The 121924-nt window shown below is 33.3% G+C and overlaps 6 protein-coding genes and 3 long non-coding RNA genes across 10 annotated transcripts; 5 read left to right on the forward strand and 4 right to left on the reverse strand.

The window, feature by feature from the left end:
* Positions 1 to 19179: 19179 nt before the first annotated feature.
* LOC108201604 (uncharacterized) lies at positions 19180 to 21555 on the reverse strand. Its single transcript, XM_017369892.2, has 2 exons — positions 20980 to 21555; positions 19180 to 20526 (listed from the first exon to the last, which is right to left on the reverse strand). Exons 1-2 carry the CDS (start codon positions 21553 to 21555, stop codon positions 19180 to 19182), a joined length of 1923 nt encoding a protein of 640 aa, XP_017225381.2.
* A 3274-nt stretch (positions 21556 to 24829) lies between these two features.
* On the forward strand, positions 24830 to 38800 carry LOC108201600 (uncharacterized). Its single transcript, XM_064085453.1, has 4 exons — positions 24830 to 25005; positions 36465 to 37194; positions 37829 to 38511; positions 38593 to 38800. Exons 1-4 carry the CDS (start codon positions 24830 to 24832, stop codon positions 38798 to 38800), a joined length of 1797 nt encoding a protein of 598 aa, XP_063941523.1.
* Positions 38801 to 48722: 9922 nt separating this feature from the next.
* Positions 48723 to 50696, reverse strand: LOC108201601 (uncharacterized). The gene is made up of 2 exons (XM_017369890.2): positions 50121 to 50696; positions 48723 to 49862 (listed from the first exon to the last, which is right to left on the reverse strand). Exons 1-2 carry the CDS (start codon positions 50694 to 50696, stop codon positions 48723 to 48725), a joined length of 1716 nt encoding a protein of 571 aa, XP_017225379.2.
* A 1618-nt stretch (positions 50697 to 52314) lies between these two features.
* On the forward strand, positions 52315 to 68857 carry LOC108203977 (uncharacterized). The gene is made up of 3 exons (XM_064085454.1): positions 52315 to 52540; positions 66650 to 67380; positions 67862 to 68857. Exons 1-3 carry the CDS (start codon positions 52315 to 52317, stop codon positions 68855 to 68857), a joined length of 1953 nt encoding a protein of 650 aa, XP_063941524.1.
* A 6452-nt stretch (positions 68858 to 75309) lies between these two features.
* Positions 75310 to 77685, reverse strand: LOC108201596 (uncharacterized). Its single transcript, XM_064085455.1, has 2 exons — positions 77110 to 77685; positions 75310 to 76656 (listed from the first exon to the last, which is right to left on the reverse strand). The coding sequence occupies exons 1-2, from the start codon at positions 77683 to 77685 to the stop codon at positions 75310 to 75312; spliced, it is 1923 nt and encodes a 640-aa protein (XP_063941525.1).
* A 3243-nt stretch (positions 77686 to 80928) lies between these two features.
* On the forward strand, positions 80929 to 83004 carry LOC135149772 (uncharacterized). Of its 2 annotated transcripts, XR_010287986.1 has the most exons (4): positions 80929 to 81009; positions 81390 to 81717; positions 81851 to 82398; positions 82474 to 83004. It is a non-coding gene; the product is annotated as an uncharacterized LOC135149772 (long non-coding RNA). The 2 variants fall into 2 exon arrangements; XR_010287985.1 differs by having other exon boundaries at positions 81390 to 82398.
* A 6705-nt stretch (positions 83005 to 89709) lies between these two features.
* On the forward strand, positions 89710 to 92162 carry LOC135149106 (uncharacterized). The gene is made up of 3 exons (XR_010287208.1): positions 89710 to 89842; positions 91805 to 91943; positions 92016 to 92162. It is a non-coding gene; the product is annotated as an uncharacterized LOC135149106 (long non-coding RNA).
* Positions 92163 to 92556: 394 nt separating this feature from the next.
* On the forward strand, positions 92557 to 93069 carry LOC135149247 (uncharacterized). Its single transcript, XR_010287552.1, has 3 exons — positions 92557 to 92710; positions 92793 to 92913; positions 92995 to 93069. It is a non-coding gene; the product is annotated as an uncharacterized LOC135149247 (long non-coding RNA).
* A 17117-nt stretch (positions 93070 to 110186) lies between these two features.
* LOC135149670 (protein FAR1-RELATED SEQUENCE 5-like) lies at positions 110187 to 113587 on the reverse strand. Its single transcript, XM_064085456.1, has 4 exons — positions 113485 to 113587; positions 111953 to 112850; positions 111598 to 111856; positions 110187 to 111410 (listed from the first exon to the last, which is right to left on the reverse strand). Exons 1-4 carry the CDS (start codon positions 113585 to 113587, stop codon positions 110187 to 110189), a joined length of 2484 nt encoding a protein of 827 aa, XP_063941526.1.
* Positions 113588 to 121924: the final 8337 nt, after the last annotated feature.

Raw genomic sequence — 121924 nt, forward strand, 5'->3', positions numbered from 1 at the left:
AGCTGAGTAGGTTTCTGCAGCATTATGTGTGTGTCATGCTATTTGGTTAAGATGAAAGTTGAGGATAATTCACTTGCCTCAAGAAAAATCTAACACTACTTCCATTGATAATAAATCTGTCATTGAGTTAGCAAAGAATCCAACATTTCATGACAGAAGCAAACACATTGACACTAGATATCACTTCATAACAGAATGTGTCGAAGGGAAAGATGTAGAGCTGGCTCATGTGAAAACAAATGACCAAATTGCAGATGACCAATTCCCAGTCATATATTTAAGCCTACTTCATATTAGAGAGTATTGTATTTTTTGTCATCAATCTATCAGCATAAACATAAATCACTGATTTTTATTGCTCAATTGCAACTTCAGAGTATATTAGCCTCATTACATTTCCGTAACGTTCATGGCTCATGCTTGAAGCTTGCTGGATGAAATAGTGGTCAATACTTTTGTTAGTCTATAGTATAGACAACCCAAAGATTATGGTATATATCATACTAAATCCCCAATCCTATGTATAAAGAAACGTGTGACGTATAAAATATAAGAGAATCATACATAAAAGATTGAAGGAGCAATTATGGATGGAGTTTCCAAAATATTTATGAAATGGGGACAATGCCATACATCCTTCGACCATTAATTTTATGTTAAAAAGAACAATTTTATTGATTTTTAAAGCCAAACATACTCGAAACATAAATTATTGCTTTTTTGAGTTTAATTGGTACTTCGGCGTGGATTAGCTTCCCCATGGTTTGGCTACATTGATAGCTCATTAGATGTTCGCACGAAGCACCACTTAGTTAATATTTTGGCATCATTTCTCTTAATAAATAGTGGGCTCTCATTTCTACCATACAAAAAACCCAGATCCACTCTTGAACAAAATACTTCAACAATCATATCTTTTTATTTCTATCTCAAACCCCACATTTATCATATTCAATGAACAAAACAATCGAGTATACATAACCATAAAGACGCAAAACCGACAAAACATAAGCATAAAGACGCGATTATACATATACATGTATCTATCTGCATAAGCATAAAGACGCGATTAATCATATACATGTATCTATATATATGTGGAGGAGACGGGTGTACCTTTTTTACACAAGCTAAGGTTGGTAGGGGCTTCAAGCTAGAGAGAAGAAAAGACACTGCTAGTATTTCAAGGGGGTGAGAGGGAGCAAGAGTACAATGGAGAGTGTGCTTGTATTTATATATTTATGACAACTAATCTATAATAAACTACAATAAGGAAGATATGCATAATTAATTTGTTATAATAGTTTGGTTAGATATTTTTGTCATCCTAAATTTGAATTTTCATAGTGTGAACTTTATTTTATATGACCGAGAACCACTTTAGTTTAGAGAACCATGTGTTTTAATCTTCCTAAAATATTTTTTTAATACCATGGTGTCATTTCTAATATTTTACAAAAATCAAAGATCATGGTACATAACATATGAGATCCCCAAATTCCTTTACCTAACAATTTGGTTTGGTTGTCATTTTATTGAAGATCCAAGATTGAAAGAGTGCTTCCAAAACATTTACAGAAAAGGATATGCACCACATCATTCAACAAGTATTTTTATGTTAAAAACAACACTTTCAAGGCCAAATATGAGTAGAACAAAAATAAATCACTGATTTTATATCTCTGAAGCTTGCTTGATGAAAATTTTGGTCAATATAACTTTGTTAGGCTACAATACAGACAACCCAAAAATTATGGTATATGATATTCTAAATCCCCAATCCTATTACAGAAGAATGGTGCCATGCATAATCCCCAAAGATTAATATATGTATATATAATAAGAAAACAATTATCATCTTAAAAACTAACAAGATAAATAAGCATAAACATGAGATTATACATATACATGTATCTATATATATGTATCGGAGAAATGACTGGTGTACCTTTTTTAAGCAAGTTAAGATTGCTACGGGGCTCCAAGCCAGAGAGAAGAAAAAAGACTAGAATTTCAAAGCGGCGGAGAGAGGAAGCTAGGGTAAAAACAAGAGTGTACTTATTTATATATATGCGGACACTAATTGTACATTGGTATTTGGATAATGTATTACTAAAAATCAAATTTAATTATCCCAAATTTGTGTAATGAGCATGAAAACAATTTTTTTTAAGATAATATTTTCTAGAATTCTATTGGTATTATAGAGGTTTTATAGTAAATATTTATGTATCATTTAAAATATTTATTTGAAAACTTAAAAGTCAAAGGAATTCTATATTTTAATAGTAACTTGTTTATTTTGTGAAAAATAAAACATTTAAATGAGTTTTCTATATTTGAATATGAGAAATACGTTCAGAAATTTTTTAGATATTTTGGATTAAAAGAATTCAATTTAATAAAAGAACATAAAAATAATATCTAACATATGAAATAATATCTAACATATTAAAATATTCATATAATAATATATTTCATCATGTAAATGATAGTACTAAAGTTGTAATATAGATGTGCATATTATAAAGAGTGAAAATTGAAATTCACAATAAAAAATGGACTTGTATATCTCATTAAAAATTATTCTTTTAATACAAAATTTTATCTTATATTCTTCCATTTATATTAATTTTATTATTATATTATATAAATGTTCATAAAATATGAATTTAACTCATTTCTGATATATTAATCCAATATTGTTTTGCATTTTTCATTAAATTTATTTGATTATATCATAGTTTTTGTTTTGCAGCATTTGAATATGAGTAGGCTTGTGCAAAATTAAAGAATTAATTGGGTAGGCTTGTGTAAATTTTAAAATTTCATTTAAATATATTCACAATATATAATATAGAAAAATAAGTATAATTATAATATTTAATTTGTGACAATAAATAAAAAATTATCTATTAAGAATACTTTATAAATTGATACAAAAGACTCAAAAAGTAATTTAGTAATTAATAATAAAATTGAATGAAACACTAACATAAGAATATATAATTGCTCAAAAAAATCATAAAAATATACAATAATATTAATGACAATCGGCAACTGACAAAATATATAAATTTAAAATTTTAATCAACATATAATAAAAAATGAAATAAAACTGTTGCATATGTCTATAATATATATGGGCTTGACAATATTTAATTGGGGGCCTCCATTCTGAGACCTTGACCTAATTAGTAGTGCCCCAATCGTACATACTACTCGAGGTTCACAGATAAAACCCAGTCTCAACCAGCCTCTTCATATAGCTCTGGAATTTCAGCCTCGAGTTTTCAAACAACATGAAGAAGCAATTTTACATCCCCTAAGACACCATTCGATTTACTAGTTTCATGATAAGGAAGAGCTAAATACGAGAATAAAGCTACACTGTATGTAAAGTTTATTTCATACAAGTGAGTGCAAATATAGATACCTCTGATTCAAAGGAAGTATTTTGTATGAAAAAAAGAGTAAATATAAACACTTAAACATGGATCATCTAGCTAGGAAAGCATAGAGAAACCTATAAAACACAATGTTAGTTCTGTATAACAGGTTTTACATCTTGAACAACTAATTAATAATTTAATAGTCATTCCCAATGCAAGTTAAAAGTACTATTGCTAAAAATTAGCTTAATTAAATTAACAAAGGAAGGCCTAGCATATGTGAAGAAAAACGATTTGATCTTCCTAATTGTACCCAGAAGTCAGTGTTATAAAAAGCGGGAGGCGGATTTAATAGGTGAATTCACAGAACAAGGATTAATTAGGGATTTAACTAGATTGCTCGGGGATTAATGGGATGATTAATTAGGGATTTAACTAGATTGCTCGGGGATTAATGGGATGATTAATCGAATAATAAGATATTTAATCAGTTCGACGAGTTACGGAACAGAGATTAATCGGTAACTAATCGTGATTTAGAAGAGAGTTATATATAATACATAAACATATTTTATACGAACCAAAAGAGTAAACATAAACACCTAGTATCTCCATGATCAAGTAAAGCATGGAGAAAAGCATAAAACCCAATGGTAGTTCTGCATAACAGTTTTACCATCTTGAAAAATAATAATTATAATTATTTCAAATGAAAGTTAAAAAAATACTTTTGCTTTAACTCTCACTTGAGAACACATATTCAATTTTAGAACTTTAACAAAGAAGAACGTCGATGTGTGAAAAAATAGGATTTGATCTTCCTAATTGTATCCATGAGTATAATACCAAACCAAAAACAACATTAGCACCCCCACAGTTTAGATAGGTTTCGAAGAGGCAGGTATGCATGAATATTCAGATACATTCACATGAATTTTTAATTGTATGGATTGAATTTTATATGATAATATTAAGGAGAACCACTTTAGTTGGAGAACAAAGCATTACAAGGGTTCCAAAACATATACTAAACAAAGACATGGGACACATCATTTTAAAATTATTATTATGTTGAAAACAACACTTTCAAGGCCAAATGTGAGTGAAATAAAATAACCATAAATCATTGATTTTTATAGCTCAATCTCTACTTTGGTGTACATTGACCTATAGATGGTCTACTATATCCATGGATCATATTAGCGACTCCCTTAATGAAACACTTGGTTAGTATTTTTGATTTATAACATATTAGATCCACAATCTCGAGATATTCTTTCAGTAAGCAATTTGACTTAGTTGTCTTGTGAACCCAAGCATATGTATAAGGAAACGAGAGATGTATAAACTAAAAAAGAACCACATGTAAAAGATTTAAGGAGGAGTTATGGATTGAGTTTTCAAAATAAGTACTACACGAGGACAATGCCAAACTTCCTTAGACAATAAGTTTTATGTTAGAAACAATAATTTTACTAATTTTTGAGGCCAAACATGACTTAAAGAATTAAATGATTGATTTTTCGAGCTTAATTGGTACTTCATCAGGGATTAGCTTCCACATAACTACACTGATGGCTCGTATTCACCTATCTTAGTATCTTATTTCTACACATGATATTTAGAAGCATTTGTTTTGGCTTAATAACCACTACAGTGGTGCAGAGAAATGATGAATTTTGTCGGGGAAATTAATATCACGTTACTGACGGGAAATATATCTCTTAGGTATCTCCATGTTATTTAGAACAATATATCAGTGTAAGAATGCATCCCTCGGATTTGTATGCTCCTTTCTGCTATAGAGATTCTAGCATCTAAGGTTTTAATCCTAGCTGGTTCCCTTCTTCTAAACAAACATAGGCTTCCTGCTATCTGTTAAACAAATATGAGCTCTATTATGCATTGTTATTCTTAAACTAAAATTACTGATGGAGCATGACTTATTTGTTTTGTTTCACAAGAATATCACACTGTTGATCCTCAATCTGTAATAGAGCATATGTGTGACAATATGTGAAAGATTCAGAGAGAAGAAAAGACACGGGCTGACAAGAAGATTCCGAAAGATGGAGGAGAATACAAATATATGGTGTTAGCAGTGAAGTTTGCTACCCTTTTTATGTTTTTGAACCGTGAACTTGTAACTATGCAGGTGTTTGTAGTGAACTTTGCTATCCTTTGTATGTTTTTTACGACGAATTTCACAACTCTTTTGTTTATGAATGTTTAATATAAGCTGCAACTTAATTATGGTTTTGTAAGTGTAGTTGCATTAGTTTCATTTTCAATACATATGGTATTGCAGAGGATATTAGTCTATGTCTGAAGTATGTAATTTATGACTAAGTTTATCTGTCACAAGGTTTGTATTATTATTTTAGTACGAAATAAATTTATGTTTTTTTTTTCATTTTTAATTGTAAATTTCTAACGGACCTATTTGTCAGATGTTCAATTTATTATTATAATAAGTAATAGTGGGTCCCACATTACCTTCCAACAAAACTGTAACTTCCTACGCAATTCAGAAATTTTGATTACACACAGAATATAGGCTAAAATGGCCGTCAGAAATGCTTGAATTTGGTGTACTGTATAGAAGAAGGCTCAATGCACTTGTTGGCTATTATTTTGGTATGATATTCTAAAGGATACAAGGAGCTCTCGTTTGTACCATAAAAAAATCCATACCAACTCTTGAGCATTGTACTTCGAAAACGCTTGTTGTCAATAGCGGTGGCAGACAAGTGTGGTGATTATTATGAGTTGCAGATTTCGAGGTAGAAAGTAGGGACTTGTAACGTATGTGATGTGATTTTTTGTATTAACTTGTACTCCCTCTGTTTTGAAATATTAGTGGTTTGACCAAAATAGATAATTTTGTGATTGGAATGTATTGATGACAATCGAAAACGCTTGTTGTCAATAGCGGTGACAAACAAGTGTGGTAATCATTATGAGTTGCAGATTTCGAGGTAGAAATTAGGGACTTGTAAAGTAGGTGGCGTGATTTTTTGTATTAACTTGTACTCCCTCTGTTTTGAAATACAAGTCGTTTGACAAAAATAGATAATTTTTTCGGAATGTATTGATGACAATTGAAAACGCTTGTTGTCAATAGCGGTGGTAGACAAGTGTGGTAATTATTATGAGTTGCAGATTTCGAGGTAGAAAGGAGGGACTTGTAAAGTGGGTGACGTGATTTTTTGTATTAACTTGTACTCCCTCTGCTTTGAAATATAAGTCGTTTGACAAAAATAGATAATTTTGTCGGAATGTATTGATGACAATCGAAAACGCTTGTTGTCAATAGCGGTGGCAGACAAGTGTGGTAATTATTATGAGTTGCAGATTTCGATGTAGAAAGTAGGGACTTGTAAAGTAGGTGACCTGATTTTTTGTATTAACTTGAACTCTCTCTGTTTTGAAATATAATGCTACATTCAAAGTAGAACACTCGTAAAAAGGAATCCTCATAAAACACCATATTTCATTATGTTTGATAAAATTGCCTAGAAGCACATTCATGTGTGTAGAAGGAAATTATATTTGTAAAGAACAATTTTGAATATGTTGAATGATTAGATGCAAAGACATTTATAGCAAAAAAGATTTGGATATTCACTTGAGAGAAAATTCTACAAAATTTGTGTGATTGATGGGCAAAAAATGATGGAAGTAAACTTTAGATCAAGACTATTTAAGGAACTCGTGATTTAAATTTAAATTTAATGAATTTATTTTATGATTTCATCTACAATATAGGCAATTTACAATTTACATTATTGGTTAACATGACTAATAATCGACTTTAATATTATTAAAATAATACTTAATCTTTTAAATTACATATTTATGTACTAAAACTTAGTAATTTTCCTAATGAGTTGATCGTGCTGGATTTATGACAAAAATAGATAATTTTGTCGGAATGTATTGATGACATCGAAAACGTTTGTTGTCAATTGCGGTGGCAGAAAAGTGTGGTAATTATTATGAGTTGCAGATTTCGAGGTAGAAAGTACGGACTTGTAACGTATGTGGCGTGGTTTTTTGTATTAACTTATACTCCCCCTGTTTTGAAATATAAGTCCTTTGACAAAAATAGATAATTTTGTGATTGGAATGTATTGATGACAATCGAAAACGCTTGTTGTCAATAGCGGTGGCAGAAAAGTGTGGTAATTTTAATGAGTTGCAGATTTCGAGATAGAAAGTAGGGACTTGTAAAGTAGGTGACATGATTTTTTGTATTAACTTGTACTCCCTCTGTTTTGAAATATAAGTCATTCGAGAAAAATATATAATTTTGTCGGAATGTATTGATGACAATCGAAAACGCTTGTTGTCAATAGCGGTGTGGCAGACAAGTGTGGTAATTAATTATTATGAGTTGCAGATTTCGAGGTAGAAAATAGGGACTTGTAAAGTAGGTGGCCTGATTTTTTTATATTAACTTGAACTCCTTCTGTTTTGAAATATAATGCTACAATCAAAGTAGAACACTCGTAAAAAGGAATCCTCATAAAACACCTTATTTCATTATGCTTGATAAAATTGCCTGGAAGCACATTCATGTGTGTAGAAGCAAATTATATTTGTAAAGAACAATTTTGAATATGTTGAAAAATTAGATGCAAAGACATTTATAGCAAAAAAGATTTGGATATTCACTTGAGGGAAAATTATACAAAATTTGTGTGATTGATGGGCAAAAAATGATGGAAAGTAAACTTTAGATCAAGACTATTTAAGGAAGTCGTGATTTAAATTTAAATTTAATGAATTTATTTTATGATTTTATCTACAATATAGGCAATCAATATACTTATATAACGGAGGAGCGAGGGACGTGTAGGTGGCGCCTCTCACATCGCTCCGTTCTAATTTTTTAATTTTCTGGAATTTTTGGAAGAAAAATATCAAAAATTAGAACTACCTTTTTTAGTTTCGGATATATTAGAAGCAAGTTTTAGAATCTGATTTTGTTTCAGATTATTTATGAAATATAGTAACTTGAAAGTTTTAATCTGATTTTGTTTCCATATAAAGGAGAAGCGAGGGGCGTGTAGGTGGCGCCTCTCACGACGCTCCGTTCTATTTTTTAATTTTCTTGAATTTTCGGATGAAAAATATCAAAAATTAGACCTACTTTTTTTAGTTTTGGATATATTAGAAGCAAATTTTAGAATCTGATTTTATTTTAGATTATTTATGGAATATAGCAGCTTAAAAGTTTTGATCTGATTTTGTTTCAGATTATTTAATTATGGGAAAGAGTAGCACACAAGTCTCTCTGCACCTATAAATACAGGGTTTTGGATCATCTAAACACAACCTAATCTCCCTCAATACCACAACCCTACCTCTCTCTCGTGATAGTTCTTTTACTCGATTTCTAACTCGGTGGTGCCGTTCTTCTGCAACGATAAGTGAAGGTTGTTTATACGGTATTTAAAAATAATAAAAGTTGTTGCAAGCAAAGGTAGTTATAGACCGCTATGTGGAGGTCGACAAATCCAAACACGGGAGAAGAATATAGTCTTGACATGATTTTGATGGATGATATCAATAAATTAACTATTAGTGATGTATGTTTGTTGGTTATTCTTTTAGAGTATAATATCTGTTTTGTTCATCGGACATGGTTGTTGTTGTTAATTTGCATGATTTAATTTGTATACAAGAAAATATTATTCATATATTATCTGTTTACTCCGTTCAAGCAACTTTTAAGTGAAGGCTGTTTATACAGTATTACAAAATAAAAGTTGTTACATGCAAGGGTAGTATAAACCGCTATGGCGCTATCTCACGGATTTAAGTTAGATGTTTTTGTGCACAATCAATCCAAAAAAATTGGAGTAAAGTGACAATGTAAGAACATGATTACTTATAACAAAAACACAAATAAAATTAAGATTCGTCGTGCTTTAAATTGTTGATCACGTGTAGAAATTTATTTTCATTTTTTCACCATAAATTATAGTCCAATTTTACAATTTTATATATTAGTATTGGTATTTCATCAAGATTTTATAATATAAAATTTATTTTATCCTATAAATATTAATTTTTAATCATTAATATACTTTTTATTGACAACCACAAAATTATTGCATTCTACAAATATTGATATTGAATTATTAATATAAGTTTTATAGGCCGCCGCAACGCACGGTTTCTCAACTAGTTTACAATATACATTGTTGGTTAACATGACTAATAATCGACTTTAATATTATTAAAATAATACTTAAGGTTTTGAATTATTTATTTATGTACTAAAACTTAATAATTTTCCTAATGAGTTGATCGTGCTGGATTTATGAAAAAAATAGATAATTTTGTCGGAATGTATTGATGACATCGAAAACGCTTGTTGTCAATTGCAGTGGCAGACAAGAGTGGTAATTATTATGAGTTGTAGATTTCGAGGTAGAAAGTAGGGACTTGTAACGTATGTGACGTGATTTTTTGTATTAACTTGTACTCCCTCTGTTTTGAAATATAAGTCGTTTGACAAAAATAGATAATTTTGTGATTGGAATGTATTGATGACAATCGAAAACACTTGTTGTCAATAGCGGTGGCAGACAAGTGTGGTAATTATTATGAGTTGCAGATTTCGAGGTAGAAAGTAGGGACTTGTAAAGTAGGTGACGTGATTTTTTGTATTAACTTGTACTTCCTCTGTTTTGAAATATAAGTCGTTTGACAAAAATAAATAATTTTGTCAGAATGTATTGATGACAATCGAAAACACTTGTTGTCAATAGCGGTGGCAGACAAGTGTGGTAATTATTATGAGTTGCAGATTTCGAGGTAGAAAGTAGGGACTTGTAAAGTAGGTTACCTGATTTTTTGTATTAATTTGAACTCCCTCTGTTTTGAAATATAAGTCGTTTGAAGAAAATAGATAATTTTGTGATCGGAATGTACTAATGACAATCGAAAACGCTTGTTGTCCATAGCGGTAGCAGACAAGTGTGGTAATTATTATGAGTTGCAGATTTCAAGGTAGAAAGTAGTGACTTGTAAATTAGCTGACGTGATTTTTTGTATTAATTAACTCGTACTCCCTCTGTTTTGAAATATAAATCGTTTGACTTTTTGTCACACACTTTTAACTCTTTTGACCGCATAGTTAAAATCTTTTTAAGTATTTTAATTTAATTATATGCACTTTTATGTTGTACTCTTCGATATATCATCTCTCATCCCCTCTCTCTCAACTTTGAACTTGAGCTTGTTTATAGCAAAGGTACTCTCACTTATATCCACTTATAATAATACATGTATTATAGTTGCTCGTCCTCATGTTCTGCCCATTTCACTTATATCCACTCATGTTGTTTTTCTTGACTAATTTAAATACTGTTTTTACATATATTTGTGTGTTTGTGTGTACATGTGATATATACATGTAATATATGATTATGTAAAACACTTTTATGCTGGTTGTTTTGGTGAAATCTAAAGTGTTTAATTTGACAAGATCACATTGGGATATTTCAAGGTATGTAGAACACTCTTTCATCGAATTTATTTTGTGTTTCTGTTTTTGTTTGTATGTATATTTTTATGTTCTTTCTTGATTATGATTACGCTTCAATTTTGGGTTTTTACGGTATGAATTGAGTTAGTTTCCATGTTGATGAATGGATCCAGGCGAATATCAGAAGACCTCTTTTTGGAATGCTACCACAATATTAACTAAATAATATAAATGAGTCGATATACTTGCGAAAGGTTGTTGTTTGGTTTGGGGAAAACTCATTTCGGATTTGATGCGGTTCATAAAAAAAATCTATCTTGGACACATTTTTTAGGATCGATTTAATTATAAACCGGCCGAACATAATTATGGTAGAGTCCGGCTTGATAGTTGCAAAACAAATTCAATTAATATGATAGTGAATAAGTCCGTGAAGTAGTTCGGGACTCGTGAACACATGCGGGATATACGGGTGCGTTAGTTGTTCATAACCAAATTTGATAGGCTCAACATATGTAAAATTATTAGAATATATAATGTACTCATAATAAATTCTTAGTAATTAAATATATTGATTGAAATATCTTATATGTTATACTAGATGATATAATTACTTATTAAATTGGTTTAGTACACAGTTTCTATTTACTAAATTATAAAAAAATATAACATATTATACTTAATATACTTAGTTGTATAATATAATGATTATACACAATTATGTAATAAGCTCATGGGTTATTCGTAAGTAAGCTCGTGAGCACAAGTCCACGAGCAATTTATTTGTGGGCACAAATTCACAATAAGCTAGTGATGTTCATGAGCACACACTTGTGAAACATGTCACAAGTTGTTCGTGAATGGTTCATGAACAACACTTTTTCTTAATGAGCCAAACTCAAAAAAAAAAATTTGCTTGATTTAAACTTAAGATTGAGTTAGAGTTTGATACTTTTTTGATAAATGATACATGATCATTCTAGAGTTCAGCTCGAGTTTGCTCATCCATTCTATTTAGAATAGTATACCGCGTGATGATGATCAGTTACGTATAGATGTTAAACATCACAATTTATTGCATTTAACAGAATGTAATGCCCAATTTAAATAAATGAATGACCACTTTAAAAAGGAGTTTAATGAGTGACAACACTAATACTGTGACGGCAATGGCTTGAATTTAAAGTGGTTCATACCATTATATATTTTATGTTAAATCCCTTTTTAATATAATTTTCAGTAGGCAAGTATTTTGACAAACGATAACTGTAATTTAAATTTGCGAATATTTATACACCATGTAGTCCATTTTCGATATAGCTAGTGGCCGGTTGGTAAGTATTTTTGCAAATGTTAATTGCATTTATTTTTTCAAATATTTAAATGATAACATACATGCCTCCTTGAATTCTCGTCTTCTTATAAGTAAGGAGAAAAAGAGAGTAATATTGCTATATCCTGTATCATCTTAGAATTTGCTATATTTAAATGATAACCTGCATAGGCATCTAAATTTGGGCTCGGTTGGTAAGAAATACATGACATTGAATTGATATCCTGTATCATCTTAGGTTAAGTACATAATATTGTATATTGCTTCTGCATAATGTAACAGTCAGCAATACTTTTGTCAGATGGTGTCAGCTGAACTAAATCAGAATGGGGATATTAGTGAGAACCTATCTCCTGAGCAGTTGCTTTCTGTAGATTCCTCTGATGCACATGGTGTCTTCGGGGAACCAAAAGTGCTTCCCCGTGTTGGTGATGACTACCAGGCTGAAATTCCTGCTGTTATCACTGGACCTGAGTATGATAGCTATATGAAGAAGCTGGATGATGCTGAAAAGAACGATCACGTTCCCTTTAATTTTCAGCAGGGATTGCCGGTCCCAGTCAAGTGGACCACAAATATTAACAAAGAGAATATGAGAGATGCAAAGCAAGGATTTTATACTCAATCAAATAATGCACCTTCGCTATTTGGAAGCGTCAGAGAGACAAACGATCAATACCAAGGGTCCTCTTATTCTTTGGTTCCTGAGGTTTGTGGTGATTCTTGGAATGATATTGAAGAAGCAAGTTTTCTTCTAGGTTTATATATCTTTAAGAAGAACTTTGTGCTGTTGGAAAGGTTTATCGGAACTAAAAAGATGGGGGATATATTGTTATATTACTACTCAAAATTTTATAGGTCCTCTGATTACAATAGATGGTCAACATCCCGCAAAGGGAAAAGTAAAAAGTGTGTATCTGGCAAATCGCTATTTAGTGATTTGAGGCGACAGGAAATACTATCTCGTCTGCTTTCCCAGGTGTCCGAGGAATGCCAGAAAGCACTAATGAAGGTAACCCATCAACCAGAATCTCTGTTTTCTTATTAGAAGTTGTCTGGTTTTAAGATGTAAATAGTCATACATTTATATTATCCTGCAACTGATGGGCATATAAATCATGCAAAAGTTTTCCTTACAAAACTATTTAAGTTCAATTACAGAAAAATTAAGCTGATGATTTTCTGGTACCTATTTCATCGTAACATTTATTCCTGCTCAAGTAGAACCAAATATGTTGTGTTTAACATATTCAAGAGTTCGTGCACGGACTGCAGATACTCCAGGAATTTTATTTTGTATTTTATATAAGCAACACCAGTCCAAATTCCTCTAAAGCATTTCTGTGTTTTGCTACTCGACTTTCACATAGGTACATTATAATCTAAGTCAAAAAATTTATGTAACCTAAGGGAATAAAGCTAGATTATTGGAGTTTGAAGATGAAAACACTTTTTCAGTCTCAAGATTTGTGGGATTTAGTGGAAAATGGGTATGATGAATCAGCAAATTTAACAAATGCTCAGAAGGAGGCCTTGAAGGAGACTAAGAAGAAAGATGCGAAGGCCCTTTTCTTTATTCAACAAGCTATATCAGACAGCCTGTTTCCCAGAATTATGAGGGTTACAACGGCGAAAGAAGCTTGGGAAGTTTTGCAAGAAGAATTTCAAGGAAACTCCAAGGTAAGATCTATTAAGCTACAATCCCTCAGGAGAGATTTTGAGAACTTGAAGATGAATGAGTCTGAAAGTTTGAAAGATAATTATTCAAAAATAAATGAAATTGTAAATCAAATGGCTTTGTACGGTGAAATGGTTACTGATAAGAAAATTGTAGAAAAAATTCTGATTAGCTTGACTGATAAGTATGATGCTATGGTGTCCATTATTGAAGAAACAAAAGATCTTACCACATTGAAATCTGGTGAGTTGATGGCATCTTTACAGTCCCATGAACAAAGATTGATGAGGCACTCTGAGAAGTCCATAGAAAGCGCTCTGCAATGTAAGCTCAACTTAAACAAAAAGGAGTCACCATCTCAGAGTTATAGTGGAGTATCATCGAGAGGTGGCAGGTTTAACAGAGGCAGAGGAAGAGGACAAAGAGGAAGAGGAAAAAGTAATTTTGAAAGGTTTTCAGGTGATTCAAGTCACATAAACAAGTGTGAGATCTGCAAACAAAGTAGCCATACTGAGAAGGATTGCTGGTTTAAAGGAAAGCCTCAATGTCATCATTGTAAAAAATTTGGACATTTGCAAAAAGATTGCAGGTTCAGAAATCAGCAACAAGCAAATGTATCTGGAGAAAAAGAAGATGATTATGCAGTCTTCTATGCAAATTGTCAAGTCGCAAATGAGAACAATAGCATTGCTTGGTTACTGGACAGTGGGTGTAGCAATCACATGACCGGAGACAACACAATATTTACAAAGATTGATGAAAGCATTACTACTCAAGTGAAACTAGGAAATGGCATCTTAGTTCAAGCAAAAGGCAAAGGTACGATCCGCATTCAAACAAAAGATGGCATACGATACATTCATGATGTTCTATTAGTCCCTGACTTAGATCAGAATCTACTTAGTGTTGGTCAGCTCATAGAAAACGGGTATGCCGCTTATTTTGAGGATGGTTCTTGCACAATTTATGACAAAAGGGAAGGCAAAAAATTTGTTGCAAAGATACAAATGAAAAGTGGCAGAAGTTTTCAGCTAATGTTCAATTATGATACGGATTTGGCATTAAAAGCAAATATAAAAGATCAGTCCTTGCTTTGGCATAAAAGGCTTGGACACATGCATTTTCAAGGGATGAAGACACTGAAAAGTATGGTGTATGGGCTGCCTCAAGTTAAAGATAACAATGGAGTGTGTGAAGGTTGTGCCCTGGGAAAGCACCAAAGAAATTCTTTTCCAAAAGGAGGATCATGGAGAGCTAAGGGATTACTGGAGCTCGTGCATACTGATGTGTGTGGGCCGATGAGGACTCCTTCACTTGCTAAAAACAGGTACTTTGTTTTATTCATTGATGATTATTGAAGAATGACGTGGGTTTATTTTATGAAATATAAGTCTGAGGTCTTTAGCATCTTTAAAAGATTCAAGAATTATGTAGAAAAACAAAGTGGATGTTACATAAAAGCCTTGAGAAGTGATAGGGGTAAAGAATATACCTCTAGAGAATTTGATAAATTTTGTGAAGATGAAGGCATTAATAGACAACTCACGGTTAGTTACACTCCTCAACAAAATGGAGTTTCAGAAAGAAAAAATCAAACCGTAGTGAATATGGCCAAATTAATGTTGAAGGAGAAAGGGTTGCCTAATTCTTTTTGGGCTGAAGCCATTCATACTGCAGTGTACTTAATTAATAGGAGTCCAACTATGGCAGTTCAAAATATGACTCCATTAGAAGCATGGTGCAGAAAGAAACCTTCAGTGAGCCATTTAAAGATATTTTGTTGCATCTGCTATGCGCATATTCCGAAAGAAAAAAGACATAAACTAGAAGACACAAGTGAAAAATGCATTCTTCTTGGTTACAGCTCAAAATCAAAAGGATACAGGTTGTATAGTTTAAAGAACAGATCGATAATCATAAGTAGAGATGTGTTATTTGATGAAGGAGCTAGCTGGAATTGGGAGAAAGAAGCATGTCAAAATCAAACTATTAGTTTTGAATTAGAAGCTCAAAATGGTGACAAAAATGATGATCAGCCATCACCTGCATCATCACCGGCTGATCCATCATCGCCTACTGATCCATCATCACCTTCAAGTGATAGTGCAGGATCGTCAAGTTCAGGAAGTACTCCACTGAAAATGAGGTCTCTTGCTGATATCTATGAGTCATGTAATTTTTGCATGATTGAACCGACGAGTTTCGAGGAGGCAATTAAAGAAGATGTCTGGAAGAAAGCAATGGAAGAGGAAATTCACATGATTGAAAAAAATGATACATGGCAACTTGTTGAAAGACCAAAAAATAAAGAAGTTGTGGGGGTCAAGTGGATTTATAGAATAAAGCACAAGTCAGATGGTTCTTGGTTAAAAAATAAAGCACGTCTAGTGGCCAAAGGATATTCACAACATAAAGGAGTTGATTATTTCGAGACTTTTGCACCAGTGGCTCGAAAAGACACAATTTGAACCCTCATTGCTCTTGCAGCTCAAAAAGGATGGCCATTATATCAACTTGACGTAAAATCAGCCTTCTTGAATGGAGAGTTAGAAGAGGAAATTTATGTAGAGCAGCCAGATGGTTTTGTGATTACAGGACAAGAAGGAAAAGTTTACAAATTGAAAAAGGCGTTGTACGGGTTAAAGCAGGCACCTCGTCAATGGTATATCAATATAGACAACTACTTCCTACAGAATGGATTCATCAAAAGTAAGAGTGAGCCAACTCTTTATGTGAAGAAGCAAGGTATGTCAATTCTTATTGTTGCAATTTATGTCGATGATCTGATTCTTTACTAGTAGTGATGAGCAAATGATAAATCAGTTTAAAAAGGATATGATGAAGAAGTATGAAATGAGTGATATGGGACTGCTGCATCATTTTCTTGGGATTGAGATCCACCAACAAAGTGATGGAGTGTTTATTTGTCAGCACAAATACACTGAAATAATGTTAAAAAAGTTTAATATGTATGGATGCAAAGCAATGGCAACACCTCTTGCTGCAAATGAAAAATTGATGAAAGATGATGACGGAAGAAAAGTGGACAGAACCTTGTACAGAAGCATTGTTGGAACTTTAATGTATCTTACGGCAACTAGGCCGGATATAATGTTTGCTTCTAGTTTGTTGTCCAGATATATGCAAGATCCTAGTGAGTTTCATCTTGGAGCAGCCAAACGAGTTCTTCGTTACTTAAAAGGAACCTTGGCATATGGAATCAAATATTATAGAGGAGAAGAGCTAAAACTAATTGGTTTTTGTGACAGCGACTGGGCAGGTTCAAGAGATGACATGAAGAGCACAACTGGCTTTGTGTTTTCATTTGATTCAGGAGCATTTTCATGGCAATCCAAGATTCAGTTGCACAATCATCCGCAGAAGCCGAATACGTAGCTGCTGCTCTGGCAACATCACAAGCTACTTGGTTGAAAAGAATTCTGGAAGATGTTGATGAAGGTCAAAGAAATGCAACAGAGATACTATGTGACAATAAGTCGGCCATATCTATGGCAAAGAATCCTATCTACAATAGCCGGACAAGGCACATTGCTGTGAAACATCATTTCATTCGTGAGAAGATTGAGGAAAATGAGATAAAATTAGTCTACTGCAAGTCAGAGGAGTAGGTGGCTGATATATTCACAAAAGCATTACCAAAAGAAAAGTTTCAGAAGCTGCGTAATTTGCTGGGTGTTCAGGAACAACACATTAGGAGGGAGTGTTAAAGTAATGTGTTTTTAAGAAAAGATGTATTTATTTAATAACTATATATATATCTACTTTAATATCCAGGAAGAGGAAACAATTCATATTCCCCTGATTGTTATGCAACTCCAACAGACAATATTGTAATATTTATAAGGCTGTTATCAAATGAAAGAATATGCACTTTCAGTTCCTTCTTTTCTCTTATGCTATCCATGTTATAGTTAACAGTTTTTTCTAGTTCTTGTGGTTCACCCATCTTTATTTTGATCATTTTAAAGTTAAACCATTCACATTGATAAACAGAGCATCAGAAATTTCTTTGATTTAGCACCGCGATTAGTCGAACTCGAGTCTCCCGAGGACCTGGCTCTGATACCAGGTTTACCAGTATCATATTCTAACAGTCTTGCACACTCTTACTGAGAAAATAACTACATGTCGAGAAATCAGGAAAGTTTACCGAGAAGTCTCATGAAACATCATACCACAAAGTTCACTTGTTAGTCAATACATGTAGCAAAGTCTTTATGTCAACGTCTAAACATGTATTGGGAAGTGTCTTGTATCAAAGTCGACAAGTTATGTAGAGAAGTATAACACAGTGAATTCGAAAAACAATATTGAGAAGTCTCATCTCATATAGTGAACTCAAAGTGTGTTGAACCCTTTTTGTTACTAGAACTTGGGTTCGTTAAGAATTAACTGTTCGAGTTGGGTTTGAGGCAGTCAAGTATTTCATGAAAATTCAATTTTTTCTTAAAAATTAAATTAAATCTAAAAAAGTAAAGTATTTCTTGAAGATCCAATTATAGAAATGCTTGCATATGATCATTTTAATGATGCTACAAATATTTCAAGAAATAAAAAATATATTTCATGTGACATTTTAATAGCCAACTGCTATTACTTCAAACATGTTTGTATCCTTTAATATTTTATTTTAATTTCAAAATAATTCTTGATGATCCAACTGTACGGATGCTAATATCTACATATTTTAATGATGCTACAAAAATATCAAAAAATAAATTAAATATTTGATGTGAAATTTTAATAAAATTACTACTAATTCAAACAAGTATGCCCCGGGTTGAGGTTATATTATTTATCAAATTATATCTAGAGAATTTAATCGTAAAGATTTTATAATCTACTTATTTTAATGATGTTAGGATTATTATATCAAAAATGACGTAAAAATTATATATCAATATATGTATTTTGTTACACATCAAAAGTTGAATATTCATATATATTCTATTTTGACATGCCAAGTCGAGCTCAAGATCACGAATACTAATAACACTTAAACTCGAGTTTTTGAGCGAACAAATTTCTTAATATTCGAACTCGACCTCAGTAATAAATTGAGTCGAGTAGAGTTTAAATTAGTCGAGTCAGAGCCGAGTTTATATGACCGCATTATTGCCAAGTCCACTTTCCCGAGTTATATATGACCGCATTATTGCCAAGTCCATCAGTTCCACTTTCCCGAGTTATATATGACGGCATTATTGCCAAATCCATCCGATCTTGATCATGATGTCTCAGTTAGCACAGAATTCTACTTCCGCCTTCTCTTCACTGTCAAATCTCCATCTACCAGGGCTTCAAGAGCTCTTGCAGTTGGTAGTTTATTCCTGGTACTTTGTCTCCTAGAGTTCATGTAAATAGGCTGCTCTGGAGCACTCTTATCTGCAGAGGTTTGAAGTGCACAGCAAGCATCCTGTTGGGTGCTCGTGATATCATCTTGCATGTTTGCTAAATTTGTCATCATGAACATGCCAGATTGAGAATTTTCTTGATCATAAGAATCTTCATCTTGAGAAGCTCTAGTAGTGCTCCCACAAGGGTTTCCTTTTGGGGAACTGGTAAATGGCCGCCTATTTTGGGATGAGCCCACTTGAGAAAATGCTTTGCTGTTTGGGTCAAGAACATCTGAGCAGCCACCATGAACAAGATATCCAAATCTCGGAACCAATGGAAATGTGCTCCTGTCGGAACCTGTGTCCTCATTAGTACAAGCAGTTGTAGTCCTGTGACTTTCCCTGACTGAAAGTGAAGTATCAAGATTATCTCTCTTCAGCTTTTGGCTCAACTGAATATCTACTAGTTCTGGAGCCTGCTTGTCGTCGTACAACTTCTTTTGCTTTTCTGCTTTCGTTATGGTTTCTGGACCATCAATCCGAACAAGTTGGTTTGAACTACTTGTTTGCTGATCCACCGACACGTTTTGGATGCAATTGGATTTAATAGTTGAGACAAAAGAAGTATCCTCCTCACTGTGTCGGGAAACAATTATCATTTCTGATGGCAAAGTTTTCAATTTTTTGGATTTGACAGATTTTTTATTATCGAGGCTTGTATGAGGCAAAGAAAAACGACGCTTCTTAGGCAAATTTTGCTGCTCCTTGGTCTCCTCAATCAACCCCTTCTCTTCCTTCTTCTCCCCTTCATCATAAGTGTCAAGCTGAAGAAGCTCTGGTTCAGAACCAACCTTACTCAAGACATCTTTAAAAGATTCAAAATAGTGGTTTCCTTTAACTAATTTTCTTGAAAACTTCTCAACACAAGGAGAAAGAAAGACCAGAGAAGCTTTGTTTTTTGGCTGTTCTGAGTGCCATCCTCTTGCCAGCAAACGGGGCCAGACGGCTTCCCAAAACAAATCACTAGACTGAACTTTGGTTAAACGACAACGTCCAGTTCGAATCTTCACAATCTCAGCATGTTCAAGATTGGAACATGCTTCACCAACAGGTATCCGCACAGGCCTACGGACCATGCTTGTTAGATCTCGGTTTCCTTTTCCAATGGCAACTGAATTAACAAAGGTTTCTAACCCAACAATAGATTTTATAGAGAACACATATTCGGTTAGCGACATGTCCTTCTCTGCATATTTTTCAGTCACCTGCCAATTGAGCACAAAAGCAGAGAAATGAGAGCAGATAATTTCACTGACAGAAAATGAACAGAGAAGTTCCCCTATATATGTCAGGCAGTGAAAATCATTAATTAAGACACGAACTTCACTCACATAAAATAGCCACTAACCATTAACTCGATCCACCAATCAATAATGGTGAAATCCAAAACATGTATAGGGATCTTAATTAAAAATCACAGATATTTTTTAGAGTAAAAAATCAAGTTATAAACTTCCCTGACCAGAACATAAAGTGTTGAGTGATATGTACTATCCGTGCACAAACTCTGGTCGAATATTAAATAGACGATCTTACCTGCTGCAGAATCCTGCATTGTGTATTTGTTTTTTAAGTTGACTGGGTAGTGTGAGCATTATAAATATTCCTACAACTAAAATTTTCTACTCGGAAAAAAGAGAGTATAGTTAATAAATTACCTCCCTCAGCAGTTTCTGCCTTTCCTTGGAGACCTGAGGACTCAGACGAGATAATAGTTCCTGATGCCTGAAACCTTTGAATAACCATGTGCCATATGCACGCTTCCCTTTTCTGCCTTCACCACACGTTGACCATGTATTAAATCCAGAGGACTTATAAAACGCTGTGTAGTAGAAAAACAATAATTCTCCCATTTTTTTACTTCCAACAAATTCCTTCAGCTCAACAAACTTCTTCTTAAAGAGGTACAAGCCAAGGAGAAAGCTTGCCTCTTCTGTATCATTCCATAAATCACGGCAGACCCCAGGAACCAAAACGTAACATGGATCTGTTGAAAGCGAGTCAGTTGATTGCGCAGAAAAGTCCAGCCTTTCATCTTTCTTTTTCTCTGAGACAGTGCTGATATCTCTGATCAATGTGACTGGTACTGGTAATCCCACAAAAAAATCAAAGGGCACATGATCTTCGTTTTCTGTGTCAACCGGCCTGTTCAGATAGCTACTGTACTCAGGTCCTGTTATAAGGTCTGGAATTTGAGCCTGGAATTCTCTACCAACACGAGGAAGCAATACCATCTGATAAAAAATGTCGATCAATATTACAAAATGATGAAATTCAATATTACTAAACCTTATAATATGAGGAGGAGCTAATATAAGGGGATTAAGCTACTGTATGTAGAGTTTATTTCATACGAATGAGTGCAAATTAATATATAAAGATGCCTCTAATTAAATAGAAGTAAGAAATATATTGTACCAACAAAAGAGTAAACATAAACACTGATCTACTAAAGCATTGAGAAAAGCATAAAAAGCAATGTTGGTTCTGCATAATAGTTATAACATCTTCAACAAATAATAATTTAATAGTTATTCTCACTTGAGAACATATGTTCAATTTTAAAATTTAAACAGACAGGAACACGGGTTTGAGAAGAAAAATGATTTGATCTTCCAAATTGTTTGAATAAGTATAATACCTGCTGTATATGTTTTAGCATAGTGAATACCGTACAATTCAGTTACGAGAAGACAAGGTCTCAAGAAGGTAGCTAGACATGCATGACTATATACACATGAATTTTAATAGTATCAACTTAATTTTATATGAACTTCATTCCAAGAACTGTGTGTTTTAATCTTCATTCCAATAAAAGGTGGCCATTTTTAATATATCTTGCACAACTCAAAGATTATGTTACATAACATATAAGATCCCCAAATTCTTTTCCCTGGCAATTTAGTTTCATTGTCATTTTAACAGATTGAAGATCAAAGATGAAGGAGTCCTGCCAAAACATGTAATAAACTGGACGGAGGAGTACATCATTCAACAAGCATTTTTATGTTAAAACTAACACTTTCAAGGCCAAACATGAATAGCATATGTTAAAAAATAAATAATAAATATAAACTTGCTCCAGTGTTAATCTGTTCATGTCCAGCAGTTTAGATATGATAAGTCATTGTAAGCGATAATCCTAGAAAGTGTTATGTATGTTCTCGAATTATATAAAGAGCCTTTATAAGGTGCTCCAGTGTGTAATTTAGTAGCCAGCAATAACAGATATATATACACCAATTCCCAGTCACATATTTAAGCCTACTTCATATTAGAGTATTGTATTTATTGTTATCACACCCCGACGGCGCCTGGGGCCTCGGACGGTTCCCACGACGGCAGTTTACTCTTGATAAAACACACACGCGTGCGCACGTGCGTGCGTTTGCATCGGTGTGTTGGGGCGCCGGCGCCTTGGTGCGCCGTCGGGGTCCCGGGGCCTCGGGATGGGTGCCGACGGTTCCCACGACATGCGGGCCCATGGTGTTAGGGTTATTTTCAATATTTTGGGCACGTTTAGCCTTGTTGACGGCTATTCTGCAGAGCTGACGCATGTTCGGCCAAACGATGTTTGTCGATGATTTTCAAACAAAACTTGGGTTTATTTTCTAAAGACAAAAGATGAAGTTTTTGGAGCATCTAAAATTTTTAAATCTTTGGTTGAGAGAGAAAGTGGATGCTTTATTAAATCTCTAAGAAGTGATGGAGGTGAAGAGTTTACCCGTAAAGAATTTAGTCAGTTTTGCTAGGAAAATAGAATAAGGCTTCTACTCACTGTTCCATGATCTTCACAACATAACGGAGTTGTGGAACGAAAAAATAGGACCATTTTAAATATGGTTCGAAGTATGCTTAAAAGTAAAAGCATGCCGATATATGGAATTCTGGGCTGAACCGGTAGAATGTGTATATTTATCAAACCTATGTGCCTGAAGAGTGTACATGGTTTGGCATGAACAAGCATGGAGAGGGGAAAAACCTGATGTTTCTCACTTGTGTGAATTTGGGAGCATATCACTTCACTACAACAAAAACTGCATCAGACAACGGTTTTTGCCCGTTGTCTGAAAGCACGGAAAACCGTGGTCTATCGAGACGCCGTCTGATATGCATATCAGACAACGGACGCACCGTTGTTTGAGATTGAGCAATACAACAGTTTACATTTAATAAAGTGTTGTGCGACACCCAGAAACAACAACGGGATTCTTAAAAGGAAATGTTGTTGTAAACGACTCATAACAACAGTCATTTTCCAAATTCGTGTTGTTAATAAGACTTGCAACAACGGTTTCATTAGTTAGCTACACTTGTTAGTAAGAAGATCGGACAACGATATTTGAAATAGAGATGCTTGTTATTTCCTCTCTTACACAACGGGTTTAGAACACCAGCCTACTTGTGTAAGGCATGTTCAAACAATATTCTCATTGGATATGTACCTGGTACAAAGGGCTACAAGTTTTATAATCCTTCTACCGGAAAACTTGTAATCAATAGAGATTCTCATTTTGATGAAAAAAAATCATGGATTTGGGAGGTGCCTGAAAATGAGGTGTACATCATCTTTCCTCGTCAAGAAGAAGAAACATCGCAAAATAAAGATGATATCACACCACCAGATCATTCTCCTATCTCACAATCAGATCACGATTCTGAAGGACCACTTCGAGTGAGCAATCGAGGTACAGTGGGTCTACAAACTAAAGAAAAATGCAGCTGGAGAAGTTGAAAAATTCAAAGCACGTCTTGTTGCAAAGGGATATAGTCAAAAACATGGCATTCACTATGACAAGGTTTTTGGCCCCGGCATTCATTACTTTGGCAGGTCGATATATGTGGGTTTCAGATGGATGTAAAGTCTGCGTTTCTGAACCGTTATTTGGAGGAAGAAGTTTACATTAGACAACAGCAAGGATTTGTTGTTAAAGGTCATGAAGATAAAGTGCTGAAGTTAAAAAAGGCCCTTTACGGGTTAAAGCAAGCGCCTAAAGCGTGGTACAATAGAATTGATAAATATTTTCGATATCATGGATTTATTAGGTGTTCGAATGAACATGCACTCTATGTCAAAAATGATTCAAACAGAGGGTTTATGCTTGTATGTTTACACGTAGATGACTTGATTTTCACCGGGTACATTAAAATGTTTAATGAATTTAAGAAAGAAATGGCTCAAAAATTTGACATGACTGATCTAGGTCTAGGATTGATGTCATATTATCTGGAAATGGAAGTAAAACAAAGTGAAGATAAAGTTTTTATTTCTCCGAAAGCTTATGCTAAGAAAATTCTTGAGAAATTTAAGATGGAGGATCGTAATCTAGCGAGTACACCAATGCCATGTGGAACGAAGCTATGAAAGTTATAAAATTGATCCTTCTTTACAGGAGTATTGTTGGAAGCCTGAGATATCTAATTATAACCTGCACGAGGCTTGATATTTTATATGGTGTTAGTCTCATTAGTGATTATATGGAAACACGAATTGTGTCGCACTTGAAGATGGCTAAAAGAATACTTCAACATATCGAAGGTACTCTTAATTATGGTGTTGCTTATTTTCCATCGAAAGATGTTACACTCTATGGCTACGGTGATAGTGACTGGGGTGGCAATGTTGATGACCGGAAAAGCACAACTGGTTTTATATTCTTTTTGGGAGATACTGCCTTCACTTGGTGTTCAAAAAAAACCCCAATAGTGACACTCTCCACAATCGTGAAGCTGAGTAGGTTTCTGCAGCATTATGTGTGTGTCATGCTATTTGGTTAAGATGAAGGTTGAGGATAATTCATCTGCCTCAAGAAAAATCTACGACTACTTCCATTGATAATAAATATGTCACTGAGTTAGCAAAGAATCCAACATTTCATGACAGAAGCAAACATATTGATACTAGATATCACTTCATAGAGAATGTGTCAAAAGGAAGCTAGGATGTAGAGCTGTGAAAAAAATGACCAAATTGCAGATGACCAATTCCCAGTCATATATTTAAGCCTACTTCATATTAGAGAGTATTGTATTTTTTTGTTATCAATCTATCAGCATAAACATAAATCACTGATTTTTATTGCCCAATCGCAAACTTCAGAGTATATTAGCCTCATTACATTTCTGTAACGTTCATGGCTCATGCTTGAAGCTCGCTGGATGAAATAGTTGGTCAATATTTTTGTTAGTCTATAGTATAGACAACCCAAAGATTATGGTATATATCATACTAAATCCCCAATCCTATGTATAAAGAAACGTGTGATGCATAAAATATAAGAGAATCATACATAAAAAATTGAAGGAGCAATTATGGATGGAGTTTCCAAAACATTTGTGAAATGGGGACAATGCCATACATCCTTCGACCATTAATTTTTTGTTAAAAACAACAATTTTATTGATTTTTAAAACCAAACATACTTAAAACATAAATTATTGATTTTTTTGAGTTTAATTGGTACTTCGACGTGGATTAGCTTCGGCATGGTTTGGCTACATTGATAGCTCATTAGATGTTGGCACTAAGCACCCCTTGGTTAATATTTTGGCATCATTTCTCACAATAAATAGAGGGCTCTCATTTGTACCATACAAAAAACCCGGATTCACGGTTGAACAAGATACTTAAACAATCATATATTTTTATTCCTATCTTAAGCCCATGTATATTTATATATATTAAGAAAAAAATTTATCAACTTACTTGAGAAGAAATAAGATAAATGGGCAATAAGTTGTATGCAAAACCGACAAATCATAAGCATAAACAGGCGATTGTATCTATATGCATAAGCATAAACACGCGATTATACATATACATGTATCTATCTATATGTTGAGGAGACTGGTGTACCTTTTTTGCACAAGCTAAGGTTGGTAGGGGGCTCCAAGCTAGAGAAAAGATAAAACACTAGTATTTCAAAGGGGGAGAGAGGGAGCAAGAGAGTACAATGGAGAGTGTGCTTGTATTTATATATTTATGACAACTGATTTATTATAAACTATAATAAGGAAGATATGCATAATTAATTTGTTGTAATAGTTTGGTTAGATAATATTGTCATCCTAAATTACCTTTTTCTCTATCTTTAAAATAATAATAATAAATTATATAAATAATGAGAGATAGACCAATATTTGAATTGTCATAGTGTGAACCTTATTCTATATGATGGAGAACCACTTTACTTTAGAGAACCATGTGTTTTAATCTTCCTAACATATTTTTGTAATAAAAATGGTGTCGTTTCTAATATTTTACACAAATCAAAGGTCATGCCATCACATATGAGATCCCCAAATTCTTTTCCCTAACAATTTGGTTTGGTTGTCATTTTATTGAAGATCCAAGATTGAAAGAGTGCTTCAAAAAATAAGGATAGGCACCACAACAAGTTTTTTTATGTTAAATAAATCACTGATTTGTACATCTCTCAAGCTTGAAGCTTGCTGGATGAAAATTTTGGTCAATATAATTTTGTTAGGCTACAATATAGCCAACCCAAAGATTATGATATATATGATATTCTAAATCCCCAATCCTGTTGTTTATAAAACAATGGTGTCGTGCATAATCCCCAAAGATTATTATATATATGTGTATATATAATAAGAAAACAATTATCATCTTAAAATCTAACAAGATAAATGAGCATAAACATGGGATTATACATATACATATATCTATCTATATATACGGGAGAAATGACTGTCATACCTTTTTTTTAAGCAAGTTAAGGTTGGCACAGGACTCCAAGCTAGAGAGAGAAAAAACAACAGAATTTTAAAGCGGCGGAGAAAGGAAGCTAGGGTAAAAAGGAGAGTGTACTTATTTATATATGTGCGGAAACTAATTGTACACTAGTATTTCGATAATGTATTACTAAAAAACAAATTTAATTATCCCAAATTTGTGTGATGAGAATGAAATTTTTTTTTTTAGGATTCTATTGGTATTATAGAGTTTTTATAGTAAATATTTATGTATAATTTAAAAATTTTTTTTTGAAAACTTAAAAATCATAGGAGTTCTATGTATTATAATAGTAATGTGTTTATTTTGTGAAACATAAAATATCTAAATGAGTTTTTGATATTTGAATATGAGAAATGTACATTCAAAATCTAATTTCTTTGGTTCAAAAGAATACAATTTAATAAAAGAACATAAAAATAATGTCTAACATATGAACTTATAAAATTCTAAGAATTAGGTATATAATATTATGTGTTGTCAACTATTTCACTATATCTTGTTTAGCTCTAATTATTTTCACTCTATTTGTATTTGTTTGTTAATAGTTTATGTCACATTTGTTGTGGTTCTAATTTTTAAAATACGTATTATAATTCTAATTTTTAAAAATACATATTACAATATCTACAGATAATCTTATATTATATAAATGTTCGTTAGCTTTATTTTCATAAAAATTTGAATTTAACTTAGTTTTGATTAATCCAATATTTTTTTTTTGCATTTTTCATTATTTTTATTTGATTATATCATAGTTTTTGTTTTGCAGCATTTGACCAAGGCCCGACTCAAGAATCTGGTAGGCTTGTGCAAAATTAAAGAATAAATTTTAAATATATTCATATATATATATAATATAGAAAAATAAGTATTAATTATAGTATTTAATTTGTGACAATATCTAGCTACTAAAAGTACTTTATAAATTGATACAAAAGTCTCAAAAAATAATTTAGTAACTAATAATAAAATTTAAATAAAACACTAACATAAGAATATATAATAATATTAATGACAATTGGCAACTCGGAAAAAGAACATAAATTTTAATTAACATATAATAAAATAATAAAATAAAATTGTTGCATATATCTGTATGGGCTTGACAAGTGGGCCTATTCTGAGACTGTCTTGGGCCGTTCGCACATATTATTCGCCGGTGATGTCTATCGAAGAAGACCTTGACCATGGCAGGAAGAAGATGTTCGAATTATAGATGAATCCAACCGAACCATACCAACCACCTGAGCAGGAAGCAAGGGACCCTTCAGCTCTCGACCTAAGTAGTGCCCATTATTCCCTTTGCCCTAAGTACAGATCCCCCAATCGTACATACTACTGGAATAGTTCACAGATAAAACCAGCCTCTTCATATAGCTCTGGAATTTCAGCCTCGAGTTTTCAAACAACACCAGGATAAAGCTTCACTGTATGTAAAGTTTATTTCATACAAATGAGTGCAAATATAGATACCTCTGATTCAAAAGAAGTATTTTGTATGAAAAAAGGAGTAAACATAAACACTTAAACATGGATCATCTAGTAAAAGCATAGAGAAACCTATGAAACACAATGTTGGTTCTGTAAATACAGGTTTTGCATCTTGAACAACTAATTAATAATTTAATATTCATTCCCAATGCAAGTTAAAAATACTTTTGCTAAAAATTAGCTTAAGTAAAACTTAAACACAAAGGCAGGCCTAGCATACTTGAAGAAAAACGATTTGATCTTCCTAATTGTACCCAGAAGTCAGTGTTGTAAAAAGCCGGAGGCGGACTTAATCGGTGAAATCACAGAACAAGGATTAATTAGGGATTTAACTAGATTGATCGGAGAATAATCGGATGATTAATTGAATAATAAGATATTTAATGAGTTTGACAAGTTACGGAACAGAGATTAATCGGTGACTAATCGTGATTAATTACCGACTTTTAGAAAAGAGTCATGAATATAATACATAAACATATTTTGTACGAACCAAAAGAGTAAACATAAACACCTAGTATCTCCATGATCAAGTAAAGCATAGAGAAAAGCATAAAACCCAATGGTAGTTCTGCATAAAAGTTTTACCATCTTGAAAAATAATAATTATAGTTATTTCGAATGAAAGTCAAAAAAATACTTTTGCTTTAACTCTCACTTGAGAACACATATTCAATTTTAGAACTTAAACAAAAAAAGAACGTCGATGTGTGAAAAAATAGGATTTGATCTTCCTAATTGTATCCATGAGTATAATACCAAACCAAAAACAGCATTAGCACCCCCACAGTTATATGCATGAATATTCACATACATTCACATGAATTTTAATAGTATGGATTTAATTTTATATGATAATATTAAGGAGAACCACTTTAGTTGGAGAACAAAGCATTACAGAGGTTCCAAAACATATACTAAACAAAGACATGAGACACATCATTTTAAAATTATTTTTATGTTGAAAACAACACTTTCAAGGCCAAATGTGACTGAAATAAAATAACCATAAATTGTTGATTTTTATAACCCAATCTTTACTTTGGTGTACATTGATCTATAGATGGTTCTACTATATCCATGGATCATATTAGCGACCCCCTTAATGAAACACTTGGTTAGTATTTTTGATTTATAGCATACTAGATCCACAATCCCGAGAGATTCTTTCAGTAAGCAATTTGACTTAGTTGTCTTGTGAACCCAAGCATATGTATAAAGAAACGAGAGATGTATAAACTATAAAAGAACCACATGTAAAAGATTTAAGGAGGAGTTATAGATTGAGTTTTCAAAATAAGTACTACACGAGGACGATGCCAAACTTCCTTAGACAATAAGTTTTATGTTAGAAACAATAGTTTTACTAATATTTGAGGCCAAACATGACTTAAAGAATTATATAATTGATTTTTCGAGCTTAATTGGTACTTCATCAGGGATTAGCTTCCACATAACTACACTGATGGCTCGTATTCACCTATCTTAGCATCTTATTTCTACACATGATATTTAGAAGCATTTGTTGTGTAATTTGGCATAATAACCACTACAATGGTGCAGAGAAATGATGAATTTTGTCGGGGAATATGAATATCACGTTACTGACGGGAAATATATCTCTTAGGTATCTCCATGTTATTTAGAACGATATATCTGTGTAAGAATGCGTCCCCGGCTTTGTATGCTCCTTTCTGCAATAGAGATTCTAGCATCTAAGGTTTTAATCCATTTTCAACGATGTCAAGACCATAGCTGGTTCCCTTCTTCTAAACAAACATAGGCTCCCTGCTATCTGCTAAACAAATATGAGCTCTATTATGCATTGCTATTCATAAACTAAAATTACTAATGGAGCATGACTTATTTGTGTTGTTTCACAGGAATATGACACTGTTGATCCTCAATCTGTAATAGAGCATATGTGTGACAATATGTGAAAGATTCAGAGAGAAGAAAAGACACGGGCTGACAAGAAGATTCCGAAAGATGGAGGAGAATACAATATATGGTGTTAGCAGTGAAGTTTGCTACCTTTTTATGTTTTTGAACCGCGAACTTGTAACTATGGTGTTAGTAGTGAACTTTGCTATCCTTTGTATGTTTTTGACGACGAATTTCGCAACTCTTTTGTTTATGAAAGTTTAATATAAGCTGCAACTTATGGTTTTATAAGTGTACTTGCATTAGTTTCATTTTCAATTCATACGGTATTGCAGAGGATATTAGTATATGTCTGAAGTATGTAATTTATGACTTAGTTTATCTGTCAGAAGGTTTGTATTATTGTTTTAGTACGGAAATAAATTTATGTTTTTTTTTCATTTTTAATTGTAAATTTTTAACGGACCTATTTGTCAGATGTTCAATTTATTATTATAATAAGTAAGTAGTGGGTCCCACATTACCTTCCAACAAAACTGTAAGTTCCTACGCAATTCACTAATTTTGACTACAAGTTTTCCGACAGAGGAAGAAATCATATTTCTGACAGAATATAGGCTAAAATGGCCGTCAGAAATGCTTGAATTTGGTGTACTGTACAAAGAAGGCTCAATGCACTTTTTGCCTATTATTTTGGTATGATATTCTAAAGGATACAAGGAGCTCTGGTTTGTACCATAAAAAATCCATACCAACTCTTGAGCATTGTACTTCGGAAACGATGGTTGTCAATAGCAATGGCAGACAAGTGTGGTAATTATTATGAATTGCAGATTTCGAGGTAGAAAGTAGGAACTTGTAACGTATGTGACATGATTTTTTGTATTAACTTGTACTCCCTCTGTTTTGAAATATAAGTCGTTTGACAAAAATAGATAATTTTGTGATTGGAATGTATTGATGACAATCGAAAACGCTTTTTGTCAATAGCGGTGGCAGACAAGTGTGGTAATTATTATGAGTTGCAGATTTCGAGTTAGAAAGTAGGGACTTGTAAAGTAGGTAACGTGATTTTTTGTATTAACTTGTACTCCCTCTGTTTTTAAATATAAGTCGTTTGACAAAAATAGATAATTTTGTGATTGGAATGTATTGATGACAATCAAAAACGCTTGTTGTCAATAGCGGTGGCAGATAAGTGTGGTAATTATTATGAGTTGTAGATTTCGAGGTAGAAACTAGGGACTTGTAAAGTAGGTGATGTGATTCTTTGTATTAACTTGTACTCCCTCTGTTTTGAAATACAAGTCGTTTGACAAAAATAGATAATTTTTTCGGAATGTATTGATGACAATCAAAAACGCTTGTTGTCAATAGCGGTGGCAGACAAGTGTGGTAATTAATATGAGTTGCAGATTTCGAGGTAGAAAATAGGGACCTGTAAAGTAGGTGACCTGATTTTTTGTATTAACTTGAACTGCCTCTGTTTTGAAATCTAATGCTACATTCAAAGTAGAACAAGCGTAAAAAAAAAATCCTCATAAAACACCTTATTTCATTATGTTTGATAAAATTGCCTAGAAGCACATTCATGGGTGTAAAAGCAAATTATATTTGTAAAGAACAATTTTGAATATGTTGAAAAATTAGATGCAAAGACATTTATAGCAAAAAAAGATTTGGATATTCACCTAGAAGAAAATTATATAAAATTTGTGAGATTGATGGGCAAAAAATGATGGAAAGTAAACTTTAGATCAAGACTATTTAAGGAACTCGTGATTTAAATTTAAATTTAATGAATTTATTTTATGATTTTATCTACAATATAGGCAATTTACAATTTACATTGCTGGTTAACATGACTAATAATCGACTTTAATATTATTAAAATAATACTTAAGGTTTTGAATTACTTATTTATGTACTAAAACTTAATAATTTTCCTAATGGGTTGATCGTGCTGGATTTATGACAAAAATAGATAATTTTGTCGGAATGTATTGATGACATCGAAAAAGTTTGTTGTCAATTGCGGTGGCGGACAAGTGTGGTAATTATTATGAGTTGCAGATTTTGAGGTAGAAAGTAGGGACTTGTAACGTATGTGACGTGATTTTTTGTATTAACCTTTACTCCCTCTGTTTTGAAATATAAGTCGTTTCACCAAATAGATAATTTTGTGATTGGCATATATTGATGACAAACGAAAACGCTTGTTGTCAATAGCGCTGGCAGACAAGTGTGGTAATTATTATGAGTTGCAGATATCGAGGTAGAAAGTAGGGACTTGTAAAGTAGGTGACGTGATTTTTTGTATTAACTTGTAGTCCCTTTGTTTTTAAATATAAGTCGTTTGACAAAAATAGATAATTTTGTCGGATTGTATTGATGACAATCGAAAACACTTGTTGTCAATAGCGGTGGCAGACAAGTGTGGTAATTTTTATGAGTTGCAGATTTCGAGGTAGAAAATAGAGACTTGTTAAGTAGGTGACCCGATTTTTTTGTATTAACTTGAACTCCCTTTGTTTTGAAATATAATGCCACATTCAAAGTAGAACACTCGTAAAAAGGAATCCTCATAAAACACCTTATTTCATTATGTTTGATAAAGTTGCCTAGAAGCACATTCATGTGTGTATAAGCAAATTATATTTGTAAAGAACAATTTTGAATATGTTGAAAAATTAGATGCAAAGACATTTATAGCAAAAAAGATTTGGATATTCACCTGGGAGAAAATTCTACAAAATTTGTGTGATTGATGGGCAAAAAATGATGGAAAGTAAACTTTAGATCAAGTCTATTTAAGGACTTCGTGATTTAAATTTAAATTTAATAGATTTATTTTATAATTTTATCTACAATATAGGCAATTTACAATTTACATTGTTGGTTAACATGACTAATAATCGACTTTAATATTATTAAAATAATACTTAAGGTTTTGAATTATTTATTTATGTACTAAAACTTAATAATTTTCCTAATGAGTTGATCGTGCTGGATTTATGACAAAAATAGATAATATTGTCGGAATGTATTGATGACATCAAAAACGCTTGTTGTCAATTGCTGTGGCAGACAAGTGTGATAATTATTATGAGTTGCAGATTTTGAGGTAGAAAGTAGGGACTTGTAACGTATGTGACGTGATTTTTTGTATTAACTTGTACTCCCTCTCTTTTTAAATATAAGTCGTTTGACAAAAATAGATAATTTTGTGATTGGAATGTATTTATGACAATCAAAAACGCTTGTTGTTAAGAGCGGTGGCAGACAAGTGTGGTAATTATTATGAGTTGCAGATTTCCAGGTAGAAAGTAGGGACTTGTAAAGTAGGTGACGTGATTTTTTGTATTAACTTGTACTCCCTCTGTTTTGAAATATAAGTCGTTTGACAAAAATAGAAAATTTTGTCGGAATGTATTGATGACAATCGAAAACGCTTGTTGTCCATAGCGGTAGCGGACAAGTGTGGTTATTATTATGAGTTGCATATTTCGAGGTAGAAAGTAGTGACTTGTAAATTAGGTGACGTGATTTTTTGTATTAATTAACTCGTACTCCCTCTGTTTTGAAATATAAATTGTTGACTTCTTGTCACACACTTTTAAGTCTTTTGACCGCATAGTTAAAATCTTTTAAGTATTTTAATTTAATTATATGCACTTTTATGTTGTACTCTTCAATATATCATCTCTCCTCCCCTCTCTCTCAACTTTGAACTTGAGCTTGTTTACAGCAAAGGTACTCTCACTTATATCCACTTATAATAATACATGTATTATAGTTGCTCGTCCTCATGTTCCTGTGATGTGCCCATTTTACTTATATCCACTCATGTTGTTTTTCTTGACTAATTTAAATACTGTTTTTACATATATTTGTGTGTTTGTGTGTACATGTGATATATACATGTAATATATGATTGTGTAAAACACTTTTATGTTGGTTGTTTTGGTGAAATCTAAGGTGTTTAATTTGACAAGATCACATTGGAATATTTCAAGGTATGTAGAACACTCTTTCATCGAATTTATTCTGTGTTTTTGTTTTTGTTTGTATGTATATTTTTATATATGTTCTTTCTTTATTATGATTACGCTTCAATTTTGGGTTTTGAGGGTATGAATATAAAGGTATGTTCTTTTAAGCTTAATTAGTTTAGTTTGAGTTAGTTTCCATTTTCATGAATGGATCCAGGCGAATATAGAAGACCTCTTTTTGGAATGCTACCACAATATTAACTAGATAGTATAAATGAGTCGATATACTTGCGAAAGGTTGTTGTTTGGTTTGGGGAAAACTCATATCGGATTTGATCCGGTTCGTAAAGAAAATCTATCGTGGACACATTTTTGAGGATCGATTTAATTACAAACCGGCCAAACTTAATTATGGTAGAGTCCGGCTTGATAGTTGCAAAACAAATACGATTAATATGCTAGTGAATAAGTCCGTGAAGTAGTTCGGGACTCGTGAACACATGCGGGATATACGGGTGCGTTAGTTGTTCATAACCAAATTTGATAGACTTAATATATGTAAAATTATTAAAATATATAATGTACTCGTAATAAATTCTTAGTAATTAAATATATTGATCGAAATATCTTATATGTTATACTAGACGATATAATTACTTATTAAATTGGTCTAGTACACCGTTTCTATTTACTAAATAATAAAAAAATATAACATATTATACTTAATATACTTAGTTGTATAATATAATGATTATACACAATTATGTAATAAGCTCATGGGTTATTCGTAAGTAAACTCGTGAGCCCAAGTCTAGAAGCAATTTATTTGTGGGCACAAATTCACAATAAGCTGGTGATGTTCATGAGCACACGCTTGTGAAACATGTCACAAGTTGTTCGTGAATGGTTCATGAACAACACTTTTTCTTAATGAGCCAAACTCAAACATTTTTTTTTGCTTGATTTAAGCTTAAGATCGAGTTAGAGTTTGATACTTTTTTTGATAAATGATACATGATCATTCTAGAGTTCAGCTCGAGTTTGCTCATCCATACTATTCAGAATAGTATACCGCGTGATGATGATCAGTTATGTATAGATGTTAAACATCACAATTTATTGCATTTAACAGAATGTAATGCACAATTTAAATAAATTAATGACCACTTTAAAAAGGAGTTTAACGAGTGACAACACTAATACTGTGACGGCATTGGCTTGAATTTAAAGTGGTACATACCATTATATATTTTATATTAAATCCATTTTTAATATAATTTTCAGTAGGCAAGTATTTTGACAAATGATAACTGTAATTTAAATTTGCGAATATTTATACACCATGTAGTCCATTTTCGATATAGCTAGTGAATGTAATGCACAATTTAAATAAATGAATGACCACTTTAAAAAGGAGTTTAATGAGTGACAACACTAATACTGCGACGACAATGGCTTGAATTTAAAGTGGTGCATACCATTATATATTTTATGTTAAATCTATTTTTAATATAATTTTCAGTAGGCAAGTATTTTGACAAACGATAATTGTAATTTAAATTTGCGATATACACCATGTAGTCCATTTTCGATATAGCTAGTGGCCACCAGTTGGTAAGTATTTTTGCAAATGTTAATTGCATTTTTTTTCAAATACTTAATATTATTCTCATCGGTAAATATCTAAAACGAATCAACTCTTATTTGGTTTAATATTATTATCCTCATTGGTTTTCTTAAGGGTGACCAATTCTTTTGTTCCTTTTAAGGGTTTTTTGACAAGTGATATATATGACCCTAGCTCTTTTATGTTTCACACCCTTGGTGAGTTTGTGTATCATGATTGTGATAACACTTTATACTGGAACTATTAGACTTATATCCCAATGCTTAACCTGCATAGGCATCTAATTTTGGGCTCGGTTGGTTATAAGAAATACATAACATTGAATTGATGTTCTGTATCATCTTAGGTTAAGTACATAATACTGTATTTTGCTTCTGCATAATGTAACAGTCAGCTATACTTTCTTCAGATGGTGTCAGCTGAACTAAATCAGAATGGGGATAATAGTGAGAACCTATCTCCTGAGCAGTTGCTTTCTACAGATTCCTCAGATGCACATGGTCTCTTCGGGGAACCAAAAGTGCTTCCCCGTGTTGGTGATGACTACCAGGCTGAAATTCCTGCTGTTATTTCTGGACCTGAGTATGATAGCTATATGAAGAAGCTGGATGATGCTGAAAAGAACGATCACGTTCCCTTGGATTTTCAGCAGGGATTGCCGGTCCCAGTCAAGTGGACCAGAAATATCAACAAAGACAATATGAGAGATGCAAAGCAAGGATTTTCTACTCAATCAAATAATGCACCTTCGCTATTTATAAGCGTCAGAGAGACAAACGGACAATACCAAGGGTCCTCTTATTCTTTGGTTCCTGAGGTTTGTGGTGATTCTTGGAATGAAATTGAAGAAGCAAGTTTTCTTCTAGGTTTATATATCTTTAAGAAGGACTTTGGGCAGTTGGAAAGGTTTGTCGGAACTAAAAAGATGGGGAATATATTGTTATATTACTACTCAAAATTTTATAAGTCCTCTGAGTACAATAGATGGTCAACATCCCGCAAAGGGAAAAGTAAAAAGTGTGTATCTGGCCATTCGCTATTTAGTGATTTGAGGCGACAGGAAATACTATCTCGTCTGCTTTCCCAGGTGTCCGAGGAATGCCAGAAAGCACTAATAAAGGTAATCCATCAACTAGAATCTCTGTTCTTATTAGAATTAAGTTGTCAGGTTTTAAGATGTAAATAGTCATACATTTATATTATCCGTCAACTGAAGGGCGTATAAATCATGCAAAAGTTTTCCTTACAAAACTATTTAAGTTAAACCTGTAACTTGCACTATCATCAATAATTGTTCATTTACAGAAAATTTAAGCTGATGATTTTCTGGTACCTATTTCATCGTAAAATTTATTCCTGCTCAAGTAGAACCAAATATGTTGTGTTTTACATATTCAAGAGTTCGTGCACGGACTGCAGATACTACAGGAATTGTATTTTGTATTCACAGTAGCTATATAAGCAACACCAGTCCAAATTCCTCCAAAGCATTTCTGTGTTTTGCTACTCAACTTTCACATGGGTACATTATAATCTAAGTCAAAAAATTATGTAACCTAAGGGAATAAAGTTAGACCACTGCTTACTCTCTCCAAAAGATGTTTTAGTTTCAGCTTATTTTATTTGGTGAATCTTATATATGTGAGTGATTTCATGTCAGAATTGATGATTGTCACCGCCTGGAAATATAGGTGGACTAATCTTATAATTCTCTTTTATGGAAATTTGATGTTTCCTCTTTGCTCGACTGGCAGGCCACCAAAGCATATGAGAAGAACGATGAGAAGAAAGATACATCACTAATCGATTATGTATTCTCTATAAAGTCCGTGGTTGGGATAGAGACTTTTGTTGATGTAGTTTCCATTGGTAAAGGCAAGAGAGATCTCACAAACAAGGTCATTGCGCCTGTGCAGATACCAACCGGGGAAGCATGTTCCTTCCTGACTTGTACTGAGATTGTCAATTTTTTAACTGGAGGCTATCGGTTGACCAAAGCTCAATCCAGCGATTTATTCTGGATAGCAGTCTGGCCGCGTTTGTTGGCAAGCGGATGGCACTCAGAACAGCCAAAGAAACAGGCTTGTGTTCCAGGTGCAAAGGATAACCTGGTCTTTCTTACTCCTGGTGTTGAGAAGTTTTCAAGAGGATTGCTGAAAGGAAAACATTATTTTGTCTCTGTTATGGAGGTCTTGGACAAAGTTGGTTCTGAGCCAGAGCTTCTCGAGCCTCACACTGAAAATGATGAAGGAGAGAAGGAAGAGGAGGATGGCTGGATTGAGGAGATTTCTGACAGCAGTTCCGACGAACCAGTGAAAAAAGTCAAGAATCTGAAAACTTTGTATGATGACCAGCAGGCAAGGAAGCCAGTGGATATTCACCTGAGCCAAAAGCAGAAGAGAAATGATCTTGATACCTCAACTTCAGTTCGAAAAAGGTATGGGACTTTAGCTTCTTGTTATAATGAAGAGATAGGTTCGGACTTTCACTTTGTATGATGAAATGTTTGCGGCTCAAGTATTTATGATTCAAACAACAAAGCTTTTACTCCACAACAACCTGTAAACTTTCCAAACACCTCTGCAGACATGAGTGTTCCTGAGCAGCCTGCTATCTTAAACCCTCGGGGACAGAGTACTAGGAACAGAGCCCCAACTGCAAGAGCACTTGAAGCCCTGGTAAATGGAGATCTGACAGCAAGCTCAAATAGGAGGCGGAAGGACTGAGATGTGCACAAGACATTAGGATCAAGCTAGCCATGAAGAGGTGGTAGCACCAGGGTTAAAAACAAATGATGTCCATAGCTTCAGGATATGGAATTGGTAATGTAATCGATAGTGGTAATCATACGTGGTTTCTGTCCTGCAAAAAAAAAAAAATTTGGTTTCAACTTTCAAGATTAGACTCTTTTTTTCCAGTATAAAGGATTTTCAGGAGCTATGTTCCCAGCTCACAGTACCATTTATATCAAATGTTTACATGTATGCACTAGATGGTCTTATAATCATATATTCGTGAATATAATTAGGAGCATGAAACATTTGCGCAGAAATTTATGGGGAGGCTCTCCACTTAGTTTTTTCTATTTCCTGTGGTTCACCCATCTTCATACCTTGATCATTTTAAACCTGAAATTTCTTTGATTTAGCACTGCGATTGTAATTGGGAAGGATCTATAGTAAAGTATAATTCCTGTGAAGTTTAGAGATAGGATTTTGTCTAAATGCGTAAAACAGTGTTGGAAGCTTGGGTCATGTACAGGCTAGTAGAGTATAAGCACAACTCTAATGATCTCATGTAAAAAGTTTATCTACAGAACACTATGCAAACTTAAATTATAATCCCGTGCTAGCCTGCAGCAGAAGGATGAGCAGAACAGAGATTCTTGAAATGCGCAGGGATCAAATGTTCCTCAACATATGACCTGTTATGAGGAAGTTTTTACTAAAATTAGCCACAGGAATGCAGCAGCTGTGTAGCTTTTTATACCGCAGGAATGTAGCAGTTGTCTTGCACACTCTTACTGAGAAAATAACATGTCGAGAAATCTGGAAAGTTTACCCAGAAGTCTCATGAAACATCATACCGCAAAGTTCACTTTTAGTCAATACATGTAGCAAAGTCGTATGTCAACGTCTAAACATATATTGAGAAGTGTCTTCATAAGGCTGTTCACAAACATAGCTGTGATAGAATATATTTTTATATATATTCTATATGATTTTGTTCCCATATTTAATTATATTTTGCATTGATTTGGACATTTATTTAATATATTTTCATGTTTTATTGTAGGGAATAAAGAATTCCAAGTTGAGAAGGATTTGAAGCTAAAATAGCTATTTTGTAGCTAAATTCTATTAAAATTCGGATTTATTGGGTTCTACCCAATTTCTACACTGTTTGGCCCATATCTTGAGTTCCAGATGTCGGATTTGGACGATCTTACAGCCCACGCGAAGCCCTTGATATTTTCTTTAATTCAGAAGTGGTCCAAGATGCAAAGTCCAACTGGAAAAGCCCGAAAACTGGACAGAACAGAAAGCTGCGAATTTTGAGACTAAATCCTACTTGATTTTGGATTTCTATTTGTATATTAGTTTTAAATATTAAAAGACATATATTATTAGAGGGAGGATTAGTTTTTATCATTGTACACTATTAGATTAGAATTAGGGTTAGAGAGAGACTTATGGGGAAGCTATGGCTTTTATGGATGTGACAACTTTAAAGCTTAAAGGTTTTCTTCTTTAGTTTCTTCTCTTTTCTTGCTAGCTTTATTATGTCTTTTTATTGTTTTGCTTGTTTAATTAGTATTGAGTAGTGTAATCTAGGGCTTAAGGGGAAGCCATGTTTGCATTATGATATTGGCATGATTTTACAGTGATTTGTTTGATTGGTTAATTCTAATTGATATGTTTTAATATTGATTTGTGTAATCGGCCGATATCATGAATTGATTCTTTGCGAATAGGAGTATAATCGAGAGATATACTACTAGAGGCACACATACAATTAGCAGAATTGAATTTGAGTGCGAGAGCATCATTGGATTTCTGAGAGCGTTAATACTCGAGAGAGATTAGCCTCGCTTTAATTGCCCGGTTAATTGAATTACTAAAAGTGGTTATATGTGTAATCATGTTTCGAGAGTGTTGATACTTGAGAGAGATTAACAAACTCTAGTTACTTGATCATTGTAATTGCTTTAGCTTAGAGCCAGTTATTGTGTAAGCATGGTGGACCTGATTGCCCTAGACATTTTATATATTAATTTAGTGTCTTTTTAGTTATTGTTATTTAGTTAGTTAAAATATCTTTATAATCGTTTTGATCTGGAAACAATTGAGTATAACTGAATAGAATTGATAGCATCTGCTCCTTGAGGATACGACCCGCATTTGCCAGTCTGCACTACAACAGACACCGTGCGCTTGCGGTTAGTTATAATTTAACACATCAAGTTTTTGGCGCCGCTGCCGGGGAGACGGCTAGTTTTTATTAATTTTATTTGGTTATTTAGATTGTTTCCTTTGCCTCTTTGGGACTTCTGTTCCCAGTGAGATAGATTTTACTGCGTTTCTTGGCTTTGTTGTGTTTGTGCAGGTTTACAATGGAGGGAGCTGATAATTTTGCACGCCTATCTTCCCTAGTTGAGGCATATACTCGTGATAATGCCTCATTAAATGCTACTGAGCCTACTACGCGTCCAATGAGTATCAACGAGATGTCACAAGTTGCCCCTAAAACTTACAACTTCTGTCAAGTTTGTGGTGTTCAGGGTCACTATGGTTATGAATGCTCTTACAATGTCTTCAATTCTCAGAATGCTCAGATGGGACAAACGAATGATTTTCAAGAAAGATATGAGTACAACCAGTATTCTAATTCTTGTGATCATGGATGGATGGGTCAACCAGATTTCTCGCACATGGACGATGGTTTTCAGAATTTCTCATATCATGATCAACCACAATTTCAACAACAATGCTATAATGAACCGCCGTTGCAACAATATGAGCAGTATGAGCAACAATATTATCAGCCTCAATATGAGCAATCCCAGTTTCAACAATATCCATATTCTCAACTACAACAAGAGCTACAAGTTCCTTTGACCAATGTAGATGTGCCATCGTATCAGACGAATGAGATATGCGATATGTTGATTAATATGAGCAAGAGTTTTGAGGATGGTACTATGAACTTCCAAAAAAGCATCGAAGAGAGTACCATGATGATCAAAGAATTAAAAGCTGAACAACTGATGATGGAGGCTCAAATTGCACAATTGGCTAGTTCTTTTACTACATGGAAACCTGATTCTTCTCTACCTCTATCTACCCAGATTGAAAATGATATAAAAACTATCATTCTTACAAGTGATGAAGAGTGTGATAATTTTTCAATATGTGATGATGATGTGCCTATTGATAAAGAGAAAGATCTTGCCACTGATGATAAGATCGATGTTGTTGTTGTGGACCATGTACATGATGATGAGCTAAGTGAAGAAAGCAATGTTGAGTTGGTAGCAGTTTCTCCTCCACCTTGTGTGCTTAAATTACCATTCTCTAACGGAATCAACTTAATCAAGGTGGATCAACAATTTGATATGGAAAATTTTGTTTTTACTCTGACCTCTGCTCCCATACTTGAGAATACATGTTTTAAAGTTAACGTGATGATTGTCCAAGATGAGAATCCTCAAAATTTGTTCTATGATCCGTTCCAAAAGGCTCTTACACTTCAATTGTCGGAAGAAGGGGTTAATAGTATTGACTCTCTGTTCATTGATGCGAGAAGCCAAGAGATACAACTGACTCCTGCAAAAGTGAGGAGTTCAGAAAAACCACCACCCGAGCCTCCACCTCGTGTGAATATCAAGGGAGTTCAATCTTTTCATGGATGTGAATTCTATCGTTGTTTTATCACAAAGTTCTCCAAAATTAAAAAATATTTTGATCAATTGTTACTTCTTGATGTGGCAATTAAGTTTATTAATACTTGTTTGGAGAATTTTTGCAAGATAAAGATAACAATTGATATTCATGATATTATTGGTGGTGGTGAGTTTATGTTCAAAAAGGTGGACACTCCACATTTATTTCCGACGGGATTTGAAAAGGTCAAGCTAATGACTCTAAAAGAGCGCTTATTGGGAGGCAACCCAATTTTTCCATATGAAAAGGCAAAACGGGAGCCCCAGGATCGTGTGACTTACTTGTGATACAGAAATTTTGTTTGCATGAGAAGAAGAAAAAATCTAACCAGTAAAGAAAGAGCCGCGGTGCTGCCAAATCTAGCTGCGGCTCCAAACCTTCTGGTGGAAGACGTACATATGCGCGCGCTTCACTTACTAGCAGGTGCTGTTCGATGCAAGCCAACAGGCCAAAGCCCACTGCAAGATCAAGTCACATGCTAGCCCAGCTGTCCTCGAAGTCCAGTTGGATCCACGCCAGCTTGGCCCACAAACAAGCTCAGCATACAGTCCAGTTCATTGGAGCCCAAGCAGCCAGCCACCTTGGCCCAGTACATGGTGTCTGCGTTGCAAAACTTAAACTGCTGTTGCAGGGAGGAATTGATCCCTGGTCTTTGAGTTCAAGTAAAGGAGCACAACCGCTGAGACAAATGCTTCATTTGAGGAAGAGGACCATCTGCTTTATTAAAGAATCAACAAGTCCTGAGCCAATTCATTACATATATGCGGCATTTTGAGGGGAGTTTTCTTTTTAACTTTTATTATATATTTATATTAATATATTTATATATCCGTGTCATATTTGTTCATTGAGGACAATGAACCACTTTAGTGTGGGGATGGTTTCTCAATGAGTAAAAAAATCAAAAAATAAATTTATAAATCCAAAAAAAAAAAAAAATTGAAAAATTAGAAAAAAAATTTGTACATTGCCATGTCTTAAACTTAGGAAATTCATGTTAGTTGCATTTAAATTAGAGCATGTAGTTATTAATTTTGTTTGCATTTTTTTAGTAGTTTTTTTTTTTATTTCTTTTACCTTGCATAATTTCATGAAAGTATATAACACCGAGTTAATTTCTCATGATGAGTTTATTTGCATAATTTCTTGGCTAGTAATCTCGATCATATGTGATGTCTTGCATGCTTAGAAATTGTTTGTGCGGAAATTTTAATTACACTATAAAATGCTCTAGAGACAAGACTTAGGCTAACTTAATTCTTGAGTTTTATCTATGAGTCGAGTGTAGAATTTTGACTATTCCCTTTTGAGCTTAGAGTATGTAATTCTTAAGTTTAGGGGAGCTTTAGGATGTATATGCCTTTCTAAAAAAAAAAGGAAAAAAAAAAGAATATTGCAAATAAAGTATCGAGTACTCCTTTGAGATCAACAGGTGGTAAAATTTTGAAAAGGACGATCCATGTACTTGTGCTGGTATTAAGTGCAATTGTACTAGAAATAATTTTTCTTGGTGACTTTTCACAACCCTTGGTTACTGGAGAATTACTTGACTTAAAAAAAAATAGAAAAAAATGAGATAGCGAAGTCTTATGGTGGTCGTAACTCACTTACCCTGAGAAGCGTCCCGACCTTAGACCGAGCATGAAAACAAAAGAAAAAAAATATATAGAAAAAAAATAAGAGAGGCATAGAAGTTCTTTTGCGACCCTGAGCTGTAGTTGACTCTAATGTAACGAAGTGTTTAAGCATTATTCTGATTAACGACTCATGGTTAAGACTCTGTTGAAGTTTGTTGGTTTCTGTTTTGTTTCACTAGAGAGCATGTTGAGCACACACGATGCACTCCGTACTTGCAGTGGAAGATTTGCTTGACTAATGTGTGAGATAGATGAATGCCTTGATTGTTGCATATTCTGAAGATATATATTGACGAGGTTGATGCTTTCATGATTTGTTTTTAGGCATATTCATTTAGTTTGCATTCATATTAGTTGCATATTAAAGACTTGGTAGAAAATAATGAATTTTGTGGGTAGATTCACTATAAACCCTCACGAGACAAAACTCGTCCTACTAGGGCTGCCTAGGGGTTTAACGGCTTGTTGCATATGCTCAATGCAATCGTGTCATCTACGAAAGTGGTGTTAGTTAGGACTTAGCTTTTATTTCGCTTATTTGCCCGAGGACGTGCAAAAGCTTAGTGTGGGGATATTTGATAGAATATATTTTTATATATATTCTATATGATTTTGTTCCCATATTTAATTATATTTTGCATTGATTTGGACATTTATTTAATATATTTTCATGTTTTATTGTAGGGAATAAAGAATTCCAAGTTGAGAAGGATTTGAAGCTAAAATAGCTATTTTGTAGCTAAATTCTATTAAAATTCGGATTTATTGGGTTCTACCCAATTTCTACACTGTTTGGCCCATATCTTGAGTTCCAGATGTCGGATTTGGACGATCTTACAGCCCACGCGAAGCCCTTGATATTTTCTTTAATTCAGAAGTGGTCCAAGATGCAAAGTCCAACTGGAAAAGCCCGAAAACTGGACAGAACAGAAAGCTGCGAATTTTGAGACTAAATCCTACTTGATTTTGGATTTCTATTTGTATATTAGTTTTAAATATTAAAAGACATATATTATTAGAGGGAGGATTAGTTTTTATCATTGTACACTATTAGATTAGAATTAGGGTTAGAGAGAGACTTATGGGGAAGCTATGGCTTTTATGGATGTGACAACTTTAAAGCTTAAAGGTTTTCTTCTTTAGTTTCTTCTCTTTTCTTGCTAGCTTTATTATGTCTTTTTATTGTTTTGCTTGTTTAATTAGTATTGAGTAGTGTAATCTAGGGCTTAAGGGGAAGCCATGTTTGCATTATGATATTGGCATGATTTTACAGTGATTTGTTTGATTGGTTAATTCTAATTGATATGTTTTAATATTGATTTGTGTAATCGGCCGATATCATGAATTGATTCTTTGCGAATAGGAGTATAATCGAGAGATATACTACTAGAGGCACACATACAATTAGCAGAATTGAATTTGAGTGCGAGAGCATCATTGGATTTCTGAGAGCGTTAATACTCGAGAGAGATTAGCCTCGCTTTAATTGCCCGGTTAATTGAATTACTAAAAGTGGTTATATGTGTAATCATGTTTCGAGAGTGTTGATACTTGAGAGAGATTAACAAACTCTAGTTACTTGATCATTGTAATTGCTTTAGCTTAGAGCCAGTTATTGTGTAAGCATGGTGGACCTGATTGCCCTAGACATTTATATATTAATTTAGTGTCTTTTTAGTTATTGTTATTTAGTTAGTTAAAATATCTTTATAATCGTTTTGATCTGGAAACAATTGAGTATAACTGAATAGAATTGATAGCATCTGCTCCTTGAGGATACGACCCGCATTTGCCAGTCTGCACTACAACAGACACCGTGCGCTTGCGGTTAGTTATAATTTAACACATCAAGCTGTCCACGACGAAACTCTTGCATCTGAAATGCTTGTTCAGAGGGTAAGATTCAAACTGCTTAATCCTTAACTCATGAGATTGTAATGAGCCCAGTAAAGATTCAAGTGAAAGCTCATATATATATGCTCATATTTCTTTGACATACTTCGAAGAATTTTCTCTACTATCCGCTGATCTTTCAGTTCTTCCCCATTGACCTTGAGTTGATTCGAGATAGAAACAACTCTATTAAAGTAGTCTTCTACGGTCTCCGTCTCCTTCATCCTTAACAGATCAAACTCACCCCTTAAAGCCTGCAATCTAATCATCTTCACTTTCTCTTCACCTTTGTATGCTGTATTATGAATGCTCCAGGCTTCTTTTGATGTTGCTGCTGTAGAGATTCTTTCAAAGATAGCTTCATCAACTGCCTGATATATGAAAAAGAGTGCCTTCTTATCCTTCTTCCGATTTTCCTTCACAACTGTCAATTGTTGTTGATTGAGAGTAGTTTGATCAGCTGGTTCATCATAGCCATTTTCAACAATTTCCCAGAGATCTTGAGAACCAGATAAAGCTTTCATCATAATACTCCATTGTTTGTAATTTTTTCCATTTAACCATGGAAGCTGGGGTTGTAGTGTGTTGCCGTTGGTTGCCATATTAGAACAGGATTTTTGATGATCGTTGAGAGGGAATAAGAACCTGGCTCTGATGCCAATTTGTTGGAAATAATAAAAAGCAAAGAGAAGAAACTTGTTCTCTGAAATTTCTGATGATCCATTGAGTAATAGGTTAATACAATATATAGGATTACAATATAACAGATTCATTGGACTAGTATATTGAACAATTAATTATCTTGGAATATGTAAACTTAGATTCATGTATCAGATTCATCATGCATCATGTATCAGTTGCTCCATATTCATGTATAGAGTTGAACAGGCTTTCTAGAAGGATCTAGCTTATATTCCAACACATATGCACGCTTCCCTTTTCTCCCTTCACTACACGTTGACCATCTATTATATCCAGAGGACTTATAAAACACTGTGTAGTAGAAAAACAATATTTCTCCCATCTTTTTACTTCCAATAAATTTCTTCAGCTCAACAAACTTCTTCTTGGATCTATTGTCTCTAGCTCTCACACTTCCAAATATTTAAAAGCGAGTCAGGTGAATGAGTAGAAAAGTCCAGCCTTTCATACTTCTTTTTCTTTGTGATGTTGCTGATATTTCTGATCCATGTGACTGGTACTGATAATCCCACAAAAAAATTAAAGGGAACATAATTTTTGTTTTCTATGTCAACGAGCTTGTTCAAATAGCTATAGTACTAAAGTCCTGCCGGAATTTCAGCCTGGAATTTTCCATGGACACCGGGAAGCTATTCTGGTTCCCCTAAGACACCATACTATTTAGCTGATACCATCTGATTAAAATATCGATCTCAGTACTAAACCTAAGATAATACAAATTCCATTTTACTTTGACAATAGATTAATCTCACTCACTAACTGATTTTATCTTTAAGAAGATGGGAGAAATATCTTTAAGTGTATGAGACCACAAAGGAGGTATGGTACTATGAGTCCACATACACAATCCCATAAAAATTTTATGTAGTAAAAATTAAAAAGATATTTCTCCCATCGTCCTACTTTCAATATTTTTCGCCAGTTCAACAAACTTACTTTTAAAGAGGTAGAATCATAGGAGAAAACTTGCCTCTTACATTTGCGAACTTCTTTAAGATCTAATAGTTTTATATATGATAATCTTAAGTCTTTTTCATTTTTGTGCAATTTTATTCGGTGGTGGACACATTATTAAATTTTAGTGGGGTCATAATATATATATAATAGTGAGAGAATTAATAAACAATATGTGATATTATATAGAAGAAAATGGAAGTTTCAAAGCAACCCTAAATTATTTGTGGGCTGGAATTGGTTACCAATTAATTTAATTAATGGGGCATGTATAAGCTAATTAAACTGTACTGGGCCAATTTGACGGCCCATCCCCCCGTTTCTTCGGTGTAGGGCCAATTTGACGGGGCCCATTCCCAGTTTCTTCAGTGTAGGGCCGTTGGTGATTTTATTTGATCCTTTTTATTCTAAACCGTACCTTTTTATTTTTTTAAAAATTTATGTTCAAATTCAACAACTGTTAATGGAAATATATATATATATATATATATATATATATATATATATATACCCTCATTAGTTGTTCGAGTTAGAGATCTTTTAATTTCGTAATTTAATTCTAAAGTGTCAATATTTCTTGTTTTTTATAATTTTCATCTTGATTTTTCTTATGACCATTATTTGGATTAATGTAGTGAAATTTTATATATCAAGGAATACTTTCTCAAACATTATCTGAAACACCTGAGCAGTGCAAGAATAGCTTTCATTCGAATGGACCAACATAAATCACAACATCTATATATGTAAAAATATTTCAAGTTTATTTTCTAACATAAACAACCAAACACAAATCTAATCTGTATTCCTTCTACTTCTTATTTGGACTTTACCTAAGTTTGGAACATTTTTTTAAAAAGTTATAACGTATGAAGACACCAGTAAAAAAAACCGAATTTTGTCAAACATTATTGACCACACCATCGATCACACCAGTTCCACTTTCCCGAGTTATATATGACCGCATTATTGCCAAGTCCATCAGATCTTGATCATGATGTCTCAGTTAGCACAGAATTCTACTTCCGCCTTCTCTTCACTGTCAAATCTCCATCTACCAGGGCTTCAAGAGCTCTTGCAGTTGGTAGTTTATTCCTGGAACTTTGTCTCCTGGAGGTCATGTTAATAGGCTGCTCTGGAGCACTCTTATCTGCAGAGGTTTGAAGTGCACAGCAAGCATCCTGTTGGGTGCTCGTGATATCATCTTGCACGTTTGCTAAATTTGTCATGAACATGCCAGATTGAGAATTTTCTTGATCATAAGAATCATCATCTTGAGAAGCTCTAGTAGTGCTCCCACAAGGGTTTCCTTTTAAGGAACTGGTAAATGGCCGCTTATTTTGGAACTGAATATCTACTAGTTCTGGAGCCTGTTTGTCGTCGTACAACTTCTTTTGCTTTTCTGCTTTCGTTATGGTTTCTGGACCATCAATCCGAACAAGTTGGTTTGAACTACTTGTTTGCTGATCAACCGACACGTTTTGGATGCAATTGGATTTAATAGTTGAGACAAAAGAAGTATCCTCCTCACTGTGTCGGGAAACAATTATCATTTTTGATGGCAAAGTTTTTAATTTTTTGGATTTGACAGATTTTCCATTATCGAGGCTTGTATGAGGCAAAGAAAAACGACGCTTCTTAGGCAAATTTTGCTGCTCCTTGGTCTCCTCAATCAACCCCTTCTCTTCCTTCTTCTCCCCTTCATCATAAGTGTCAAGCTGAAGAAGCTCTGGTTCAGAACCAACCTTACTCAAGACATCTTTAAAAGATTCAAAATAGTGGTTTCCTTTAACTAATTTTCTTGAAAACTTCTCAACACAAGGAGGAAGAAAGACCAGAGAAGCTTTGTTTTTTGGCTGTTCTGAGTGCCATCCTCTTGCCAGCAAACGGGGCCAGACGGCTTCCCAAAACAAATCACTAGACTGAACTTTGGTTAAACGACAACGTCCAGCTAGAATCTTCACAATCTCAGCATGTTCAAGATTGGAACATGCTTCACCAACAGGTATCGGCACAGGCCTACGGACCATGCTTGTTAGATCTCGGTTTCCTTTTCCAATGGCAACTGAATTAACAAAGGTTTCTAACCCAACAATAGATTTTATAGAGAACACATATTCGGTTAGCGACATGTCCTTCTCTGCATATTTTTCAGTCACCTGCCAATTGAGCACAAAAGCAGAGAAATGAGAGCAGTTAATTTCACTCGCAGAAAATGAACAGAGAAATTTCCCTATATATGTCAGGCAGTCAAAATCATTAATTAAGACACGAACTTCACTCACATAAAATAGCCACTAACCATTAACTCGATCCACCAATCAATAATGGTGAAATCCAAAACATGTATAGGGATCTCAATTAAAAATCACAGATATTTTCTACTCGGAAAAAAGAGAGTATAGTTAATAAATTACCTCCCTCAGCAGTTTCTGCCTTTCCTCGGAGACCTGAGGACTCAGACGAGATAATAGTTCCCGATGCCTGAAACCTTTGAATAACCATGTGCCATATGCACGCTTCCCTTTTCTGCCTTCACCACACGTTGACCATGTATTAAATCCAGAGGACTTATAAAACGCTGTGTAGTAGAAAAACAATAATTCTCCCATTTTTTTACTTCCAACAAATTCCTTCATCTCAACAAACTTCTTCTTAAACAGGTACAAGCCAAGGAGAAAGCTTGCCTCTTCTGTATCATTCCATAAATCACGGCAGACCCCAGGAACCAAAACGTAACATGGATCTGTTGAAAGCGAGTCAGTTGATTGCGCAGAAAAGTCCAGCCTTTCATCTTTCTTTTTCTCTGAGACAGTGCTGATATCTCTGATCAATGTGACTGGTACTGGTAATCCCACAAAAAAATCAAAGGGTACATGATCTTCGTTTTCTGTGTCAATCGGCCTGTTCAGATAGCTACTGTACTCAGGTCCTGTTATAAGGTCTGGAATTTGAGCCTGGAATTCTCTACCAACACGAGGAAGCAATACCATCTGATAAAAAATGTCGATCAATATTACAAAATGATGAAATTCAATATTACTAAACCTTATAATATGAGGAGGAGCTAATATAAGGGGATAAAGCTACTGTATGTAGAGTTTATTTCATACAAATGAGTGCAAATTAATATATAAAGATGCCTCTAATTAAATAGAAGTAAGAAATATATTGTACCAACAAAAGAGTAAACATAAACACTGATCTACTAAAGCATTGAGAAAAGCATAAAAAGCAATGTTGGTTCTGCATAATAGTTATAACATCTTCAACAAATAATAATTTAATAGTTATTCTCACTTGAGAACATATGTTCAATTTTAAAATTTAAACAGACAGGAACACGGGTTTGAGAAGAAAAATGATTTGATCTTCCTAATTGTTTGAATGAGTATAATACCTGCTGTATATGTTTTAGCATAGTGAATACCGTACAATTCAGTTACGAGAAGACAAGGTTTCAAGAAGGTAGCTAGACATGCATGACTATATACACATGAATTTTAATAGTATCAACTTAATTTTATATGAACTTCATTCCAAGAACTGTGTGTCCTAATCTTCATTACAATAAAAGGTCCATTTTTAATATATCTTGCACAGCTTAAAGATTATGTTACATAAGATATAAGATCCCCAAGTTCTTTTCCCTAGCAATTTAGTTTCATTGTTATTTTAACAGATTGAAGATATATATATCATTCAACAAGCATTTTTATGTTAAAACTAACACTTTCAAGGCCAAACATGAATAGCATATGTTAAAAAATAAATAATAAATATAAACTTGCTCCAGTGTTAATGCAGCTGCAAAGAAAAATGCAGCTGGCGAAGTTGAAAAATTCAAAGCACGGCTTGTTGCAAAGGGATATAGTCAAAAACATGGCATTCACTATGACAAGGTTTTTGGCCCCGGCATTCATTACTTTGGCAGGTCGATATGTGGGTTTCAGATGGATGTAAAGTCTGCGTTTCTGAACCGTAATTTGGAGGAAGAAGTTTACATTAGACAACAGCAAGGATTTGTTGTTAAAGGTCATGAAGATAAAGTGCTGAAGTTAAAAAAGGCCCTTTACGGGTTAAAGCAAGCGCCTAAAGCATGGTACAATAGAATTGATAAATATTTTCGAGATCATGGATTTATTAGGTGTTCGAATGAACATGCACTCTATGTCAAAAATGATTCAAACAGAGGGTTTATGCTTGTATGTTTACACGTAGATGACTTGATTTTCACCGGGTACATTAAAATGTTTAATGAATTTAAGAAAGAAATGGCTCAAAAATTTGACATGACTGATCTAGGTCTAGGTTTGATGTCATATTATCTGGAAATGGAAGTAAAACAAAGTGAAGATAAAGTTTTTATTTCTCCGAAAGCTTATGCTAAGAAAATTCTTGAGAAATTTAAGATGGAGGATCGTAATCTAGCGAGTACACCAATGCCATGTGGAACGAAGCTATGAAAGTAATAAAATTGATCCTTCTCTCTACAGGAGTATTGTTGGAAGCCTGAGATATCTAATTATAACCTGCACGAGGCTTGATATTTTATATGGTGTTAGTCTCATTAGTGATTATATGGAAGCATGAATTGTGTCGCACTTGAAGATGGCTAAAAGAATACTTCAACATATCGAAGGTACTCTTAATTATGGTGTTGCTTATTTTCCATCAAAAGATGTTACACTCTACGGCTATGGTGATAGTGACTGGGGTGGCAATGTTGATGACCGAAAAAGCACAACTGGTTTTATATTCTTTTTGGGAGATACTGCTTTCACTTGGTGTTCAAGAAAAACCCCAATAGTGACACTCTCCACAATCGTGAAGCTGAGTAGGTTTCTGCAGCATTATGTGTGTGTCATGCTATTTGGTTAAGATGAAAGTTGAGGATAATTCATCTGCCTCAATAAAAATCTACGACTACTTCCATTGATAATAAATATGTCACTGGGTTAGCAAAGAATCCAACATTTCATGACAGAAGCAAACATATTGATACTAGATCTCACTTCATAGAGAATGTGTAGGAAGCTAGGATGTAGAGCTGTGAAAAAGATGACCAATTCCCAGTCATATATTTAAGCCTACTTCATATTAGAGAGTATTGAATTTTTTTGTTATCAATCTATCAGCATAAACATAAATCACTGATTTTTATTGCTCAATCGCAAACTTTAGAGTATATATATTAGCCTCATTACATTTCCGTAACGTTCATGGCTCATGCTTGAAGCTCGCTGGATGAAATAGTTGGTCAATATTTTTGTTAGTCTATAGTATAGACAACCCAAAGATCATGGTATATATCATACTAAATCCCCAATCCTATATATGTATAAAGAAACGTGTGATGCATAAAATATAAGAGAATCATACATAAAAAATTGAAGGAGCAATTGTGGATGGAGTTTCCAAAACATTTGTGAAATGGGGACAATGCCATACATCCTTCGACCATTAATTTTATGCTAAAAAAAAACAATTTTATTGATTTTTAAAACCAAACATACTTAAAACATAAATTATTGATTTTTTTGAGTTTAATTGGTACTTGGACGTGGATTAGCTTCGGCATGGTTTGGCTACATTGATAGCTCATTAGATGTTCGCACTAAGCACCACTTGGTTAATACTTTGGCATCATTTCTCACAATAAATAGAGGGCTCTCATTTGTACCATACAAAAAACCCGGATTCACGGTTGAACAAGATACTTAAACAATCATATATTTTTATTACTATCTTAAACCCATATATGTTTATATATATTAAGAAAAAAATTTATCAATTTACTTGAGAAGAAATAAGATAAATGGGTAATAAGTTGTATGCAAAACCGACAAAGCATAAGCATAAACACGCGATTGTATCTATCTGCTTAAGCATAAACACGGGATTATACATATACATGTATCTATCTATATGTTGAGGAGACTGGTGTACCTTTTTTGCACAAACTAAGGTTGGTAGGGGGCTCTAAGCTAGAGAGAAGAAAAAACACTAGTATTTCAAAGGGGGAGAGAGGGAGCAAGAGAGCAATGGAGAGTGTGCTTGTATTTATATATTTATGACAACTGATTTATTATAAACTATAATAAGGAAGATATGCATAATTAGTTTGTTGTAATAGTTTGGTTAGATAATATTGTCATCCTAAATTACCTTTTTCTCTATCTTTAAAATAATAATAATAAATTATATAAATAATGAGAGATAGACCAATATTTGAATTGTCATGGTGGGAACCTTATTCTATACTAGCTTATAGCCCGTGCAAGGCACGGGAGCTTTTTAATTATTTATAAATTTTTTAAATATATTTTAAATGGTGTGAAAAAAAATTAATTTATAAATAATAAATTAAAATTGTATGTATCATGTCAATGTATTAAATTCTTTCTATCAAATTTTAAATTATTTTAAGTAGAATATGTGACGCCAACTCCTATTAGATTATATTTATAAATTTATTTTATATTAGAATTATTATAATGTGATTTAAATATTTTTCTAAAAATTTTTCTGGTTCGAGATTAAAATTGAGAAACACAATTTGTTTTGAATTAAGAAGATGAATCATAAACATGCAATAAGATGGTAGAATTTGCTTTGGATTAAGAAAAAGTTTTTGTATTCGTTCCTCATATAAATCGGGCTTATTTATTTTGAAATATATTAGATAAAAATAATTTTGTGACGGTGCGATTTATATGATTCTACAAATAAAATTGGTAGAAAATATTTATTTTGGATTAAAAAAAATCATAAACACGTGAAATACAGAATTTGTTTTGGATTCAGAAAAGGAATTATAAACATGTAAGTAGATATCAGTTGTCTTATGGAACAGAAGTTAATTTTGTTATAATTTAACGGTGCTTATTTGTTCAATATAGGATCCGATGGATAAAAATAATTTTTTGACGGTGTGATTTATATGATTCTATAATTAAAATTTGTAGGAAATATTTATTTTGGATTAAAAAAACCAAAAACACATGAAAGACATAATTTGTTTTGGATTCGGAAAAGGAATTATAAACATGCAAGTAGATGTCAGTTTCCTTATAGAACAGAATTTAATTTTGTTCTAATCTAACGGTGCTTATTTGTTCAATATACGATCCAACGGATGATAAGTTTTTGGACCATAGGACCATGCGACCAAATTATCTCCCTTACGCTTATTATATATAAGTATATAATGATGGAGAACCACTTTAGTTTAGAGAACCATGTGTTTTAATCTTCCTAAAATATTTTTGCAATAAAAATGGTGTCGTTTCTAATATTTTACACAAATCAAAGGTCATAGTACATAACATATGAGATCCCCAAATTCTTTTCCCTAACAATTTGGTTTGGTTGTCATTTTATTGAAGATCCAAGATTAAAAGAGTGCTTCAAAAGATTTACTAAAAAGGATAGGCACCACATCATTCAACAAGTATTTTTATGTTAAATAAACCACTGATTTTTACATCTCTCATGCTTGAAGCTTGCTGGATGAAAATTTTGGTCAGTATAATTTTGTTAGGCTACAATATAGCCAACCCAAAGATTATGATATATGATATTCTAAATCCCCAATCCTGTTTATAAAAGAATGGTGTCGTGTATAATCCCCAAAGATTATTATATATATGTATATATAATAAGAAGACAATTATCATCTTAAAATCTAACAAGATAAATGAGCATAAACATGGGATTATACATATACATGTATTTATCTATATATACGGGAGAAATGACTGTCATACCTTTTTTTTAAAGTTTTAAAGCAAGTTAAGGTTGGCACGGGACTCCAAGCTAGAGAGAGAAAACACAACAGAATTTCAAAGCGGCGGAGAAAGGGAGCTAGGGTAAAAAGGAGAGTGTACTTATTTATATATATGCGGAAACTAATTGTACACTAGTATCTCGATAATGTATTATTAAAAAACAAATTTAATTATCTCAAATTTGTTTGATGAGAATGAAAACATATTTTCTAGGATTCTATTGGTATTATAAAGTTTTTATAGTAAATATTTATGTACAATTTAAAATATTTATTTGAAAACTTAAAAGTCATAGGAGTTCTATATATTATAATAGTAATGTGTTTATTTTGTGAAACATAAAACATCTAAATGAGTTTTTGATATTTGAATATGAGAAATGTACATTCAAAAAATTTCTAATTTCTTTGGTTCAAAAGAATACAATTTAATAAAATAACATAAAAATAATATTTAACATATGAACTTATAAGATTCAAAGAATTAGGTATATAATATTAGGTATATAATATTATTTGTTTGTTAATAGTTTATGTCACATTTGTTGTAGTTCTAATTTTTAAAATACGTATTATAATTCTAATTTTTAAAAATACATATCACAACATCTACACATAATCTTATATTAAAATATTCTTATAATAATATAATTTTATCATTTAGGTGATATTACTCAAGTTATAATATAGATGTGCGTAATAAAAGAGTGAATAATAAAATTCACAATAAAAAATAGACTTGTATATCTCATTAAAAATTAAGCTTTTAATACAAAATTTTAGCTTATATTCTTCCTTTTCTTTTAATTTGATTATTATATTATATAAATATTCGTTATCTTTATGTTCATTAAAATTTGAATTTTACTCATTTTTTATTAATCCAATATTTTTTTTTTGCATTTTTCAATACTTTTATTTGATTATATCATACTTTTTGTTTAGCAGCATTTGACCAAGGCCCCACTCAATAGTCTGGTAGACTTGTGCAAAATTAAAGAATAAATTTTAAATATATTCACATATATATATATATAATATAGAAAAATAAATATTAGTTATAATATTTAATTTGTGACAATATCTAGCTACTAAAAATACTTTATAAATTGATCCAAAAGTCTCAAAAAAATAATTTAGTAACTAATAATAAAATATAAATAAAACACTAACATAAGAATATATAATAATATTAATGATAATTGGCAACGGGGAAAAAGAATATAAATTTTAATTAACACATAATAAAATAAAAATATTGCATATATCTGTATGGGCTTGACAAGTGGGCCCCATTCTGAGACGGTCTTGGGCCGTTTGCACATATTATTCGCCGGTGATGTCTATCGGAAGAAGACCTTGACCATGGCAGGAAGAAGATGTTCGAATTATAGATGAATCCAACCAAACCATACCAACCACCTGAGCAGGAAGCAAGAGACCCTTCAGCTCTCGACCTAAGTAGTGCCCATTATTCCCTTTGCCCTAAGTACATACTATTCGACGTTCACAGATATAGCTCTCGAATTTCAGCCTGGAGTTTTCAAACAACACGATGAAGAAGCGCGCAATTTTAGATACCCTAAGACACCATTCGATTTAGTTGATTAATTTACTACTTTCATAACAAGGAAGAGCTAAATACAAGGGGATAAAGCTACACTGTATGTACAGTTTATTTCATACAAATGAGTGCAAATACAGATACCTTGATTCAAAAGAAGTATTTTGTATGAAAAAAAAGAGTAAACATAAACACTTAAACATGGATCATCTAGTAAAGCATAGAGAAACCTATGAAACACAATGTTGGTTCCCAATGCAATTAAGTTAAAAATACTTTTGCTAAAAATTAGCTTAAGTAAAACTTAAACACAAAGGAAGGCCTAGCATATGTGAAGAAAAACGATTTGATCTTCTTAATTGTACCCAGAATTCAGCGTTGTAAAAAGCGGGAGGCGGACTTAATCGGTGAAATCACAGGACAAGGATTAATCAGGGATTTAACTAGATTGATCGGGGATTAATAGGATGATTAATTGAATAATCAGATATTTAATCAGTTCGACGAGTTACGAAACAGAGATTAATCGGTGACTAATCATGATTAATCACTGACTTTTAGAAGAGAGTCATAAATATAATACATAAACATATTTTGCACGAACAAAAAGAGTAAACATAAACACCTAGTATCTCCATGATCAAGTAAAGCATAGAGAAAAGCATAAAACCCAATGGTAGTTCTGCATAACAGTTTTACCATCTTGAAAAATAATAATTATAGTTATTTCGAATGAAAGTTAAAAAAAATACTTTTGCTTTAACTCTCACTTGAGAACACATATTCAATTTTAGGACTTAAACAAAGAAGACCGTCGATGTGTAAAAAAATAGGATTTGATCTTCCTAATTGTATCCATGAGTATAATACCAAACCAAAAACTACATTAGCACCCCCACAGTTTAGATAGGTTTCGAAGAGGCAGGTATGCATGAATATTCAGATACATTCACATGAATTTTAATAGTATGGATTTAATTTTATATGATAATATTAAGGAGAACCACTTTAGTTGGAGAACAAAGCAGTACAGAGGTTCCAAAACATATACTAAACAAAGACATGGGACACATCATTTTAAAATTATTTTTATGATGAAAACAACACTTTCAAGGCCAAATGTGACTGAAATAAAATAACCATAAATCGTTGATTTTTATAACCCAATCTTTACTTTGGTGTACATTGATCTATAGATGGTTCTACTATATCCATGGATCATATTAGCGACTCCCTTAATGAAACACTTAGTTAGTATTTTTGATTTATAGCATACTAGATCCACAATCCCGAGAGATTCTTTCAGTAAGCAATTTGACTTAGTTGTCTTGTGAACCCAAGCATATGTATAAAGAAACGAGAGATGTATAAACTAAAAAAGAACCACTTGTAAAAGATTTAAGGAGGAGTTATAGATTGAGTTTTCAAAATAAGTACTACACGAGGACAATGCCAAACTTCCTTAGACAATAAGTTTTATGTTAGAAACAATAGTTTTACTAATTTTTGAGGCCAAACATGACTTAAAGAATTAAATAATTAATTTTACGAGCTTAATTGGTACTTCGTCAGGGATTAGCTTCCACATAACTACACTGATGGCTCGTATTCACCTATCTTAGCATCTTATTTTTACACATGATACTTAGAAGCATTTGTAGTGTAATTTGGCTTAATAACCACTACAATGGTGCAGAGAAATGATGAATTTTGCCGGGGAATATTAATATCACGTTACTGACGGGAAATATATCTCTTAGGTATCTCCATGTTATTTAGAACGATATATCTGTGTAAGAATGCGTCCCCCGGCTTTGCATGCTCCTTTCTGCTATAGAGATTCTAGCATCTAAGGTTTAATCCAGTTTCAACGATTTCAAGACCATAGCTGGTTCCCTTCTTCTAAACAAACAGAGGCTCCCTGCTATCTGCTAAACAAATATGAGCTCTATTATGCATTGTTATTCATAAACTTAAATTACTGATGGAGCATGACTTATTTGTTTTGTTTCACAGGAATATCACACTGTTGATCCTCAATCTGTAATAGAGCATATGTGTGACAATATGTGAAAGATTCAGAGAGAAGAAAAGACACGGGCTGACAAGAAGATTCCGAAAGATGGAGCAGAATACAATATATGGTGTTAGCAGTGAAGTTTGCTACCCTTTTTATGTTTTTGAACCGTGAACTTGTAACTATGGTGTTAGTAGTGAACTTTGCCATCCTTTGTATGTTTTTGACGACGAATTTCGCAACTCTTTTGTTTATGAATGTTTAATATAAGCTGCAACTTATGGTTTTGTAAGTGTACTTGCATTAGTTTCATTTTCAATTCATATGGTATTGCAGAGGATATTAGTCTATGTCTGAAGTATGTAATTTATGACTAAGTTTATTTGTCAGAAGGTTTGTATTATTATTTTAGTACGAAAATAAATTTATGTTTTTTTTCATTTTTAATTGTAAATTTTGGACGGACCTATTTGTCAGATGTTCAATTTATTATTATAATAAGTAAGTAGTGGGTCCCACATTACCTTCCAACAAAACTGTAACTTCCTACGCAATTCAGAAATTTTGACTACAAGTTTTCCGACAGAGGAAGAAAGCATATTTCTGACAGAATATAGGCTAAAATGGCCGTCAGAAATGCTTGAATTTGGTGTACTATATAGAAGAAGGCTCAATGCACTTTTTGGCTATTATTTTGGTATGATATTCTAAAGGATACAAGGAGCTCTGGTTTGTACCATAAAAAAATCCATACCAACTCTTGAGCATTGTACTTCGAAAACGCTTGTTGTCAATAACAATGGCAGACAAGTGTGGTAATTATTATGAGTTGCAGATTTCGAGGTAGAAAGTACAGACTTGTAACGTATGTGACGTGATTTTTTGTATTAACTTGTACTCCCTCTGTTTTGAAATATAAGTTGTTTGACCAAAATAGATAATTTTGTGATTGGAATGTATTGATGACAATTGAAAACGCTTGTTGTCAATAGCGGTGGCAGACAAGTGTGGTAATTATTATGAGTTGCAGATTTCGAGGTAGAAAGTCGGGACTTGTAAAGTAGGTAACGTGATTTTTTGTATTAACTTGTACTCTCCCTGTTTTTAAATATAAGTCCTTTGACAAAAATAGATAATTTTGTTGGAATGTATTGATGACAATCGAAAACGCTTGTTGTCAATAGCGGTGGCAGACAAGTGTGGTAATTAATATGAGTTGCAGATTTTGAGGTAGAAATTAGGGACTTGTAAAGTAGGTGACGTGATTTTATCTACAATATAGGCAATTTACAATTTACATTGTTGGTTAACATGACTAATAATTGACTTTAATATTATTAAAATAATACTTAAAGTTTTGAATTATTTATTTATGTACTAAAACTTAATAATTTTCCTAATGAGTTGATCGTGCTGGATTTATGACAAATATAGATAATTTTGTCAGAATGTATTGATGACATCGAAAACGCTTGTTGTCAACTGCGGTGGCAGACAAGTGTGGTAATTATTATGAGTTGCAGATTTCGAGGTAGAAAGTAGGGACTTGTAACGTATGTGACGTGATTTTTTGTAATAACTTGTACTCCCTCTTTTTTGAAATACAAGTCGATTGACCAAAATAGATAATTTTGTGATTCGAATGTATTGATGACAATCGAAAACACTTGTTGTCAATATCGGTAGCAGACAAGTGTGGTAATTATTATGAGTTGTAGATTTCGAGGTAGAAATTAGGGACTTGTAAAGTAGGTGACGTGATTTTTTGTATTAACTTGTACTCCCTCTCTTTTGAAATACAAGTCGTTTGACCAAAATAGATAATTTTGTGATTGGAATGTATTGATGACAATCGAAAACGCTTGTTGTCAATAGCGGTGGCAGACAGTGTGGTAATTATTATGAGTTGCAGATTTCGATGTAGAAATTAGGGACTTGTAAAGTAGGTAACGTGATTTTTTGTATTAACATGTACTCCCTCTGTTTTGAAATACAAGTCGTTTGACAAAAATAGATAATTTTGTCGGAATGTATTGATGACAATCGAAAATGCTTGTTGTCAATAGCGGTGACAAACAAGTGTGGTAATTAATATGAGTTGCAGATTTTGAGGTATAAAATAGGGACTTGTAAAGTAGGTGACCTGATTTTTTGTATTAACTTGAACTCCCTCTGTTTTGAAATATAATGCTACATTCAAAATAGAACACTCGTAAAAAGGAATCCTCATAAAACACCTTATTTCATTATGTTTGATAAAATTGCCTAGAAGCACATTCATGTGTGTAGAAACAAATTATATTTGTAAAGAACAATTTTGAATATCTTGAAAAATTAGATGCAAAGACATTTGTAGCAAAAAAGATTTGGATATTCACTTGAGAGAAAATTTTACAAAATTTGTGTGATTGATGGAAAGTAAACCTTAGATCAAGACTAATTAAGGAACTCATGATTTAAATTCAAATTTAATGAATTTATTTTATAATTTTGTCTACAATATAGGCAATTTACAATTTACATTGTTGGTTAACATGACTAATAATCGACTTTAATATTATTAAAATAATACTTAAGATTTTGAATTATTTATTTATGTACTAAAACTTAAAAATTTTCCTAATGAGTTGATCGTGCTGGATTTATGACAAAAATAGATAATTTTGTCGGAATTAATTGATGACATCGAAAACGCTTGTTGTCAATTGCGGTGGCAGACAAGTGTGGTAATTATTATGAGTTGCAGATTTCGAGGTAGAAAGTAGGGACTTGTAAAGTAGGTGACCTGATTTTTTGTATTAACTTGTACTCCCTCTATTTTGAAATATAAGTCGTTTGACAAAAATAGATAATTTTGTGATTGGAATGTATTGATGACAATCGAAAACGCTTATTGTCAATAGCAGTGGCAGACAAGTGTGGTAATTATTATGAGTTGCAGATTGCGAGGTAGAAAGTAGGGACTTGTAAAGTAGGTGACCTGATTTTTTGTATTAACTTGTACTCCCTCTATTTTTAAATATAAGTCGTTTGGGAAAAGTAGATAATTTTGTCGGAATGTATTGATGACAATCGAAAACGCTTGTTGTCAATAGCGGTGGTAGACAAATGTGGTAATTATTATGAGTTGCAGATTTCGAGGTAGAAAGTAGAGACTTGTAAAGTAGGTAACCTGATTTTTTGTATTAACTTGAACTCCCTCTGTTTTGAAATATAATGCTACATTCAAAGTAGAACACTCGTAAAAAGGAATCCTCATAAAACACCTTATTTCATTATGTTTGATAAAATTGCCTAGAAGCACATTCATGTGTGTAGAAGCAAATTATATTTGTAAAGAACAATTTTGAATATGTTGAAAAATTAGATGCAAAGACATTTTTAGCAAAAAAGATTTGGATATTCACTTGAGAGAAAATTCTACAAAATTTGTGTGATTGATGGGCAAAAATTGATGGAAAGTAAACTTTAGATCAAGGCTATTTAAGGAACTCGTGATTTAAATTTAAATTTAATGAATTTATTTTATGATTTTATCTACAATATAGGCAATTTACAATTTACATTGTTGGTTAACATGACTAATAATCGACTTTAATATTATTAAAATAATACTTAAGGTTTTGAATTACTTATTTATGTACTAAAACTTAATAATTTTCCTAATGGGTTGATCGTGCTGGATTTATGACAAAAATAGATAATTTTGTCGGAATGTATTGATGACATCGAAAACGTTTGTTGTCAATTGCGGTGGCAGACAAGTGTGGTAATTATTATGAGTTGCAGATTTCGAGGTAGAAAGTTGGGACTTGTAACGTATGTGACATGATTTTTTGTATTAACATTTACTCCCTCTGTTTTGAAATATAAGTCGTTTGTCCAAAATAGATAATTTTGTGATTGGAATGTATTGATGACAATCAAAAACGCTTGTTGTGAATAGCGCTGGCAGACAAGTGTGGTAATTATTATGAGTTGCAGATTTCGAGGTAGAAAGTAGGGACTTGTGAAGTAGGTAACGTGATTTTTTGTATTAATTTGTAGTCCCTCTATTTTTAAATATAAGTCGTTTGACAAAAACAGATAATTTTGTCGGAATGTATTGATGACAATCGAAAACGCTTATTGTCAATAGCAGTGGCAGACAAGTGTGGTAATTATTATTAGTTGCAGATTGCGAGGTAGAAAGTAGGGACTTGTAAAGTAGGTGACCTGATTTTTTGTATTAACTTGTACTCCCTCTATTTTTAAATATAAGTCGTTTGACAAAAATAGATAATTTTGTCGGAATGTATTGATGGCAATCGAAAACGCTTGTTGTCAATAGCGGTGGGAGACAAATGTGGTAATTATTATGAGTTGCAGATTTCGAGGTAAAAGTAGGGACTTGTAAAGTAGGTGGCCTATTTTTTGTATTAATTTGAACTCCCTCTGTTTTTAAATATAATGCTACATTCAAAGTAGAACACCCGTAAAAAGGAATCCTCATAAAACACCTTATTTCATTATGTTTGATAAAATTGCCTAGAAGCACATTCATGTGTGTAGAAGCAAATTATATTTGTAAAGAACAATTTTGAATATGTTGAAAAATTAGATGCAAAGACATTTATAGCAAAAAAAGATTTGGATATTCACTTGAGAGAAAATTCTACAAAATTTGTGTGATTGATGGGCAAAATAGATAATTTTGTGATTGGAATGTATTGATGACAATCGAAAACGCTTGTTGTCAATAGCAGTGGCAGACAAGTGTGGTAATTATTATGAGTAGTAGATTTCGAGGTAGAAAGTAGGGACTTGTAAAGTAGGTGACGTGATTTTTTGTATTAACTTGTACTCCCTCTGTTTTGAAATATAAGTTGTTTGACAAAAATGTAAAATTTTGTCAGAATGTATTGATGACAATCGAAAACGCTTGTTGTCCATAGCAGTAGCAGACAAGTGTGGTAATTATTATGAGTTGCATATTTCGAGGTAGAAAGTAGTGACTTGTAAATTAGGTGACGTGATTTTTTGTATTAATTAACTCGTACTCCCTCTATTTTGAAATATAAATTGTTAACTTTTTGTCACACACTTTTAAGTCTTTTGACCGCATAGTTAAAATCTTTGAAGTATTTTAATTTAATTATATGCACTTTTATGCTGTACTCTTCAATATATCATCTCTCCTCCCTTCTCTCTCAACTTTGAACTTGAGCCTGTTTACAGCAAAGGTACTCTCACTTGTATCCACTTATAATAATACATGTATTATAGTTGCTCGTCCTCATGTTCCTGTGATCTGCCCATTTCACTTATATCCACTCATGTTGTGTTTCTTGACTAATTTAAATACTGTTTTTACATATATTTGTGTGTTTGTGTGTACATGTGATATATACATGTAATATATGATTGTGTAAAACACTTTATGTTGGTTGTTTTGGTGAAATCTAAGGTGTTTAATTTGACCAGATCACATTGGAATATTTCAAGGTTTGTAGAACACTCTTTCATCGAATTTATTTTGTGTTTTTTTTTTGTTTGTATGTATATTTTTATGTTCTTTCTTGATTATGATTACGCTTCAATTTTGGGTTTTCAGGGTATGAATATAAAGGTATGTTCTTTTAAGCTTAATTAGTTTAGTTTGAGTTACTTTCCATGTTCATGAATGGATCCAGGCGAATATCAGAAGACCTCTTTTTGGAATGCTACCACAATATTAACTAGATAGTATAAATGAGTCGATATACTTGCGAAAGGTTGTTGTTTGGTTTGGGGAAAACTCATTTCGGATTTGATCCGGTTCATAAAGAAAATCTATGTTGGACACATTTTTGAGGATCGATTTAATTATAAACCGGCCAAACTTAATTATGGTAGAGTCCGGCTTGATAGGTGCAAAACAAATTCGATTAATATGCTAGTGAATAAGTCCGTGAAGTAGTTCGGGACTCGTGAACACATGTGGGATATACGGGTGCGTTAGTTGTTCATAACCAAATTTGATAGGCTTAATATATGTAAAATTATTAAAATATATAATGTACTCGTAATAAATTCTTAGTAATTAAATATATTGATTGAAATATCTTATATGTTATACTAAATGATATAATTACTTATTAAATTGGTCTAGTACACCGTTTCTATTTACTAAATAATAAAAAAATATAACATATTATACTTAATATACTTAGTTGTATAATATAATGATTATACACAATTATGTAATAAGCTCATGGGTTATTCGTAAGTAAGCTCGTGAGCACAAGTTCACGAGGAATTTATTTGTGGGCACAAATTCACAATAAGCTGGTGATGTTCATGAGCACACGCTTGTGAAACATGTCACAAGTTGTTCGTGAATGGTTCATGAACAACACTTTTTCTTAATGAGCCAAACTCAAACATTTTTTTTTGCTTGATTTAAGCTTAAGATGGAGTTAGAGTTTGATACTTTTTTGATAAATGATACATGATCATTCTAGAGTTCAGCTCGAGTTTGCTCGTCCATACTATTTAGAATAGTATACCGCGTGATGATGATCAATTATGTATAGATGTTAAACATCACAATTTATTGCATTTAACATAATGTAATGCACAATTTAAATAAATGAATGACCATTTTAAAAAGGAATTTAACGAGTGAGAACACTAATAATGTGACGGCAATGGCTTGAATTTAAAGTGATACATACCATTATATATTTTATGTTAAATCTATTTTTAATATAATTTTCAGTAGGCAAGTATTTTGACAGACGATAACTGTAATTTAAATTTGTGAATATTTATACACCATGTAGTCTATTTTTGATATAGCTAGGGAATGTAATGCACAATTTAAATAAATGAATGACCACTTTAAAAAGGAGTTTAATGAGTGACAACACTAATACTGTGATGATAATGGCTTGAATTTAAAGTGGTACATACCATTATATATTTTATGTTAAATCCTTTTTTAATATAATTTTCAGTAGGCAAGTATTTTGACAAACGATAACTGTAATTTAAATTTGCGAATATTTATACACCATGTAGTCCATTTTGGATATAGCTAGTGGCCAGTTGGTAAGTATTATTGCAAATGTTAATTGCATTTTTTTTTCAAATATTTAGATCATAACATACATGCCTCCTTGAATTCTCGTCTTCTTATAAGTAAAGAGAAAAAAAGAGTAAATTTAATATTATTCTCATTGGTAAATATCTAAAACGAATCAACTCTTATTTGGTTTAATATTATCCTCATTGGTTTTTTAAGGGTGACGAATTCTTTTGTTCCTTTTAAGGGTTTTTTGACGAGTGATATATATGACCCTAGCTCTTTTATGTTTCACACCCTTGGTGAGTTTGTGTATCATGATTGTGACAACAGCGTTGTAGAACTATTAGACTTATGGTGTTCAACACTTTATACTGGAACTATTAGACTTATATCCCAATGCTTAACCTGCATAGGCATCCAATTTTGGGCTCGGTTGGTTTATAAGAAATACATAACATTGAATTGATGTTCTGTATCATCTTAGGTTAAGTACATAATACTGTATTTTGCTTCTACATAATGTAACAGTCAGCAATACTTTTTATCAGATGGTGTCAGCTGAACTAAATCAGAATGGGGATAATGCTGAGAACCTATCTCCTGAGCAGTTGCTTTCTGTAGATTCTTCTGATGCACATGGTATCTTCGGGGAACCAAAAGTGCTTCCCCGTGTTGGTGATGACTACCAGGCTGAAATTCCTGCTGTTATCTTTGGACCTGAGTATGATAGCTATATGAAGAAGCTGGATGATGCTGAAAAGAACGATCACGTTCCCTTGGATTTTCAGCTGGGATTGCCGGTCCCAGTCAAGTGGACCAAAAATATCAACAAAGAGAATATGAGAGATGCAAAGCAAGGATTTTATACTCAATCAAATAATGCACCTTCGCTATTTGGAAGCGTCAGAGAGACAAACGATCAATACCAAGGGTCCTCTTATTCTTTGGTTCCTGAGGTTTGTGGTGATTCTTGGAATGATATTGAAGAAGCAAGTTTTCTTCTAGGTTTATATATCTTTAAGAAGAACTTTGTGCTGTTGGAAAGGTTTATCGGAACTAAAAAGATGGGGGATATATTGCTATATTACTACTCAAAATTTTATAAGTCCTCTGAGTACAATAGATGGTCAACATCCCGCAAAGGGAAAAGTAAAAAGTGTGTATCTGGCAAATCGCTATTTAGTGATTTGAGGCGACAGGAAATACTATCTCGTCTGCTTTCCCAGGTGTCCGAGGAATGCCAGAAAGAACTAATAAAGGTAATCCATCAACTAGAATCTCTGTTTTCTTATTAGAAGTTGTCAGTTTTTAAGATGTAAATAGTCATACATTTATATTATCCTGCAACTGAACTACTGAAGGGCATATAAATCATGCAAAAGTTTTCCTTACAACACTATTTAAGTTAAACCTGTAACTTACACTATCATGAAAAATTAAGCTGATGATTTTCTGGTACCTATTTCATCGTAACATTTATTCCTGCTCAAGTAGAACCAAATATGTTGTGTTTAACATATTTAAGAGTTCGTGCACGGACTGCAGATACTCCAGGAATTTAACACTGCTTACTGTCTCCAAAAGATGTTTTAGTTTCAGCTTATTTTATTTGGTGAATCTTATATATGTGAGTGATTTCATGTCAGAATTGATGATTGTCACCGCCTGGAAATATAGGTGGACAAATCTTATAATTCTCTTTTATGGAAATTTCATGTTTCTTCTTTGCTCGACTGGCAGGCCACCAAAGCATATGAGAAGAACGATGAGAAGAACGATACATCACTAATCGATTATGTATTCTCTATAAAGTCCATGGTTGGGATAGAGACTTTTGTTGAAGTAGTTTCCATTGGTAAAGGCAAGAGAGATCTCACAAACAAGGTCATTGCGCCTGTGCAGATACCAACTGGGGAAGCATGTTCCTTCCTGACTTGTACTGAGATTGTCAATTTTTTAACTGGAGGCTATCGGTTGACCAAAGCTCAATCCAGCGATTTATTCTGGATAGCAGTCTGGCCGCGTTTGTTGGCAAGCGGATGGCACTCAGAACAGCCAAAGAAACAGGCTTGTGTTCCAGGTGCAAAGGATACCCTGGTCTTTCTTACGCCTGCTGTTGAGAAGTTTTCAAGAGGATTGCTGAAAGGAAAGCATTATTTTGTCTCTGTTATGGAGGTCTTGGACAAAGTTGGTTCTGAGCCAGAGCTTCTCGAGCCTCACGCTGAATATGATGAAGGAGAGAAGGTAGAGGAGGATGGCTGCATTGAGGAGATTTCTGACAGCAGTTCCGACGAACCAGTGAAAAAAGTCAAGAATCTGAAAACTTTGTATGATGACCAGCAGGCAAGGAAGCCAGTGGATATTCACCTGAGCCAAAAGCAGAAGCACAATGATCTTGATACTTCAACTTCAGTTCGAAAAAAGTATAGGACTGTAGCTTCTTGCTATAATGAAGAGATAGGTTCGGGCAGGAGTACTATTCCATCTGTCCTGGAATGTGGTCATCAAGCCAATGTTTGTGGCTCAAATATTTATGATTCAAATGACAAAAATTTTACTCCACAACAACCTGTAAACTTTCCAAACACCTCTGCAGGCATCAGTGTTCCTGAGCAGCCTGCTATCTTAAACCCTCGGAGACAGAGTACTAGGAACAGAGCCCCAACGGCAAGAGCACTAGAAGCCCTGGTAAATGGAGATTTGACAGAAAGTTCAGGGTGGAGGCGGAAGGACTGAGATGCACACAAGACATTAGGATCAAGCTAGTGATGAAGAGGTGGTAGAACCAGGGTTAAAAAAAATGATGTCCATAGCTGCAGGAGATGTCATAGGTGGTTTCTCTCCAGCAAAAAAAAATAAAAATTGGTTTTAACTTTCAAGATTGGACTTTTTTTTCGGTATAAAGGATTTTCAGGAGCAATGTTTCCAGCTCACAGTACCATTTTATATCAAATGCTTACATGTATGCACTAGACGGTCTTATAATCATAAATTTTGAATATAATTAGGAGCATGAAACACTTGGCGCAAAAAATTGTGGAGAGGCTCTCCACTTAGTTTTTGTTAAAGTAATGTGTTTTTAAGAAAAGATGTATTTATTTAATAACTATATATATATCTACTTTAATATCCAGGAAGAGGAAACAATTCATATTCCCCTGATTGTTATGCAACTCCAACAGACAATATTGTAATATTTATAAGGCTGTTATCAAATGAAAGAATATGCACTTTGTTCCTTCTTTTCTCTTATGCTATCCATGTTATAGTTAACAAATTGGCATCAGAGCTTGGTTCGATTAGAAGCTGGGCGTACACAAAGCAGTAGGCGGAAACAACACGTCAACAATATTGGCTGCAACAAATCAAGGATTGAATATCCAACAACCCACCATGCCTATTTTCAATGGTGAAAACTATGATTATTGGAGTTTGAAGATGAAAACACTTTTTCAGTCTCAAGATTTGTGGGATTTAGTGGAAAATGGGTATGATGAATCAGCAAATTTAACAAATGCTCAGAAGGAGGCCTTGAAGGAGACTAAGAAGAAAGATGCGAAGGCCCTTTTCTTTATTCAACAAGCTATATCAGACAGCCTGTTTCCCAGAATTATGAGGGTTACAACGGCGAAAGAAGCTTGGGAAGTTTTGCAAGAAGAATTTCAAGGAAACTCCAAGGTAAGATCTATTAAGCTACAATCCCTCAGGAGAGATTTTGAGAACTTGAAGATGAATGAGTCTGAAAGTTTGAAAGATAATTATTCAAAAATAAATGAAATTGTAAATCAAATGGCTTTGTACGGTGAAATGGTTACTGATAAGAAAATTGTAGAAAAAATTCTGATTAGCTTGACCGATAAGTATGATGCTATGGTGTCCATTATTGAAGAAACAAAAGATCTTACCACATTGAAATCTGGTGAGTTGATGGCATCTTTACAGTCCCATGAACAAAGATTGATGAGGCACTCTGAGAAGTCCATAGAAAGCGCTCTGCAATGTAAGCTCAACTTAAACAAAAAGGAGTCACCATCTCAGAGTTATAGTGGAGTATCATCGAGAGGTGGCAGGTTTAACAGAGGCAGAGGAAGAGGACAAAGAGGAAGAGGAAAAAGTAATTTTGAAAGGTTTTCAGGTGATTCAAGTCACATAAACAAGTGTGAGATCTGCAAACAAAGTAGCCATACTGAGAAGGATTGCTGGTTTAAAGGAAAGCCTCAATGTCATCATTGTAAAAAATTTGGACATTTGCAAAAAGATTGCAGGTTCAGAAATCAGCAACAAGCAAATGTATCTGGAGAAAAAGAAGATGATTATGCAGTCTTCTATGCAAATTGTCAAGTCGCAAATGAGAACAATAGCATTGCTTGGTTACTGGACAGTGGGTGTAGCAATCACATGACCGGAGACAACACAATATTTACAAAGATTGATGAAAGCATTACTACTCAAGTGAAACTAGGAAATGGCATCTTAGTTCAAGCAAAAGGCAAAGGTACGATCCGCATTCAAACAAAAGATGGCATACGATACATTCATGATGTTCTATTAGTCCCTGACTTAGATCAGAATCTACTTAGTGTTGGTCAGCTCATAGAAAACGGGTATGCCGCTTATTTTGAGGATGGTTCTTGCACAATTTATGACAAAAGGGAAGGCAAAAAATTTGTTGCAAAGATACAAATGAAAAGTGGCAGAAGTTTTCAGCTAATGTTCAATTATGATACGGATTTGGCATTAAAAGCAAATATAAAAGATCAGTCCTTGCTTTGGCATAAAAGGCTTGGACACATGCATTTTCAAGGGATGAAGACACTGAAAAGTATGGTGTATGGGCTGCCTCAAGTTGAAGATAACAATGGAGTGTGTGAAGGTTGTGCCCTGGGAAAGCACCAAAGAAATTCTTTTCCAAAAGGAGGATCATGGAGAGCTAAGGGATTACTGGAGCTCGTGCATACTGATGTGTGTGGGCCGATGAGGACTCCTTCACTTGCTAAAAACAGGTACTTTGTTTTATTCATTGATGATTATTCAAGAATGACGTGGGTTTATTTTATGAAATATAAGTCTGAGGTCTTTAGCATCTTTAAAAGATTCAAGAATTATGTAGAAAAACAAAGTGGATGTTACATAAAAGCCTTGAGAAGTGATAGGGGTAAAGAATATACCTCTAGAGAATTTGATAAATTTTGTGAAGATGAAGGCATTAATAGACAACTCACGGTTAGTTACACTCCTCAACAAAATGGAGTTTCAGAAAGAAAAAATCAAACCGTAGTGAATATGGCCAAATCAATGTTGAAGGAGAAAGGGTTGCCTAATTCTTTTTGGGCTGAAGCCATTCATACTGCAGTGTACTTAATTAATAGGAGTCCAACTATGGCAGTTCAAAATATGACTCCATTAGAAGCATGGTGCAGAAAGAAACCTTCAGTGAGCCATTTAAAGATATTTTGTTGCATCTGCTATGCGCATATTCCGAAAGAAAAAAGACATGAACTAGAAGACACAAGTGAAAAATGCATTCTTCTTGGTTACAGCTCAAAATCAAAAGGATACAGGTTGTATAGTTTAAAGAACAGATCGATAATCATAAGTAGAGATGTGTTATTTGATGAAGGAGCTAGCTGGAATTGGGAGAAAGAAGCATGTCAAAATCAAACTATTAGTTTTGAATTAGAAGCTCAAAATGGTGACAAAAATGATGATCAACCATCACCTGCATCATCACCAGCTGATCCATCATCGCCTACTGATCCATCATCACCTTCAAGTGATAGTGCAGGATCGTCAAGTTCAGGAAGTACTCCACTGAAAATGAGGTCTCTTGCTGATATCTATGAGTCATGTAATTTTTGCATGATTGAACCGACGAGTTTCGAGGAGGCAATTAAAGAAGATGTCTGGAAGAAAGCAATGAAAGAGGAAATTCACATGATTGAAAAAAATGATACATGGCAACTTGTTGAAAGACCAAAAAATAAATAAGTTGTGGGGGTCAAGTGGATTTATAGAATAAAGCACAAGTCAGATGGTTCTTGGTTAAAAAATAAAGCACGTCTAGTGGCCAAAGGATATTCACAACATAAAGGAGTTGATTATTTCGAGACTTTTGCACCAGTGGCTCGAAAAGACACAATTAGAACCCTCATTGCTCTTGCAGCTCAAAAAGGATGGCCATTATATCAACTTGACGTAAAATCAGCCTTCTTGAATGGAGAGTTAGAAGAGGAAATTTATGTAGAGCAGCCAGATGGTTTTGTGATTACCGGACAAGAAGGAAAAGTTTACAAATTGAAAAAGGCGTTGTACGGGTTAAAGCAGGCACCTCGTCAATGGTATATCAATATAGACAACTACTTCCTACAGAATGGATTCATCAAAAGTAAGAGTGAGCCAACTCTTTATGTGAAGAAGCAAGGTATGTCAATTCTTATTGTTGCAATTTATGTCGATGATCTGATTTTTTACTAGTAGTGATGAGCAAATGATAAATCAGTTTAAAAATGATATGATGAAGAAGTATGAAATGAGTGATATGGGACTGCTGCATCATTTTCTTGGGATTGAGATCCACCAACAAAGTGATGGAGTGTTTATTTGTCAGCACAAATACACTGAAATAATGTTAAAAAAGGTTAATATGTATGGATGCAAAGCAATGGCAACACCTCTTGCTGCAAATGAAAAATTGATGAAAGATGATGACGGAAGAAAAGTGGCAGAACCTTGTACAGAAGCATTGTTGGAACTTTAATGTATCTTACGGCAACTAGGCCGGATATAATGTTTGCTTCTAGTTTGTTGTCCAGATATATGCAAGATCCTAGTGAGTTTCATCTTGGAGCAGCCAAACGAGTTCTTCGTTACTTAAAAGGAACCTTGGCATATGGAATCAAATATTATAGAGGAGAAGAGCTAAAACTAATTGGTTTTTGTGACAGCGACTGGGCAGGTTCAAGAGATGACATGAAGAGCACAACTGGCTTTGTGTTTTCATTTGATTCAGGAGCATTTTCATGGCAATCCAAGAAGCAAGATTCAGTTGCACAATCATCCGCAGAAGCCGAATACGTAGCTGCTGCTCTGGCAACATCACAAGCTACTTGGTTGAGAAGAATTCTGGAAGATGTTGATGAAGGTCAAAGAAATGCAACAGAGATACTATGTGACAATAAGTCGGCCATATCTATGGCAAAGAATCCTATCTACAATAGCCGGACAAGGCACATTGCTGTGAAACATCATTTCATTCGTGAGAAGATTGAGGAAAATGAGATAAAATTAGTCTACTGCAAGTCAGAGGAGCAGGTGGCTGATATATTCACAAAAGCATTACCAAAAGAAAAGTTTCAGAAGCTGCGTAATTTGCTGGGAGTTCAGGAACAACACATTAGGAGGGAGTGTTAAAGTAATGTGTTTTTAAGAAAAGATGTATTTATTTAATAACTATATATATATATATACTTTAATATCCAGGAAGAGGAAACAATTCATATTCCCCTGATTGTTATGCAACTCCAACAGACAATATTGTAATATTTATAAGGCTGTTATCAAATGAAAGAATATGCACTTTCAGTTCCTTCTTTTCTCTTATGCTATCCATGTTATAGTTAACAGTTTTTTCTAGTTCTTGTGGTTCACCCATCTTTATTTTGATCATTTTAAAGTTAAACCATTCACATTGATAAACGGAGCATCAGAAATTTCTTTGATTTAGCACCGCGATTGTACTTGGGAAGGATCTATAGTAAAGTAATTCTTGCGAAGTTTAGAAATAGGATTTTGTCTAAACGCGTAAACAGTGCTGGAAGCTTGGATCATGTACAGGCTAGTCGAGTATAAGCACAACTCTGATGATCTCATGTAAAAAGTTTATCTACAGAACACTATGCCAAACTTAAATTATAATCTCGTGCTAGCCTGCAGAAGGATGAGGAGAAGGAATGTGTCACAGGGAGTCGAACTCGAGTCTCCCGAGGACCTGGCTCTGATACCAGGTTTACCAGTATCATATTCTAACAGTCTTGCACACTCTTACTGAGAAAATAACTACATGTCGAGAAATCAGGAAAGTTTACCGAGAAGTCTCATGAAACATCATACCACAAAGTTCACTTGTTAGTCAATACATGTAGCAAAGTCTTTATGTCAACGTCTAAACATGTATCGGGAAGTGTCTTGTATCAAAGTCGACAAGTTATGTAGAGAAGTATAACACAGTGAATTCGAAAAACAATATTGAGAAGTCTCATCTCATATAGTGAACTCAAAGTGTGTTGAACCCTTTTTGTTACTAGAACTTGGGTTCGTTAAGAATTAACTGTTCGAGTTGGGTTTGAGGCAGTCAAGTATTTCATGAAAATTCAATTTTTTCTTAAAAATTAAATTAAATCTAAAAAAGTAAAGTATTTCTTGAAGATCCAATTATAGAAATGCTTGCATATGATCATTTTAATGATGCTACAAATATTTCAAGAAATAAAAAATATATTTCATGTGACATTTTAATAGCCAACTGCTATTACTTCAAACATGTTTGTATCCTTTAATATTTTATTTTATTTCAAAATAATTCTTGATGATCCAACTGTACGGATGCTAATATCTACATATTTTAATGATGCTACAAAAATATCAAAAAATAAATTAAATATTTGATGTGAAATTTTAATAAAATTACTACTAATTCAAACAAGTATGCCCCGGGTTGAGGTTATATTATTTATCAAATTATATCTAGAGAATTTAATCGTAAAGATTTTATGATCTACTTATTTTAATGATGTTAGGATTATTATATCAAAAATGACGTAAAAATTATATATCAATATATGTATTTTGTTACACATTAAAAGTTGAATATTCATATATATTCTATTTTGACATGCCAAGTCGAGCTCAAGATCACGAATACTAATAACACTTAAACTCGAGTTTTTGAGCGAACAAATTTCTTAATATTCGAACTCGACCTCAGTAATAAATTGAGTCGAGTAGAGTTTTAAATTAGTCGAGTCAGAGCCGAGTTTATATGACCGCATTATTGCCAAGTCCACTTTCCCGAGTTATATATGACCGCATTATTGCCAAGTCCATCAGTTCCACTTTCCCGAGTTATATATGACGGCATTATTGCCAAATCCATCCGATCTTGATCATGATGTCTCAGTTAGCACAGAATTCTACTTCCGCCTTCTCTTCACTGTCAAATCTCCATCTACCAGGGCTTCAAGAGCTCTTGCAGTTGGTAGTTTATTCCTGGTACTTTGTCTCCTAGAGTTCATGTAAATAGGCTGCTCTGGAGCACTCTTATCTGCAGAGGTTTGAAGTGCACAGCAAGCATCCTGTTGGGTGCTCGTGATATCATCTTGCACGTTTGCTAAATTTGTCATCATGAACATGCCAGATTGAGAATTTTCTTGATCATAAGAATCAACATCTTGAGAAGCTCTAGTAGTGCTCCCACAAGGGTTTCCTTTTGGGGAACTGGTAAATGGCCGCCTATTTTGGGATGAGCCCACTTGAGAAAATGCTTTGCTGTTTGGGTCAAGAACATCTGAGCAGCCACCATGAACAAGATATCCAAATCTCGGAACCAATGGAAATGTGCTCCTGTCGGAACCTGTGTCCTCATTAGTACAAGCAGTTGTAGTCCTGTGACTTTCCCTGACTGAAAGTGAAGTATCAAGATTATCTCTCTTCAGCTTTTGGCTCAACTGAATATCTACTAGTTCTGGAGCCTGCTTGTCGTCGTACAACTTCTTTTGCTTTTCTGCTTTCGTTATGGTTTCTGGACCATCAATCCGAACAAGTTGGTTTGAACTACTTGTTTGCTGATCCACCGACACGTTTTGGATGCAATTGGATTTAATAGTTGAGACAAAAGAAGTATCCTCCTCACTGTGTCGGGAAACAATTATCATTTCTGATGGCAAAGTTTTCAATTTTTTGGATTTGACAGATTTTTTATTATCGAGGCTTGTATGAGGCAAAGAAAAACGACGCTTCTTAGGCAAATTTTGCTGCTCCTTGGTCTCCTCAATCAACCCCTTCTCTTCCTTCTTCTCCCCTTCATCATAAGTGTCAAGCTGAAGAAGCTCTGGTTCAGAACCAACCTTACTCAAGACATCTTTAAAAGATTCAAAATAGTGGTTTCCTTTAACTAATTTTCTTGAAAACTTCTCAACACAAGGAGAAAGAAAGACCAGAGAAGCTTTGTTTTTTGGCTGTTCTGAGTGCCATCCTCTTGCCAGCAAACGGGGCCAGACGGCTTCCCAAAACAAATCACTAGACTGAACTTTGGTTAAACGACAACGTCCAGTTAGAATCTTCACAATCTCAGCATGTTCAAGATTGGAACATGCTTCACCAACAGGTATCCGCACAGGCCTACGGACCATGCTTGTTAGATCTCGGTTTCCTTTTCCAATGGCAACTGAATTAACAAAGGTTTCTAACCCAACAATAGATTTTATAGAGAACACATATTCGGTTAGCGACATGTCCTTCTCTGCATATTTTTCAGTCACCTGCCAATTGAGCACAAAAGCAGAGAAATGAGAGCAGATAATTTCACTGACAGAAAATGAACAGAGAAGTTCCCCTATATATGTCAGGCAGTGAAAATCATTAATTAAGACACGAACTTCACTCACATAAAATAGCCACTAACCATTAACTCGATCCACCAATCAATAATGGTGAAATCCAAAACATGTATAGGGATCTTAATTAAAAATCACAGATATTTTTTAGAGTAAAAAATCAAGTTATAAACTTCCCTGACCAGAACATAAAGTGTTCAGTGATATGTACTATCCGTGCACAAACTCTGGTCGAATATTAAATAGACGATCTTACCTGCTGCAGAATCCTGCATTGTGTATTTGTTTTTTAAGTTGACTGGGTAGTGTGAGCATTATAAATATTCCTACAACTAAAATTTTCTACTCGGAAAAAAGAGAGTATAGTTAATAAATTACCTCCCTCAGCAGTTTCTGCCTTTCCTCGGAGACCTGAGGACTCAGACGAGATAATAGTTCCTGATGCCTGAAACCTTTGAATAACCATGTGCCATATGCACGCTTCCCTTTTCTGCCTTCACCACACGTTGACCATGTATTAAATCCAGAGGACTTATAAAACGCTGTGTAGTAGAAAAACAATAATTCTCCCATTTTTTTACTTCTAACAAATTCCTTCAGCTCAACAAACTTCTTCTTAAAGAGGTACAAGCCAAGGAGAAAGCTTGCCTCTTCTGTATCATTCCATAAATCACGGCAGACCCCAGGAACCAAAACGTAACATGGATCTGTTGAAAGCGAGTCAGTTGATTGCGCAGAAAAGTCCAGCCTTTCATCTTTCTTTTTCTCTGAGACAGTGCTGATATCTCTGATCAATGTGACTGGTACTGGTAATCCCACAAAAAAATCAAAGGGCACATGATCTTCGTTTTCTGTGTCAACCGGCCTGTTCAGATAGCTACTGTACTCAGGTCCTGTTATAAGGTCTGGAATTTGAGCCTGGAATTCTCTACCAACACGAGGAAGCAATACCATCTGATAAAAAATGTCGATCAATATTACAAAATGATGAAATTCAGTATTACTAAACCTTATAATATGAGGAGGAGCTAATATAAGGGGATTAAGCTACTGTATGTAGAGTTTATTTCATACGAATGAGTGCAAATTAATATATAAAGATGCCTCTAATTAAATAGAAGTAAGAAATATATTGTACCAACAAAAGAGTAAACATAAACACTGATCTACTAAAGCATTGAGAAAAGCATAAAAAGCAATGTTGGTTCTGCATAATAGTTATAACATCTTCAACAAATAATAATTTAATAGTTATTCTCACTTGAGAACATATGTTCAATTTTAAAATTTAAACAGACAGGAACACGGGTTTGAGAAGAAAAATGATTTGATCTTCCAAATTGTTTGAATGAGTATAATACCTGCTGTATATGTTTTAGCATAGTGAATACCGTACAATTCAGTTACGAGAAGACAAGGTCTCAAGAAGGTAGCTAGACATGCATGACTATATACACATGAATTTTAATAGTATCAACTTAATTTTATATGAACTTCATTCCAAGAACTGTGTGTTTTAATCTTCATTCCAATAAAAGGTGGCCATTTTTAAAATATCTTGCACAACTCAAACATTATGTTACATAACATATAAGATCCCCAAATTCTTTTCCCTGGCAATTTAGTTTCATTGTCATTTTAACAGATTGAAGATCAAGGAGTCCTCACTACAAGAAAAACACCATTAGACAACACTGATCAGACAACGCACGGTGAAAAAAGCGTTGTTTGGAATTAAGACACAACACTTTCTTTTCGTCCTCGAAAAACTATTGTCCAACACCTACGACCTACAACGGTTAAAAAACTGTTGTCTAGTAAATTCAATCAGACAACGGTTTCTTAACTGTGGTATTGTGTAATGATGCATGTTAGACAACTGTTTGGAGAGCCGATGTGTGAAGAAATTTCAGACAATAGTTCAAGAAACCGTTGTTGTAATTAGACAAGTGTTTTATTATTTGTGTTGTTTACGAGTAGTTCAAACAAGGGTTTTACATAGTGTTGTGTGACTGGAAAGCTAACATACAAGTGTTTTTGTTAGCATGGTAACATGGCCTTATAGACAAGCCTGTACTAACTAATAAAATGTTGTCTAACTGAATGAATTTTAAGAAAATAAATGTACATGAGAGAGTGTAAAGATTCAAAAGTCCTAATCAAAGTTATAACAAAATAAACAATTTCTTGATAGTCATAGGTTTTTCTTGCATTATATCAAGAATTGATCAAGGAAAGGCGAACTCATTAAAATGAAAATTTATTATACAACGGTTTCCTTCCCACAAACCGTTGTCTACACTACTTTTATACAACGGATGTTTCATAAAGCGTTGTTTGAGCTTAATTTAGACAATGGATTCTCTAACAACGGTATAACTTGTTTAACAGTTGTGTCATTTTCAATGATACAACAGAGTTACGTATAAAAACCGTTGTCTGTTAGACACTACAGGACAAAATATACCTTTTTACAATAAGACAAAATTTACGTTTGACTAGTATTGTTAAAAAAACATACAAATTACACATAAAAAATTTTAATTTTTTTTATACATGACTAATATTGTTAGTTCTCGACATCTGTACGGTTAGATCATCGAAAAAAATATTTAAAAATTAATGTTGAGCTAATCTTATACATAACAAAGATTCTATCCAGTACTTTCTAAATAGTAAACATAAAACACATACTAATACTCACATCCGAACTACAAAATCGTGTTGGTATTACAAATGAACAATACATATTTGCATATATGCATAATATAAATATATATTTTAATACAAAGAGTAGAAAAACAATAATTGACCAAGAAAATGCGAATTTTTAACTCATAAAAATGAAAATATATTATATAACGGTTTTCTTCCCATAAACCGTTGTCTACACTACTTTTATACAACGGGTTTTCCCTGAAGCGTTGTCTGAGCCTATTTTAGACAATGGATTCTCTTACAACGGTATAACTTGCGTAACAGTTGTGTCATTTTCAATGATACAACGGAGTTATGTATAAAAACCGTTGTCTGTTAGCCACTACAGGACAAAATATACCTTTTCACAATAAGACAGAATTTACGTTTGACTAATATTGTTAAAAAAAACATACAAAATAAACATAAAAAATTTTAATTTTTTTTATAGATGACTAATATTGTTAGTTCTCGACATCCGTACGGTTAGATCATCGAAAAAAATATTTAAAAATTAATATTGAGCTAATCTTATGCATAACAAAGATTATATCCAGTACTTTCTAAATAGTAAACATAAAACACATACTAATACTCACATCCGAACTACAAAATTGTGTTGGTATTACAAATGAACAATATATATTTGCATATATGCATAATATATATATAAATATATTTTTTAGATAAAAAGTATAAAAATAAGAATTAATCAAGATACGAGAATTTTTGACTCTTCAAAAAAAAAGAATTTATTATACCGCAATTATTGGGACACAAAATGGCAAAAATTACATGATAAATTTATAGGATTTTTGTTAAAAAAAATTACAAGATTATTTTTCTAATTTTTTTATATTCCTACATCAATAAATACTAGGATCAATTATTTTGTTTACTAGACACAATAATCCTACTAAATTTTGTTAAAAGATCGTATAAGATAATTATAAAATATCGACTGTTTATATCACTAATTATTATATATTTAATATTCTATCTTATAAGATATTTTGATAATAAACTATAAATAAATACTTGAAAAATGTATTTTTTTTCATAATTCAACTACGCATTATATTAAAATATTATATTTCTATTATTTGTAATACAATTTCTGTATCTCCGCTTTGGAGATGTGCCATTTCAATTCCCCAAATAATTTTTACTTCCCCCCTTGGCATTAACACAAATTTTCGTTTCCCCCCTTTTGTATCTCTCTTCCTCTCTTCTTCTTCATCTTCAATTTCAGATCTATTCTTCTGCATCTCAAATTAGCAGAGCACCTCCAATTGGGTACTAGCTACTATGATTTGTTCACGGCACACTCTTCTTCTCATCCTCCCTCTCCCTCAATCCCTAATTTTCATATTGTCTCTGATGAAATAGAAATGGCACACTCGACTTGTCTTCACTCCAGATCTGCTCGGTCGACAAATCTCTCTCTCTCTCTCTCTCTCTCTCTCTCTCTCTCCGCCCCCTCCTCCCTCCCTCCCTCCCTCCCTCCCTCCCTCACTGGCTCTCTCTCCGCCCCTCCCTCTCCCTTTCTCTTTTCTCAGTTTTCTCAAATGTCAAGACCAGGTATATATATACATCTAATCATTGTATAGTTTTATTGTTATTTCGGGTTTTTTGTTGTGTGCATTTTATGGGATGGTAATGATTGATTTGGTTGTTCTAAACTTTGAGCTTGCTTTGTTTTGATTCGAGAAATTTGTGTGAATTCATTTTAGGGATATTTAAGATCCATGTATTACATTTTTTAGTAGTTTTTTTTTTGTATTTTAGGTCCTCAATGATTCCCATATCCAAAGTGAACGAAATCACTTTATATATAATGATTTGCCGTTAATTTTCTCCATGCCTGTACTAGCTTGACAAGTTCATTAATATAGATTCATACATATATATTTTTTTATTAATATGTCATTGGATTGCTGAGTTTATGGTTTATTTAGCAGCTCAACTGCCAAGATTGAGAGGTGTAGTTCTGCATAGTGTTATACTTTCTGGTCTTCGCGTACTCTGCCATGTAAGTTCACACTTTGCTTCGACATCTACAGGGTAAGTTCCTATCCTCCTTGCTTGCAATGGTTTCATGCCGGCCAACCAAATAATCTACTTGGTGTTTTATGTTGTTGCTAGTATTAGGTAAATATAGCTCCCCTAATCTTTCATGTCTCTATGTATTATGAATATCTCAGTTGCAATTTTATATTATCCAAAGCTCTAGTTTTGCAGAATATAAACAAAATCCGAAAAGTAAAGTCCCCTGTGCTAGTGATACATGTAAGTAATCCCTAATATTATATTTGATATCTTAGGATTAAGGTATACCTCTTTTTTGTCTTCCTTTTAGATTAAGTAATAGACGGGAGTATTAGTAAAAATTAACTGGTTCAATTTGATGATTGGTGTCCAGGTCAAGGTGCCAAAAGCGTCAAGCAGGTGACTTTGTTAAAGCTATTCCCAAAGGTACGTATAATGCCCGGTGATTTTGAATCACCCTTTTAGTGCCAGACTTACCATACTACTATGTTAATTTAGGTTTTGATCAGGAATACACCAAAGGAAAATATCCAGCAGAAAAACTGGAATAAAAAATTCAAGAGCATGTGAGGCTGGATAGTAAATGTTTCTCATTTTTTCCCCTTATTCTTCTTTTTTGCATCTGAGAATGCAGACTTGTTATTTTATATAATTTTTTTTTGTATATAATCTTTTGCTTCTGCATGGTTGAGAGGCAAGTGGCTCTACAGATAATTGCAAGCTGTTTTGCGAATTCTTAACTTATATTTTGATGCATTGCTGCTAAGTACAAAATCTGTATGAAGAGCTTACGGCACTGGTTTATACAGCATATGAATTTTGATTTCCGTGATTTATCTTTTAGGCAAGCAATCGAGCATTTCCTTGAATCTCAAAATCAGTTCTCTATTTCAGAGTATGCATTGCAGAGACTTGCCCCTGGTAGGTAACTTATTAATAACAAACTTGCAGGTTTATGCTCAAACTAGTACATGACCTTTTAACACACAATTGCAGATGAAGAATCTAGAGTCCAGGCTAAAGATCTCTCTAGTGCTGTGACATCAAATATAGACCTCTGACCTGACTCATCATTCTCCAAATCTTACTTATTGACTAACACAACATACCATGCAATATCTTCTTGCTTATAAATATATTTTCCAAACTTCTAGGCAACCTTCATTTGTTTTTACTTGGTCGTTCCCTGGTAACTGTCTTCCTCTATTTTAGATATCAAATCTTTTTATCTTCTATAATTACTCACTTCAACTTCTTACTTTTGTGTTCAGGTGCAAAGTCCATTCTTCTTCTAAATATTCAAAGCAGCTATAAGTGGGAACAAGCTGCCTCTGCAAAGTAGTTCTTCTCTTTTCCAGTTGAGCTTTTGTTAGTAGAATTTGGTGCTTGCAAACAAATTGGGTGGCAATGTCGCATACCTTCTGCACTTTAAGGCCTAACCTGATCGTGTTTTAGATTCTAGTATATGTTCTATCCGTATGTAGTATGCAAGTTTTCCCCGTCATTTAACTTATGTCCATTTTGGTAATCACCTTTGGTTTAAGATATTGTTTCCTTAGATCTTCTGTGACAATTTTGTATGTGATTGTATGTTGAAATTGTAGTTGGTAATGAAAACTTTTGTTACTAATTTATGGCTTGTTAATTATCTTCTTGAGCATGGTTTAATTAGGTTATGTTAAACCATTGTGTGACATAACTAAATACAAAAGGACAAGAAAAAGAAAACAGTTGTCTCAAGACCTACAAACAACACAATTTAAAAAATAAAATCGTTGTCTAAGACATATACAAGTAAGTAAATAGTAGTAATAAACCATTGTCTAAGTCAATATTATTCGAGCATTCACAACAAAAACCGTTGTAGAAGAGCTTTCACACAACACTTTAAAAATGCTCATATTGTGAAAAGGGTCCTTACACAATTGGACCTTTCTAAATAAAACATTGTCTGAAGACATATTCGCCAAGCTATTTTGTTGGAAAAATTGATGTATGAAGGATTTAGCACAACAGTTGAAAAGACAAAGTATTGTAAGAACAGTTCTTAAACAAGAACCTTTATACCAGAAACCGTTGTAGTAAAGCATAAACAACAAGCATGCCCTCGTTAAGAATCGTTGTATGATCCTCCTTTCAACCAGTATGGAGAAACTAAAACTGTTGTGGAATGCCTCTCTAACAACATTATTTCTGAAAGCAACTATTGTTAAGAAGGATTATTAACAACACCACGTTTAATAGAAAACGTTGTTGGTTCTGGGTGTTGCACAACAGTTTTTTCAACGTAAACCATCGTGTTCAGCACTATCACACAACGGTGCGCACCGTTGTCTGATACGCACATCAGACGGCGTCTCGGTAGACAACGGTTTTCCATGGTCTCAGACAACGGGCAAAAACCGTTGTGTGATGCTAAATCTGTTGTAGTGCCTGCCAAAACATGTAATAAACTGGACGGAGGAGTACATCATTCAACAAGCATTTTTATGTTAAAACTAACACTTTCAAGGCCAAACATGAATAGCATATGTTAAAAAATAAATAATAAATATAAACTTGCTCCAGTGTTAATCTGTTCATGTCCAGCAGTTTAGATATGATAAGTCATTGTAAGCGATAATCCTAGAAAGTGTTATGTATGTTCTCGAATTATATAAAGAGCCTTTATAAGGTGCTCCAGTGTGTAATTTAGTAGCCAGCAATAACAGATATATATACACCAATTCCCAGTCACATATTTAAGCCTACTTCATATTAGAGTATTGTATTTATTGTTATCACACCCCGACGGCCCCTGGGGCCTCGGACGGTTCCCACGACGGGCAGTTTACTCTTGATAAAACACACACGCGTGCGCACGTGCGTGCGTTTGCGTCGGTGTGTTGGGGCGCCGGCGCCTTGGTGCGCCGTCGGGGTCCCGGGGCCTCGGGATGGGTGCCGACGGTTCCCACGACATGCGGGCCCATGGTGTTAGGGTTATTTTCAATATTTTGGGCACGTTTAGCCTTGTTGACGGCTATTCTGCAGAGCTGACGCATGTTCGGCCAAACGATGTTTGTCGATGATTTTCAAACAAAACTTGGGTTTATTTTCTAAAGACAAAAGATGAAGTTTTTGGAGCATCTAAAATTTTTAAATCTTTGGTTGAGAGAGAAAGTGGATGCTTTATTAAATCTCTAAGAAGTGATGGAGGTGAAGAGTTTACCCGTAAAGAATTTAGTCAGTTTTGCTACGAAAATAGAATAAGGCTTCTACTCACTGTTCCATGATCTTCACAACATAACGGAGTTGTGGAACGAAAAAATAGGACCATTTTAAATATGGTTCGAAGTATGCTTAAAAGTAAAAGCATGCCGATATATGGAATTCTGGGCTGAACCGGTAGAATGTGTATATTTATCAAACCTATGTGCCTGAAGAGTGTACATGGTTTGGCATGAACAAGCATGGAGAGGGGAAAAACCTGATGTTTCTCACTTGTGTGAATTTGGGAGCATATCACTTCACTACAACAAAAACTGCATCAGACAACGGTTTTTGCCCGTTGTCTGAAAGCACGGAAAACCGTGGTCTATCGAGACGCCGTCTGATATGCATATCAGACAACGGACGCACCGTTGTCTGAGATTGAGCAATACAACAGTTTACATTTAATAAAGTGTTGTGCGACACCCAGAAACAACAACGGGATTCTTAAAAGGAAATGTTGTTGTAAACGACTCATAACAACAGTCATTTTCCAAATTCGTGTTGTTAATAAGACTTGCAACAACGGTTTCATTAGTTAGCTACACTTGTTAGTAAGAAGATCGGACAACGATATTTGAAATAGAGATGCTTGTTATTTCCTCTCTTACACAACGGGTTTAGAACACCAGCCTACTTGTGTAAGGCATGTTCAAACAATATTCTCATTGGATATGTACCTGGTACAAAGGGCTACAAGTTTTATAATCCTTCTACCGGAAAACTTGTAATCAATAGAGATTCTCATTTTGATGAAAAAAATCATGGATTTGGGAGGTGCCTGAAAATGAGGTGTACATCATCTTTCCTCGTCAAGAAGAAGAAACATCGCAAAATAAAGATGATATCACACCACCAGATCATTCTCCTATCTCACAATCAGATCACGATTCTGAAGGACCACTTCGAGTGAGCAATCGAGGTACAGTGGGTCTACAAACTAAAGAAAAATGCAGCTGGAGAAGTTGAAAAATTCAAAGCACGTCTTGTTGCAAAGGGATATAGTCAAAAACATGGCATTCACTATGACAAGGTTTTTCGCCCCGGCATTCATTACTTTGGCAGGTCGATATATGTGGGTTTCAGATGGATGTAAAGTCTGCGTTTCTGAACCGTTATTTGGAGGAAGAAGTTTACATTAGACAACAGCAAGGATTTGTTGTTAAAGGTCATGAAGATAAAGTGCTGAAGTTAAAAAAGGCCCTTTACGGGTTAAAGCAAGCGCCTAAAGCGTGGTACAATAGAATTGATAAATATTTTCGATATCATGGATTTATTAGGTGTTCGAATGAACATGCACTCTATGTCAAAAATGATTCAAACAGAGGGTTTATGCTTGTATGTTTACACGTAGATGACTTGATTTTCACGGGGTACATTAAAATGTTTAATGAATTTAAGAAAGAAATGGCTCAAAAATTTGACATGACTGATCTAGGTCTAGGTTTGATGTCATATTATCTGGAAATGGAAGTAAAACAAAGTGAAGATAAAGTTTTTATTTCTCCGAAAGCTTATGCTAAGAAAATTCTTGAGAAATTTAAGATGGAGGATCGTAATCTAGCGAGTACACCAATGCCATGTGGAACGAAGCTATGAAAGTTATAAAATTGATCCTTCTCTTTACAGGAGTATTGTTGGAAGCCTGAGATATCTAATTATAACCTGCACGAGGCTTGATATTTTATATGGTGTTAGTCTCATTAGTGATTATATGGAAGCACGAATTGTGTCGCACTTGAAGATGGCTAAAAGAATACTTCAACATATCGAAGGTACTCTTAATTATGGTGTTGCTTATTTTCCATCGAAAGATGTTACACTCTATGGCTACGGTGATAGTGACTGGGGTGTCAATGTTGATGACCGGAAAAGCACAACTGGTTTTATATTCTTTTTGGGAGATACTGCCTTCACTTGGTGTTCAAAAAAAACCCCAATAGTGACACTCTCCACAATCGTGAAGCTGAGTAGGTTTCTGCAGCATTATGTGTGTGTCATGCTATTTGGTTAAGATGAAAGTTGAGGATAATTCATCTGCCTCAAGAAAAATCTACGACTACTTCCATTGATAATAAATATGTCACTAAGTTAGCAAAGAATCCAACATTTCATGACAGAAGCAAACATATTGATACTAGATATCACTTCATAGAGAATGTGTCAAAAGGAAGCTAGGATGTAGAGCTGTGAAAAAAATGACCAAATTGCAGATGACCAATTCCCAGTCATATATTTAAGCCTACTTCATATTAGAGAGTATTGTATTTTTTTGTTATCAATCTATCAGCATAAACATAAATCACTGATTTTTATTGCCCAATCGCAAACTTCAGAGTATATTAGCCTCATTACATTTCTGTAACGTTCATGGCTCATGCTTGAAGCTCGCTGGATGAAATAGTTGGTCAATATTTTTGTTAGTCTATAGTATAGACAACCCAAAGATTATGGTATATATCATACTAAATCCCCAATCCTATGTATAAAAAAACGTGTGATGCATAAAATATAAGAGAATCATACATAAAAAATTGAAGGAGCAATTATGGATGGAGTTTCCAAAACATTTGTGAAATGGGGACAATGCCATACATCCTTCGATCATTAATTTTTTTGTTAAAAACAACAATTTTATTGATTTTTAAAACCAAACATACTTAAAACATAAATTATTGATTTTTTTGAGTTTAATTGGTACTTCGACGTGGATTAGCTTCGGCATGGTTTGGCTACATTGATAGCTCATTAGATGTTGGCACTAAGCACCACTTGGTTAATATTTTGGCATCATTTCTCACAATAGATAGAGGGCTCTCATTTGTACCATACAAAAAACCCGGATTCACGGTTGAACAAGATACTTAAACAATCATATATTTTTATTCCTATCTTAAACCCATGTATATTTATATATATTAAGAAAAAAATTTATTAACTTACTTGAGAAGAAATAAGATAAATGGGCAATAAGTTGTATGCAAAACCGACAAATCATAAGCATAAACACGCGATTGTATCTATATGCATAAGCATAAACACGCGATTATACATATACATGTATCTATCTATATGTTGAGGAGACTGGTGTACCTTTTTTGCACAAGCTAAGGTTGGTAAGGGGCTCCAAGCTAGAGAAAAGATAAAACACTAGTATTTCAAAGGGGGAGAGAGGGAGCAAGAGAGTACAATGGAGAGTGTGCTTGTATTTATATATTTATGACAACTGATTTATTATAAACTATAATAAGGAAGATATGCATAATTAATTTGTTGTAATAATTTGGTTAGATAATATTGTCATCCTAAATTACCTTTTTCTCTATCTTTAAAATAATAATAATAAATTATATAAATAATGAGAGATAGACCAATATTTGAATTGTCATAGTGTGAACCTTATTCTATATGATGGAGAACCACTTTACTTTAGAGAACCATGTGTTTTAATCTTCCTAACATATTTTTGTAATAAAAATGGTGTCGTTTCTAATATTTTACACAAATCAAAGGTCATGCCATCACATATGAGATCCCCAAATTCTTTTCCCTAACAATTTGGTTTGGTTGTCATTTTATTGAAGATCCAAGATTGAAAGAGTGCTTCAAAACATAAGGATAGGCACCACAACAAGTTTTTTTATGTTAAATAAATCACTGATTTGTACATCTCTCAAGCTTGAAGCTTGCTGGATGAAAATTTTGGTCAATATAATTTTGTTAGGCTACAATATAGCCAACCCAAAGATTATGATATATATGATATTCTAAATCCCCAATCCTGTGGATTATTATATATATATGTATATATAATAAGAAAACAATTATCATCTTAAAATCTAACAAGATAAATGAGCATAAACATGGGATTATACATATACATATATCTATCTATATATACGGGAGAAATGACTGTCATACCTTTTTTTAAGCAAGTTAAGGTTGGCACAGGACTCCAAGCTAGAGAGAGAAAAAACAACAGAATTTTAAAGCGGCGGAGAAAGGAAGCTAGGGTAAAAAGGAGAGTGTACTTATTTATATATGTGCGGAAACTAATTGTACACTAGTATTTCGATAATGTATTACTAAAAAACAAATTTAATTATCCCAAATTTGTGTGATGAGAATGAAATTTAATTATCCCAGAGTTTTTATAGTAAATATTTATGTATAATTTAAAAAAATTTATTTGAAAACTTAAAAATCATAGGAGTTCTATGTATTATAATAGTAATGTGTTTATTTTGTGAAACATAAAATATCTAAATGAGTTTTTGATATTTGAATATGAGAAATGTACATTCAAAATCTAATTTCTTTGGTTCAAAAGAATACAATTTAATAAAAGAACATAAAAATAATGTCTAACATATGAACTTATAAAATTCTAAGAATTAGGTATATAATATTATGTGTTGTCAACTATTTCACTATATCTTGTTTAGCTCTAATTATTTTCACTCTATTTGTATTTGTTTGTTAATAGTTTATGTCACATTTGTTGTGGTTCTAATTTTTAAAATACGTATTATAATTCTAATTTTTAAAAATACATATTACAATATCTACAGATAATCTTATATTATATAAATGTTCGTTAGCTTTATTTTCATAAAAATTTGAATTTAACTTAGTTTTGATTAATCCAATATTTTTTTTTGCATTTTTTCATTACTTTTATTTGATTATATCATAGTTTTTGTTTTGCAGCATTTGACCAAGGCCCGACTCAAGAATCTGGTAGGCTTGTGCAAAATTAAAGAATAAATTTTAAATATATTCATATATATATATATATATATATAGAGTCCCAATCAGTTTATGTGGAGAACCATGGAGACCCCTTATCCAGCCCTTAAAGTTTTAATATTAATCCAACGGCTGATATTAATTTTGATATAACATATAAAAACAGAAATCAACTAGCCAAAAACAAACACAGCGTGACCGTTATACACACACCTATACACACGACTGAAGAGAGAGAGAGAGAGAGAGAGCAAGAGAAAGAGAACAAAGGAAATTCGACCGAGCGCGTGATTTCTGGCAAGCAAGAGAAGGCGAATTTCAATCAGAGATTACGAATCACAAACACGATACAGAATGCTGGGAAAAGGTAACCGAAATTGACGATTTCAGCTTGTTTTTACACTCGATTGTAATGTTTTTACTGATTCTGTAATAGAACCTCAGCATAATAATTTTGCGAATGTTTTGTTATAATTTGAGCTTGATTTGACTTTGATTTGATGTTGCATGTGTGTTTATGCTTCTAAAATCGAGTCGATTAAGGAATTTATAAGTTTAGGTTTAAGAAGCTATGATTCTATTATAGAAACACAGATATATTAAGTGTTTAATCATTAATACCTAATTAACATAATGATTCTATAATTTTTTAAGCTATAGAGTCAATTTGAATATGCTTCATTTTTGTCAAAAGCATCAGGAATGTAGAACTGGTTCTACTGTAGATTCATTAGATTAGAAATCCTCAGAGCTAGGTATTATGTGAAAAACAAATGATTCTGTGATAGAGTCAATGTAATATGTTGTAATTTGTTTTTTTGAAAGCATCAGGACTCTAGATCTGGTTCTACACTGGAGTCATTTCATCAGTAATCCTGACAGCTATGTGTTATGTGTAAAACAATGTTTCTGTGGTAGAGTCAATTTGATTTGTTGTAATTTGGTTATTTGAAAGCATCAGGAATGTAGAACAGGTTCTACAGTAGATTCATTATATTAGAAATCCTCAGAGCTAGGTATTATGTGAAAAACAAATGATTCTGTGATAGAGTCAATGTAATATGTTGTAATTTGTTTTTTTGAAAGCATCAGGACTCTAGATCTGGTTGTACAGTGGAGTCATTTCATCAGTAATCCTGACAGCTAGGTATTATGTGAAAAACAAATGATTCTGTGATAGAGTCAATGTAATATGTTGTAATTTGTTTTTTTGAAAGCATCAGGACTTTAGATCTGGTTCTACACTGGAGTAACATCAGTAATCCTGACAGCTATGTGTTATGTGAAAAAAAAGGATTCTGTGGTAGAGTCAATTTGATTTGTTGTAATTTGGTTATTTGAAAGCATCAGGAATGTAGAACAGGTTCTAAAGTAGAGTCATTAGATTGGAAATCCTCAGAGCTAGGTATTATGTGAAAAACAAATGATTCTGTGATAGAGTCAATGTAATATGTTGTAATTTGTTTTTTTGAAAGCATCAGGACTCTAGATCTGGTTCTACACTGGAGTCATTTCATCAGTAATCCTGACAGCTATGTGTTATGTGAAAAAAAGGATTCTGTGGTAGAGTCAATTTGATTTGTTGTAATTTGGTTATTTGAAAGCATCAGGAATGTAGAACTGGTTCTAAAGTAGAGTCATTAGATTGGAAATCCTCAGAGCTAGGTATTATGTGAAAAACAAATGATTCTGTGATAGAGTCAATGTAATATATTGTAATTTGTTTTTTTGAAAGCATCAGGACTTTAGATCTGGTTGTACAGTGGAGTCATTTCATCAGTAATCCTGACAGCTAGGTATTATGTGAAAAACAAATGATTCTGTGATAGAGTCAATGTAATATGTTGTAATTTGTTTTTTTGAAAGCATCAGGACTTTAGATCTGGTTCTACACTGGAGTAACATCAGTAATCCTGACAGCTATGTGTTATGTGAAAAAAAAGGATTCTGTGGTAGAGTCAATTTGATTTGTTGTTTTTTTGTTTTGTAAGATTATCAGAAATGTTTAACTGGTTCTACAATAGAGTAATTGTATTAGTAATCCTCAGAGCTATGTTTTTTGTGAAAGACAATGATTCAGTAACAGAGTCAATTAGAATTGCTGTACTATGCTTTTATAATGAAACAGAATTGTAGATATGGTTCTACAGTGGAGTCATTATATTAGTAATGATTATAGCTATGTTTTATATGGAAAACAATGATTTTGTGATAGTGTAAATTGCATATCACTGTAATTCATCAGGATTGTAATGCATCAGGATTATAATGTATCTGTAGTTGTTTCTATTAAATATTTTCAACACACTGACTGTATAATACATTGCAGGACTTAAAATAAAATCCGGAAAGAAGAGTGGAAGCAAAGCATCAGGACAGAATAAAAATAAAGGAAAACGACTACGAATAATCTGTAGAACGCGTCATGAAGGACAACTGGACACAAAAAATTTTGATGAGTATATGAGGTAAATTATTTGGCACATTATAACTATTAGGCAGTTTGGTAATTTTGGTAACCTATAACATGTTTGTTATAGGTTGATTTTGAAGATTATACCAGAAGAAAGGAAGACAGGATGTTCGTTTTTCGACCCTATGTTCTTCATATCATATATGGATGCAGTTAAAAAGGCAAAGAAAAAAGATTGTACTGCAATTGAGAAAAGCAATGTGTGGAAGTGGATAAAGAAGAAAAAGATATTTGCTTGCAGATATGTTTTTGTTCCCATCTGCCAAAGGTATATAACAAAAACGTAAGACCTTTAAATTATTTTACTGCTCCTAATGCACTAACTATAAGAATGTGGGTTTAATCATTTGACAGTAATCATTGGAATCTTCTCATACTCTGTAACTTGGGAGAAGATTTGGAGATGAATGAAAAAAGTCCATGTATGCTGTTATTGGACTCACTTCAAGAAGCAGAACCAAAGAACCTAGAACCGTGCATCAAACAGTACAATCTCTATTTGATTAGTATTTTAGAATTTAATGATTTATTTATGACGACTGTGTTGTTTTAATAGGAACTTTTTCATGCAGATTTGTGTACCAAATGTATAAGAATGGGTCAGTACAAGGAACTGATGATGTTTTCCAGTTCGATTTGAGTATTCCAATGGTTCCTCAACAGGATGACGGTGAAAAATGTGGATACTATGTTCTTTACTATATGTTCAAGTTTTTGATGTCTTGTCCAGAAAACTTCAACATTAATGAACATGGTGGCTTTGTAAGTATATATTATTATTTAATTCTACTATTTATAATATATTTTTGTTAACAAATAACAACCAAATTAAAATGTTTAACAGATGAATAGCAGTTGGTTCACAGAGGAAGAGATGAACAACTTTTTCAACAATCTATCATCAGAGAAATTGCATACTGACCAAATGCAAGCTTCAGAAGACATAATTGTGGTCAAGGAAAAGAGTATGCAAAATTCAATCTCATTAATTTAGAATAATATAATCACTTTGTTGGATTACAATTGTGGTCTTTGTTGATGCATAGATCTTTCAAGTAATATGGAAGTTGATGGCCAAAATGTCGATAATGAAATTGCTGCTGAAGAAATTGAAAAACTTTCTAAAGATGAAGAAGAGGCTGACATGGTGGTACAATGTGAACCTATTCGTTCACTAGTTGTGTACACTCCAGAGAGCTCACAGGAGCAGCAAGAACCCAACCAACCAACACCACCTGCATGTAAACTTCAATTAGAATAATATTTTTTATATTGTATAATAAATAGTGCTATCCAGATTTCTTATGTCTAAAACTGTTTGTTTTTGTAAACAGCTGAAACAATTGCCACTCATGAAAAAGATGGCAAGGAAAAGCTGGCTGCTGCTGCACCTTCTGTGAGAAAATCTCCAAGGCTACAACCTATAAAAGAAGATGAAGAAGATTTCTCTATTCATATTGTCGACCCTGAGGGAGGAGAAAATGCAGACAAGGGACCAGCAGAAAAAGCACAAAGAAAAGTAAGGGCGACAAAGAATGAAGGTGTCAATAAAAGGAAACCGGTGAAGAGGTAAATAGTTACACTATAACAGTACTTGTTCATTGTTCATCCCATTTTACAACAGTAGACATATAAAATATACATGGTTTCTATTGTATAGTACAGTTACACATTTGTAAAAACATTTAAATGGTCTGATTCTGTAACATAAGTAAAATAGTGCCAATTTTTTAATAATTATAGTTGGTTCCACTTTAGAAGCAAAATTAATGATTACTGATGAATACATCAGGATTACTGATGAGTGCATCAGGATTACTGATGACTGCATCAGGATTACTGATGACTGCATCAGGATTACTGATAGTCATCATCTCAGGTAGTAGCACTGTTAAGCTATTATTCTAAGATGAGCTTTAAAAATATTTGATTCATACGGATCATAATGATTACTAATGAGTACATCAGTATTGCTGATGAGTGCATCAGGATTACTGATGAGTGCATCAGGATTACTGATAGTAATCATCTCAGGTTTACATTCCACAGTAGAACTGTTGAGCTATGTTCTAACATGAACTTTAATTTTTACAACATAATATTTAATATTTAATGAGCTATGTTTAATATTTGATACAGGTACAACATAATAAGGAAAAGAAATTGAAGAAAAAGGTGGAAGCAGAGAATGAAGATGAAGAAGTGGAAGAAGAAGAAGAAAAAGATGATGATGAGAAACCAAAAAAGATTTTAATCCGTGCTTATCCATCAACATTTTCAAAAACAATCTCAAGGCTGTCTGAAGCTCAAAGGCAGTGGGTGAAATCTGCTGGGTTTGGTGCACTCCTTCATTTTACTCTTGGTGAGGAACTGCCACACAAGACAATAGTTAATTGCTTATGGTGGTTCGAGCACAATAAATGTGAGTTTGGTCTATTCCCAAATCGGAATCTTAAAATAACAGAGGATGATGTTTTTGACATAATTGGTCTACCCCAAGGGAAATTGGATGTTAAACTTGAAGATTCTAAAGATAAAATCCAAAGCTGGGGCAAACAATTTAAAGAAAGGCAGCCAAGCAGGATCACTGAAAAGATGTTGCGTGAAAAGATTGTAGAGTCTCGTGATGCCGATGAACATTTCAAGCAGAACTTCATGATTCTGATGGCTAACCTTTTCATCAGAACAGATAAAACGTCCTTTGTTTGCCCCAAAATCCTGAGGTTCAGTGGTAATTTTGACAATGCAAGAGACTACAATTGGTGCAAACTTGTGATACAAAATTTGAAAGAGGCTCATGAACAATGGTGGAATGATCCAAAAACACAATACTACACTGGTTGTTTTGTTTTTCTTCTTGTAAGACACCTTGAAACATTTGATACTCTTTTTTACTATATATGTATAACTTCTGCCATCGTCTCTTATGACTTTCTATTTTGTCTGTAGTACTTTTATCTAGCTAGGACAAGCCATCCTGATGTTAGAGTGAAGAAAACATGGCCTGCCTTTGTTGGCTGGAAGAATTCATCCATTGATGACAGAGCAAAGAGGGAGGGTCTTGATAATAATTTTGGTTATGGAGATATTGTAAGTAGATAGTCTATATTCTTTCTACATATAGTCATGAATATAAAAAATGCCAATTATTTATATAATTATGCAGGTTCCAGAATTTGAAACTCCTGATGAAAGCAAACAAAATGATGTGAACTCTGAACAGTACAAGGTATAAAAATAATAAAAAATGAAGATGATTCTATAGTAGAACCACCATATTAAATATAAGTGTTTTTGATTATGTATCCTTTTTAACTTGAGTTTTTGTTTATTTCCATAAATAAATGAATATAAATGATGTTTTTATTCTATAATACAGGGTGGGAACAGCAACTTCACCACACCTAAAGAAACATTGAAGGGCGTAGGACCCAGTCGGCTGTTTTCTCCACAAGACAATGTTGATGCATCAATATTGTCAATTGCAAGAGATGTTGAACAGAATCACAATAGCACTGAGGTGCTCACAGAGGATGTAAGAAAATTTATTAGAATCAAGTAATTTACTATAGATTCATAACTATGTGCAAGTACTAACATACATTAATGAAACTAGGAGATATCATCAAGATTACAGCATCATTTATCACAAATGGAAAAGCTGAAGAAAGAATTTGGTGAAACACTTGACAAGGGGAAACAGCTGTTCCCAGAAAGTGATAAAATGAAAGAATATGAACAGAGGTTTGAAGAGATGACAACCGGAAGGTGAAAGATTTAAATAATACTTTTACTACATAACTTGTTTAGATAGATTCTTAGAATTCTTTTTTACTCTTTGGCAAAACAGTATTGATAAAGGCTGGGATTTTTTCACATACAAAGACTGGAAAACATTTGACATTTTAATGCTCCCGGAAAATGAAAGGGCTTTTAATAAGATGCACGACATAGATGACTTTTTAGATGATTTAAAATTAGGGGGTCAGGTGGTTGATAGTAATATTTACACAAAACATATTACTAGGAATGAGCCAAGCTATGCTGCATATGGACTCAACAATCATCTGAAAAGGGTACTCAAACCAACTGATCATCAGAAGTCTCCATTCAAAATCCGAGTGATTGATCTCAACACACAAAGGTTCAGCAAAGATGAAGAAGAAGTATGGAGCTGGATTAATGGAAGAAAGAACCGAGCAATGTGAGTATATATTTAGTATACATTTTAGTTTCAAATAGCAGATGGTTATTGACTATAATGACTCAATCGTGATTTATAAAATATTATGATTCAGTGTTAGAGTCATTTGGAAACCATTCCATTCCTTTAAGTAATGATACATGACAGTATTTGGATACTGACTGTATTTCACAGCTGTCAAATAAAAAATCATCAGTATTTTGATCCTGACAGTATTTCATATATATATAATCCTGACAGTATTTAATATGGTTGACACTATACTTTGCAAAAGCAAAAGCTAATAATTGACTCTGTTTTAAACATGCAGGATTGAGATATTCCTCTGGAACAACGTTACTTGCTTGAAGCATCACATTCAAAGCCTACAAATTGGAAAAGAAGTGTTGTTCCATGTTGTTGATGCTTATACAAGCATACTAAACGAAGATGAAAAATTCAGAGCAGCAGAGTCTCCTTATAGGTTTTTCTGCAGTACAATGGTGACAGTAAGTTAATCACAAATAATCTACAGTCTGTTATTTCATATTCCATGTTATATATTATATCTGCAGAACTCATATTATATGTTTAGAATTTTTATTAATAACTGTTATATGTGACTTTAATGGTAGATGGGAAATGTGGTTAAAGGAAGCCAATTGGTAGCAAACAGTACTGATCCAAATATAACATACATGAAGTTCAAATCCAACATGGATGCAATTTTGTTCAAGCACAGAGTTGATATTAATCATGTTGATCTGGTATATACTCTATCCATATTTATCATTTATAACAATGTGAGATTATTTCCTATTTTCATATTTAGATTGTGAGTAAATATATTTGTTTTTTTTTTCAACCAAAGATCTTCTTCCCAATCTTCTCTGGAAACCACTTCTACCTGATATGCTTCAATTTAAGGAAGATTTGTGTTGACATAATTGACAACCGAAGTGGAGACCGTGTAGATATCATGTATGATGGAATACCTGAAGCCCTGGTATGCAACTTTTTCCAGTTTTAAATAAATATAGTAATTTATGTTTTATTTGATTATATTAACCAACTATTATATTTTTAACTATACGTTTCAGCAAGAGAACTTTGGGTTATACATGGCACAGAAAAGCCCAAGGAAAATCAAGTTCTTAAATAATGCTCCAGTGCAACGTCTAGAAATGAAATGGAGAACTTCAAATAAGAATGTAGACTCTGGAGTGTTTGTGATGCATCATATGGAAACATATATGGGATATACTCTGCGCAACTGGGATTGCAAATTTGCTGCGGAGGTTGGATGCAAAACTAACTTTTGTTTCTAAAATAATTTCAAGTTTGGATTAGATATGTGTTTTTTTCTCTTTTATGACCATTTGTGACAATCATATTTACAGGGTATTGAACAGAAAAGGCAATTGGAGAAGGCAAGAAAAATATATGCTGCAAAGATTGTCTACTCAGAAATAAACATCTTGAAAGACCACATGAAAACAGAGATAAAGTTTGTTAATCAGAACTAGACTAGACTGAACTTGTAAAAATATATTGATTAATCTTGGATAATTGTGTTGCATCAGTATTTCTGTTCCTGAAGTATTTGAATACTGACTGCGTTTCACATCTGTCATATTAAGATCATCAGTATTTTGATCCTGACAGTTTCATACATGTAAATAACTCTTAACACATAATTCTCTTGTAGAATTAAATTTGTGAATCAGAAGTGGACTGAGCTTGTAAAAATATTTTGTTTAAGCTTGGTTAATTGTGTTGCATCAATATGTCCATTCCAAACAGTACTTGGATACTCACTGTGTTTCAAATCTGTCAAATTATAAATCATCAGTATTTTGATCCTAACAGTATTTCATATATGTATTTTAACTCTTAACAAATGGTTCTCTTGTAGAACCAAATTGTCATCATCAGTATTTTACTTTTAAGACATGATTCCCTTGTAGAATGAAATTCATGTCATCAGTATTTCCAATCCTGACAGTATTTAATCCTTAAGACATGATTCTCTTATAGAATCAAACTAACATCATCAGTAATTGATTTTTAACATATTCTGTATGTTCAAAAAACATGATTCTCTTGTAGAATCAAATTTAAATCATCAGTATTTTTGGATCCTGACAGTATTTAAATCTTAACACATGATTATATTGTAGAATCAAATAAACGTCATCAGTATTTAATCCTTAAAGACATGATTCTCTTATAGAATCATATTTGACATCATCAGTATTTTGGATCCTGGTAGTTTTTCACAGCTGTCAGTAATTCACTTTTTAGCATCATAAGTAAATTGAATTTAAACACATTAACTTTACTCATCAAAACATGATTCTTTTGTATTTCACTGAAAACGAAGTCAGAATTCAGAGAGTCTCTTGTTTTCTATAAATAGAGTTTCATCTCAGTTTACTTTTTCTCACTTCTTCATCACCATCTCACCATGTCTGCTAAAGATCTTCTCGCCGAGTTTGATAGGGCAGTGGAGTCTGATCCTCCGCCACTTATGCCAGATCCGAACGCGGTTCCTCCGCCTCCTCCTTGCCCAACCTTAGGCGAACTTCAGGTCCTCATCACCGAGCTTCAGGCGAGGATAAGGATGCTTGAAAGGCGAAACGACCGCCTTGAAGACAAAATAGATGAGCTGCAGGAAGAAGTGAAGGAGTTGAAGATGGAGAACTCCTTCTTAAGGGATAAAACTGATAACGACTACTAAGTCGTTTGCTTGTAATCCTCGCCCCATCACGGGCTTCTATTAATGAAAATATTTCCATTGTGTAACTTTTACTTCTTTCGTCTTCGAATTTTATTTTCATAGCAATCGATGATTATACCATTGGCTTTTATACTTAATCAACCACAATAGATTAAAATAAATTATTCAAAAACACAACATACCAAAAAAGATTAGATGCAATCAAACATTCATTTTTCATTAATAATAATATATTTAAAAAAGAAGACAGTACATAAAGGAAGACCTATCTAGCCCTATCAACTAGAAGACTCTTCCTCTGCCTTCTTCTCCTCCTCCTCCTGCTTGTGGAGGATACTGGACATCATCCCCGCGAATCGAATGATCCATTCGCGGCGTCTGATGGCAGCAAGCCTCCTTGCCTCGGCTTCTTCACGGAGGCGCTCCTCATGAAGGTAACAGTTCATTGTCAGAAACTGGACCTCGAGATGTGTCTCGAAGTCCATTTCTTCAACAACCTCATCAGGGAGGCTGAGAACATGGTAGCGAACACCCCAAACAGTGACGCTGAAGCAGCGCTGGCAGATGCGGACGGAACCGTCAGAGAGAGACATTTTCAAAAAACAAAAGGGTTGGAGAAGAAGATGAAAGGTTTTAGAGAAGAAAGGGTTTCTGATATGAGTGTTACAGTAGGCTTACATGCATGCCTTTTTATAGAAAAGTGTATTAAAGAACTGAAGAGACATTTATTTAAAAGGAGGAGGAACATTTAATCAATACGTATTGGGAAGAAGCATGAATACTGGTGCAAGTAATTATGATTCCGTAACAGAAGCAAAATTATGATTTTCATTTTCATCCAAACGACCGTTTATATTATCTATGATTTAAATTAGTAATTATGAATAAAACAAATAATTTAATAAAAACCATGTATGATTTTATTTAGTTTTAAAACTTATCTTTCTTAAAACCAAAAAAAACACAAAAAATTATTAACAATTGTAATAATGTTTTTATTTAAATAATAAAATATACAGTAGGAATCAATTATTCTAAAACCCAAACCATAAACCCCAAATGTTAACGATTTTAAATTTATTTATTCCGCCTACGTCTCGGCTTCAGGGCCTTCGGCCCTTCAGCCTCGCCTTCATTAGGGTTTAGGCTCGAGGGAGTAGGGCCGCTACACCCTCAATCCTAAACCCTAACCGTCGGGCAATTTAATATACAGTAGGAATCAATTATTCTAAAACCCAAACCATAAACCCCAAATGTTAACGATTTTAAATTTATTTATTCCGCCTACGTCTCGGCTTCAGGGCCTTCGGCCCTTCAGCCTCGCCTTAATTAGGGTTTAGGCTCGAGGGAGTAGGGCCTACCGGCCCTACACCCTCAATCCTAAACCCTAACCGTCGGGCAATTTAATATACAGTAGGAATCAATTATTCTAAAACCCAAACCATAAACCCCAAATGTTAACGATTTTAAATTTATTTATTCCGCCTATACGTCTCGGCTTCAGGGCCTTCGGCCCTTCAGCCTCGCCTTCATTAGGGTTTAGGCTCGAGGGAGTAGGGCCTACCGGCCCTACACCCTCAATCCTAAACCCTAACCGTCGGGCAATTTAATATACAGTAGGAATCAATTATTCTAAAACCCAAACCATAAACCCCAAATGTTAACGATTTAAAATTTATTTATTCCGCCTACGTCTCGGCTTCAGGGCCTTCGGCCCTTCAGCCTCGCCTTCATTAGGGTTTAGGCTCGAGGGAGTAGGGCCTACCGGCCCTACACCCTCAATCCTAAACCCTAACCGTCGGGCAATTTAATATACAGTAGGAATCAAATATTCTAAAACCCAAACCATAAACCCCAAATGTTAACGATTTTAAATTAATTTATTCCGCCTACGTCTCGGCTTCAGGGCCTTCGGCCCTTCAGCCTCGCCTTAATTAGGGTTTAGGCTCGAGGGAGTAGGGCCTACCGGCCCTACACCCTCAATCCTAAACCCTAACCGTCGGGCAATTTAATATACAGTAGGAATCAATTATTCTAAAACCCAAACCATAAACCCCAAATGTTAACGATTTTAAATTTATTTATTCCGCCTACGTCTCAGCTTCAGGGCCTTCGGCCCTTCAGCCTCGCCTTAATTAGGGTTTAGGCTCGAGGGAGTAGGGCCTACCGGCCCTACACCCTCAATCCTAAACCCTAACCGTCGGGCAATTTAATATACAGTAGAAATTAATTATTCAAAAACCCAAACCATAAACCCCAAATGTTAACGATTTTAAATTAATTTTATTAGACTGGTTTCTTGCCTGTAAGACTAAATTTATTTACCAAATGCTAAAAATAATTATTACAAAAAATTCATTAAATAATATTTATTTAAAATTTAAATTTAAGTAATAAATTAAGAATTTCTTTCCCCTAAACAAATAATTCAAAACAAACAAAAGTGCGCTAATTTTAAAAAAAACAAAGAAGCGGGAAAACCAATCAGCATTTATCAGAAAGTACAGAACCAACTTAACACACTCTTTCATAACTTCCACTCCACTACACAATCGACGGTTTTCAAATTCAATTCTCCAACTAAGCTTTCTCATCTCTTTCAGATTAACATCTTCAATCTTCAAATTCTAGTAAAATCTAAATCACATTTCACTAACTTCATCAAAATGCAGACCTCTCCTTTCATGAACACCAAGTGTTCGATAAAAGGGTACGAGTTTGCCCCAAACAATTTCTGTGCTCCTTTAGAGAAATCTGTGTTTCCTGATGATTTTCATATCATTATAGACTTTTTGACTTGTAGTCCAATTTATTACGCATTGACTCAACCTACTAAGGTTACTTTCAAAAGTGTAATGCAAATTTGGAGCACTTTAAAGTTTATAAATGGAGGCCAAACAGAGAAATCAAAATTGACGTTCAATTACAATGGCAAGGAGTATGTCATCACACCGGAGGTGGTGGAGGAAGCACTGCATCTTCCAAAATTAGAAGAAAAAAGTCCAGAATATATTACAGCTGATGTGCTTATTGCGTTTTTGAAATTACTGGGATATAATGGTGATCCTGACAGGATTGGAGTACTGCAGAGATCTCGCCTGAAGAAGCAATGGAACTTGTACTTTGATTGTATCACTAGATGCTTCTTGAACAAGGTTTCAAACTTTGATGCTATTCCATCAGGATCACTTGAAATTGGGTATTCTCTTATCTACAACACTGTGTTTGATTATGGAAATTTCATCCTTAACTTGATAGGTACTAGAAAAGAGGATAAGCTTAAGTATATCTGTTATGTTAGGTTTTTACAGTTGATTTTCAATCATATGTGCCCTTGTGCTGATTTTCCTGATGACGAATTAGTACCTATTAGTAAGATTTCAGAAACAGGGATTAAAGCCATAATAAATGGTGATAAGAAAAATAATTTAGAAGGTGAATGTTTCGTTCCTAAAGAAGTGTGGCAATTTCTTAGCACAAACATGACAGAAAAATATAATTTGGTTACTACTAGTGTTCCATCATCAACTACTGATATGGCACTAGACAGTTCACCAATTCGTCAAAGCCCAAAGAGAAAAATCAAGGACATCTCCAAACAGAAATCAAAAGTAAAAAAAAAGAAGGTTGTGGCATCAGGAATGGCATCAGATAATAAAAAAAAAGAGATGGACTCAAGAGATACACAAATGCAGAAACCTCCTAGAAAAAGGAAGCTTAGAATTCTGGATGTTGATTCAGATCGTGATGAAAGCACACCTCCTTCAGTGAATATCAGCAATACAGAAACGATTGATCCTGCAAATTCTGGGAAAAAGGCAGAGACCAATGTGTATAAGAGGAAAAGACTTGTGAAGTGCTCAAACTACGTTCCTACATTACAATTCAATGAACTTGTTGAGGAAAAAGTCAATCCCCTTCCTGAACTTGATGAAATGATGATTCAAAACATGAACAAGACAACTGAAATTGCTGACACTGAAGAACGGATTATGACGCAAGAGGTTTCAACTCAATTACAGGAAGCAGCTGGAAATTTGGATATGGTCATTTATCAACCTCTAATCAGTGTGAACCCTATTCATGAAGTTCATGTAGAGAAAAATCTTCAAAGTAAGAATTTAAATATCAAGCATGATTTTCATTAAATGGTTTATTTATATAGAATGGATAATTTTATATGATTCAATGCACTCTTTTTGCCAAACCGTTATTAGTATCAAATTTTATATGTATTTATAGATTTTTTCATATGATTCTATAGTATAATCATCTCATTAAGATAATTTCATTCTATGTCAGTTCCTGATGAGGATATTCATCAGCAACTGGTAACAGCTCATCACTTTTGGAGAATAAAAATTTATATACAATTTATAGATTCTGTAATAGAAGCATTCATATAAAGAATTTTGATTCTATCATATGATCATATAATATAATCACCTAATTAAGATAATTTCATTCTATGTCAGCTCCTCATGAGAATAATCATCAGCAACTGTTAACATCTCATCAGTATTGGAGAATACAAATCTATAAACAAATTATAGATTCTGTAATAGAAGCATTCATATACAGAATTTTATTTCTATCATATGATTCTATAATATAATCATCTAATTAAGATAATTCCATTTTATGTCAGTTCCTGATGAGACTAATCATCAGGAATTGTTAACATCTCATCAGTATTGTAGAATACAAATTTAAAAAAAATTTATAGATTCTGTAATAGAAGCATTCATATACAGAATTTTGATTCTATCATATGACTCTATTATATAATCATCTAATTAAGATAATTTCACTCTGTCAGTTCCTGATGAGAGTAATCATCAGGAACTGTTAACAGATCATCAGTATTGGAGAATAAAAATTTAAAAACAATTTATAGATTCTGTAATAGAAGCATTCATATACAGAATTATGATTGTATTATATGATTCTATAACATAATTATCTCATTAACATAAATTTCATTCTATGTCAGTTCCTGATGAAGCTACAACTACAACAAAAACGGACAAAAATGACAAGGGAAAAAATCCTATTGTCGAAGATGAAGATGTCCATGACAATTCTGATTCCTCTGAAGATGAGTCTGACCCAGAGTTGGCTGAAGTTCTTAGAATTTCAAGGAAAAGTATTTCTGGAAGCAGCAGCAAATTTATGCAAGAGCAAATATCTTTTGACAGCTCAGACTTAAAGAAAAAAATGGAAGCAACAACAATACTACACCAAGGTCTTAGGTCTGAGCTCAAAGATTTGCATACTGTAACAGATAAGCTTCAAGAAAATATCAAATCTTCAGAAAACACTTTCGCAACAAAAAGTGAGATGAGCACTTTGTCTATGAGAGTAGATAGTCTTGAATCAAAGTTCACAGATATTACAGGGAAACTTGATGAAATTCTTCAATTGCTCAAAGGCAAGAAGGTAGTTACTCCAGAGGGCATTGAAAAGCGTGATTCAGGAGTTCAAACTGAAAAGGAAATAAACACTGATGCTGCTGAACCAGTTTGTTGGGATTTAATCCCATTCTCTTATCAACATAATGCTGATCAAGCAATTAATAAAGACGAGGGGGAACATGAGAAGCTTATGGAAAATGATGAAAATGTCCAGAAAGGTACTAATCATTCCTTTAATTCTGACTTGTATTATTGTGAAAAGTTGTAGAAGATATATGCGTGTGTATGTGTTTTATAGGTTTGATATGTTCTACATGCATATATGTTTTTAAGATTTAATTATTTTCATAATTTAGATTCTATATACAAATTATCTAATCAATTTGATTTATGTGTGTTATTTAAAAGTTTAGGTTGTGAATCATATATTTTAAAATTATGGTTCCAAGGTATAGGCATTAATGTTCTTTTGTGAAATAATTTATGTATGAAATTAATGTTTTTTTTTTTGTTTTAAAATTAATGTTCAGTAATGCAATCAAAATTTGTGTAGTTGTGCTTCTACAATAGATGCATATGTATATCATGCCTTTATTAAAAATTGATATTGAGGTTAACGTAGTTTGTGTATAAATTCAAGGAACTAATGATGATGACAAGATAATTTATAATACTGAAGAGGCCGCCAATTATTTTCAAAAATTCAAAACCAATGATGGAGAAGAAGTCTTGCTGTATGCAAACAGTGAGAAGGCTCTGAATATAAATGAACAAAGAGCAACAACTGTTGCTATGGCTGAAGATGATCCAGAGATGAGTGAGGAAGAATACAGGATACTTCAACAAGAAAGGTATAATCAATTGCAAGCTGGAGAAGGTCAGAAGGATTCAGGAAGAGGGAAAGGGAGAGGGAGAGGAAGAGGAAGAGGAAGAGGAAGAGGTCAGAAACAAATCAAACAAAATGATTCAAATGAGGAACCAGTTTGTTTGGATTTAATCAGTTATCAAAAAAATGATGATCAAAAAATTGATAAAGACGAGGGGGAAAATGAGAAGGTTCTCCTCAAAGGTACTAATTATTCCTTGAATTTTGACTTGTATTTTTGTGAAAAGTTGTATAAGATATATACGTATGTATGTGTTTTATAGGTTTGGTATGATTCTACATGCATATATGTTTTTAAGACTGAAATTTTTTTCATAATATAGATTCTATATACAAATTATCTAATCAATTTGATTTATGTGTGTTATTTAAAAGTTTAGGGTGTTAATCATATTCTTTAAAATTATGGTTCCAGGGTAGAAGCATTAATGTTCTTTTGTGATATAATTTTTGTCTGAAATTAATGCTTTTTTTTTTAAATTAATGTTCTGTAATGCAATCAAAATTTGCGTAGTTGTGCTTCTACGATAGATGCATATGTATATCATGCCTTTATTAAAAATTGATATTGAGGTTAACGTAGTTTGTGTATAAATTCAAGGTACTAATGATGATGACAAGATAATTTATAATACTGAAGAGGCCGCCAATTATTTTCAAAAATTCAAAACCAATGATGGAGAAGAAGTCTTGCTGTATGCAAACAGTGAGAAGGCTCTGAATATAAATGAACAAAGAGCAACAACTGTTGCTATGGCTGAAGATAATCCAGACATGAGTGAGGAAGAATACAGGATACTTCAACAAGAAAGGTATAATGAATTGCAAGCTGGAGAAGGTCAGAAGGATTCAGGAAGAGGGAAAGGGAGAGGGAGAGGAAGAGGAAGAGGAAGAGGTCAGAAACAAATCAAACAAAATGATTCAAATGAGGAACCAGTTTGTTTGGATTTAATCAGTTATCAAAAAAATGATGATCAAAAAATTGATAAAGACGAGGGGGAAAATGAGAAGGTTCTCCTCAAAGGTACTAATTATTCCTTGAATTTTGACTTGTATTTTTGTGAAAAGTTGTATAAGATATATACGTATGTATGTGTTTTATAGGTTTGGTATGATTCTACATGCATATATGTTTTTAAGACTGAAATTTTTTTCATAATATAGATTCTATATACAAATTATCTAATCAATTTGATTTATGTGTGTTATTTAAAAGTTTAGGGTGCTAATCATATTCTTTAAAATTATGGTTCCAGGGTAGAAGCATTAATGTTCTTTTGTGATATAATTTTTGTCTGAAATTAATGCTTTTTTTTTTAAATTAATGTTCTGTAATGCAATCAAAATTTGTGTAGTTGTGCTTCTACGATAGATGCATATGTATATCATGCCTTTATTAAAAATTAATGTTGAGGTTAACGTAGTTTGTGTATAAATTCAAGGTACTAACGATGATTACAAGATAATTGATAATGCTGAAGAGGCCGCCAAGTATTTTCAGAAATTCAAAACTAATGATGGAGAAGAAGTCTTGCTGTATGCAAACAGTGAGAAGGCTTTAAATATAAATGAACAAAGAGCAACAATTATTGCTATAGCTGAAGATAATGCAGACTTGACTGAGGAAGAATATAGGAGACTTCAAGAAGAAAGGTATAAAGAATTGAAAGCTGGAGAAGGTCAGGCGGACTCAGGGAGAGGTAAAGGGAGAGGAAGAGGAAGAGGAAGAGGAAGAGGAAAAGGAAGAGGAAGAGGTCAGAAACAGATCGAAGAAAATGAAGCAAATGAGGAAATAAGTACTACAATAAAGATCGCAACTCAAGAAAATCCAATTCCTTCAACATCAATTCCAATTCCAATAGTTGTTCAATATAATGATGCCTTAGAAGTTGAAATTGATGAAGAAGAACAGAATAAATTGATTACAAATAGAAAATCAAAAGATTCAAAACAGGTAAACCATAATATTTAAATTCTTGATGAGTTGACAGTTACTAATGGACATATCAATCTAGAATATATTCCTGATGCTAATAATATGTTATTCATTGCACTTGGCGTACAGCAAAATGCTTCTCTTCAAAATCCTGATATGAACTCAGATCCTGAGAAGACAATTTCTAAAGATATTTTGAATGCTGGTGAAGAAATTGTCCCTGAAATTGTTCCTCATGCTGAAACTGAATTAGGCAATGATCCTAAAATTCAGGTAAATCCAATTATTCATTTTACTTTCAAATAGCAGATGGTTATTGACTATAATGAATCAATGCTGATTTGTAAAAAATTATGATTCTGTGTTAGAGTCATTTGGAAAACATTCCATTCCTTTAAGTAATGATACATGAATATCTTCTAGAATCATATTTAGCATCATCAGTATTTCCTTTCCTGACAGTATTTGGATACTGACTGTGTTTCACAGCTATCAAATTAAGATCATCAGTATTTTGATCTTGGCAGTATTTTATATATGCATTTAACTCTTAAGACATGATTCTCTTATAGAACTAGATTGAAATCATCAGTATTTAACTCTTAAGACATAATTCTCTTATTAAATCAAATTGACCATCATCAGTATTTTCAGTCCTGACATTATTTCACTCAATCCTTACAGTATTTAACTCTTAATACATAATTCTCTTATATAATCAAATTGACATCATCAGTATTTCCAATCCTGACAGTACTTCACTCAATCCTCACAGTATTTCACTCTTAAGACATGATTCTCTTATAGAATGAAATTGACATCAACAGTATTTCCAATCCTGACAGTATTCCTGATACTAATAATATGTTGTTCATTGCACTTGGCGTACAGCAAAATGCTTCTCTTCACAATCCTGAAATAACCTCAGATCCTGAAAAGCCAATTTCTAAAGATATTTTGGATGCTGGTGAAGAAATTGTCCATGAAAATGTTCCTCATGCTGAAACTGAGTTGGGCAATGATCCTGAAATTCAGGTAAAATACAATTATTAAAACTTGGCACGTTTAATGACAACTTATTTGCTAATGATTTGGTAACTGATTTAATTCCCAAAAATATTTCTGATGCTGAAACTGTTTTAGTAATTGGACTTGTCATACAGGCAAAAACTGTCAAAGTAATTGAAGATGTGACTTCAGTTGCTCACTACAAAGTTACTGACGCGGTACAACAAAATGTTAAAGATTCTGGGAATATTCATGGTGTTATTAAGGATGCTGACTACATGAAAAGTATTGAGACCATAGTGGCTTATGTATATCTAGAAAGCTATTATGAAGAAGATGATGTAGAAGTGAAGAAAGTTGACAAACGAGAAAGAGAAATTCAAAGAAAGGTTCGGGCGAATGAAAATTTTTATCTGCGTAAAGTGTTGAAATCAAATCGCAAGATCTGGGATGATCCTTCTAGGCTGAAATCTGACCTCCCAATGAGTCACTGCCCCAGAGCAGAAAAGATACTAAAAGATAGAAGGCGTAGAAACAGAGAAATGAATAATGACAGCATGGCTCAGAGACAAATAAACTTCATCTCTGGAGGAATGATGACTGAAATGCCTTCTATTAAAGGAGCAACCTCAAAGATTAGAATTTCTGACTTAAAATTGATTAGTCATTCCACAAAAGCTGGACTTGGTTCTCATTTAATTAAATATGAGAATGCAATCTACATTGATCCATGTCCCCTTAAAGATAGTCCTGATGAGAAGTTAACTGCAGAACATCTTGAGAAAATTGAAAGTGTAGCCATTGTTGAGGATCACTGGGATACAAAGGACATAAAGCAGAAAATGATATATTTTCTACATGATAATACAACCAGGGTGCTGCCAATTGAAGATCTCTTAATCAAGTCCAATAAGGAGCTAAAGTTTGTACAGTATTTACTAAGAGTGACAAATGAAACAACAGCCCTATGGTCTAGGATGATCCTGAATACTATAAGAAGAAGAATGGTGGATGGAGATGGATCTTATACTGGTGAATACACTCCAAGTTATACTGATTACTCGCTGAAAGAAGTCCCTATGCAAAAGAAGAGTGCAAAGGTTTCGGATTCAGAAGGTTCAAAATATCTGCATCTTAATCCAAGAGGGACAATGCCTACGTATATCAGTTTTGATGAAATCAAGTTTCAATTCAGTACAAACACAACCATCAGAGCAGCTCTATTTCAAATAGATGATGATGATGAAGAACAGAAAATCTTGAAAGACAAACTGATCAAATATCTGAAATCAAGGGAGGATAAACGTCTTGCAAGATTTCTAAGTGAAAGCAATGTTTTTCAAGTTGTAAATGAACAAAGAACAGAAGATCTATAAATCATTCTTTGTCTCCATCTGTAAGTATTATTTTTCATCATTAATTTTTGCATCAGTAATTATCATTGTTAATTTGTGCATCTTGGTCCCTTGATAGAAGCAATAAAATAAAATCATATATTTGTACTTGTTCATACTTAACCATGTTCATAATAAAAGATATTTTGAAAAATAAAACATAAAAAATAGACATATAAAGTCTGATTCTATAACATAACCAAATATTGCCAGTTTTTTTTTTAATAAATGTAGTTGATTCCACTTTAGAAGCAAAAAAATAAAATAAAATAATATTCTATATTATTCATGTGTTTCATCAGTATTTGATTACTACATCAGTATTTTATAATTCATATACTATGATGCAACTATAGAGTCAATTAGAAATCACTGTCTCTAGAATAGTTTTTTGTGCATCAGGAATAGATACATCAGTATTTCTCATCAGTATTTTTCATCAGTATTACAACATGACAAGTCAACTGACTCTACATTAGAATCAACAAATCAACTCCAACACAATGATACTTGAAAAATCAATACACAAAATTAATCTAATAAAAAAAATACTGATTATATCAGAAATATTAAAAATCTTCACATTCTGAATCGCCAAACAACAATATTTCTTCATCACAAAATACTAACAACACAAAACATATCTACATTTTGAGAGTAACTACTAACTATACATACTAACTAGTCATATTTTGAGAGTAGAAGCTAGGACTAAGAGATACTTGTATATTAGGAATAGTTGGAATCTGCTGATTAACAAGGAGTTTCTTCGGACAGTTGCGTGAATCATGATACCCAAGAGTATGACAAAATTTACATGTCCTGGTTGGTCTTTTCTTCCCATCACGACTTAACTCTGCACCACCAACAATTCTTTTACGACATCCTTTGTTGTTACTTGGCAGTGGTGGAAGTACATTACTTGAACCTGAAGGCCTCACACCAAAAATCTCTTCCAGCATATCATCTTTTGTTGCCGGACGTTTATCAAATTTCTCTTCAACTCTAATCCTCAAGCACTTCATCTCATCCAACAAATACTCTAAACCTTTCAGGTTATTGCAAACATTATCAACACAAGCTTGATACTCTGTCCATATCCTCATTGCAATTTCTCTACTGATATGCCCATCAGTAGCACATTCGCTTTCATCAGTAAACTTCAATTTGCAAAATCTCTCTGCATTCCTCATCCAACGCTTACATATGAACTGATGTGGGATTTTATCAACACCCCACAAACTCAAACAATAGAAACAATGACGACACAGATAGCCTACTCTGGTAAACAGCTTGCAGGAACAGCTAATATCATATGTTGACAAACAAAATTCAACCTCAAACAACTTACCATTCAAGCTCTTATCACAAAGTAAATATTTATTCACACCATCAGTAACAATTGGTTGCCCACCAAGACTGATATGAAAGCAACTGGCTTTTATTTGTTTTTGAACCTTATAAAACATACTTCGAGTATAAAGGCAAGCTGCATGCTTTTCAATAGCCTTCTCAGTAATAGATTGTGGAATACAATTCTTGTCAGTGGTGTTCAATTTGTTTTGGTCATGAATTTGTTTGTCAATAGCACTCTCATAACACAAGTAGAACTCTGAAAGAGTATCCCCTTTTTGGACGAAATGATTAAAGTAGAAATTACTGCTCTCTGACCTTGAGGTTGTTCTCAATAAGGCTCCCATTGGCTTGTCCGCAAAGAAAGCAGGAATCCATGATTCCCTCATTGCATATATCTCTTTCAACCAGACATGTTCACTTAATCCAAATTCCTTAAGCACATCATCCCAACCTTTTTCAAACTCAGGAACAGTCAAATGTGATGACCAAACAAACTTATTGAGTTTTTCCATAAATCCCGTTTCTGCACAGAACACAGGACCAACCTACATTCACAATATCAAAAACAACTGATAAGGGACCATGCAGAGAATTAATCATAAATAACAAAAAATTAACTTAAAATAATACAATATATGATTCTGAAGTGGAATTTTTTCCTAAAACATTTTCATACAAATATGTAATAAGAGAAATCAATAAATTCTACAATAGAATCAAGGATGATTATACCTTGGCAGGGAACTTTTGCATTATATGCCACATACAATAACGATGAATAGAATGTGGGAATGTGTTAGCAATTGCAACTTTCATCCCAAGACACTGATCAGTTATTATACATTTTGGTGGACGGCCAAATGCTTGAAGAAACATCTCACAAGCCCACGTGAAATTTGTTGCATCCTCATGATTTAGTAATGCAGAAGCAAACGTAACACTCTTCCAATGATTATCTACTCCAATAAAAGGCACGAATACCATTCCATACCTTTCACACCAAAAAAATTGTAAAATTAGATAACAATGAAATTATTCAAAAAACTCATAATTTGCAAAATAAAATTAAACTGCATATCAAACTTACTTATTGGTACGGTATGTTGCATCAAAAGATACAACATCACCAAAAACTTCATAACTCCTACGTCCTTGAATATCAGCCCAAAAAAGACGGGTAAGATGACCGTTTGAATCCGTCTGATATTCGAAAAAAAATCCTCCATCTGATACGTCCCTTTTGTTTTGAAACTTCTGTATCAGCATATCAGAATCATGTTTGCCAATATATAATTTTATATCTCTCATCCAGTTTTGAAAATCAACAGCGGTTGCCCCAACTTCAGAGTAGGATCCTGATATCGACTTGAACAAATTGTGAGCTCTATACGAGCCTATGTTTGATTTCGCAGCATCTAGAACAAATCGGCGCTGAAATGAAGTCATAGATCGATTACAAAGTAGAAATTCTTTTCCTGATGGCGATGCTAGACGATGGTTGTGAACTTCGATAAATGACGAAATAACATACGCATTGAAACCATTGTACTTGAGAATAATTTTTGCTCGACAGTCACATCTCTTTGTCACCGTCTTCCTCCTCTTGACTTGCAGTTGAACACTAGTTGATGCATGAGATGATTCTGAATTAACATCAACATCCTTTGTCATGGATGTATCGTGATGGCCTCCTTTAGAACAAATTATGTACTTGGTAACTATAATACCATTCCTGACTTTTTGTGTTGATTTACGAACCTCAAATTCACCATCTCTGCCATAATCAGTATAGAACTTAAAAGCCGACTCAATGTCTTTAAACAGTTGACCAGGATATGGTTTAAGTTTGTCATCAGAAACTTTAGGATTCCACACTTTAGAGCTTCTACTAATTGACTCATCAAAACCTTCTAAGCAATCCTCAACAAAATCATGAAGAGTAGTATCACAAACATTATCAACAACATCAATACAAACAGAATTGCCTGCAAAAATAATAAAAAAAATATGTCATCATATAACATTCTAACATATACAGAATTTTGAATATATCATATGATTCTATAATATAATAATCTCATTAATATAATTTCATTCTATGTCAAATCCTGATGAGAATAATCATCAGGACCTAATAACAACTCATCAGTATTGGAGAATAAAAATATATATTCAATTTATAGATTCTATAATAGAAGCATTCATATACAAAATTTTGATTGTATTATATGATTCTATAACATAATCATCTCATTAACATAATTTGATTCTATGTCAGTTCCTGATGAGAATAATCATCAGGAACTGGTAACAACTCATCAGTATCTACAAACAACAACAATATTAAACATCAAAAAATGAATACAAAAAGTAGAAATTTAAAAGTTCCTAGCTGTTTCTTACACTAATCATCAGTATCTCATATAATCTCATCAACATTATCTATCAGCAACAACACACACGGATAATTCGGAAAAGCTTATATGATTCTACAGCGGCAACAAAATTTAATAACAAAATCTTATTCGATTCTATAGTAGAACCATAAAAATCAAATTTTTATCTTCAAAAACTTATTTCAGTATTATTTATGCATAAAGTAGATCTATTGATTCAAACCTGATGATGATTGAATGTCAGCAACTTCGCGAAAATTAGCTTGATTTGAGGAAAACTGAGCTTGATTCGAGCAAAACACAGTTTGATTTGACGAAATCTCCATATCCGATAGCTTCAATCCACTGACAAGGACGAAGTTAGAGAAACAAACGACGATTCAGCGCGAGGATGAAGAGAGGTAGTATAAGAGATAGAAAGAAAGCGAGATGGAGAGCAGCGATCGAAATCGCGCGAGATAAGAAATCGCGCGAGATATAGAGAGAGAGAGAGAGAGATGAAATAACGGCAAATAACGAAAATAACGGACAGAGCGAGAGAGAAAGAGTCAGTTTCCTAATTGAACATTGTTTATGAACAGCCGTTAGATTTGATTTAGATCTAACGGTCCAGATTAATGGAGGGGGTTCTCCACGAGACTCCATATAAGATGGTTCTCCATAGAACAAAGGCCTATATATATATATAATATAGAAAAATAAGTATTAATTATAATATTTAATTTGTGACAATATCTAGCTACTAAAAGTACTTTATAAATTGATACAAAAGTCTCAAAAAATAATTTAGTAACTAATAATAAAATTTAAATAAAACACTAACATAAGAATATATAATAATATTAATGACAATTGGCAACTCGGAAAAAGAACATAAATTTTAATTAACATATAATAAAATAATAAAATAAAATTGTTGCATATATCTGTATGGGCTTGACAAGTGGGCCCATTCTGAGACTGTCTTGGCCGTTCGCACATATTATTCGCCGGTGATGTCTATCGGAAGAAGACCTTGACCATGGCAGGAAGAAGATGTTCGAATTATAGATGAATCCAACCGAACCATACCAACCACCTGAGCAGGAAGCAAGGGACCCTTCAGCTCTCGACCTAAGTAGTGCCCAACTGCCCATTATTCCCTTTGCCCTAAGTACAGATCCCCCAATCGTACATACTACTGGAATAGTTCACAGATAAAACCAGCCTCTTCATATAGCTCTGGAATTTCAGCCTCGAGTTTTCAAACAACACCAGGATAAAGCTTCACTGTATGCAAAGTTTATTTCATACAAATGAGTGCAAATATAGATACCTCTGATTCAAAAGAAGTATTTTGTATGAAAAAAGGAGTAAACATAAACACTTAAACATGGATCATCTAGTAAAAGCATAGAGAAACCTATGAAACACAATGTTGGTTCTGTATTTAACAGGTTTTGCATCTTGAACAACTAATTAATAATTTAATATTCATTCCCAATGCAAGTTAAAAATACTTTTGCTAAAAATTAGCTTAAGTAAAACTTAAACACAAAGGCAGGCCTAGCATACTTGAAGAAAAACGATTTGATCTTCCTAATTGTACCGAGAAGTCAGTGTTGTAAAAAGCGGGAGGCGGACTTAATCGGTGAAATCACAGAACAAGGATTAATTAGGGATTTAACTAGATTGATCGGAGAATAATCGGATGATTAATTGAATAATAAGATATTTAATGAGTTTGACAAGTTACGGAACAGAGATTAATCGGTGACTAATCGTGATTAATTACCGACTTTTAGAAAAGAGTCATGAATATAATACATAAACATATTTTGTACGAACCAAAAGAGTAAACATAAACACCTAGTATCTCCATGATCAAGTAAAGCATAGAGAAAAGCATAAAACCCAATGGTAGTTCTGCATAAAAGTTTTACCATCTTGAAAAATAATAATTATAGTTATTTCGAATGAAAGTCAAAAAAATACTTTTGCTTTAACTCTCACTTGAGAACACATATTCAATTTTAGAACTTAAACAAAAAAAGAACGTCGATGTGTGAAAAAATAGGATTTGATCTTCCTAATTGTATCCATGAGTATAATACCAAACCAAAAACAGCATTAGCACCCCCACAGTTATATGCATGAATATTCACATACATTCACATGAATTTTAATAGTATGGATTTAATTTTATATGATAATATTAAGGAGAACCACTTTAGTTGGAGAACAAAGCATTACAGAGGTTCCAAAACATATACTAAACAAAGACATGAGACACATCATTTTAAAATTATTTTTATGTTGAAAACAACACTTTCAAGGCCAAATGTGACTGAAATAAAATAACCATAAATTGTTGATTATTATAACCCAATCTTTACTTTGGTGTACATTGATCTATAGATGGTTCTACTATATCCATGGATCATATTAGCGACGCCCTTAATGAAACACTTGGTTAGTATTTTTGATTTATAGCATACTAGATCCACAATCCCGAGAGATTCTTTCAGTAAGCAATTTGACTTAGTTGTCTTGTGAACCCAAGCATATGTATAAAGAAACGAGAGATGTATAAACTATAAAAGAACCACATGTAAAAGATTTAAGGAGGAGTTATAGATTGAGTTTTCAAAATAAGTACTACACGAGGACGATGCCAAACTTCCTTAGACAATAAGTTTTATATTAGAAACAATAGTTTTACTAATATTTGAGGCCAAACATGACTTAAAGAATTATATAATTGATTTTTCGAGCTTAATTCGTACTTCATCAGGGATTAGCTTCCACATAACTACACTGATGGCTCGTATTCACCTATCTTAGCATCTTATTTCTACACATGATATTTAGAAGCATTTGTTGTGTAATTTGGCATAATAACCACTACAATGGTGCGGAGAAATGATGAATTTTGTCGGGGAATATGAATATCACGTTACTGATGGGAAATATATCTCTTAGGTATCTCCATTTTATTTAGAACGATATATCTGTGTAAGAATGCGTCCCCCGGCTTTGTATGCTCCTTTCTGCTATAGAGATTCTAGCATCTAAGGTTTTAATCCATTTTCAACGATGTCAAGACCATAGCTGGTTCCCTTCTTCTAAACAAACATAGGCTCCCTGCTATCTGCTAAACAAATATGAGCTCTATTATGCAGTGCTATTCATAAACTAAAATTACTAATGGAGCATGACTTATTTGTGTTGTTTCACAGGAATATGACACTGTTGATCCTCAATCTGTAATAGAGCATATGTGTGACAATATGTGAAAGATTCAGAGAGAAGAAAAGACACGGGCTGACAAGAAGATTCCGAAAGATGGATGAGAATACAATATATGGTGTTAGCAGTGAAGTTTGCTACCTTTTTATGTTTTTGAACCGCGAACTTGTAACTATGGTGTTAGTAGTGAACTTTGCTATCCTTTGTATGTTTTTGACGACGAATTTCGCAACTCTTTTGTTTATGAAAGTTTAATATAAGCTGCAACTTATGGTTTTGTAAGTGTACTTGCATTAGTTTCATTTTCAATTCATACGGTATTGCAGAGGATATTAGTATATGTCTGAAGTATGTAATTTATGACTTAGTTTATCTGTCAGAAGGTTTGTATTATTGTTTTAGTACGAAAATAAATTTTTAACGGACCTATTTGTCAGATGTTCAATTTATTATTATAATAAGTAAGTAGTGGGTCCCACATTACCTTCCAACAAAACTGTAAGTTCCTACGCAATTCACTAATTTTGACTACAAGTTTTCCGACAGAGGAAGAAATCATATTTCTGACAGAATATAGGCTAAAATGGCCGTCAGAAATGCTTGAATTTGGTGTACTGTACAAAGAAGGCTCAATGCACTTTTTGGCTATTATTTTGGTATGATATTCTAAAGGATACAAGGAGCTCTGGTTTGTACCATAAAAAATCCATACCAACTCTTGAGCATTGTACTTCGAAAACGATGGTTGTCAATAGCAATGGCAGACAAGTGTGGTAATTATTATGAATTGCAGATTTCGAGGTAGAAAGTAGGAACTTGTAACGTATGTGACATGATTTTTTGTATTAACTTGTACTCCCTCTGTTTTGAAATATAAGTCGTTTGACAAAAATAGATAATTTTGTGATTGGAATGTATTGATGACAATCGAAAACGCTTTTTGTCAATAGCGGTGGCAGACAAGTGTGGTAATTATTATGAGTTGCAGATTTCGAGTTAGAAAGTAGGGACTTGTAAAGTAGGTAACGTGATTTTTTGTATTAACTTGTACTCCCTCTGTTTTTAAATATTAGTCGTTTGACAAAAATAGATAATTTTGTGATTGGAATGTATGGATGACAATCAAAAACGCTTGTTGTCAATAGCGGTGGCAGATAAGTGTGGTAATTATTATGAGTTGTAGATTTCGAGGTAGAAACTAGGGACTTGTAAAGTAGGTGATGTGATTCTTTGTATTAACTTGTACTCCCTCTGTTTTGAAATACAAGTCGTTTGACAAAAATAGATAATTTTTTCGGAATGTATTGATGACAATCAAAAACGCTTGTTGTCAATAGCGGTGGCAGACAAGTGTGGTAATTAATATGAGTTGCAGATTTCGAGGTAGAAAATAGGGACCTGTAAAGTAGGTGACCTAATTTTTTGTATTAACTTGAACTGCCTCTGTTTTGAAATCTAATGCTACATTCAAAGTAGAACAAGCTATAAAAAAAAATCCTCATAAAACACCTTATTTCATTATGTTTGATAAAATTGCCTAGAAGCACATTCATGGGTGTAAAATCAAATTATATTTGTAAAGAACAATTTTGAATATGTTGAAAAATTAGATGCAAAGACATTTATAGCAAAAAAAGATTTGGATATTTACCTGGGAGAAAATTATACAAAATTTGTGAGATTGATGGGCAAAAAATGATGGAAAGTAAACTTTAGATCAAGACTATTTAAGGAACTCGTGATTTAAATTTAAATTTAATGAATTTATTTTATGATTTTATCTACAATATAGGCAATTTACAATTTACATTGCTGGTTAACATGACTAATAATCGACTTTAATATTATTAAAATAATACTTAAGGTTTTGAATTACTTATTTATGTACTAAAACTTAATAATTTTCCTAATGGGTTGATCGTGCTGGATTTATGACAAAAATAGATAATTTTGTCGGAATGTATTGATGACATCGAAAAAGTTTGTTGTCAATTGCGGTGGCAGACAAGTGTGGTAATTATTATGAGTTGCAGATTTTGAGGTAGAAAGTAGGGACTTGTAACGTATGTGACGTGATTTTTTGTATTAACCTTTACTCCCTCTGTTTTGAAATATAAGTCGTTTCACCAAATTGATAATTTTGTGATTGGCATATATTGATGACAAACGAAAACGCTTGTTGTCAATAGCGCTGGCAGACAAGTGTGGTAATTATTATGAGTTGCAGATATCGAGGTAGAAAGTAGGGACTTGTAAAGTAGGTGACGTGATTTTTTGTATTAACTTGTAGTCCCTTTGTTTTTAAGTATAAGTCGTTTGACAAAAATAGATAATTTTGTCGGATTGTATTGATGACAATCGAAAACACTTGTTGTCAATAGCGGTGGCAGACAAGTAGGTGACCCGATTTTTTTGTATTAACTTGAACTCCCTTTGTTTTGAAATATAATGCCACATTCAAAGTAGAACACTCGTAAAAAGGAATCCTCATAAAACACCTTATTTCATTATGTTTGATAAAGTTGCCTAGAAGCACATTCATTTGTGTAGAAGCAAATTATATTTGTAAAGAACAATTTTGAATATGTTGAAAAATTAGATGCAAAGACATTTATAGCAAAAAAGATTTGGATATTCACCTGGGAGAAAATTCTACAAAATTTGTGTGATTGATGGGCAAAAAATGATGGAAAGTAAACTTTAGATCAAGTCTATTTAAGGAATTCGTGATTTAAATTTAAATTTAATAGATTTATTTTATAATTTTATCTACAATATAGGCAATTTACAATTTACATTGTTGGTTAACATGACTAATAATCGACTTTAATATTATTAAAATAATACTTAAGGTTTTGAATTATTTTTTATGTACTAAAACTTAATAATTTTCCTAATGAGTTGATCGTGCTGGATTTATGACAAAAATAGATAATTTTGTCGGAATGTATTGATGACATCAAAAACGCTTGTTGTCAATTGCTGTGGCAGACAAGTGTGATAATTATTATGAGTTGCAGATTTTGAGGTAGAAAGTAGGGACTTGTAACGTATGTGACGTGATTTTTTGTATTAACTTGTACTCCCTCTCTTTTTAAATAAAGTCGTTTGACAAAAATAGATAATTTTGTGATTGGAATGTATTTATGACAATCGAAAACGCTTGTTGTTAAGAGCGGTGGCAGACAAGTGTGGTAATTATTATGAGTTGCAGATTTCCAGGTAGAAAGTAGGGACTTGTAAAGTAGGTAACGTGATTTTTTGTATTAACTTGTACTCCCTCTGTTTTGAAATATAAGTCGTTTGACAAAAATAGAAAATTTTGTCGGAATGTATTGATGACAATCGAAAACGCTTGTTGTCCATAGCGGTAGCGGACAAGTGTGGTTATTATTATGAGTTGCATATTTCGAGGTAGAAAGTAGTGACTTGTAAATTAGGTGACGTGATTTTTTGTATTAATTAACTCGTACTCCCTCTGTTTTGAAATATAAATTGTTGACTTCTTGTCACACACTTTTAAGTCTTTTGACCGCATAGTTAAAATCTTTTAAGTATTTTAATGTAATTATATGCACTTTTATGTTGTACTCTTCAATATATCATCTCTCCTCCCCTCTCTCTCAACTTTGAACTTGAGCTTGTTTACAGCAAAGGTACTCTCACTTATATCCACTTATAATAATACATGTATTATAGTTGCTCGTCCTCATGTTCCTGTGATGTGCCCATTTTACTTATATCCACTCATGTTGTTTTTCTTGACTAATTTAAATACTGTTTTAACATATATTTGTGTGTTTGTGTGTACATGTGATATATACATGTAATATATGATTGTGTAAAACACTTTTATGTTGGTTGTTTTGGTGAAATCTAAGGTGTTTAATTTGACAAGATCACATTGGAATATTTCAAGGTATGTAGAACACTCTTTCATCGAATTTATTCTGTGTTTTTGTTTTTGTTTGTATGTATATTTTTATATATGTTCTTTCTTGATTATGATTACGCTTCAATTTTGGGTTTTGAGGGTATGAATATAAAGGTATGTTCTTTTAAGCTTAATTAGTTTAGTTTGAGTTAGTTTCCATTTTCATGAATGGATCCAGGCGAATATCAGAAGACCTCTTTTTGGAATGCTACCACAATATTAACTAGATAGTATAAATGAGTCGATATACTTGCGAAAGGTTGTTGTTTGGTTTGGGGAAAACTCATATCGGATTTGATCCGGTTCGTAAAGAAAATCTATAGTGGACACATTTTTGAGGATCGATTTAATTACAAACCGGCCAAACTTAATTATGGTAGAGTCCGGCTTGATAGTTGCAAAACAAATACGATTAATATGCTAGTGAATAAGTCCGTGAAGTAGTTCGGGACTCGTGAACACATGCGGGATATACGGGTGCGTTAGTTGTTCATAACCAAATTTGATAGGCTTAATATATGTAAAATTATTAAAATATATAATGTACTCGTAATAAATTCTTAGTAATTAAATATATTGATCGAAATATCTTATATGTTATACTAGACGATATAATTACTTATTAAATAGGTCTAGTACACCGTTTCTATTTACTAAATAATAAAAAAATATAACATATTATACTTAATATACTTAGTTGTATAATATAATGATTATACACAATTATGTAATAAGCTCATGGGTTATTCGTAAGTAAACTCGTGAGCCCAAGTCTAGGAGCAATTTATTTGTGGGCACAAATTCACAATAAGCTGGTGATGTTCATGAGCACACGCTTGTGAAACATGTCACAAGTTGTTCGTGAATGGTTCATGAACAACACTTTTTCTTAATGAGCCAAACTCAAACATTTTTTTTTGCTTGATTTAAGCTTAAGATCGAGTTAGAGTTTGATACTTTTTTTGATAAATGATACATGATCATTCTAGAGTTCAGCTCGAGTTTGCTCATCCATACTATTCAGAATAGTATACCGCGTGATGATGATCAGTTATGTATAGATGTTAAACATCACAATTTATTGCATTTAACAGAATGTAATGCACAATTTAAATAAATTAATGACCACTTTAAAAAGGAGTTTAACGAGTGACAACACTAATACTGTGACGGCATTGGCTTGAATTTAAAGTGGTACATACCATTATATATTTTATATTAAATCCATTTTTAATATAATTTTCAGTAGGCAAGTATTTTGACAAATGATAACTGTAATTTAAATTTGCGAATATTTATACACCATGTAGTCCATTTTCGATATAGCTAGTGAATGTAATGCACAATTTAAATAAATGAATGACCACTTTAAAAAGGAGTTTAATGAGTGACAACACTAATACTGCGACGACAATGGCTTGAATTTAAAGTGGTGCATACCATTATATATTTTATGTTAAATCTATTTTTAATATAATTTTCAGTAGGCAAGTATTTTGAC

This window comes from Daucus carota, chromosome 9 (genome assembly GCF_001625215.2).
Source record: "Daucus carota subsp. sativus chromosome 9, DH1 v3.0, whole genome shotgun sequence".
Taxonomy (NCBI): Eukaryota; Viridiplantae; Streptophyta; class Magnoliopsida; order Apiales; family Apiaceae; genus Daucus; species Daucus carota.

Excerpts from the sequence above, each read along its gene's own strand:
- LOC108201604 (XM_017369892.2), bottom strand. The coding sequence starts at position 21,555 with ATGGTATTGCTTCCTCGTGTTGGTAGAGAATTCCAGGCTCAAATTCCA. Across the intron at positions 20,527-20,979 it reads GGCAGAAACTGCTGAGGGAG|GTGACTGAAAAATATGCAGA; the intron begins GTAATTTATTAA and ends CTCAATTGGCAG.
- LOC108201600 (XM_064085453.1), top strand. The coding sequence starts at position 24,830 with ATGGCTAAAAGAATACTTCAACATATCGAAGGTACTCTTAATTATGGT. Across the intron at positions 37,195-37,828 it reads GCCAGAAAGCACTAATAAAG|GCCACCAAAGCATATGAGAA; the intron begins GTAATCCATCAA and ends CTCGACTGGCAG. Across the intron at positions 38,512-38,592 it reads TCAACTTCAGTTCGAAAAAG|TATTTATGATTCAAACAACA; the intron begins GTATGGGACTTT and ends TTGCGGCTCAAG.
- LOC108201601 (XM_017369890.2), bottom strand. The coding sequence starts at position 50,696 with ATGGTATTGCTTCCTCGTGTTGGTAGAGAATTCCAGGCTCAAATTCCA. Across the intron at positions 49,863-50,120 it reads GGCAGAAACTGCTGAGGGAG|GTGACTGAAAAATATGCAGA; the intron begins GTAATTTATTAA and ends CTCAATTGGCAG.
- LOC108203977 (XM_064085454.1), top strand. The coding sequence starts at position 52,315 with ATGGCTAAAAGAATACTTCAACATATCGAAGGTACTCTTAATTATGGT. Across the intron at positions 52,541-66,649 it reads CTCCACAATCGTGAAGCTGA|TCAGCAATACTTTTTATCAG; the intron begins GTAGGTTTCTGC and ends ATAATGTAACAG. Across the intron at positions 67,381-67,861 it reads GCCAGAAAGAACTAATAAAG|GCCACCAAAGCATATGAGAA; the intron begins GTAATCCATCAA and ends CTCGACTGGCAG.
- LOC108201596 (XM_064085455.1), bottom strand. The coding sequence starts at position 77,685 with ATGGTATTGCTTCCTCGTGTTGGTAGAGAATTCCAGGCTCAAATTCCA. Across the intron at positions 76,657-77,109 it reads GGCAGAAACTGCTGAGGGAG|GTGACTGAAAAATATGCAGA; the intron begins GTAATTTATTAA and ends CTCAATTGGCAG.
- LOC135149670 (XM_064085456.1), bottom strand. The coding sequence starts at position 113,587 with ATGGAGATTTCGTCAAATCAAACTGTGTTTTGCTCGAATCAAGCTCAG. Across the intron at positions 111,857-111,952 it reads GCAACATACCGTACCAATAA|GTATGGAATGGTATTCGTGC; the intron begins GTAAGTTTGATA and ends TTGGTGTGAAAG. Across the intron at positions 111,411-111,597 it reads TGCAAAAGTTCCCTGCCAAG|GTTGGTCCTGTGTTCTGTGC; the intron begins GTATAATCATCC and ends TTGTGAATGTAG.